At 34.2% G+C, this 144,179-nt stretch overlaps 1 protein-coding gene across 1 annotated transcript; it reads right to left on the bottom strand.

Annotated features, from left to right (window-relative positions):
• Positions 1 to 10,546: 10,546 nt before the first annotated feature.
• Positions 10,547 to 12,226, bottom strand: LOC119768578. The gene has a single exon (XM_038258611.1). It carries the CDS (start codon positions 12,224 to 12,226, stop codon positions 10,547 to 10,549), a length of 1,680 nt encoding a protein of 559 aa, XP_038114539.1.
• Positions 12,227 to 144,179: the final 131,953 nt, after the last annotated feature.

Raw genomic sequence — 144,179 nt, 5'->3', positions numbered from 1 at the left:
TTGTTTAAGTGAGACTTTGAAAACTTCAATTTTCTGTTTAATTTTGTTTTGGCCGCTGTACCTCAGCAATCAGATGACCAGTGGGCAATGTCTCTTAGAAAACATTATAGCAAATTTTCTGAACTGTTACAACAAAAAAAAAAAAAAAAAAAGATGTGGTCACTCACGGTCCCTATTTGAAAAAATCGAATAGCTGAAATCAAACTTTTCGTGGCTGAATCTTGAGAACGGGCCACTTTATCAAAAAATCTGTGAAGTACTTTTCGGTTGCAAATTCGATTTTACATTAAAATAAAGTCTTAATAAATTATATAAGTAATTTCGATTATTTCTGATTTTTTTACAAAAAATCTAAACTTGGCTACGTTTTTGACTATATTTCTCTTTGGCTCAAAAGTTGCGGGTTTTGGTTCCCTAAAACATATCAAGAAATCAAACAGGGAAATTGAGTTTTCGTAATAAAAGGTTATAAAAAATCTGCAAGATTTATTCCGTGTACCTATTTTTTAAATTCTAAACAGTCCTTTCAATACCTACAACTTTGCCCAGGACACCAAATTGATCAGAAAATTCCTTCAAAGTTACAGATATTCAAATATTTACATAACATTTGTGTATGGACAGCTGCCAAAATTGTATGGAGACTTTTATGAGTGAACCAATGACACAAAATGGATTCTTTGGTGTTAGTGAAGGCCCCTTCATTGTTTAGACCAAATAATAAAAAAACATAAATGAAATCCATTTCAGGTTTTGGTACAGAAATGCTTATGTGCCGGCCGATTTCGACCATTTTTATTTTTTGTATTTTTTTTATTTGACTTAAACTTTGTGGGGGCCTTTCCTATGACCAAATAAGCTATTTTGCGTCATTGGTTCACCAATACAAGTCTCCATACAATTTTGGCTGCTGTCCATACAAAAATGGTATGTAAATATTCAAACAGCTGTAACTTCTGAGTGAATTTTCTGATCAATTTTGTGTCTTCGGCAAAGTTGTAGGTATTGTTGAGGACTTTTGAGAAAAAAATAGGCACACGGAAAAAAAATTTGCAGATTTTTAATCAACTTTTTTTTCACTAAAACTCAATTTCCCAAAATACGTATTTTTTGATTTTCGAGATTTTTTTATATGTTTTAGGGGACAAAAATCTGCAACTTTTGGCCTTAGAGAACCCGGGCAGACGGTAATAACAAAATTCATGCCATTTCAATAACAAATTCTGTTAAAATAACAAAAAGTGTTATGGAATCTTCCTGAAAAATCAATTTCTGCATAATGGTTTAATAACGGTTTATGTTATCATAACAAAATTTGTTATTGGTCTGATATCGGTTGAAATCCAAAACAACTTTGGAATAACATTTTTTGTTATGGAAGAATAACTCCAACTGTTATTGGGATGATCGGATTAGTTGTTAAAATAACAAAAAATAATAACAAAGATTTGTTCGAAGAATAACTAAAAATGTTATTAGTCTGATATTACAATAACATTTCAATAACAAAAAAATCATAACGACGAATAACAAATCTTGTTATAAATAACGTAAAATGTTATTGGCCTAGTATTTTCAAATATCAAAAAATGTTATTCCCAAGTTATTTCCGTCTGCTCGGGAAACATGGTCAAAAAATCTGACGCCGAGTTTTGGATTTTTGAAAAAAATAGTGATTTTTGGAAAAAATCGAAGCTTCATGCAAAAACAAGTTTGACATTATTTTTTAATGCAAAATTAAAAAAAAAAACACACTGGCAACACTGGCAGCCGGCTGCAACCAAAACAAAGCCGCGGAAAAAAGAATCAAAATTTTCGCTGTTTTTCACGATTTACGAGCGCAAAAAAGTGTCCAGTGCCGAAATAAAATCGAAATAAAATCGTTTGCTCCGCGTTTTAAGTGTTTGCAAGTACCACTCAGTGTTTTACAAAGTTTTTTGAACAGTTGTTTCCCTCCTGCAAAGTGAGGTGATGTGCTAAGTGTCTTTTTGTTTTGAAACGCCAGCGCCAATAGTGTCCGGTAGCAGTACTATCACCAGTTCAACATGGCAAAGAATCGCTCGAGTGACGAAATCTGCGATGTCTGCAACCGTGAGGCGCCACCCGGGTCCAAAGGAAAGCGGAAGCCAAAAACAATTAGCTGGATCGGGTGCGATGCTTGCCCGCTTTGGTTCCACCCAAGCTGTGTGAGGATCAGCGATGTGCAGATGGAGGAAATCGACGACTACCAGTACTTCTGTGAATCCTGCTCGGTACGGGGCAGCCTCATCCCGAAATCTCAACCCGTGACAGTCGCCTCCGGAGAGGTCAGCGAGCTGAAGAAGGTAATCCAAGATCTGTCAACGGAGCTGACCAAACTCCGGGCCGAGCTCGATGCTGCTCGTGAAACCAGCAAGAAGCAGATAGATCGCCTTCGCAACAACATCAACAGCAACATCCGTTCAGACGCTACCACGACCCGCCTAACAAGCGATCTCAGCGAGAAATTGGAAAAGATCGAGAAAGGAGCCCAGCTCGCGAACACCTGCTCCCAATCGATTAACTCCTGCAGGCTCGCGATCAACAAGATCCCGTTCAAGGAAGGCGAAAATGTCAGACAACTGGTGGCGGATGTGCTGACCCTGATAGGATGCAGCGAAGAACAAGCGTGCCTCACCAGCTGCTTTCGTGTTCCTACGAAACCATCAATGTGGTCAGACCGATCACTCACTCCGACTATCGTTGCTGTCTTCAGCAGTCCCGAGGTGAAGCAGAAGGTGCTACGGAAGTACTTTGAACGGTACAAAGATGCTGCCCTTCGAAATCTGAGAAATGGACCCGCCCTCGATTACCGGTTCACCGTCAACGAAGTGCTCTCGATAAATACGTTTCGGATACGGAACCACGCGCTTCGGCTGAAACAACGAGGTGCGGCCCGGTCCGTTTTTGTCAAGAACGACAGGGTGTCGGTGCTTTTCCCCGGACAAGCCAGGTACATACCCGTCAATTCCATCGAGCATCTGCAAGAACTGGTAAGTGCGGAAAATTCTTCCGACTCTTCCTCACTGTTTTTCGACGCCCTGTCCGCCAATGTCTCAGCATCTTCGCGCTGCTGACACGAAACGTCGCTGGCGTTTCTACTTACCAACATGACAAACATCTCCAACCTTCGAATCGGCCACCTGAATGTCAGGGGCCTTGAGCACCACATCGATGGTGTTAAACTTCTGCTCGACGCTCAACAATACCACGTCTTTGGGGTCACGGAGACGAAAATGAGAGCTTCCGCTCCGGTCGGACCGGTACGAGTTCCCGCTTACAATCTCATCCGGCACTCACTGCCGTCCGGCCGTGGACGCGGCTCAAAGGCCTGCGGCGGAGTGGGACTCTACGTTCGACAAGGTCTCAAAGCAACACCGGTCATCAAATCGACCCACGACAACGCAGCACCGATCGCAACGAGGGTTGAGTACATGGTGGTTCAAATTAAAATCAACGAACTCAATGTTGGGGTGGCTGTGGTGTACAACCCGTCATGCTCAAATCCGACGTTCGCCGTGCTCTACGAAAAAGTCCTTCTCGAGATGCTCGATCTAGGCTTTGACCGAACGTTCATTGTAGGGGATTTTAATATCAACGTGGCGTCTGTCCTCCCTTCGTTGAATCTGACCTCGTTGAGACGGATTCACTCAACGTTCAACCTCACCGTTCTACCTACCGGCCCCACAAGAATCACCGACACCACCTCAACTACCATCGACTTGCTGATCACCGACTGTCCACAGTCCATTCGGAAGGCAAAAGCGGTATCCGCAAGCGCTATTTCAGATCACGAGGTGATCTACCTGCTTGCTGATGTCCTGGTGAGGAATCGAAACCGGCGTACGATCCGTGTTCGGAACTTCCGGAATGTCGACGTGCTGCAGCTGCAAGCAGAGTACCAAGCCAAGGACTTTCAACGCTTCTACGAGTCGAATGATGTGGAAGAAAAAACTGCGCTGTTGACGGCCGACATGCAAGATCTCCTTGACCGACATGCGCCAGAAAGGACGATTTATGTACGAGATGAAAGAACTCCCTGGATAACGCAACAAATCAAGCAGACCATCGAGCTGAGAGACCTCGCTTTAAAGCTGTACAAGCGCAACCCGAACCGGAGGCGAGGTGATCAGCAATGGTTGGAACACTCACGATTGCACGACCGTGCGAACTCGCTGATTCATGCGGCCAAGACACGCTACGCGGATCAGCACTTCGGACACGAACTCCCCGCAAAGAAGCTTTGGTGCAACCTCAGAAGAGAAGGCATACACAACTCTACCAAGGCCGGGCCGCCTGCAGAAGGAATCGATGCCGATGATCTGAACCGCTTCTTCTCTGATGGTCACCGAGAGCTCGGCACGGGGCAGCGTAGCGCACAGCAGAGGGAACCAGCGCACCGAACAGCAGTTGATCACGGTGGAAATGGGTTCAACTTTCGACAAACTAACGCCGAAGAAGTCAACCGGAAGATCCTCGAAATACAAACCAACGCTACTGGCACCGATGGCATCCCCATCTCGTTTGTGAAAATGCTGTGTCCGCTGATCCTGCCTGAACTTTGTCACCTCTTCAACGCAATTATCGCGGCTCGAACTTTCCCGTCTCTGTGGAAAACAGCTATTGTAACACCTATACCCAAGACTCCAAGCCCCAGCCTGCCCAAGCACTTCCGTCCTATCAGCGTCCTCCCAGCTGTTTCGAAAGTGTTGGAAAAAATCCTGCTTGACCAAATCACCGATCATCTCGAGAACCCGAACCTGCAGCTCCTGGCCAAACATCAGTCAGGATACAGGAAAGGATTCGGAACGACAACTGCTCTTGCCAAGGTAACGCACGACATCTACGGGAACCTAGATAACAACAACTGCACCGTCATGGTACTTGTCGACTTTTCGCTTGCGTTCAACTGCGTCAACCATCACCTGCTTGAGAACAAGCTGAATCGGGAATTCAGGTTCTCGAGCGCTGCTTGTAAGTTGGTCGCATCGTTCCTTGGCCAAAGAAAGCAAAGCGTCCGTCTCGGCGATTAAGTGTCAGCTGTACGGGATGTCACCGATGGTACACCGCAGGGGTCCTGTCTCAGCGCGCTGCTGTTCAGCCTTTTCATCAACAGCTTACCCGGAGTGCTGAGATGCGAGTACCAACTGTACGCTGATGACTTACAAATCTACGTGTCTGGACCGATTGAGCAGATCGAAGACCTGATTGCCAGCATCAACACCGACTTAGCTGCGATCACAAACTGGGCCAACCAAAATCAACTTCACCCAAACCCCAAAAAAACACAGGCCATCGTCTTCACCAAAGCAGGTTCCGTTCAACCCCACACGGACATCGTATTCAGCGGGGAAGTTGTTCCACTGTGCGAGAATGTTGTCAATCTTGGTCTCCAACTGGACAACAACATGACCTGGAAGCATCAAACCAATAGTGTGACCCAGAGAGTCTATAACACCCTGAGGACGTTCCGTCGCTTTGCGGCAGTCCTCTCTCAACCCACACGGCGCAAGCTGGTCCAAGCTGTGATAGTGCCGATGTTTACCTACTGTGACATTGTCTACTATCACGGGCTGTCTGCGGCGCTTAAGGAGCAACTCCACCGGTGTTTCAAGTCGGCAGTGCGTTTTGTATACAACCTGCGCCGTCGAGATACAACCGCCGCAGTGCGGCACACCCTACTTGGACACGATTTGCCGATCAACTACCAGCTTCGGACAAGCTGTTTCATGAAGAAGGGGTACGATGGAAACTTGCCGGAGTACCTCCAACAACATCTGGTGAGAGGACAGTCAGAACGGACCCGCTCGTTCATCATCCCGAGACACACAACGATGAGCGGAAAAAGTGTGCTCGTCGCCGGAACCACGTGCTGGAACAACCTCCCTGCGGAGCTAAAAGGTCAACCGACATTGTTGGCCTTCAAAAATGCGTTTAAAAGAACCATTCGAAATTAATTTTGTGAGCCTTAGAGTTAGAGTACTTTGTCAAGTTTATTTTGGATCCTTTGTAATTTTCCTATTTCCTAAAGTGTCTTCCTTGACCTGATCAAAAGTGTTAACTAACAAGTTATCGTACCCAATAAATCAACAAATTAATTCAAATAAAAAAAAAACAAAAAAATTAATTCAAATTAAATTTGCAATCGAAAAGTACTCTACAGATTTTTTGATAAAGGGCTCCGTTTTCAAGATATAGCCACAGAAAGTTTTATTTTAGCGAAATATTTGCAATTTGTCAATTTTTAAAAATAGTGACCATGAGTGACCATTTCTAAAAATATTTTTTTTGAAAAGTTCAGAAAATTTGCTATACAATTGTCTAAGAGACATTGAAGATTGGACCTCGGGTTGCTGAGACAGAGCCGCTTTAAGAAAAAGAAACACGATAATTTGAGTTTTCTAAGTCTCACCAAAATAACCCACCATTTTCTAATAACCATATCTCAGCAACCAATGGTCCAATTTTCAATGTTAATGCATGAATTATTCGTGAAATTTTCCGATCTTTTCGAAAAAAATATTTTGAAAACTTTTAAATCAAGACTAACATTTTAAAAGGGCCAAACATTGAATATTACGCCCATTTAAAATGCTAGTATTGATTTAAAAAATTCAAAATATTTTTTTTCGAAAAGATCGGAAAATTTCACAAATATTTCATGTATTTCAAATATTTAACATTGAAAATCAGACCATTAGTTGCTGCGATATGGTCACTAGAAAATGGTGGGTTGTTTTGATGAGACTTAGAAAACTTCAATTTTCGTGCTTCTTTTTCTTAAAGCGGCTCTTTCTCAGCAACCCGGGGTTCAATCTTCAATGTTTCTTAGACAGTTTTATAGCGAATTTTCTGAACTTTTAAAAAAAAAAATTTTTAGAGATGGTCACTATTTTTAAAAATTGAAAAAAAATGCAAATATTTCGCTAAAATCAAACTTTCGGTGGCTATATCTTGAAAACGGAGCCCTTTATCAAAAAATCTGTAGAGTACTTTTCGATTGCAAATTCAGCTTTGCATTAAAAAATAATGTCAAACTTATTTTTGCATGAAACTTTGATTTTTTCCAAAAATCACTATTTTTTCAAAAATTCAAAACTCGGCGGCAGATTTTTTGACCATGTTTCTCTTAGGCTCAAAAGTTGCGGATTTTTGTCCCTTAAAACATATAAAAAAATCTCGAAAATAAAAAAATACGTATTTTGGGAAATTGAGTTTTAGTAAAATTTGTAATTTTTTTCCGTGTACCTATTTTTTTCTCAAAAGTCCTCAACAATACCTACAACTTTGCCGAAGACATCAAATTGATCAGAATATTCACTCAAAAGTTACAGCTGTTTGAATATTTACATACCATTTGTGTATGGACAGCAGCCAAAATTGTATGGAGACTTGTATGGGTGAACCAATGACACAAAATAGCTTATTTGGTCATAGGGAAGGCCCCACACAGTTTGAGCCAAATAAAAAATACAAATAAAATCCATTTCCGGTTTTGGTACAGAATTGCTTATGTGCAACAACAGCAAGCAGAGAAAAAGGCAAGACAAGTTTGTCCCACACATGAGTGATCAGTTTTCCCAGTGTTGAGCTTTCGTGAAACACTGAATTCCTTCAGATTTCTAGAACAACGTACTTGATATTTTTGGTTTCTCTAAGAGAGCACACGATTTCGAATCAAACTGCATCAATTATTCAATATTGTTGAAATTGCATATAGGACATTTATGCGAAAAGGGCCAGAAAATATTTAAAAAATGTTGGGGTTGATGATTGTTCTTGGTTTATATAAATTTGGTAGACTTCACAAGTCCTTTAAAAATGAAGAAACAAACGTTATGATTTGCCTACAAAGAAAATTGTAGCTTTTTGAAGCTTACATTAGCCGCAGTCGCAGCGTGGGTTTGTCCAAACCCAGGCTGGCTCTTTCTCTTGAGTCGTCCTAGGTATAATGGAGATTATTATCGTTTAAGGCTTCCTGCATGTTTTATGAGAAATGCGCGCCCGGAGAGAACATGTCACAATTTCACTTTGCTTAGCTCGCAAATGTATTTAGTACCGGCTGGCCGTCCATGAAGATATCCCTGGTGAGGTGAAGTGGGACCACTCAAGAAAGATTGGCATAGTGTAAAACTTGATTTTCTTGCGATAGAATGACAACCAATTTGTTTTTTTTAAATTATGATTTTTTACCCAAGTTGCCCCTTTTCAGCAAACAGATCTTCACATGTCCTAAAGGTGCATCACGGTGCGAGAGCTCGTACGTGAGAAAATTATGAGCATCCGGCTTTGCGTCATGCATCCTTACGCCGTAACGTGTCTAAAGGGCTCGTTCAAATACCACGCAACACGGTGGGAGGAGCGAGAGGATATCAGCATAACATTTTCCGTTGCGTAATACCTGAATAATCCCAACCGGCTTCGAGTACTCGCGTGGGCGTGTGATCCAGGTGTGAGTCGTGACCGTACATTAAAACCGTCATGACTGCGCTATTCCAGAAATGTGTGCGACGAAAGTCCATCATTTCTAGTTTCCTGGCTTGAATAGAGTCCGTTTTGCGATGCCTGTCCGTCGGGTCGCATGTTTTTTTTCGCGTCGTTCGTCGTCGGTGATTTTGTCGGGTGAGTGCGTGCGTGTGTGTGTGTGTGAAGGTGCGGCTGGCTCTGGTTGTCACGATGACAGTCGAGGCAGTCCGTTTTGTGGTTACCTGTATGTTTGTCTATTCCTTTCTATTGACGTGGCTTTTTTTCTTCTAAGTTAGATTGTAAAGTTCAAATATCGCGATCGTCTTTCTCGTTAGTCAGTCGGGTTTCTTTGTGCTATGTTTCGCGATTGTTTCATGGGAAGATTCGTTCTTAATTGCGTTAGCATAATATAAATTATATTTGACCTTTCGTTTCCCGCGAAATCACATTTTAGCATTATAGCTCGTAAAGCACGGTGACAAATATTGTTTCAACGCGATTGTTCAAGTCCTTCAGATAACTCATAACTCATCAGTAATTAATTGGTCGCTCATCTAATAAAAACTTAAAAGTATAAATAGCCTCAGGTCAACTCTACGTAAATGTGTTACGCTGAGTATAATATTTCACCTTTTAATTACACACAATTTTGATTCTATCTTTCCACAGCCGGCTGTCTAAGATTAAATCATTTGTGCTAAACTCAACACCAAATAACCGGGAATGGTCTCATCCGCATCATCCGATTGTTTGCCTTGAGAATACATAATACATCACCCTATCACTCAACGAAATTCATTGATTATTGGGCCACATCATCATCCTCTATGATGAATCCTGGCCATTACCCTTTCCCACTAACAAAATCCCAAGTAGTAGTAGTTTTCCGGCACACGCGGGGGTGTTGATATCGTATAGAACCCACCCTTGGTAGCAGCCTGTGCTAACTAACATTCCCGTCCCGTTCCCTCGAGATCTACAAACTGACATGGCGGGCGCCGTTGGTGGCCAATGACTGTTTCCTATTAGCAACGGCTCTAGTTTTGATGATCGTGATGTTTTATCTTTTCAGCGCATTCATGCATGCTGTTGATAAGGGAAACATTATTTGATCGTTGAAGCGTATGACCGGTTGTGTTGATAGGATATTACGGTTCTGTTCAGTAACGGAGAAGGACAACCATGGGTGGTCTCTCATGCTCATGCTCATGCTCATGCTCATTTCTAGTTTCCTGGCTTGAATATGTTGATGCCAGTTGATTTCAGTGGTTGAAATTTACGGAGTCGTCATGAAGCCCTCAATTTAGAATCATCCGTTCTCTTATTATTGCCAGATTTAACTTTATTGTTTAGATTTTCTAATCCTTGTTACAGATTTACATCACAAAACTCACATCCAGACTCTATCTGCACCACACTTTAGATTCTACCCTAATTGAACTATTAATTGCGTTAGATGTTGTAGTACAGCGTGGGCGGGCACCAACGAGGCAGTTGATGAGCATTGCAATTGAAAATGATCGCCCAAACATACCACGTGTTAGGTGCAATCGAGCCGGAGAATCAATTAGTTTTCAATTAATTTATGCGGTAGCCGTGCGGTACAGGGACGGTTTCAAGAGTCAGGAATATTAGCTGTTCAATTTTGTTTATTTTTTATGCTTTCAGTTCCAAGTCATGTTTTCTCTGCGGAATTTGATGAGCTTTTCTTTACTGAACTGAATAAAATCGATACGATGGCAATTATACAAAATCCATATTTGCTCGACACATTGCCTTTTTCCAATCAATCAACCTGTTCAAAATTTAATTTGAGTAAATATTTCTTCCAGCGACAATCAATATCGAGGCAAAAATTAAAAGAACAGAACAAAAAACACATCCCCGGACAAACCTGTCAATATTTGCTTTACGTCGATAGAGTGACAACGGAACGGCCGGGGCTCTGGGCCAATTCCAGGGCCCGCTTTCATCAACGTAATTGTCTTTTCATTATGAATGGTTTGTTTTTATATCCACCGCTAGAATTTTAATTACTTACTTTACTTTATCAGCAACAGGTCTATCGACCCAACGCTGAACTAATCGAAGATTTCCAGGATGCTCGATCTTGGGCCGCTCGTCTCCAGTCGCCCACAATGTTGGCCGCTCTTGCATCTTCGTCGACTGCACACAGCCAACGCGTACGAGGCCTTCCACGAAGTCGACGACCCCGTCCAGGTTCGCTACTGAATATCGTTTTAGCCGCCCGCTCGTCCGACATTCTGGCTACATGTCCAGCCCACTTCAGCCTGTCGTGCTTGATGACTTTTACGATATCAGCATGTTTGTAGTCTTGGTACAGCTCGAAGTTCATGCGCCTGCGCCACCGGTCTCCTACTTGCTTGCCGCCGAAGATAGAACGCAGGATTCTCCGCTCGAAGACCCCAAGTGCTCTCTGGTCAGCCTCCTTTAGCGTCCACGACTCGTGACCGTAAAGAGCTACAGGGAGTATCAAGGTCCTGTACAGCGTGATTTTCGTAGGCGTCCTTAGGCTGCGGGACCTTAGCTGGCTACGAAGTCCGTAGAAGGCCCTGTTTGCAGCACTAATCCGCCGTTTCACTTCGCAGCTCACATCGTTGTCGCACGTCACGAGTGTACCAAGATATACAAATTCATCCACCACCTCATATCTTTCTCCATCTATTTCCACCTCCGAAACACCATCACCTGCACTGCCACGCGCTCTGCCAGCGACCAGATACTTGGTCTTGGCAGTGTTGATGGTCAGTCCGATTTTCGCAGCTTCCCGCTTGAAAGGGACGAACGCCTCCTCCACTGAACGACGGTCGATACCAATGATGTCGATGTCGTCAGCGTATCCAAGCAGCATGTGCGATTTAGTGATGAGTGTTCCGTTTCTTTGCACGCCTGCCCTTCGAGCAGCACCCTCCAACGCTATGATGAACAGTAAGTTCGAGAGAGCATCGCCCTGCTTCAATCCATCCAACGTAACGAAAGCTTCAGATGTCTCGTTGGCTATTCGCACGCTTGATTTTGCTCCGTCGAGCGTTGCACGAATCAGTCTTATAAGCTTCGCCGGAAAGCCGTGTTCTACCATAATCTTCCAAAGTTCGTTTCTTTTGACCGAATCGTACGCCGCTTTGAAGTCGATGAACAAATGGTGTGTTTGCAGGTTGTACTCCCGGAACTTGTCGAGGATTTGTCGCAGAGTGAACATCTGATCCGTCGTTGACCGACCCGCTCGAAAACCGCACTGGTATTCGCCGACAAAGGTCTCGGTCATCGGTCTCAGCTTGCTCCACAGGATGCGGGAGAGTACTTTGTACGCTGCGTTGAGGATTGTGATGCCTCGATAGTTGGCACAATCGAGTCTTTGCCCTTTCTTGTAGATTGGGGTGACGAGCCCGTCTAACCAGTCGGTCGGAAGCTGTTCTTCGCACCAAATGCGTAGGATGATTTGGTGCAGAATCTCGGTCATCCGCGTACCCCCGTGCTTGAAAAGTTCGGCCGGAAGTCCGTCCTTTCCCGCGGATTTCCCGTTCTTGAGCTCTTTAACAGCCTTAGCTACTTCCTCCAACGTAGGCGGTTCCACAGCTTTTCCATCTTCCTCAACGTGTATCCTGTCCTCGACGATTCCCTCTCGTGCCTCACCGTTCAACAGCTGCTGGAAGTGCTCCTTCCACCTAGCCGCCACCGCAGTCTTGTCTGTCAACAGGTTGCCTTCCGTGTCGTTGCACATCACAGGGAAGGCGTGGTTTTCCTTCTTACACCGTTGACAGTTGCGTAAAACCTCCGCTTATCGTTCGCGTTGTACTGTGCTTCCGCTTCGGCAAGTACCGTTTCGTCGTACTCCCGTTCTTTTCGGCGGTGGATTCGTTTCTCTGCTCTTCGCAACTCACTGTATCGCTCACAGTTTCGGCGCGTACCCTTAACGAGCATACGCTTCCTGGCCTCGTTCTTCTCGTCCGTCACTCGCTGGCACTCCGCATCGAACCACCCTTTGGGTTTGCGTCCTCTGGTCGTGCCGATCACTTCGGTAGCCGTTGTGTTGACGATGCTTTGGAGGGCTCCCCATTGCTCGTCCAGGTTACCCGTAGGCGCGTCCTCGTTGATCCGCTCGTCGAGCTTCCGACTGTACTCTGCAGCAACGTCGCTGCTCGCGAGGCGCTGGACGTTCAACCGCGCTACCCTCGCAGTCCGCGGGGTCAGCACGTTCGACAGCCTAGCTCGGATTTTACACGCTACCAGGAAGTGATCAGAGTCGATGTTCGGTCCTCTGTACGATCGGACGTCCATCACGTCCGAGAAGTGTCGACCATCCACCAAAACGTGATCGATTTGTGTGCACGATTCGCCATTCGGGTGTCGCCAGGTGTGCTTCCGAATGTTCATGCGCGCAAAGAAGGTGCTACAGATAGCCATTCCTCTGGCTGCGGCGAAATTGACCAAACGTAGGCCGTAGGAATTTTAATTATCGTCATATTATTGTACGCGCGAGCACACGGGCCCCATCGTTGACCATCGGACGGCGGACAATGGACGCGGAGGAGAATGCGTCCGCAGCGTCCCCGGCGGGAATTTCATACAAAAACAACAACACGACACGACCTCCGTCCGCCCTGCCCAGGGTCTGCGAAACTGTGAAATGATAATAATTATTTCCAACAAGCATAATAATAATACAGTTGGTTTGTTCAGCACAGTCCACCGGGGGACCGGTGCTGTCCCCGATGCTTGCCTGTGTGCCTTCTTCCCCAGATTGTCATCCGACATGGGCTGCGATGAGTAAAGTGCTCGAAAATCTGGACAGACATTCTGTTGTGAAATTTTGCAGAAGTTAAACTCATTTTAATTTTTTTTTACTTATTTGGATAACTTTTTGAATCTGACTTCCATATCAGAATTGTTCAGCTTCTAATTGTAAGTTTTTTGCACATGATTGTCATGATTTTTCGTCGGAACATGTGTAGTTTCTTTTTCCAATATGGTCCTTTGTTTATATGACGTTTTCAAACCCTCGTTTTAAATTTAACTCACTTGACAATACTTTGACTCTAAACGTGTTAATACTTTTTGGTAACGATTGCTTCACAAATTTATTTTAATTTTTAGACACATTTGATGTAGCATCTGAATCTGAAATTCATTAATTTGACTTATATATAAAAAAGCATTCCAAGGTAATGATCAGGTTTCCTTGAAAATTATGGAGGGCTTCATCAATCCAACCTAACCGAATACAAGCAATCCAATACGGTCAGAACCAAGCGCGTGGCCATGACTCCGGTCAAGGAGCAGAAAGAGTCTAGTGTGGTTCATGAGTATATGAAATACAGTATTTTCTCGAGCAGCCCTTTTTGAAAATAAATAAACAAATCTCAATTTTGATCTTGGCCGGAAGAGGTTAATATCTTATCTTAAAATGATATAACAGAAAATTTCGTAAAAATAGGTTGTCGGAAATAAAATAGTTAATATTCATTCCATAATAATTTACAAATTTCTCGGGAGACGGAAAATATCCCGGGATTTTTTTTTCCTGAGATGGGATGTTGGACGCCTTTAATGTAGCATTTAAAGTATAACTTAGTATAACTTAAAAAAAAAGAATTTGAAATTTTTAGATTTATTTTTTCAATTAGGGAAGTAACGAAATAAAATACTCAAATATATTATTAAATATGAAAATAAATTTTAAATGTTCACTATTTTGGATATTTGCTCACTTGAAAAGTTTGTATGCTTTCTGTTTTTTCTTCAATTGTTGAAGTCTTCCATTGTTTACTGTTTTTTTCAGCAATCAAAGTTATGTAATATTTGATTGGAATCGGCCAAATATCAAAATATTGTAATAAGGTAATTGTTACAAAGCGATATTAGTATCGAAATCCGTTATTCATCGTGGCAAAATCTTTTCTTGCACATAAAATAAAAGTTTAATTTTGGAAGTTTGAAAATTTAATTGGTTGAATATTTCCTAGGTTTTGAGTATTGTTTTCTAAAAAATGTGTAAAAATTAGAACCTGATGAAAATTATCCAGAAACTGATGAATAATACCATTATTTTTTTCTGTGTATCAAATCGGAACCATTTTTTCTCGGTTATTAGGCATCGAACAAATTCAGACTTCCTGACAATAACCCAAGTAACCACAAGCACTAACTTGGAACTGTAAATCACCACTAAATCAACATTTACATGTTTTGAGACTCTATATTCATAAGTTGTAATGCTTCTTTAGAGTATTAACTCTAAATAAGCTGGCGCAAAAGTTTTGAAGCTTTGACATTTCATGTTACTCTACAATAACTTTATATCAAATTTTATTAGTGCTTCGTGATACCGTAAACAAAAGGAAAATAAAACCGTTCTGAGTGGTTAAACTTTTGCTAGAAAATCAGAATCTTCTTGGTAAGATAAAGATAAATGTATATGTGTAATATTTGTCGCTAAAACGTAATTTTCATTTGTCAGCAGCCTCCAGTACTGAAGTGATGGTGGTGGTGATTTTCTCAACGAACTTGTAATGAACGATTAACAAACCTCTTGTGGGGGAAATCGGCCAATGCACAAAATAAAGGAAAAGCAACATCATTAAAATGTTTAGTGAAGTGTAAATGTGTGTTGTGAAGAATTTGATCAATTGTGAAATAAAAAAATATCTTAGAAAATGTTTTTTAGAAATCCAACCCAGCAGACAGAAAAGACACCATCTCCAACTATCCTCTTAGAAGAGCATCTTCTTTACAGAGTAGTCAGCAGGCGCACGGCATCATAATCGTGAATTTTCCCTTCAACAGCATCGTGAACTGGATTGGACAATTTGGAGCAAAAAAACAACCCCCACAAGCAATTCCACGCCATCTGTGTTTGAATAAGTTCATCGTTCAAATAATCAACAGATGGCGTTGGGCTTTTTTTTATTTTTGACATTTTTAAGGTACTTTTCCAATGCACATAACTCTATATCCACCGTTCCAGTCGCCACTTTTGGCTTTAATCTCACTTTACAAGAAGATATAGAGTTATGAAACTCTAAAAGGCTTACTTTATATGTTGATATAGAGTTGATTTAATGTTGCGTTTTAGTGTCCCGCGGTTACTTGGGAATAGAACTTGAAAATTGTTCGATCATTTTTCAGTTATTTCCACCTGCTCGGGGAAATAGGGATCTAATAGACAAAATAATTTCCAAATGAGCAATTCTCTACCAAAACCGGAAATGGATTTTATTTTTATTTTTTTTTATTTGGCTCGAACTTTGTGGGGACCTTCCGTATGACCAAACAAGCTATTTTGTTTTATTGGTTGACCCATACAAGTCTCCATACAATTTTGGCTGCTGTCCATACAAAAATGGTACGTACATATTTAATCAGCTGTAACTTTTGAGTGAATTTTCTGTTCAATTTGGTGTCTTCGGCAAAATTGTAGGTATTGTTGAGGGCTATTGAGAAAAAAAAGGTAGGGGAAAGTGGGGCAAGTGTAACAAGCTAAGGAAATGCTCGTTATAACCCATCAAAAACGTTAAAAATCTGTCGGTTTTTTTTATAATCATCTTATTCCAGGTCTTGACTAAGACTTTCATAGAAGAAGTTTTTAAAAAATCCTGTTTTTTAATGTAAAAAATTGATTTTAAAAAAATGATTTTCCGTACGTTCTTCTCAACTAGTGGGGCAAGACGAACAACCCGTTGGGGCAAGAGAAACAATGCATGAAATAACATGTTAATTTGCTAACAATTGAACTGTTATCACTTAGGTACATCAGATTAGAATGTATTTGAAACGTTTCTTTAATTTTTAGATTAATTAATTATATTTAACTAAAAAAATGATCGTTTATACAAAAACAAATTATTACTTAGATGAAAAAAAGGAAATTTTCATAATATCACTTTATTTTGTACGGATTTTTTTTTATCAATTGTTTATCAGTTTTTAAGTACTTTTATGTATTTATTTCCCAATAAAATATGATGTTGCAGCAATTCGTATTTTTCCATAATAAAAATCCATATGGTACACTTGCCCCACCTGGACAAGGTTTTTTAAAAGCTCTCAACAAAAATAGCCAAAAGTTAAATCATACTTTATAATAGGTGCAAGTCATTGGTAGGGACACTACTGATCTAGGAAAAATAGCATTTTGATAAAATGAGCCTTAAATCGAACCCTAAGCCTTATTTTGTACTTTCCAAATATTATAAGAAAACAAAGGTTTTGAAAAAAATTTCACTAAATCTCATGCCCCGTGGCGTTTACGTCGTTTTGACGGTTATGTGGTAGTAGAATCAGCTAATTGCATTGCTAGCAACAATTCCTCATACTGGAAATAATCAAAATTGTAAAAATTACGGCCGTACGAGCGATTGTTCCTCTTGCCCCATATGGTCGTCTTGCCCCACCTTCCCCTACACGGAAAACATATTTTGAAAAAAAAATCAAGACTAGGATTTAAATGGGCGTAATATTTAAAATTTTCGAACTTTTCAAAAAATTTTTTTTTAGAAATGGTCACTCCTGGTCACTATTTTAAAAAAAACGAAAAATTATTTTCAAAAAACGAAAAACGAACTTTTGCATGAAATTTCGATTTTTTTCTCCAAAAATCACTGTTTTTTCAAAAATTCATAACTCGGCGGCAGATTTTTTTGACCATGTCTCTTTATGGCTCAAAAGTTGCGGGTTTTTGTCCTCTAAAACATATCAAAAATTTTCTGAAATCAAAAAATACGTATTTTGGGACCTTGAGTTTTTGGTGAAAAAAATGATAAAACAATCCGCAAATTTTTGTTTTCCGTGTACCTGTTTTTTTCTCAATAGTCCTCAACAATAGCTTCTGTGGTCATAGGGAAGGTGCCCACAAAGTTTGAGCAAAATCAAAAAATGCAATTAAAATCAAACTTTGTTCAGTGTGATAAATCGCTCTGTGAACCATACTAGTGCACAACCCGGGTAGGTCCTTCACACAGTCGGCAGTGTCGCGGCTCGGACAAACACGCCCTCGGCCGAACAACAAAACGGTCGGTCACAAGCGACCTGTGGTGATATTTCCGCTACACTTTGTTTGATTTCCAGTGAATTCCACCCGGTGTGGGGTCACTTTGAATGTCGAGGTGTGCATTACACGGTGTCCAGGGGGCTAGGGATGCTGCCCTAGGGTTGTTCGAAATCAAAATTTCGGGGATTTCATTTGTGTAGTCAGATAGTTTCAATCCATTTTGATTGGCACAGTCATGAGAAAAGCTATTGTCCACGTTTGAATTAAATTATAGTTTAATAGAAATTGAATTCTGAATAGTTGAATGCAGAATGCATAGGAATTAAAAGGTTAGAACAATGAAGGTGAAATTCGATTCGAAATTGAAGCATTTCCTTTCTCCAATAAAATCCTCCATCGAGTTGCTCTCGTCTAGTGGCAAAGATTCCACACCATTATAAAGGTCTAGTGGGTGCAATTATTTTCGTCCCTGGCGATTCCGGTTCCGGTGGGAGATCCTTAAAAGTGCACTTTTATCCGTTTCTTGAGCAGGGAATCCACGATCCATGCTGGAACAATTGAAAAGTATGAGCGTTCTCGGACGTTCCGAGGAGGATTTTGCAGCGTGTGAAACGCCGCCGTGTAATGAAATTTATACAGAAGAAAACGGTGAGGACGATGCCTTGGTGCACATGTCAGACGCCTTTCCAAAGCAATAAGGATAATGTGAGTGAGGAAAAAGGATACCGAGCTGGAAAATCTGTTCTATCTGGTTCGGAGGAAGGAAGGAAGCATTTTTTCTTCTATCCTTCCCTGTGGCACTTTATAGGATTATTTGACTTTAATGAGATATAAAAAACGTGATCGGGGACGGATAGAAAGGTTATGTGTGTTATTGGACGGATAAAGGACATTGATTGAAGCTGAGTGGCCCGGATGATCGGTGCTATCAAATGTCGTTGATGGCTCTGAGCAAACATGGAATGAAAGGTAGTTGAACGACATTGAATTTCATTTTCTTTTGTTTATTTATTTTATAAAACCTGTCAATAAATAAATTTTTGCAGTCTATCAATCAATCTCTTTAAGGATATTTTTCCCAGCAAATTTATCGAGAAGCTTCTATGAACGCTTTCCATCTAATTAGTTCAATAGTTTTAGAGTGTTATCAGTTCTGTTAATATAAATTAGCAATCTCGTTAGCACATCACCTTACCTCAGACCCTGGCAATCGATTATCATCATCGTTTGAAATTTGCAGCCCATACCGGAGAGTACGTGTTTCCGTATCTTCTCCGAACAATCTCGGATCGAAATGCCACAGACCAGAGTAGCGTGTGTGTAGTGGGTCATTCGAGCCTGGGAAGAATTAAGAGTTCTTCTCGTCGAGTCACTCGTTCGGAATCGGTTCAGACGTCTGTGTGTCCGTGTCCAGTCACATCTGCCGGTGAGCTAGGTATTTTATGATTAACAGCGCGTTTGTGAAATTTAATCCATAAAATGCTCTTCCAGTTGTCTTGTGCTCTTCCGGAGTCGTCTCTCTCTCGGCCCTTGACGACTGCGAATGGCATCCGACATTTCGCATATCGTGTGTGTCTGCTGAGCTGCGCACTCCTGCAGTCATTTGAATTTACCTCGGTTTCTACGGAACAACGAGCCTTTGAGTCTCGGAGATCCGTCCGACGATCTGTCAGACCGCTTCTCGAGAAATAAGCCCAGCTTGGAAATGCCAACGACAGACCTCGTGTGTTGTACGTGTACGTTCAAACGAGTTGCGCTTCGTAATTGGGATGCTGAGTTGCTGAGGAGATAGAAGCAGCAGATTCGAGTTGAAGAGGGAATTGCTTCCAATTCTACACGCGGAACACGACATCGCACTGCACACTTGTCTAATTGTTTTGCATATGTGAATTTGAAATCTTTTATATCTTATCAAGTGCAGAGCAACCTCAAATAGGGGTTTTGCGTTGAAATCAGTTTTTTGTTCATCACTTCATTGTTATAATTAAGGAAAAATTAGGAAAGATTTTTTAAATTTCTCATGTATTTCTTGGAAAAGGTTCTGATGAATAATTTCTCAACAAAATCGTAAACTAGTGCGAGGCTCAATCCATAGCTTGATTACTTTTCAAAAATTATACAACTTGAAGGAAATAATAATTAACCAAAATGGCCAAAATGATCAAAATGATCAAAATGATCAAAATGATCAAAATGATCAAAATGATCAAAATGATCAAAATGATCAAAATGATCAAAATGATCAAAATGATCAAAATGATCAAAATGATCAAAATGATCAAAATGATCAAAATGATCAAAATGATCAAAATGATCAAAATGATCAAAATGATCAAAATGATCAAAATGATCAAAATGATCAAAATGATCAAAATGATCAAAATGATCAAAATGATCAAAATGATCAAAATGATCAAAATGATCAAAATGATCAAAATGATCAAAATGATCAAAATGATCAAAATGATCAAAATGATCAAAATGATCAAAATGACCAAAATTATCAAAATATTTTGATCATTTGTTCAAAATGATCAAAATTTGACAAAAAATTATCAAAATTTGACAAAAATTGAAAAAAATTGACAAAAATTATCAAAATTTGACAAAAATTATCAAAATTTGACAAAAATTATCAAAATTTGACAAAAATAACCAAAATTATCGAAACGATCAAAACGACAAAAATGACAAAAATGACAAAAATGACAAAAATGACAAAAATGACAAAAATGACAAAAATGACAAAAATGACAAAAATGACAAAAATGACAAAAATGACAAAAATGACAAAATGACAAAACGACAAAAATGACAAAAATGACAAAAATGACAAAAATGACAAAAATGACAAAAATGACAAAAATGACAAAAATGACAAAAATGACAAAAATGACAAAAATGACAAAAATGACAAAAATGACAAAAATGACAAAAATGACAAAATGACAAAAATGACAAAATGACAAAAATGACAAAAATGACAAAAATGACAAAAATGACAAAAATGACAAAAATGACAAAAATGACAAAAATGACAAAAATGACAAAAATGACAAAAATGACAAAAATGACAAAAATGACAAAAATGACAAAAATGACAAAAATGACAAAAATGACAAAAATGACAAAAATGACAAAAATGACAAAATGACAAAATGACAAAAATGACAAAATGACAAAATGACAAAAATGACAAAAATGACAAAAATGACAAAAATGACAAAAATGACAAAAATGACAAAAATGACAAAAATGACAAAAATGACAAAAATGACAAAAATGACAAAAATGACAAAAATGACAAAAATGACAAAAATGACAAAAATGACAAAAATGACAAAAATGACAAAAATGACAAAAATGACAAAAATGACAAAAATGACAAAAATGACAAAAATGACAAAAATGACAAAAATGACAAAAATGACAAAAATGACAAAATGACAAAAATGACAAAATGACAAAAATGACAAAAATGACAAAAATGACAAAAATGACAAAAATGACAAAAATGACAAAAATGACAAAAATGACAAAAATGACAAAAATGACAAAAATGACAAAAATGACAAAAATGACAAAAATGACAAAAATGACAAAAATGACAAAAATGACAAAAATGACAAAAATGACAAAAATGACAAAAATGACAAAAATGACAAAAATGACAAAAATGACAAAAATGACAAAAATGACAAAAATGACAAAAATGACAAAAATGACAAAAATGACAAAAATGACAAAAATGACAAATATGACCAAAGTGATAAAAAGTTGGTTATTTCGCCATTCCAGATTGTCAGGAAAACTTAGTAGTTTTACAACATAACAGCAAAAAAAAAAAAAATTAAAGAACAGTCCACCGAGACGTCAAAAATTGAGTCATAAAATTATAAAAATAATTATGAGCATTTTATTTTGTTTTAGGACAATAATTACTTCAGTACATGAACAAGCTGATTCTTTTTATTGCAGATATTTATTACATTGAATTTAATATAGATTTTAGAGAGATGATCAAATTTTCCAAAAAAAAATATTGCTGGACGAGCTCAACTGAATCACCTCGCAAGAAATTAAATAAGCTTCGAGCCTAACCAAAGCCACATCCCTTTTCGTCAATCGATATTCGATGGCATAATTGAAAATGGAACTTATCGCTGCCGGGTCAAAGCTTCCAGAGTGAAAACTTTCGGACCGGGCTCCGATTCCGTGAACCCGCAAACCGCACAATCAACTCTCACTTGACGAAACCAGTTCATGCCCAATCCTCACTGGTTGAGTATAGTGCGAAAAGAGTGCGATCTGGAGAAGCTGCTGCATTCAATTTTTGCCGCCCTGTTTCGGCGGAGCCCCGCTCGAGGGGGTTGAGAAAAAGTGAATTTCCGACCTCTCTCTCTCCCAGGGACCGGAACCGCAAAAGTTAAAATCAAACCCCTAAATCAACCCGATCGTCTAGAAGAATTGCGGTTTTCCCCGGCGGAGCAGCAGTAGCCGGCATGGTGTCCGACCGATGGTCCGTGTCCTCGGAAGTCTGGTGGAGGCCTCGGGCTACTCGGAGTTTAAATTTTGTTTCGAGCTGCACGGGAAATTTAGTTTAAATCTTATTTCAAAAAGTTGTTATCATTCACACAAGATAAAAAATAAATTTTCAAAGGTGTTTTTAAAAGTTAAATAAGATTTTTAATAAAAAAAACAACATTCTGTTTCTCTCAGTGCCCAATTTCGCTTTTTAAACTCAATAGTTCTCTAACCACTTTCGAGACAACCCCCAGCCTTTTTTCCATAGTGGAATGAGGCCCGGAAGGGGTCCTCCACAGCTCTCCCGGACTGTGGTTTTACTCTGTTTCGGGGGCAACTTTTGGCCAGATTCGAAAAGAACGTGCATCATTATTCATGTCGGTGGCGAAAAACTAAGGGTCGCTTTTTTTCTCTCTGAGGGGCGGAAAAGTGTTTCTCGACGCACTAGCAACGAGCCCTTTTTACGAATTGAGCTAAGGGAAGATTCTTGTGCCATTTTTCAACAAGCTTTCCAGAGTGCGGTAAATCGTTTGGAAAATTTACCGTTTGTTTTGCGGAACGATTTATTGTAATATCGTTGGTGGGAAATGATGATCATTAGAAGAACATCGGCTGTAGTAATAATATATTGGCTTTAAGAGAGAATCAAATTTTACGATTTTTTTCTTGATTGAGTTTGAACTTACTTTTACAGATGAGCGAAATTTTATTTTTTGCTTGGACGAAACATACTTCTTCTTTACCTTGTAAAAAAAGGAGCCATTTTACTTCATTGGTTTCTGCTGTCCAAACAACAAAAAATTAGAGTATCTTAGCCGGCGACTTGACATGTAAAAGAAATGTAATTTATTATTGGAATATAATGATTAATAAATAAAAAGTGCTATGAGCTACTTGCATTTTTTTATTCGGCTGAAACTTTGTTGGTGCATTCGTTATGAAAAAGAAGCCATTTGTTTGTTCATACAATTTTCCATACAAATTTGGCAGCTGCCCATACAAATATTAAACATGCAAATACAAAAATCTGTATCTGTCTTCGGCAAAGTTGTTGGGACTACACTGAAAAAAAATGATACACCATAAAATTTTTATGGTGATTTTTAATTTCACTTTTTGTCACTCGATTTAAAAAAACTATTTTTATTTTTTAATCAATGCAGATTTTTTCGAAAAATTGGTCGCAATTATGTTTTTACTTTATTTTTCGAGTTTGCAATCAAAAAGTACATCAGTGAAAATTTTATCAAGTGCACCGTTTTTAAGAGCGAGTCCACGAGCAAAGCATACCCATCTCGCATCGACCTCACCAATCTGCCTGAAACTTTCAGGGGTTGTTTGTTCATATAAAACTAGCATCTGGCCAAAATATGAGCACTACAGGTCAACGGGAAGTGGGGCAAACCGGGACACAAAGTTTGAAGGTTCGAAAACGTCAAAAATCGTAAAAAGGCTGTAACTTGGGCAAAATTCAATTTAATTTCAAAATTCAAAATGCATCTGGAAAGACTTAAAAAATTGGTTGAATCTAAAGGGAGTTATTGGCATTTTAGTGAAAAAATAGCACAATTTTCAAACTCAAATAAAAAAGTGTTCCATCCAAATATCAACTCGCTTCGACCTGCAGCTTGTAGGGGACATCTGGGACTACCATCTGAGACTGAGAACGCTTTGGGTAAGGCAGTTTAACATATTAAATAGACACTTTTACTTTTAGTGAATTTTTTGGTTGTAAATTTTTGCTCGGGACCCCTTAGATCTCATTTTCTGATGATAATTTAATCATATTCGTGTTCCTGAGACAATTTCACAATAGAAACATGCATAAAAATGTTTATTTTCATCCATTTTAACCCTTTGAAAAATGAAAGTAAAAAAAAAATTGAGATGCTGCTTTTTTCTGGTGTCATCTAGTATCCTTGGAAACGAACTTGAATTTCAATAAATGTGAATCGAAGATTTTTTTTAACTTTCATTTATTAAAGGGTTAAAATTGATGAAAATAAACATTTTTATGAATGTTTCTATTGTGAAATTGTCTCAGGAACACGAATACGATAAAATTATCACCAGAAAATGGGATCTAAGGGGTCCCCGAACAAAAATTTACAACCAAAAAATTCACTAAAAGTAAAAGTGTTTATTTTAGGTGAAAAACTGCCTTACCCAAAGCGTTCTCAGTCTCAGATGGTAGTCCCAGATGTCCCCTACAAGCTACAGGTCGAAGCGGGTTGATATTTTGATGGAACACTTTTTTATTTGAGTTTGAAAATTGTGCTATTTTTTCACTAAAATGCCAATAACTCCCGCCTTATCCACTGAGCTTCAATCGGATGGTGAAGTAAAACGTCGGTCCCGGTTTCTCCTGTCTCGTCAGAGGCGCTGGAGCAGAAATCCCACGTTAGAGGAAGGCCATGCCCCGGGGGGCGTAGTGCCAATAGTTTCGTTTTTTTTTTCGCCAATAACTCCCTTAGATTCAACCAATTGGGATGCTCTACCTTGCTTTTTGTTGCATTTTTTAAGCCCTTCCAGATGCAATTTGAATTTTGAAATTAAATTGAATTTTGCCCAAGTTACAGCCTTTTTACGATTTTTGACCTTCAAACTTTGTGTCCCGATTTGCCCCACTTTCCGTTGACCTAGAGAGCTCATATTTTGGCCAGGTGCTAGTTTTATATGTACAAACAACCCCTGAAAGTTTCAGGCAGATTGGTGAGGTCCAAACGACGTCCCATACAAAGGGGTATGCCCTGTTCGTGGACTCGCTCTTAAGTTATTGCCATTTTAGGCAACTTTTTTGACATTTGATTGGCATTTGATGTCCCCTTAAACATATCAGAAAATAAATAATAGGGTTTTTTTGCAAATCAAGTTTCAGTGACAAAAAGTAAAATAAAAAAAATACATTTTTACCGTGTATTATTTTATTTCAGTCAAAAAACTTTGCAGAAGACACCAAATCGATCTGATTAAATTTCTTCAAAAGATGTAGATTTTTGAATTTTCATATATCATTTTTTATGGACAGCTGACAAATATGTATGGAAAATTATATGAGCAAACTAATGATGCAAAATGGCTTCTTTGAGCATACCGAAGGCACCAAAGAAGTTTCAGCAGGATTAAAATATATTAAAAAAAAAAATAGAAATAAAGACCGATTTTGTACAGAATTGTTCTATTAAAAAAACTCTTCAAGGCAAATCGCAACAGTCAAACCTAAACTTTCTCTCAATCCTTGAAATATTAATCAATTTTTAAGTATGCCATTTGGAACTATAGGAAAAGTTGTGGTTTCGTTAGAGTAGAGAAAATTAAAATTCTCCCGCAACTTAACCAAGATCCCGTTACGTTCCCCCTGTCATGAAAAAAAAAATCCATCGAGAACAGGAAATCTTATACTTCGTTGGTAGGAAACTTGTTCGATTGAAGGTGGAGGATGCCCTTTTCACTTGTCGGCCCATTTCATTGATAAGGGGCAAAATGGAAATCATTTTCCCATTTTGTTATTATCTTGGGCAGACGGTAATAACAAAATTCATGTCATTTCAATAACAAATACTGTTAAAATAACAGAAATTGTTATGGAATCTTCATGAAAAATCCATTTTTGCATAAGGGTTCAATAACAGTTTTTGTTATCATAACAAAATTTGTTATTGGTCTGATATTGTGTGAAAGCCAAAACAACTTTGAAATAACATTTTTTGTTATGGAAAAATACCTCCAACTGTTATTGGGATGATCGGAGTAGTGGTGAAAATAACAAAAAAATAATAACAAAGATTTGTTCGAAGAATAGCTAAAAATGTTATAAGTCTGTTATTAAAATAACGATTCAATAACAAAAAAATCATAACGACGAATAACAAATCTTGTTATAAATAACAAAAAAATGTTATTGGCCTAGTATTTTCAAATATCAAAAAAATGTTATTCCCAAGTTATTTCCGTCTGCTCGGGATCTAATTATTTTTTGAAAGAATTTTTTTCTATACAGTACTATAACTTAACGCTGAAATTTTGCGTTGAAACCACCATTTTACCCCAGATATCCTTTTTAAAACCTTATAATAGAGTCGGCATCCAAGAATCCAGACAGATGAACAGCGAGAATAAGCCAAAGTTCATCGGTAAAGTATAGTGTATATATGCCAAATGTAGACCACATCTCGGGGTCTCCCTTCATCCTTCGACTCCCCAGATCGCCCTGAGAACTAGTTCCCGGAAATCAACATCGAGAGCTCGAGGATTCGAATCAGACGCGGATGTAGAACGGCAAGAAACCGAGACTCCATTAAGGTGGAAATTTATTATTTAAAATAGATCCTGAGAGGAACGCTCGGCGGGCTAATGAAAGAAGCTTTCCGCAGTCTTCGTCGTTGGCTGCGAGGATGATGATGCGGTGGCGCAATGAAGTGGAAATTGCTGTTATTGAAAGTTTGAATTGACTGTGATTTGAACAGAGGTGCACGTGATGAGCGGGCACGTTTTGCACCACACCGGCTGTGGTGAGTGGGGTTTAAATTAAAAATTACCAGAAAATTGTAAACTCGTTTGGGTAATGGATTTATTTTTATAAGGCAAAATTTTTTTGAAAGTTTTGTCACTGCCCCCCCCCCCCCCCCCCCCTCTAAACTCTAAAATCGACCCGAAAAATCTGGAGGCAAGATGCTTCAAAATTTTAAATTCATCCTGGAGCTTGTTGAGGGGACTGTCCTTAGTCAAGAAAACTGTTTTTCAAAATTATCGGTAAATATTGATTTTATCGCATTTTGAAATTTTTATTCAATGTGATCAAGCTAAAATTTCTAAAAAGTTTCAAATAAATCGCTGAAATCCAAATGTTTTGTATTGTTATTTCATCAAAACATTAGTTTCGAGTGGCCAAAACATGCCTTTAATATGCTACAACATGATTTTTTTTATCTCGGTCTTTAGTTTCGATAATAGCGCCAATTTTGGGATTTTCTAAATATATTTTTTTAATTCTTCTGGAAAAATCAATTTTATTCCTGTTTATCAAAACTATTCGCATAGATTCGTTGCAAATATCATCTAGAATAAAATTGCAGAACAGAGATTACTATTACATCGAATCTTAGAAAAAATAATATTTATTTACTCAGAAAAAATAATTTGTATTTATAATTTTAGTGTACAAAAAATTGCATTTACTTTAAATTGTGGGTGTCGTTAAAACTGATTTTTTTTACCAGCCTGCAGAATTGTATGAATACATGTACCGTAAACTGGGGTGACTTTGATAGCCCGGGGTGACATTGATAGGAATTTGATTTGGCCACTGTTTTTGATACATCCAATGTAACATTCACATTTTTGCATATATGTTCGATAATAAGCTTTCCCTTAATGCTTACATACTCAAAATTCTCAAAAATGTTTAAATATTAATTTGACGGGCATTTGAAAAACCTATCAAAGTCACCCCGGGCTATCAAAGTCACCCCAGTTTACGGTATTTGGAAAAAAAACTTATGATACAGAATGTAACAAGAAGAAAAGAAACGGCAAAAAAAACAATGACATCCAGCCAGGATTGATTTCTTGCATACTTTTTCATAAGGTCCTATGTACATAGGAAACCCATGGCACATTGGTTGTTTTGAATAAATAGTCTAAATTTGAAAATTTAGAAAAAATAAGAGATCTAAAAATTTCACGATACCTCCATTTTTGAACATATAACTTGGTGATAAATAGAAAACCTCGTTTTCCTGTGAAATTTTTTTTTCGGAGGCTGTATCTCAGCAACCATTGGTTTAGTCTACAATATCTTTAAATCAAAGATATTTTTTTTTATTTTTTACATGTAAACAAAGCCACATTATCAACAAAAAATAATGTTTTTGAGGATGTTACCGTAAACCGGGGTGACTTTGGTAGGATTTCAATTTGTTTTTGGAATATTTTCCAACAGGTAAGGTTTATTCTCAAGATTACTATTTTTAAAACATGTACTGGGGTAGGCCACACAAAGTCCATGCACCATTTTGGAAACAAAGTTTTTTCAATAGTGTTTAGAAAAATATTTACGTTAAAAATTCTTACATTGAATTCTGAGGTGACTTTGATAGTCATAGGTTTTCTTGTTAAAATCATGTTACAGATGTTCAAACTTTATTTCCAGAGTTTTTTTTGAAAAGGTCCAACAAACCAAATTTTCGATTTTTGCTTTTTGAGTGTTTTTGAATACCTCTGTCTCAAGGCGGTTCTAAAAACACACAAATAGCAAAAATTAAAAATTTGGTTTATAGGACCTTTCAAAAAAAAAAAAAAACTCAAAAAAAAAACAACTCTAGATTTGTACGTTAAATGTACCATCAATAAAGTAGCTGATGTAGTTTTTAAGAAAAAAAAAACAATGTTTGTGTTTAGTTAACTGAGTGAAAAAGCCTTTTATCAAAATACATATAAATTTTTGGTAAAATTGTGAAAAGGACGGAATTTTGAATGAAATTAGTTAAAACTAGTTTTGTGTATAAAATTATAGATTTATATTGCATTTTATACTGAATTCGAAGCACGAATCACAATTTTTTACATTTTACATGAAATTTGTTCAAAATACATTGCCGATAAAATTGAAGATTTTTTTTAATTGTGTTATAAAAACACATAATATTTATTATATACAAACTTATTTAACCTTCTCCTAGTGGAAAATTGTCCAAAGAATCCGTTCATTGTTCATTGAGAAAATCATGACACTTTGATATGTTTGAAGTAATGACTTTCATCAACATTTTCTTAACTATAGTTAACCATTTTTTTATACTTTTCAAAATTTTATGAAGAGTTCTTTTTGAACACTTCTCTACCACCTTCAGTATAATTCTAAGCCATTCCATACGTATTTTAATTTTACTCTTCATTTTGCGGAAATATCGCAAACCCGGTTATCAAAGTCACCCCGATTTTCGGCACTCGAAAACGGTGCATGGTATCGCAATTTATGTTATGTTTTTTTCGATTGCAGATTTGATTTTACATCTAAAAATTAAGACAAAATATTATGTTGTTTTTTTCATGTTTTCAAATTTCCTGATTTTTTTTAAACTAGCAAAGCTGCCATGTTTTGATTAATTGTGCTGTAGCTTAAAAGATTGAATTTTTTGCCTTCCTCACTTTACTGAGGAAAGGCTATAAAATCACTCGGAAAATGAACTTTTTAGTTAGACCTCCTAGACCTACCTTCATTTGTACATATCGACTCAGAATCACCAGCTGAGCAAATGTCTGTGTGTTTGGCTGTATGTAGACATGTGTACCAAATCAATGTCACTGGAATATCTCGTCACAGGCTCAACCGATTTTGGCCGGAAAGGTTTTAATTAATCCGTCTTAACGTCCCCTACCTTGCTATTTAAATTCATACAGTGTTTTCATGTATTTAAAAAGTTATGTTAAAAAAACTGTTTCATATTAAATTAAAATTATGGTAAAAAGGGTGGTTTTTTCATGAAACCCTCACATGTTATATATTTTTAGAAAGCTTATGAGAAGACCTTTTGGGTGGATTAAAAAAAAAAGTGATCGGACTTACCTATCAAAAGTTATGAACTTTTAAATTAACTGAGAAGAATAACGTAACCTCACTTTTTTTTCAATTTTTTTTCTGGTTTTGTTTTGGTTTTTAAATTCGGATGCACAGGGTGATCCAACTGAAAAATTGTCGATGACAGTCGATGATCGACAAATACAGCTACCCTAAAAAAGACTACTTTTCAATCAAACTCAAATGGGGAATAGTAAGGGAGCATTTTTCTATTACGTAACGCACTCGACGTTTTTTTTTTGTCAAATCCTTCTCCTTGCGATTGCGATTGTGGCGATATAGGCGTTCTAGTCAAAATTTTTTGGGTAGGTAGAACTATTTTTTTAAATGCAACATTATATCAAGAAAACTGTTATTATGATCCTAACGAGGTCCCGGTAAATGGACCCAATAAAATACTTTTATCAAAAAATCATTACAGTTTATTCCAGAACGATTGGAATTGGTGAAAGTTCTTTTATTACGTAACGCAGTTAGGGGGGAGGAGGGGGTGTCGGTATCTGTTACGAAATGTTACAAAAATTGGGGGAGGGGGGGTGTGATGAAAAATTATGTTACGTAACGCGAAATTTTCATATAAGCACTCATGAAAATTTGCAAAAAGACCTTGTGTTACGCGTTACAGGGGGGGGGGGGGTAGGGGGGATCGCTCATCTGTTACGATTTGTTACGAAGAGGGGGGTCAAAAATCCCAAATTTTGCGTTACGTAATAAAAGAACGCTCCCTTATGGAATGTTTTGCTCTATATTTTTCAGATAAGCGTGTAAACGTCAACACAAAATGTTTTCATTCCATGTTTGTTTTCGATTGTCTGATCGTTCCGTCATCGTTTGTGGCAAGCGAAAGCCCCTGCTAAAGTGCCTCCCAAACTAGGAACCCGGAAGTGGACCTCGGGAAACTAGCCGGTGAAAAAGGACGTTTTGAAAAACAAGCCAGAGACATGCTGGTCGGAGGAGGTATAATCAGCCACTATAGCAGCCATTTCCATCACGATTATCGTCTCCACCAGGAGACGGCCGTTGCGGAAGACTGTCTGGTGGTGAACCAATCCGTCGAGGTCAGTCCCGGACCCGGAATTCGAACGAGTCGCATGATGCGTTGGACACGATTCCGACCGAGCTGGACAAGCGTTACTGAATTTACTTCAAGGCATTAAGCGTGTCGAAGGCGGTTTCGATCCGGAAGGTAAAGGCGGAGAGCATCGGCAAGTTCGTCACGGTTCGATGAATCGTTTCCTGTTGCGACGAGATGCAGCTCATGATGACGGTGGACACGTGTCGAGTGGTTTTTTTCGAAAGATTGGTTCACTACGAGACGATATTTCACAACGGCAGTATTTTGGTGGGACCGATAGTGGCTGATTATACCTTTTCCACCCAGCTTGTCTCTGGATTGTATTTTAAAACGGCCTCTTCCATCAGCAAGGGCTTGGTTCCGGGACTGCTGAGTGAGACTTTTCTGGAAGCACACCAGATCGTCTGTCTGGACAAGTCCGAGGATGGTGAGACGAGTTACAAGCTGAGTATCACGAGCTGCCACGAAAAGCAGCCGCTATCACGAATCAAAACACTGGACATGTAGCTGATCCGCCGGTACATCGCACTGTGCAAGCGCAAAATTCCGGTCATCAGGCCGGATTGGTCTAAATACATCGTCAAAGCATACGTCGTATTGCACCGCGAGACACGCGAATCGGCTCGAATCTTGCCAATGAGGTCTACACGGATGACATGCCGTCTGCTGGAAATGTTCAAGGGCTTGCTGGACCAAACCAAGTAGAGGACCACTAAAGAAGTTACTTTGTAAAAGAGCAATTCTCTACGAAATCGTTTTTTTGTCTTCCTCATCTTACTGAGGAAAGGCTATAAAATCATTCGAAAAATGAACTTCTTAATTTGACCTCCTAGACATACCTTCACGTATACATATCTACTCAGAATCACGAGCTGAGCCTAGTTTAGTTCCCAATTTAGTGATGTGATTTTATTTTTCACAATGATTAACTTTATTTTTATGAGTACAGTAATCCTTTGTAGAAAGCTCGTTCCAAGGGGGCCATAGTTGACCCATCGTAAAATGTTGTCTTGTATTTGCATTGAAATGAAAAAGTAAGCATAAATGGTTTTCAATCTAGTTTTTTACCGTTGTATTGCGGATTTAAGAGATTTTGCAAGCTCCCCTACAAAGTGCACACCTCAAACTACAACAGAAAAAAACTATCTAAGACACACTCTCTACTTTGAAACTGATCTAAAGTGATCGAAAGCAACAAAGCTCAGTCGAGACACGCACCAATCTATTCGAGCGGGGAAGGGGTATGATTTTCAGTTTGCAAATATTTTGTGTGCAGTTATTATTTGCACAGGGGAGAATTGGATCCTAAAATGAAGCTTAGATTGCTGATATTATTGTTTACAGCGATAAAGTTTATTTTTCTGAGTACAATGACCCTTTGTACGACCACAAAGAGTTTAAAATGGATTTTTAAATCAATTTTAAAAATTAACCTCGCGGTCCTTCTTGACAGAAAAGCTCCTACTTGACAGCTCGTTCCAAGGGGACCATATTTGATCCATCGAAAAAATGTTGTCTTGTCAAAATTTTATTTTACGTTAAAATGAAAAAAAAAAGTGATCAGAAATGGTTTTTAATCGTGTTTTTTACCGTTGTACATAAAAATTTACATAGGGCTTTAGCACCCAATTGAGTTCTAAGTGTGCAAAACATAAAAATTTACGTCGCACTGTCAGCATTGTCAGCTGTCAATTCCCATACTGCGCGTTTAGTTGTTATTGCGTTTTGTTGTTGTGCAGAAAATCGCTGGCAACAATGTCTATGGCACATTTTGAAATGCCATTTCGAAATGAATCGGACATTATGAGACCAATTTGGGTGCAAATAGGGTCCTAAAGCTCTAAAATTTAATGTACTTTTTGATCACTTTTTTCATTTCAATGCAAAAAAATAAATTGACAAGACAACATTTTTCTATGTATTAACAATGGTCCCCTTCGAACGAGCTGTCAAGTAGGACCTTTCCTTACCTAACGCAAAATTTATGTTACGTAACGCAAAATTTTCATATAAGTACTTATAAAAATTTGCAAAGACTTACAGTGGGTGGATCGCTCATCTGTCACGATTTGTAACGAATTTAAAACCATGTTCTTTTTTCATTTTTATGCGAAAAATAAATTGACAAGACAACATTTTTCGATGGATTGACTATGGTTTGGAACGAGCTGTCAAGTAAAACCTTTTCTGTCAAGAAGGGCCTCGTAGTTATTTTTAAAATTGATTTAAAAATCCATTTTAAATCCTTTACGGTCGTATAAAGGGCCATTTTACTGAGAAAAATAAGCTTTATCATTGTTAACAATAATATCTAAAATGTAAGCTTAATTTTAGCTATTTGACCACAAAGGATTTAAAATGAATTCTTAAATCAATTTTGAAAAAAATTACTTCGCGGCTCTTTTGACAGAAAAGGTTTTACTTGACAGCTCGTTCCAAGGGGACCATAGTCAATCCATCGAAAAAATGTTGTCTTGTCAATTTATTTTTTCGCATAAAAATGAAAAAAAAAGAACAGAAATGGTTTTAAATTCGTTACAAATCGTGACAGATGAGCGATCCCCCCTACACCCACTGTAAGGGTCTTTTTGCAAATTTTTATAAGTACTTATATGAAAATTTTGCGTTACGTAACATAATTTTTCAGCATACCCCCACTCCCCCTCCCCCTAACTGCGATACGTAATAAAAGAACGCTCCCTAATATCATCCAATTCGATTTAGCGTGTTCGTCGATTTTGGCTCATCGATTTTTTAGAAGCAGCTAACTGTCAAAATTCGACAGTTCTGCTGTTTTGCAGTTTTGTTTTTTTTCGGTCGTTCCTCGGATTTTGCCCAAAAATGTCGGAAAACTCCCGAATTTACCCCAGTGGGGAAGCTGAACGGCACCGGAACGCTTCGCTGCCGGGTTGCTGGGTGCTGTGCCGTAAGTTAATGAATCGAAACCAGAATCTTCTGCCACAGGAACAAGTGTACGCCCTGTCGCACATCTTTGCCAACCCCCAGCTGCTGCTGCGTGGCGATGCGGACCAAACGATGGAGCTGGTGCTGGACCTGGTGAGCGATCAAGTCCCGGTGGACTGACGCAAAAGTCGAGGTAGTCAATGTTGAGAAGTGCTGCTAGGAAAGGAAGCCGAGCCGGAGTTTCCCGACCGAGAACGGTTGTTGAAATTGAGGCCATGGACGTTTCTACTTTGGATGTCAAGGTGGTCGTGTAAGTAGAACCGGAAGGAACCGTTTCTGTGCCGGATTGTACTAATCCAGAAACTATCGTCGACACCGAAGTCCCCGTTTTGGGCTGCAAGAAGAGCGTTCTGCCGGAATTATGGAACTTTTAATCGCGAATCAGAAGGTAATGCGAGACTAGCCTAAAATGCAACGCGCTGCAAGGGTAAAACTTGTTGAGATTGTCATGTTTCAGAATCAAGTTCTGAACAAAATTTAATGTCTGTGTGGTATTGTCAATCGATTATCTCCGGACTGATCGGATTTTGACCGTTTTGATCTCATTCGATCCGTCTTTGGTTTCTAAAAATATTTTTTTCAAATTCAAGTGACGAAAGATCATATTGAGGTTAAAGTCACATTAATTATGTAAACAACAACAACTTTTCGAAATCAGCAAGTTTAGTTTAGTAGGTACTTTAAAAGTTATGCAAAAAAATGTGCAGGTGGTTATGCTACACATGACCAATATACAAGGAACTTTGCATAAAGCTCTTGAAATTAAATCTATTTCGTCAAATCCTAATCATTTTATTTTAAGTACAGATATATTATAATTGCTTCTCACCCAGTCGGGCCTGGGTTTGATCCCAGAAGGTCCCGGTGGCATTTTTCGAGACGAGATTTGTCTAATCACGCCTTGTTGGCCCCGGACTAACCTAGAGGTTAGGTCGTTAGCTCAATCCAGGTGTAGGAGTCGTCTCCCCTGGGTCCTGTCTCGGTGGAGTCGCTGGTAGGCAGTTGGACTAACAATCCAAAGGTCGTCATTTCGAATCCCCGGGGTGGATGGAAGCTCAGGTGCAAAAAGAGGTTTGCAATTACCTCAACAATCAAGCCTTCGGACACCTAGTTTTGAGTAGGAATCTCGCAATCGAGAACGCCAAGGCAATGCTGTAGAGCGAATAATTTGATTTTGATTTGATATTACAATCTGAAAGGAAATTTCTAATTTGTGGCTCTATTAAAATGCAAATTTTCATGTGAACTGTCATGTCCAGTTTAAAAGTTATCCAGTATCAAAAAGTTGAATACACTATCAATTCGATAAGAAGGTATTTGTCATCAAAATTCTCGATTTGCAACTTTTTTTTAAATCAGATTCAATAAGTTTTGATTATCAATATGATAATATTGTACTATCAAGTTAGGCAGTTCTAAAGTTATGCTCATGCGAGGAAGGCATCAACCACCTTAAGGTGGATTAAGTAACGTTTTTTGTGTGTGGTTAGTCAAATTTGAAAATGAGTTGGGTGACAAAAGCAATATTTTAGATTTTTCCAAAGATACCAAGTCGATTAGATTTGCTGTCAAATTGTATTGCATTTTTGAAATATTTGTGCTAAAGAGATTGAAAATTTCACAAAAATCTTTTTTTTATACATAGAAAACCGGACCAATAGTTTCCGAGATATCGTCAGTTGAAAATTACGGGCTAATTAGGTGACACTAAGAAAAACATAATTCCATTTATTCGAATTCATTGTGAGGCTGTATTTTAAAAACTTATTACCCGATTTTCAAAGTTCCAAAAAGAAAATGATTGGAAAATTACTCAGGTTTTTGAAAAAAAAAAATTCCATCGGTGAGAATAAGAAGTATTTTCAAAATGTGAAAAAAAAAACGAAAACAAATTGAAAATTTATTCCTAAAGGTAGCTTTATTTTGAAAACGAAAAATTTTATGATAAAAATTTAAAGTACTTTTCGATTGTATATTTGATTTTGCATCAAATCGATTAGAAAATCCCATCTCAAGATATAAAATTTCATATATTTACATACCCAAATTGGAAAAAGGGAATGCATGGACGTTTTATCCAAAATAAAAAATTCAAAATGCGAAAAAAATTTAAAATTTTACACATATATGCATATGAGATGCCGACAGAGAAATTACTGAAAAGTATAATTTTTTATGACTTGATTTTCATTGGAACTGGTTCATATTTTTTTATGTTTAAATACACACTAGATTCTTGCCCTATATCAGTTTTTCACCTTTCTATCATCGCACGTAATCGCTTTTCCGCCACTCTGCAAATATTTCCCAGATGATTTTGTGCCCTCAATTAGTGGTACTACACAAACGTTCAACATGCAAATATTGTTCCAGTTTCGGGTAGCTCCAGTTTTTTACTTTTTTTCGCGTATTTGCAAAATCACCCCCTTTTGAACTTTCGAAACCGGTTTCCGGAAGGGGTCCTGTGCGCGACATTAAGCCAGTTTCCGCGGGTGGTGCTGTCGGTTGGTCAGTCGGGCGCGGGTTATCTCACCCCGGGCAGCTATAATTTGCACTGTTTCTGTGTTGTTCACCACTTTTTTTTTTCTTGTCGTGCTAAATTTTCCAGCTGTTGCGAATGGTTGTGGACGGTGAGTTTTTCCTTTTTTTTGTTGTGTATTCTTGTCATGCGACTTTTTTTTTGTGTTTGTTATAACCGCGCGATTTTATTTCTTTCTGTTGAATCGCTGTTGTCCGTCTGTCCGTTTATTTCTGAGTCGCTTGTTGACAAAAGTATGGTTATGGTTAACCCTTGAAGGACCACTTATACTTTTTTTTAACAATATTCGATTTTTTCAGCACTTGTCGTATTTATTCAACTCGGAAAGTCTCGTTGTTACACAATCTTCTACTTCAATGACGATTTGAATAAAAAATGAGTATTTTTAAATTAACAACGGGGTCACTCGAAGGTCTTCAAATGGGGTGCCATTCGGTGACAATTGAACTGGGGGTCCACCCAAGTTCCGGTGGGTTCCGCTCCGGGTGTGTGTGTTGTGCTTTTTTACTCAGTTCGCTTCAGATCGTGGCCATATTGTTGGCATGAAAATCAACAGTGCTGAGAATTGTGTGTACAAAATACCGCGTGTGCCAGTCCAAAAAGGGTTCCAGGATGTGACGGTTAAAAAAATAAAAGTTCCATATTTCAGCGGTTGCATCCTGCATGACAGACACGCCGGTCCAGCTTCCGGATGGAGGATGGAGGGGGTGGGCTGGGGAATTTTCGGGGTGATTTTTGCTGCCGTTTCTGGTGGTTCATTTTTAGTTTTAAGTTTGTCGAAGCGTTAAGCGAAATGGAAATTTGATTTGAGCGGAGTTTTGTGTGTGAAAAGTGGTGGCTTTGATAACAAAGTTAAAAACAAATATTTACGATTTTAGGTCATACAATTTAAGTGAACATGATCTTCATATTTAAATATGTTGTCCACATTTTGGACAGAGTGCTTTGAGCAAGTAGCTGTTTTTTCATTAATGTAGTTTGCAGATAAAGTATGTACTTGATTTTCGATTATGTTTAGTTCTGCACAAAACTTTGAATATCCCAAAATCAACCATAAAGCCACAACCAAGTAGGACTCTTTTGAACTTAAGTAATGCTTTGGAACACAATAGAAATTAGTAAGATTTTGTTTTATCTTAATACATTTTGCTTTTTAAATTTTTTAGAAGCCATTGCATATTCCCTTGTTTCATTTCAAAAAGAATTTATTCTAGATAGAATTATTTTTCCATCTGATTTTAAAAGCTTTACTCAACTTTTTTTCCAATTTAAATCGGTACAAAAACTCATTGCAAAAGTTTCATCAAGTAATTTACTTTTTACGACTGTACATCAAATTCCATTTCCATTGATTTGACAAGCTTCCCGCCGGTCGGATTCATCAGTGTCCACCACTAATCCTGTGGCCCCCTAGCTACAGCAGCAGCAGCACCAACCGTCCATCGTTCTGAACCGCGCACCAAACATCTGTTTCAATTTGACCACTCTTCCTCTGAACCACACTGGCCCTGTCTGGGCACCCTGTCCGGGATGGACTGGATTTTCCATTTCAAGTACCCACGTTGTCGCATATATCACCGCTCGGGAGAAATATATTTCATTCCACATGACTAACGGTCGTGCAACACAGAATAAACTTGTTTTTCCCTTCACTGGAGGAGCGAACCCGTTGTGGGCTGTGATGGGAAATACGTTTTTTGGGGTTCTAATTTAGATTTTGGAGAGTAAAAAACTGATTTTTTTTTAAATAATTTGAAACTTTTCATCAAAAAACAAGATTTCCATCTCAGCAGAACCCACAATCCCGAGCAGAATGTCAGCTCTGAGTGAATGCTTTGCCAAGCAGGCCATGGAAGGGGGTCGAAAAGCCAGCCAGCGCACCAAGAGCTGAACTCCCTCGGCCACAGAACGACCCACTCGGGGTATGTCCCCGCGGTCCAGGATTCCAAGTTGGTCCGTGGACACGAAGTGCACATATAAAAAAGAGAAACTCGCGCACATTCCCGTTGTCCTAATCTTAACGGGATGCACCCTCTGGTATTCGGATAAATGTCTCAAATAAAATTTCATACTCTTTAATAATTTAGTTTCTTTAAACACAAATACTTGTGTGGTATCTTGTGACATATCTGCAGTAAAAAAATAAAAAGCCATTTTGTTTCATTGTTTCACTCATTCAAGGTTACATACAAATTAAGCAACTGTTCATACAAAACTGTTACCTAAGTATTTTAAAATCTCTATCTTTTGATGGAATTTTTTGATCGGTTTTGTGTATTCGACAAAGTTGTAGGTATTGATAATGATTATTCAGAAAAAAAGGCACTGAAATAAATTGCCAACTTTTTATTAACTTTTTTTTTACAAAACATAAAATTTCACAAAATCTAACAGTTCTAATTCAATGATATGTTTTAAGGAGCAAAAAATTGCAAGTTTTGAGCCATAGAAAAGTATGGACAACATTTTGCCGCTGAGTTAAGGTTTTTTAAGGTAAACATTTTTTAACATCAGTTTTTTTATGTTTCATAACTTACAACTTTTTCTTTTTATTTTTTTTATTTTGATTTTTTGATAAGTAGGGCTTGGATAGACAAAAAAATCCTTCATGTTTTTAATTTATCATGTATATGTGCAACAAAAAAATATTCTTGATTGTCAAAATATTTTTGTGAATTTTTCCATTCTTTCAATCATGAGCAGTTCTACAAAAAAAGTTCGACTTCTAAAATATGTTTTAAATTTACATACATTTATTTTTAAAGCGACCTTTTCCTGTTTGTCGTAATATTTTTGTGAGTTTTTCCATTATTTTTAACATGAGCAGCGCTTTGAACAAAAAAAATCGACTTCTTAAATATTTTGGAAGTTTATTTTTATTTCTAAAAACAAAATATTCTTGATCACATGATCAAACTGGCGTTAGAAAAAATAATTTATTTTTAGTTTAGTAATCATCTCTAGTACACTGAAAATGTTTCGATGTTATCTCAGTTAAAGAATAAATTGCTGGATGTTTTTGTACAGTAAGATAATTGAAATTACAAGAAAATTTCAGTATTTAACTCAAAGTTGTGTAATTCATCTCTAGAAAACTTTTCATATGGTCCTATGCGCCGTGGGGTTTTTAGTTTGGTATGATCTTTTCAAAAAGTAAGCGAACCGTAAACCGGAGTGACTTTGATAGGATTTGAATTTGTTTTTGGAATATTTTCCAACAGGAAAGGTTTTTCTCAGATTATCATTTTTAAAACATGTACTGGGGTACGCTACACCAAGTCCATGCACTATTTTGAAAATAAGTTTGTGCAATAATGTTTAGCAAAATAGTTACGTTCAAAATTCTTAGTTCAAATTCCGGGTTGACTTTGATAGTCATAGTTTTTGTATATTTAAGAGCAAGTCCACGAACTGGGCATACCCCTTTGTATGGGACGTCGTTTGGACCTCACCAATCTGCCTGAAATTTTCAGGGATTGTTTGTGCATATAAAACTAGCATCTGGCCAAAATATGAGCACTCTAGGTCAACGGGAAGTGCGGCAAATCGGGACAAAAATTTTGAAGGTTCAAAAAGGTCAAAAATCTTAAAATGGCTGTAACTTAAGCAAAATTCAATTTAATTTCAAAATTCAAAATGCATCTGAAAGGACTTAAAAAATGCAACAAAATGCAGGGTAGCATTTTAGTGAAAAATAGCATAATTTTCAAACTCAAATAAAAAAGTGTTCCATCCATTGTCTGCCTGTGAGAATCAATCGGACCGCGCACTGGACTCACAATCCAGAGGTCGCTGGTTCGAATCCCGAGGCGGACGCAAAAAATTCTAAGTGTAAAATATAGGTATTCGGTGCCCTCTCCCCGTGCCATACCTTCACACTTAGGAGACCCGGGAGGCGAAGTCTTGTCGCAAAAAGAACGATACACACCTGTGGATCCGTTGACGAAACCGCAAGGTTTAAGAGGGCCACATTATAAGGTGTTACGTCGATTCCGTTCCGTTCGTTCCGTTCCATCCAGATATAAACTTGGTTCGACCTGCAGCTTGTAGGGGACATCTGGGACTACCATATGAGCCTGAGAACGCTTTGGGTAAGGCAGTTTAACATATTAAATAGACACTTTTACTTTTAGTGAATTCTTTGGTTGTACATTTTTGCTCGGGGGACCCCTTAGATCAAATTTTCCGGTGATAATTTTATCATATTCGTGTTCCTGAGACAAAAAAAAACTTATATTCACAGTTATTGAAAATCAAGTTCGTTTCCAAGGATACTAGATGACACTAGAAAAAAGCAGCTTCTTAATTTTTTTAAACTTTTATTTTTTAGAGGGTTAAAATGGATGAAAATGAACATTTTTATGCATGTTTCTATTGTAAAATTGTCTCAGGAACACGAATATGATAAAATTATCACCAAAAAAATTGATCTAAGGGGTCCCCCGAGCAAAAATGTACAACCAAAAAATTCACTAAAAGTAAAAGTGTCTATTTAATATGTTAAACTGCCTTACCCAAAGCGTTCTCAGTCTTGGATGGCAGTCCCAGATGTCCCCTACAAGCTGCAGGTCGAACCGAGTTGATATCTGGATGGAACACTTTTTTATTTTGCAGGAGTTATAGCCTTTTTAAGATTTTTGACGTTTTTAAACCTTCAAACTTTGTGTCCCGATTTGCCCCACTTCCCGTTGACCCAGAGTGCTCATATTTTGGCCAGATACTAGTTTTATATGTACAAACAACCCCTGAAAATTTCAGGCAGATTGCTGAGGTCGATGCGAGATGGGTATGCTTTGCTCGTGGACTCGCTCTTAAGTTTATAAGCTTTTTAACAAAATACATATAAATTTTAGGTAAAATTGTTACAAAGTCGAAATTTTGCCTGAAATCTGTTAAAACTAGTTTTTTTTTGTTATAAAACTATCGATTCAAACTACATTTCATGCTGAATTCGAAGCACGAATCGCACGTTTTCACATTTTACATGAAATTTATTTTACTGAAAGTGCCTTTAAATTTGAAGATTTTTTTTTAAATTGTGTTTCAAAAACACATTTGATTGATTTTTTACAAACCTATTTAATCTTCTCTTAGTGGAAAATTGTCCTAAGAATTCGAAATGTATTTTCGTTTTTCTTTTTCCGATTCAAAATCATGTTCATTGAGAAAATCATGACACTTTGAGAAGGATAAAATAATGGCTTTTACCAACATTATCTTAACTATAGTTTACCAAATTTTTAAAATTTATGAAAAGTTCTTTTTGAGGTACTTTGAACACTTCTCTACCACGGTCAGTATGATTCCGAACCATTCCGTACGTATTTTAATTGTACTCTTCATTTCGCGCAAACCTATCAAAGTCACCCCGTTTTACGGTTCTTGAAGTTCAAACCATGTTAAGGAAGCGAACGTTTAGCAACACATATTCAAAATTTTTTGATTTTGTTGAAAAACATTGCATTGTTTCATTAGTTAAAGTGTCGCTACCGAAAGATTTAGTTCTTGGAATGCTATTCTAGTTCCTTTGAGTAATATTATATCGTGCGTCAAAAATAAGAGTTGTTTGATCGATGCTCTGCAACGAATTAATCCAAGAATTTTTTTAGCGAATTTAGGAATTTTTACCTGATGATTTATTTATAATTTAATCTTATCCCGAGCAGACGGAAATAACTTGAGAATAACATTTTTTGATTTTTGAAAAAAAAAAACTAGGCAAATAACAATTTATGTTATTTATAACAAGATTTGTTATTCGTCGTTAAGCATTTTTGTTATTGGATTATTATTGTAATAACAGAATAATACCATTTTAAGTTATTCTTCGAACAAATCTTAGTTATTATTTTTTGTTATTTTAACAACTAATCCGATCATCCCAATAACAATTGGAGGTATTCGTCCATAACAAAAAACGGTATTCCAAAGTTGCTTTTGCTTTCAATCTATATCAGACCAGTAACTAATTTTGTTATGATAACATAAACTGTTATTGAACTCTTATGCAAAAACGGATTTTGCTAGAATTTTCCAATACACTTTCTGTTATTTTAACAGTATTTGTTATTGATATGGCATGGGTTTTGTTAATACCGTCTGCCCGGGTGAATAGATTATGCATTTGAAAATTTTAAACATTATATTGAATCTTTCTGAATCAGAAATTACAAAACTGAAAAAGTTAACAAGTTATTTGAGACAAATATGTGTTTTAAGTTCAGTAAACAGGAAGGACGTGAGGGGCACCTACTTCAGCGAGCCGGATTCTTGGTACCCAGCCATGGCTTGTTCTGGAAGCCCCTGACGGGAGATTCTGGAGGAGACCAAAAAAGTGCCTCTCAACTAAAATAATAATAAACTTGTCTCTCGGACGGCGATGGCGGGACAACGACGCTTGCACATACACTCCAGTCCACAGTGTCAGTGAGTGGGTCACGAAGACTCCCGGAGGAATGATGGGGTGGGGGTGTTGGAATTTATTTCGTAAAAGTGATGTTAGAACGTGACATGTCACCCGCGTTTTATTTTTTTATCTCACTTGCCATGGGGACAATTGGAAATTGTTGACTTTAATACATAAATTTTCTTTGAAATTGTTCTGAATATCCAAAACAACTCAAATTGAGACAAGTCTGAAAACTTCAAAATTCGAAAGTGTACCCCAAAGTTGTTGCATTCGGTGGGTGTTGCGCCTGGTGGGGTTGGGTTTAATCTACTCTCCAACTATGCTGAGCTAGTCAGCTCAGCGCGCGAGTGGAGCTGAGTTATGTGTGTTATGTAACGTGGAGAGGGATGGGAGGGTGGCTGGATTTGCGAGCTGTTCCAGTTTTTCATCCAGATTGAAAAAGTTGGCGTGCAACCAAGGGAAAACTAATCCGAGAGACGCTCGAGCCAGAATGATGGGATTCAGGTGGTGCCGCAGTTGCTGCTGCTGTGGTTTGTTGCGAAACTTCAGATTTAACTTTATGTATTCATTTATGCTGCGGAGTGAAGAAAGGGATTTACTTTTTTGTGTTGTTGTTGCGTGACGCCAAGCTTATTTGTTCAAGCTAGCTGCGTGTTACGTGAAATGCTTTCAGGTAAACGTAACCAAATGATTTCCAACGAAATTTTGTATAAATGCTTGAAAATAATTGGAGCTTGTTTAGCTGATTTTTTAAGTAACTTTTTGTTTTTTACGATTCATTTAAATCTGTTCAGACTCCATGTTTCACTATTTTGTATAATTGTCCACAAATTTTTATTGGTAATTTTCGAACAGGTAACAAACATATCCGAGTCCCTTCCAGTTCGTTTAGCTTTCTAGCTCCAGGAAACCGCTTAACACCCAATTATCCTTCGTAGGTTTTACGCCTCATTTACAGAGTCCTCCTCCTCCTCACTTTTTTCGGAAAATTTTGTCTGGATCATCCGGACGGTGTTTTCCCGATCCTCCCAAATAATGCCAAATCCATCAGTTTCCCACCAGGGAGAAACAAAACGAAGAGAGAGAAAAAAACTCCATCCGGAGATGATTGAGGGGAACGTTAATCGAGGGAGGCGTACGCGGAAAGAATAAATCTGCCACTCCCGATCGATAGCGTTTCCGCACCTCTCCCCGGGGGACCACCGCTGCCGTTTGTACACTGGTGGAGCTCTTCATCAATCCTTCTCCGGAACCTAGACATTTCCCACCGGGGACCTTTCCCGTAGGCTAAATATCGATTCGTCATACCCTTATTTTCGGTCGACGACGATGTTCAGGGGGGGCAAAAACAATTCCACCTCGAACCCCTCCATTTGTGACTCACCCTGAATTTTCCGTGTATTTTGGGCTGGTTTGCACTAAGGGATTAACTTTGTAGATGTTTGGTGGAAAGTAGTTTGTCTGTAAAAAAAATTACACAATAGGAATTAATCAATCAAGAATTGAGCAATTCTCCTAGATTTTTGTCATTCGTAATTTTTATATTTTTTAATCTGACTGAAATCATGCAAACATATAACAATTATAGTGTTTTGGAAACGCGATGATGACAGCTATCCATTTTAATTATTATTTTGAAAATGAAATTTTTAACTCTAAAAAACCTCAAAATATTTGTTAATCCATTATGAGTATCAAATGTTCGAATTTTTGTCATACATTTCGAATGGCATACAATTTTTTTGAAAATACTGAAATTTTTCACTAGACTACGTATTTTCGAAAATACTCTAAATTTCAGTTTTTTTTTGCATAAATTTCGAATGTAATTTTTTCATAAATTTCGAATGTAATAACACAATTTTTGAAAATACTAACAATTTTCACAAAACTACGTTTTTTCGAAAAAATACTCAAAATGTCAGTTTTTGCAGTATGAAAACAAAAAATTTTCACGACGCATTTTTTGAAAATGCTGAAAATTTTCACAAAACTACGCATTTTCGAAAAATAACACTTCAAATTTCAGTTGGGTAACAAATGATCGGATTTGTCAAATATTTTGTGTGTAATAAATTTTGAAACTTTGAAATTTAACTAAATAAATTTTTAATACGTAGTTTAGTAAATTTTTTTGGTATGTTAATAAAATATTAAAGTTTTCGAATGTTATTTAAATATTTAAATCAACCCATACTGTGAAAACTGAAATTTTGAGCATTTTTTCGAAAAAACATAGCTTGATGAAAAAAAAAAATGTTTAACAACTTTTGAAATGTATGATAAAATCCCGTTCGTTTGATATCCATATTGTAAAAAAACTGAAATTTTAAGTGTTTTTTTTTCGAAAATATGAAGTTTTGTGAATATTTTCAGTATTTTCAAAAATGTTGTTGTTGCATTCCAAATGTATGAAAAAGTCCCGATCATTTTATATCCAAGTTGCAAAAAACTGAAATTGCAGTATTTTTTCGAAAATACGTAGTTTTGTGAAATTTTTTAGTATTTACAAAAAAAAGTTGTTACATTCGAAATTTATGAAAAAAAATCCAATTATTTGATACCAATATTGCATAAAAAAACTGAAATTTAGAGTGTTTTTTTTCGAAATTCGTAGTGTGGTGAAAATTTTCAGTACTTTAAAAAAATGTATGCTATTATTTGAAATGTATGAAAAAAAAAACCAGATCATTTGATACCCACTTTGAAAAAAAACTGAAACTTTGAGTTTTTTTTTCGAAATTACGTAGTTTTGTGATATTTTATCAGAATTTAATAAAATTGTTATTACGTTCGAAATGTATTAAAAAAATTCCGATCATTTGATGTGAAAAAATTAAATGTGGAGTATTTTTTTCAAAAAATACGTAGTTTTGTGAAAATTTTCATGTTATTTTAAGTGCTATTGATAGCTGACATCATCCCGAATCAAAAACACTGTAATTTTTTTTATGTTAGTATGATTTTTCATTCGATTATAGCCAATGAATCCTATATAGCCAAAATCCCATAAGCTAAGTGCTTCAGTTAAGCACTGGGCTGTACTGTGCATAAATGTACACTGAAAAAAAAAATATACACGGTAAAAAATTGATTCTTAATTTAACTTTTTATCACTAAAACTTGATTTGCAAAAAATACTACTATTATTTTTTTTTCTGAGTGGACATAAAATGTCAACTTTTCAGAAATTTCCAGAGTGACGCCAAAGACGCCAATTTTAAATCTGAATAACTCGAAAAGGTGGTGGAGTTTGACCTCGCTCTTAGAAGCATCTGAAAGTACACATTCTAGAGTACATTTGCTGAAAATATCTCGGAGGTATTTTTTGTTCAACTTATTTAACCTCAATTTGAAAATGAGCATTTTAAAACCGTTTTTCGCCCATTACTTTTGATAGAATTGACCAAAAATTCATTTTTCAAGAAAAAATATTTTCATTTTGACAAGCTCTACAATCGTCTAGAAGGGCCCAAAAATGTACAAAATGATCTAGTGGTTGTAAAAGAATAGACAAGTTTTGGCTGAAATATTTCAGGAATAAATTCAATTATTTTGTTAATCTTCAAATCTTCTGAATTTTGTCCATTTTACAGCCCACTGTGCAGTGACACGATAAGAACAGTATTTGGCCTTCCCCTCCCAAACACTCCTCCCCAATCATCAAGCCTTATCATCAACGGCTGGGTAAAATTGGCAGGAAACCGTCCCGAAACTCGATATAGGTAATCAGTTCTGATGTATTCATAACCTTTCTTCCCCGAATTGGCCGCTTCCGAGGCACGTTTGTTTGATTAGGAACCACTTCAAAGGTGATGATACCGCACTTCCGTTACTTATCCCCATGAGTAGCATTACCAAAGCACTGCGTCAAAACAACCCATCGAGATGAGTTCCTCCACCCACTTGACGGTGATTGAAGATCTATAAAACCTCACTCGAACAGGTCCTCAACATCAGCCCAATCGATTTCTCATTCATTTTTATGAACATGCCCGCCACGCCCACCCCCCTCACGAGTCCACCCAGCAGCGAATGAAGCTTTGTGTTCTTTGCTGCTACTGATCTCGGAAGAGGAAATAAAACATAAAACATACAAAAAAAAAAGAACCGTTGACGGGAGCTACTCAACCGTATGGAAAACAAACACCCCCGCCGATTCTTCTTTTCGTCGTCACCCGCATTGAGGGCGATGTTGACGAACGTTGAGTACACCGCTGTACAATGAAAAGCTCTTTTTTTCCTGCTGCTCTCTCCCACTTTTCTCCGCGATGCTTTCCGGACGATGAATTACAAGTACCCACTTGGAACAAATTGAGCCGAGGGCTTATAATTGAGAGTGCAAGTGTAGCGGTTCTGGGGTACAGCGCCAACGCGTTTGGTGTCCTTTTCATTTTAAGCCTTGTTTTGTAAAAGTCAATGATCAGTGACGATTTTTTTTATTTACTAGGACCACTTAACTCAAGAGTCGTTGGGGTTCTAAGATGTGGTAATATAATATTTTCCATACAAGCAAACCTCTTTGTGGAATTTTATAAATATAAGATTTTTAATGTTTCACCTAGAATAAACACAAACAATGGAAACAATGACAAACACGTTTTGTTTGGTTGACCATTTTATTCCCAAGTAACAATTTTAGTTTTGTAATAGTTTCAAAGAGATTCTGTAGAGTTCCCAAGTAAATTTCAACGAAATGCCATTTAGTCCTACATGCTGAGTTAAAAGCGAGTTAAATCAACATTAAAACCAAAATGGACTATTTTAGGAGGTTGTCCTGAGTATTATTGAGGAGCATCATGAGACGTACAAATTTTATTGTGTGTTTTATTAAAACTTTATTGATCTCTTCAAAACAAGAGTAAAACTGTTTGGTTTGGATTAAGGTTTTCTTGTAGTCTGTGCGCATTCTTGAATCCTTCAACAAAACAAAAGCATTTATGTTTCGGTATTTGTAGCAAACCAAAAGCCTTCGTGATAGACTGAGTAGTTTTCTTATTATCTTGATTGAAAGCAATTATTCCTACATGCAAATGCTGATAGCAGATAAAAATTATTTGACTTCAAATTATTAATATTTGTATTAATAACACAAATGAGTTGAGTTTCAACATAAAATGAACCGTGATAGTTATGCCAACATAATTTCATCGAACAATTTTCACAGATAGCTCGAAAAACTAATATGCGCACTTTCGATTCACTATAAAAGTCAAGATTTTTTCAAAAACAATGTTTTTGCATATTGTTGCTCCTAAATTCAATATGGCTACGCTTTTCGGCTGCTCGCACCTTGCAGCAACATGGCGAAGTTCATGAAATATAAATGTTCTTGATTAAATCTACATTAAATCCATTCCTTCTTGAACAGGAGTGGCTCAAAACTTGCCAAGACTTACAAGATTTATGAAAGTTTTACAACGGCTTTAATCAGATCCAACAAAATTTATCATGGCTTTCATCAAGATCAAATCGCACAAGGCGGGGACGTAGCGCATGCGTGTTTTCTCAGCTGCAAAAAGATCGCCATCGGTGGTGGACAACTTGAATTTCAAAATAACTGCATAAATAAAACACAGGCTTGCATTTCAACGGTATTTATTTATTCGAATAACTCATCCAAAATTAAAAACACATCTGGTCACTTGATGAATAACAAACACAACTTTTTTCATGTAGGTTGGTGAACGCTGTCCAAATCATCACTTTCACATTGTAATCACCGCAAACATTTACCAAATTGTGTGTAATTGTACCCTTGTCTCACCAGCACATTAGACAAAATATAACAAATAGTAATGTTAATAGATTTAAACAATTAATTTCAGAAAAAAATAGGGAACACTTGCAAAGAGCACAAATCAATCTTCGAGCGCAACTGTCAATGATTATGCGTAGCAATACTTAAAATAAAACTGATGGGTTTTATTCCAGAGAAATTTAAGGTGTTAAAGTTTTACTGATTGCTTTTCGTATACCATGAACATTTATATCAGTATTTGTTAAAACTCAAAAGTTTTTCACTAAGAAATGTCAACCAAGCATGAGGACGCCCTCATTAGACGCCATTCCGTCCATTTCGACTAACAACTGGTTCAGGGTTTATTCCGACGTTCATTTCGATACACTCCGATCCGTTAAAGCTGAGGAATGGAACCTGCACCTCGATAGCCACCGCTTTCACCAACAGTGTCTTCCCACTCCCAGGGGAACCCAGCAGTAGAGCACATTTTGGAACCTTTGCCCTTAGCCGATCCGGTGCCTCCAAATAATCGACAAATTACATCATATCTTGCTTCGCCTCCTGAAGACCAGCGACGTTTTTTTTAAGATAACACCCTGACCTCCATTCACTGGATCCACCGCGTAAGCTTGGCTCGCTTCATCTGCTTGAAGCTTATCACACTGATCGTTTCCGGATACCCCTCATTCAACTCAACAGCTAAATTATCACTCCCGTGGCCACCAGCGTAAACAGAATCTTCCCACTAATGTCCCCGCTCCGTTTAACCTGCACCGAATCCCCATCCTTAATTCCCAAATGCGCCAAAACCTGCCTCAGTTTCTCCTCAAACTTGTCCACGTCCACGTCCACGGCAAAAAAGATGGTGAGTTTTGCACGTCGATGAGTCAAAGTGACGGTTTAAATCTAACAGGAATGTATAAATGCTATTTGAAGAAGGAACCGATTTAAAGCAGGCTTCGTTAAAGTTAATAAGCAACACAATAATCTCTTCAAGATAGCTTAAAGTGTTGCGAATAAAACCGAATTAAAACTCTACAATGAATCCTTAACATTATCTTGAAGAAATCTTAAACCTATTATTAAGTGTTGTGTCAGTGAAACCAATAGGTTCTAATAAAAGTCATAGTAAAACTTTGTAGCATTTTTCAAAACTATTATAAAAATATATAAGAATATAAGGCATTTCACTTGCTACTTGGGATTGACATGTCAAACGCGTTCTGACCTGAAATCCTGTTGACCAGTTGTTGAACTTACAGCAATTTCTAGGCTGTGTCAAGATAGCACACAAATATTGAAACTTCGGATTTTTTTAGGTTTTTCTTAAATATCTCTGGATTGAAATCCATTTCTCTGGAAACCAGTCAAGGTCAACAGCTGAGGCATTGATAGCTGCACAAAATGGCGTTTTGTGCAATTTTGCCCAAAATGCACGGGTGACTAGGTAGCACGACAACCACGACACCATATATTGGGTCAGGGGTGAGGTAGGGTCATACAAATTGCTGACATTTGTAGGACTCAATCTCATCTTCTTATTTAATGTCAATGTCGAATTTTGTTTCGTCAACTGTGGTAAATTTAAATAAAGAAATCTGGGACATGTTTTACATTTTTATTTCAATACAAAAAAGCCGAGCGGGTTGGGGTGCGGACTTGGTATTCTGAATATGACTCTCGCCGGATTGATGTTATTTTTGGGGTGAGCAGACCTGATTTTTTTTCTTGGTTACATGATCGATTCTTCGGCTCCTTTTCAAAAAAATTCCAAGTTTTTTTCAGCGTTTTTGCTGTAGTGGCAAAATAAAAGAAGAAACCCCCCAATGTTATTACATATTTGGAAAGATAATTGATTTTCCTACAAAGAAATATCATGCAGAATGAACCATATAGTACCTGTGCTTCCCCTGAAATAAAAATGTAGCGTGACGGGACAACATCGTAAAACTGGACTTTTAAAAGGCACACTACAAAAATCGCTACAGTTTTGCCAGTTTTATTTTTAAAAACGTTTGCTCTTCTACACATTATCACAAATTTAAAAACGAATCTTTTGCTCCTTGAACTGAAAGAATTGGTTGAAATTTGAGTTTTTGCCAGCTATTTCTTTTCGTGACGGGACAACGAAAGGAGCAGATTTATGAAAAAACTATTCTCCCGTTCAATGGCTTGCAGACCATATTTGGTCAATATTCTTGACTTTTAAGGTAAGAAAACGCATTTAAATCACATTGCAATTATTGAATCATAATTAAAATGATTTTTTTCATATTAAAAACCACATTGAAAATTGAAAAATGTGACATTTTGGTGTAGCTTCGCTAAGAATCGGTCACATGCTTTTTGTGTACACGTTTTCTCATACAATATTACATGCTTTTGCTCACAATAGTGATGTGCATGCTTTTGCATGTGATTTTGCACAGCATTTTTTACTGTGTAATATCCTGCAAATAATCAAAAAATATACTTAAAAAAATTTTACACATAAACAGAATGTTTTTGAATTCTAGTTTTTTCAATAAATACAAAAGAAAAAGAATAATCATTATAATTTTACAACTGGTACAAAGATATATTTTAAACTCATAAAAAATGGCATGATTTATTGCCATGTCTTTTCTAGATGTCAATTTTCAATTTCAACATATTTTACTTCATCTATTCTTTTTTTTAATTTTATATTTTTTTAAGGACGCTGCAACAAGAAATAAGTTATTCTGTACCTGTGTGCTAAAAAGAGGGAATTTGTAACGTGATTCTTGCATGTTCCCCACTGATTCAGCTCCCCCAAGAAAAGTTGGCAGTTCGGTTTGAGTGCGTGCGCGCGCTTGGAGTTCTTAGGAGAAAAAAAAAAGATTAAAATATTCTAAAAATCAAAATGCTAAATAATAATAACAAAAAAATAATAACTTTTCAATTAAGAATTTTATTTTGAAATTTCATGTTGAATAAAGAATTTTGAATTTTTGAAATTTTAGATTTTTAAATTTTGGATACCTTGATTTTTTAGTTTTTTTTTAATTTTTGGTATTTATGTAACGCCGTTTTCAAAGTTTATGTTGGTTTGAAAAATCAGGGGGCAAAAAAAATATATATTCATAAAAGCATCATATTTTTAATGAAAATAGAAGTCAAATCAACTGAAATCAATCTATAATGCATTTTTCTGCATTGATAATCATATTTACCATGTTTGGGCTGGATTAAAAATGTTTTGAGTTTTTATGAAATTCCAATGCGCAACAAATTTCGTCAATACTTAGATATTTTGGAATCTAATCATTGAAAAAAACTAGACCCCGCCCCTCTCGACTTCGGTCAGAGTCGAGAGTCATAAACTTCAATAAATATTTGCAACGGCTTTAATTTTTTTCCAGGTACATAAATTCCAGATTTCTTAACTTTTGAATTATATTTTTGAATTCAAGAATTTTCTATATTATTGATACGTTTGAAATACGCATTCAAATAAGCAAATCCAATTTTTTATCAATACATATTGCAAACAAGCACCGCGTAAAGACACGTCGAACGTCACTTTCTGTTTCTGTTCCTTTTCAGCTGCGTACCGATTATGAAAGATCTCTTCGTGACCCTTTCCTTGACCGTTTCTTGGGCGTTTTCCGTGTCAGTATATAAACATAAACAATGTAGGGGGCAATGTTTAAGCTGAAGCGTGACTTAGTTCTTGTTGTGATCTTGAAGTGATAGATTTTGGAATATGTTGGGCTTTTTGATGATTCAGTTTTTGTTGTAAAATAATGTGTTTCGCGAGTTATTGATTGTTATGAATTTCTGGTTAATTGTCACTTTGAATCGAAATACACTGTGTTGAAGGATAAGGAACAAGTCTTTCACAAGCAGGTGGGTGAGCGCCAATAATCCGTGCGGAATCAATCAATGAAGACTGCTTTTAGACTTGTTGACTCCAACTCCGGGTCCTTCAAGATCTTGGCAAAAATAATAACCAAAATTTTAAATGTTTGATTGGGACCATCCATAAACCACGTGGACACTTTTTTAGGGAATCTGTTACCCCCTCCCTCGTGGACAATTGTCCATACAAAAAATCTATAATATATGTATTCAATCACTCCAATATATGATTTTCAATCACTCCTAAAAGTTTCATGAAAAAATTTCATGGTTTAACTGAGCAAGAGATGGTTTCCGAGTTAGTGGAACATGCGTTGGGCGTTCAAGTGTTAACGAACGCTCCCTAAGGTAGATACCGAGGTGTGACGTTTATACTACTCTAAAATTGTGCATTTTATTCCTTTTTCCAACAAACATGACAGGGTACGGAAAACGATTTGGAAGACGGAACGTTTTGATGTTCAAACTTTTTAAGGAGACAAGGGAAATTCTCCACGATATCCACAAATAAGTTTCGCTTGGAGTTGGATGGTTTTTAGAAGGCAAGACGTCCTTTTTTCTCATTCCTTGTTTTGTAAGTTTAAACAAACATTCAGTTAATGGAGCGCACCACAAACTTAACTGCCTTTCATGACCAAATTTACATTCTTTTAAAGAGCTCCTCGGGGAACCCCCCGCAAGCAATCGATCAATTTGGGTTGCCATTTTCCTCCGGGACCCCCTCTTGCACACATCCCAAACTGCTCGATAATTTACGACCCCCTTTCGCTCGTTCGCTAAATGAGCTCCCCAAAAATTCGGAGGGAAGGAAATCATTCCGCCGAAATGCATCCGCTCTGGGAGTAATTTGGAGGAAGCAAGCTCGTCAGCTTGGTGCTTTTTTATCCCTGTGTGCACACATACATCGAGTGGCACACATACACTCGGAGGGAGGTTGAGCCCCATAATTGTTGCAAAAGCACACCGTTGACAGACAAGTAGATGTCGTCGCTTCTCGGGGTGCCAAGGAGAACGAGCTGCCACATTGTGTTTTTGGGGAGATGGATGCACCTTGAACGGGCGTGCGAGTTTAATTTTGGCAACGTTTCGGTGCACCTCGTCACCTTCGTCAGGGTAGGATTTTCAACAATTTTGACGAATGTGACAGTGACTGGAACTAAACCCGAAATTTTAATGGCAAAGCCATTTAAGAGCCATTTTATAGAACGATTATAATGTTCATACTGACATACACACATACACTTTCACACACAGTCACATAGGCATTGAAAGTGCACAAGTGAATGGATCGATTAATAGGGCCACATTTTTCATGGCTGCCGTACCCGTTCTCGGCGAAAGCCGAACCATTGACGAAAAGTGCCTGTCGATGACTTGACGTTATGTGAAAGGTGCCATTTATGGTGAAAACGTGTGAATGTTGTCATTTAGGTCGTAAATTAGAGGATGTGGAATGGGGGTGGGATGCTGAACAATGCCGAACCATGATCGATGGGTGTGAAATTGATGGAAATCGTGATCGATTGTTTCGACACCCAGTTCGGCTGCGTGATGTTTTCATTTATGGGAATTTGGAAAAGTCTGCTGATGGGCATCGGCAGAAGCAGTTGTCGTAATTACCATAAACCGAACATTTAACGATTTACTCTTACTTCCACAAGAGTGCATTTTCCCATCTCTCACAGTAACTCTTGTTTCATTTCACTACTGTAAAAATGTTGTTATCGAAGACAGTTGCTTGAGTTGCTTCCCGAAGGGAGCCATGTTACACATTTGCAAGAACAAATCCTCGGGGATATGATTTTCAATAACATGCAAATGACTCTTCCCCCGGACTACATGGCCCCCATTGGAACAGCAGCACAGGGAGGAAGTGCATCTATCTGCCATTTTGTGCAACGTTCCGGAATCACGGCAGTCCCCTTTACTTCGATGTCCACTTGGCAAACTTTCTACCCAGCGCTGAACGTAAAACAGAAAGATGTCATTATTGTCCAGGGTTCCCAGCCCCAGCCCAGGCAGCCGGGTGCAATTCTGGCATGGTTTCTTCTTACACTCTTATTTGCGGAGACGACACGGGACGACTTGATTAGGAGCCGGGAGGAAGTTTGGCGAAACCAGCGCAGAAAAGTTGTTCTCCCGGGCTAAGAAGAGACATCATCTGCAAGATCGTGTCACTTTTGGAGTTGGCTTGGGATGCTTTGGAGGGAAGATTCCACGCCAAAATGGTGAAATTCGAATATTTGAAAAAGCCAGCAATTTATTTTGAAGGCAGGAGTATCGAACTTTTTATGAATTTTCTTATCAATCAGCAAAGTTCTAGGTATTGATGAGGAATATTCAGAAAAATGTAGGTACACGGAAAAATATTGCCGATTTTTTCATTATTTTTGTTTTATTCAATTTCTCAAAACCCGTATTTTTTATTTTTTTTAAAGATGTTTTTATCGGCAACAAATGTATGGACAATTATTATGCTGTCAATTTATGAAGATTTTTTGAGTTATGAGCTATTTTCTTAGATTTCGGTCCTTCGATTTTCAAATTACAAAAAAAAAAAAAAAAAAAATAATAAGTGTTTTTTTTTTGCAAATCAAGTTTTAGTGACAAAAAGTACAACCTACAACTTTGCTGATGACACCAAATGGATCAAAAAATTTCCTCAAAAGATACAGATTTATGAGTTTCCTTGCATCATTTTTTTTATGGATTTTTAAGGAAAACTAATAATGTAAAATGGCTTTTTTGGCACCAACATGTTTTCAGACGGATTAACAAATACAAAAATAAAAAAAGAATTTCGTAGAGAATTGCTCTTATGAGTTTTTGGAAAAAAATGTTTATTTTGGTAAAAATATAAATTTTAGTCAAAAGCAGATTTTTAAACAATCCAAAAGTTCTTGCCAGATTATTTATGAAGTGCACCGTTTTCGATGTATAGCCACTGTTTTTCGATTTTTTAAGATAGTGTAAAAGATTATCCATTACTGTAATCATTATTTATTTTTTTGAAAGGTTTAAAAAATTTCTAATAAAATTGCCTAAGAGACATAGAAGATTGGACCTCTGGATGCTGAAATGCGGAGAATTTAAGAAAAAGAAACAAGAAATAGTAGTTTATGCAACAAGTTGCAAAAAGAGGATTTTTTCAGCACGAGTCGTACATTTATCCAACGAGGTTCACCGAGTTGGATAAATACGAAGAGTACTGAAAAAATCAAGTTTTGCAACGAGTTCGAAACAACATTTTTTGCAATTCCAAAAAACACACACTGAGTGAAATTTTCATGTATTTTGTCAATAAATCGCTTAAATAAAAAAAATGTTGAAAAGTGTTACTTTTCGAAACAAGTGCTGAAAAGTTCAACTTTTCAGCACCCATTTGAGTGCTGAAAAGTAGAACTTTTCAGCATTTATTTTGAAAAGTGTTGCTATTCGATTCTGTTATTTTTGGTACAGAAAAGTAGGCTATTTCGTCGTTCAAGAATGACAGGAAAAGTAAGTAGTTTCACGACGGAATTGCAAAAAATGATTTTTCGTAAGGCTGATTCAAACATTTCCACACTGACTAATGCCAATATTGGATCACGTAGTGATCCAATTTTCAATGATTATAAATGAAATTTTGTTTGTGAAATTTATACTTTTTTTCGAATAGAAAAACATTTTGAAATTTTTGGAACGAATGGTATAATTTCATTACTCCAAACATTCAATATTATATATATTTTAAGCTTTACTGAAATATTAAAAATAATATTTTGAAAAAGAAAATTAAGTGCTTTTACACCAGACCAGTAGTAGTTGTAATAATTTGTTTTCAAAATATCTTTATATATTGGCATTTTTTTTCCATGCGAAAATAAAACATTTTTGCTGTACTGTTCATCGGGATTTCATAAAATAATAAACTGCTGGTCCAAACTGCTATGCTGTAGCTATCTTGAAGAGCTCTTGTAGAACTCCTGGAAAAAAAATGTTACTTGGGTAAGCAAGAAAATTCATTTTGATATATTCTCAGTTAATAATAAACTTCTATTTTAAGTTTTAAACTTTTTTGAAATCAATTTATTATAACTTTTGATTTTTTGGCCGATTCTAAAGAAAAGGGTCGAGGGGCTGGAGGGGTGGGAGTTTCAGTTTTTTGCACTTATTTTTTTTAGGAATTGCATGAAAAAATAAAGGCTTATGATACAAATAGAATTGTTTTGTTAAAATTTCTAAAATTTTACGATTTCAGAAATAATTTAAAGAACGACATAAATTTAATTATTTTGCATAAAAAAAACTGCAGAAATGTTTTGAAGCTCAAAAATTTATTTTGCGAATCAAAGAATTATTGATAAAGCTTGGAACTATATCTCTTAATCTTTTGACATTCGATTTTTTAATATCTTTTTCGATTCAATAATAGAATCTGCGTAAAAATGTCCAATGTTTCTTATTTTCTTTAAAGAGCTTTCAACTTTTGTAATTCTACTTTGTATTATTAATCTTGTTAAAAAATTTACAAAAAAAAAAAAAAACACACACACACACAGGAGTACTTGATGGACCAAACTATTGTTTTGTGAAGCAATTATTTTGCTCTTATTCCATATATTTAGACTTAGTGATTTTTCACGTTCGAAAATTGAAAATTTCATGGGGTCCTCGATTTCAAAAAACCAACTTTCACGCAAATTTCGAGGAACTTTAAAAATGTTAAAATAACTCTGAAAATCTTATGTTTGAATCACATAAACCAGGGGTGCTCAAAGTTTTTGAATGGCGGGCCAAGTTTGGATCTCACATGAGCTTGCGGGCCAAATGTGAAAAATTGTTTATTTGAAAAGTACATTTCTCGGATAAGTTTTCAAAAAGTCGTAAGACCCAATGGTAAACAATGCCTTTTTCGCATCGGTATTCGACCTACTTACGAAAAATAAATTTCAATAATGCTTATCATTGTTCATTTACACGTCTTTCAAGTGCCCCGAATTAAAACTAAATTAAATTTTGCTACAATTTGGAGAAAAACGAATATTAGTGTCGGAGGTCACGGTGGCTCTTACCGCTTTTTGAAAACTCACCCGAGATTTTTCTGGTTAGTTTGCAATACGTCTTAACAACCATCGTGGCCTCCTACACTTAATTGTTTTTCTTTTTGTTCGAAACAAATCATAATTCCACATTTTTGAGTAAAGAGCATTAAAAGGACGTGCAGATGAACAATTCAAAATATAAATGAATTTGCTAATTCGTACAGTGATCGAGAATCGATCGAAAAACGGCTTTGTTTACACTTGGTGCTTAGGACCTCATGAAAACTAACCCGTGATTCATCAGCTGATTTTTTTTTATTTTATGTGTTTTTTTTTTTAAAAAATGCTTCGAATTAATTGGTTCAATTTTATCAAAACAATAAAACCAAACAATGGCCAACACAAAATATCCATAAGATTTGCATTGCAATTGGCATGCCTCAACAAAAATTGAAATCTGAAATAAAATAATTTTAGAAGGGTTTTGTATGAATTGTAAAATTTTATTTTTAAACAAGGTGCAACTATAATGACAAATCGCTGCAAAAAAAAATTTCAACAAGGATTCCTCTGAGCAATTCTCTACGAAATCGGTCTTTTTTCTTCAATTTTAATTTTTGTATTTTTTAATCCGGCTGAAACTTTTTTGGTGCCTTCGGTATGCCCAAAGAAGCCATTTTGCATCATTAGTTTGTCCATATAATTTTCCATACAAATTCGGCAGCTGTCCATACAAAAATGATGTATGAAAATTCAAAAATCTGTATCTTTTGAAGGAATTTTTGATCGATTTGGTGTCTTCGGCAAAGTTGTAGGTATGGATACGGACTACACTGGAAAAATAATACACGGTAAAAAAATTTGGTGATTTTTTATTTAACTTTTATCACTAAAACTTGATTTACAAAAAACACTATTTTTAATTTTTTTATTTTTGATATGTTTTAGAAGACATAAAATGCCAACTTTTCAGAAATTTCCAGGTTGTGCAAAAATCACTGACCGAGTTATGAATTTTTAATCAATACTGATTTTTCAAAAATCGAAATTTTGGTCGTAAAATTTTTCAACTTCATTTTTCGATGTAAAATCAAATTTGCAATCAAAAGTACTTTACTAAAATTTTGATAAAGTGCACCGTTTTCAAGTTATAGCCATATTTAAGTGACTTTTTGAAAATAGTCGCAGTTTTCATTTTTAAATTAGTGCACATGTTTGCCCAGTTTTGAAAAAATATTTTTGAAAAGCTGAGAAAATTCTCTATATTTTGCTTATTCGGACTATGTTGATACGACCTTTAGTTGCTGAGATATTGCAATGCAAAGGTTTAAAAACAGGAAAATTGATGTTTTCTAAGTTTCACCCAAACAACCCACCATTTTCTATCGTCAATATCTCAGCAACTAATGGTCCGATTTTCAATGTTAATATATGAAACAATTGTGAAATTTTCCGATCTTTTCGAAAAAAATATTTTGGAATTTTCAAATCAAGACAAACATTTTAAAAGGGCGTAATATTGAATGTTTGGCCTTTGTGAAATGTTAGTCTTGATTTGAAAATTCCAAAAATATTTTTTCGAAGAGATCGGAAAATTTCACAAATGTTTCATATATTAACATTGAAAATCGGACCATTAGTTGCTGAGATATTGACGATAGAAAATGGTGGGTTGTTTGGGTGAAACTTAGAAAACATCAATTTTCCTGTTTTTAAACCTTTGCATTGCAATATCTCAGCAACTAAAGGTCGTATCAACAAAGTCCAAATAAGCAAAATATAGAGAATTTTCTCAGCTTTTCAAAATATTTTTTCAAAACTGGGCAAACATGTGCACTAATTTAAAAATGAAAACTGCGACTATTTTCAAAAAGTCACTTAAATATGGCTATAACTTGAAAACGGTGCACTTTATCAAAATTTCAGTAAACTTTTTGATTGCAAATTTGATTTTACATCGAAAATGAAGTTGAAAATTTTACGACCAAAATTTCGATTTTTGAAAAATCAGTATTGATTAAAATTCATAACTCGGTCAGTGATTTTTGCACAACCTGAAATTTCTGAAAAGTTGGCATTTTATGCCTTCTAAAACATATCAAAAATAAAAAAATTAAAAATAGTGTTTTTGTAAATCAAGTTTTAGTGATAAATAAAAAATCACCAAATTTTTTTACCGTGTATTATTTTTTCCAGTGTAGTCCGTATCCATACCTACAACTTTGCCGAAGACACCAAATCGATCAAAAATTCCTTCAAAAGATACAGATTTTGAATTTTCATACATCATTTTTGTATGGACAGCTGCCGAATTTGTATGGAAAATTATATGGACAAACTAATGATGCAAAATGGCTTCTTTGGGCATACCGAAGGCACCAAAAAAGTTTCAGTCGGATTAAAAAATACAAAAAAAATCGAATGACCGAAATCCTAGAGAACTGCTCCTCTGATTTCAATAAACTATAAATATTTTTTTGTCTGCCTGTAAAAGACTTTAGTCAATTAGTCCATTTAATTTCCATTAATCCTAATTTCATGAGTGCGTATCTCGAGATGAAATTTTTCTAAGTGCAAAATAAGTTTTTGACTCAGCCCCTAAGAGATTGGTGCGTTAAAACTTTTAAATTACTATGGAATACCTGTTTTTGCTATTTTTACAGTTTCCTACTTTAGTCAAATTTATTTCCAAAAATCTTTGATGAAACTTTTGACGCAATAACAATTTTCAATCACATTCAAACTTTCGGATCAAAGCATGGAAAAAGTTTAAACTAAAACTATTTTTTTAAGGACTATAAAATTAATTTACAGATGGGTCAAAGGGCCATTTTACATGATCTTTCAAAATGGGACCGCGGGCCACAAAAAATCACCTGGCGGGCCACGATTGGCCCGCGGGCCATACTTTGGTCACCCCTGACATAAACTACTTTTCATGCTTTATTATATATTTATCTTTAATAAACAAAAAAAAAATCTTCAAATTAAAAACAAAGATTCTACCTAGTTTATGGATGAGCTCTTATATATATTTTGAAATTATTATTAATAATGAATTAATATTTTGTATTTTCGTTGAACTGCTAATTTTTTAATATTCGACTTAAAAAGTTAAAGAAAAAATCGCCGATTTTTTGCGACATTTAGCACATTAACATTAACATCATCTATCGTTTCAAAATTTCAATTTTAAATCAAAAGAAAAAAAAAATAATATAATTTGTAACGAAATCATTTCTTTTTATTTCAAATGAAAATAAAAACAAAAAAAGTAGCATTTTTTAAACTTTCACGGGAATCATCCACCCAAATAATCAAATGTCGTCAAAATTAAACAGGACTCAGAAAAAATATGTTAAGTTTTTAAAAGTTGATTCCAAAACTTTAATTTTATTTTGAATAAAACAAAGCATGATTCCTTTAATTTCTATTGAAACTATACCTTCCAAATAAAATAAATTATATATATAATAATTCCAAATAAAACTAAAAAATCTGAACAATTCCTTAAATGGTTCATATTAAGCTACAATTGAAAACTCATAAATTTACTTTAATAGTCTGTATGGATGAAAGATTTATTATGTTTTTATTTTGAAAAACAAACATGATTTGAGAAAATTGATAAATTTCACGAATTTCACGCCGTCCACGAAATCGTCGAAAATCACTAACCCTATGTTAGTAATTGAACAAGGGTATTCACTCACTTAATTCTACAGAAATTTATTCATTTTCAGATTATGTTTATTCCTATTTGTGTTAGATGCATCATTTTGAGAAAAATCGTTACAGTGTCACACAAACATAAAATTTCACGGGATTTCGCGGAAAAAGCCAAATTTTATGGATTTCACACTGTCCGCGAAATCGTGAAATTTCACTAACCCTATTCATCACGTTGTATTCAACATGTTCCATTATCATGTAAATACATTTATCAGAGATTTGAAAATAAGAAAAACTAACTTATTCCATCATTGTGGTTTATGCCATCCTCTCTTCCCACCTGGATTGACTTAACCATCTCATCTGTGAAACAGGATCGGATTAAAATTTTAAAATATTTTGTAACTCAAAAGTATTTTTGAATAATTAGTTTGAATTAAGTTAAGAAATGCACCTACTCTGCATGGAACACCTCATCGTCCCCAAGCCCGCAAGTGTGTGTAAGATTGTGTGGTGCACCTCGCCTCTGAGAGGTGTTGGAAAGTTTGAAGAACTTGTTTGGAACTTTCTTATTCGGTTTGTGCATTAGGGAGCTGTAGCGCTCTAGCTTGCACCACAGCTCCGTTCCGGGCCAAAGCACCTAGCAAGAATGCACCTACGTGGGGGAGGAAGGAAGGTTGGTATGGACATGGTTACCCCTCTCGTTCTTTACCCTACACCTTCCCATGGAGCTTGCGAGACGTGTATTTGCATAAAAATATTAAATTTAATATGCAAACTGTTTTTGTTTGTGGCTCAGTCAGGCACAAACACCTCCCACACACACATACACACACACAAACGAGCACACGGACACTCACACGTAATCACATTTGCTTTGCACAGCCAGCCAGCACAGCATCCGAAAGATCAGTGTTGTAAGCAGTGCTCGTGAACAACAGAGGAGAGCTTTTGCCACCCACCACCCCGTCTGGGAGGAAATGGTGATGCATTTCTGAGGGTTGTTCCATTAGATTGTGCAGAGCATCGGTTCATCCTTTGTTGTACCGTTGACGAAGGTTGATTTGCCCCTTTTTCCGTGATCCTGGCTGTTGCGTGATGGCCAATCGTACCGGAGAAGAACGAAGAGCGTCCTTTTGGCGTCAATCCCAGCTAAAGTACTTACATGCAGCAGCAGTGGTTTGTTTGCAATGGCTTTACACACTCTAGTGATGCTGTTGGGTGTTTGGTTTCTGTGGAAGCAATGGTCTTTTGAGCTTAGGGGAATGTTTACAGGTTGAGTTTCGATCATCGTGTGCAGAAATGTGGCTTGTTTACATGAAAGAAGGAATTTCCTAATTGATAGAGCAACATTAAAGCTCAATCGACTTACAGAAGCATAGAAGAGTGTTTTCCTCAAGATATTGAGAAAATAGTTTTTTAATGATAATTGAGGAAGTTTGTTACAGAATGTTACTACAATACAATTGCCATCAATAGAATTTACTCGCAGGCGGATTTCCAGGAATGTCAGCAAGCAGACCGAGAGTATCAGTCAGTGCTCAATCGTTCTGTCTGGGCTTGTCAGGCTTGGTACTTCACAATATTTTTTGTAATCCCCAGAATAGATGACTTGTCGGGGCATCCGTCAGAGCAACCATGAGGATATCTTCTTTCAGAGACTAGTTCATAGAATGTGGCAGTGCCAACCAGGAGTGGAGCCCATCAGTCAACCCGGACAAGTCTCCCTCCGGACGATTGATTGGATTGTCGTGTTACCCCCAGCTGGGCCAAAATGGAACGAGTCTTTAATAATCGAGGAAAGAAAGGAAAGAAATCTTGAAGAATTTTTGGTGTTTTCGAGTTCTAACAAAAATAAATTGATATAGTTGCTTAGCTTTAATATTACGTCAGCAGTTTTAATATCATCTCAAGTAAGCTCCAACTTTATTACACACTCAACGGCGAAATTGGATGATTCATCACCGTCACGGAAGCATCTGTGGAAATGGGCATGGATTATTTTAGCAGGTGTACTGAGACGATTGATTAGCATCGCGTGGTTCGTTAACTCCAGAGCAATCTTCCAGAATAATATCATTTCTGGTACTTGCTTATATGGGCTGTTGCTTAAATTAAGCGTCCTTCTATCCTGAAGCTACACAAATCCCTGAAAACAGAAAATTTTCAACAAATTTCCCGGAAAATTTGAAATTTTCAAGAAAATTAGTCTAATTCTGATGTACAACAAAATTATATAGCAGGACAAACTTAAATGGCCAAAATTTGTGTAAGAAACAATTAGTGGCTTAGCTGCTGATTTTCTACAAAATCGGTATTTTTATTAAATTTATTTTTGATTTTTTTTAATCCGGATGAAACTTTTTGGGTGCTTTTGGTATGCCCTTAGAAGCCATTTTGCATTATTAGTTTGTCCGTATAATTTTCCATACAAATTTGGCAGCTGTCCATACAAAAATGATTTATGAAAATTTAAAAATCTGTATCTTTTGAAGGATTTGTTTGATCGATTTGGTGTTTTGAGCAATGCTGTATGGATAAGGACTACACGAAAACAAATTGATTTTTTTTAAATCAAGACTAGCATTTTAAATGAGCGTTATATTCAATATTTGGCCCTTTTAAAATGTTAGTCTTGATTAAAAAAAATATTTTTTTAAAATAGATCGGAAAATTCACTAATTTTTCATGCATTAACATTAAAAATCGGACCATTAGTTGCTGAGATATCTTCATTAGGAAATGGTGGGATGGTTTGGTGAGATTAAGAAAACTTCAATTTTCGTGTTTCTTTTTCTTAAAGCGGCTCTATCTCAGCTACCCGATGTCCAATCTTCAATGTCTCTTAGACAATTTTATAGCAAATTTTCTGAACTTTTCAAAAAAATATTTTTAGAAATGGTCACTCATGGTCACTATTTTTAAAAATCGAAAAACTGCAAATATTTTGCTAAAATCAAACTTTCGGTGGCTATATCTTGAAAACGGAGCCCTTTATAAAAAAATCTGTACAGAACTTTTCGATTGCAAATTCAATTTTGCATTAAAAAATAATGTCAAATTTGTTTTTGCATAAAACTTTGATTTTTTCCAAAAATCACTATTTTTTTCAAAAATTCATAACTCGGCGGCACAATTTTTGACCATGTTTCTCTATGGCTCAAAAGTTGCGGATTTTGTCCCATAAAACATATCAAAAAATCTCGAAAATCAAAAAAATACGTATTTTGGGAAATTGAGTTTTAGTAAAAACAAAGTTCATTAAAAATCTGCAAATTTTTTTCCTTGTACCTATTTTTTTCTCAAAAGTCCTCAACAATACCTACAACTTTGCCGAAGACACCAAATTGACCAGAAAATTCAGTCAAAAGTTACAGCTGTTTGAATATTTACATACCATTTTTGTATGGACAGCAGCCAAAATTGTATAGAGACTTGTATGGGTGAACCAATGACGCAAAATAGCTTATTTGGTCATATGGAAGGCCCTCACAAAGTTTAAGTCAAATAAAAAAATACAAAAAAAAGGTCGAATTCGGCCGATTTCGTAGAGAGTTGCTCTCTAGTGAAATTTTGATAAAAAGCACCGTTTTCAAGTTGTAATCATTTATAGGTAACTTTTTTGAAAATTGTCACAATTATTCATTTTTTTTAATTGGATTCCATGTTTGCCCAATTTCAAAACAAAAATATTTTTATTTACGTTAGAAAAAGGTGGGTTGTTTGGGTGAGACTTAGAAAACATCAATTTTCCTGTTTTCAAAACTTTTGCATAGCAATATCTCAGCAACTATGGGTCGCATCAACAAAGTTCAATAAAGCAAAATATAGAGAATTTTCTCAGCTTTTCAAAAATATTTTTTTCAAAGGTGGGCAAACATGGGCACTAATTTAAAAAAATGAAAAACTGCGACTATTTTCAAAAAAGTTACCTAAAAATGGCTATAACTTGAAAACGGTGCACTTTATCAAAAACTCACTACGTTTCTTTTTGATTGCAAATTCGATTTCACATCATAAAATGAAGTTGAAAAGTTTTTGCGATCAATATTTCAATTATTTGAAAAAATAAGAAATAGTATTGATTAAAAAAAATCATAACTTGGTCGAAGATTTTTTGCCCGTTCTTGAAATTTCTGAAAAGTTGGCATTTGATGTCCCCTAAAACATATCAGAAAAAAATAAAAAAAATAGTAAAAATTGGTGAAATAAAAAATCACCATTTTTATACTGTGTATCATTTTTTTCAGTGTAGTCCATATCCATACCTACAACTTTGCCCAAGACACCGAATCGATCAAAAAATTCCTTCAAAAGATGCAGATATTTTTAATATTCATATATCATTTATGCATGAACAGCTTCCAAATTTGTATGAAAAAATTGTATGGACAAACTTATGATGCTAAATGGCATCTTTGGGCATACCGAAGGCTACAAAAAAGTTTCAATCGGATTAAAAAATAGAACAATTAAAATTAAAGAAAAAATACAGTTTTCGTGAAGAACTGCTCTTTATATTTTGATCTTGGATCGACGGGATATTTTAAAAAAAAAAAGCTTTCCTACATTCTAATAGTTTATTTTCTTTCCATACACGCGAAATTTTTGTTGCCCAACAAATGAGCAAGATCTTCCAGTTCTAAATGGTTCATAAATTAATAATATTTTAAATAAACATTAGATTTAAATTTTCAGAAAAGCTGATGTGTTCAATATGAAAAGTAAATTTAATGGAATGAAATCATATAATGTTCTTTCGTCATATTTTTTCTGTTTGTAAAACTATTTATGTATATATTGAAGAAATTGCAAGAAAATTTGGAAATAATGACCATTTGTAGCCTCTTAAAGTGAAATATGCCAGCTCACTTTGTCGTTTCTCTTCATTAGCTCAGCTAAAATTTCTCAAATTCAGAAATTCCTCTAACGCACATCAAACTAATCAACTTCAATTACCCAGAACGTCCTTCGAATGATTCTGTCCAGACGCGTGTCCCTTCCCCGCGAACAATGATTGAGTTCGCGCGGGATCCACAAACGAGCCTCCCCGGTCACCGTTCCGCCCAATCTCACCCCATCACGCTCGTCAATTCTGGAATTGACCTCCCCGAAGGAATTTGCTGGCATTCCAACCTCCACGGTGTCCACGCAGCCATTTGTCGCCGTCCACAAACGGCTTCATTTTGCCGCCGCCATCCGAAGAATTGTGCGCGCGCGTCCCGAATTGATCCTCTTCCTGGCAGCAGTGTTGCCGGGAATTGCTGGAATTTTTATTTCATTATTATGGTCATTACCACGGGCCGGATGAGCATCGCGCGGAGCGGCACCAGAAAGCGCAGATGACATCAGGAATGTTGGGGAGCGCTGCAAGTTTGAATGGTTGAGGGTGTGCAATTTTGAGGTTAGAGCTTTGAACTGTGAAATGATTATGGTGGCGCCACGAGTCTGATTGTCTGTGATGGCTCAACAAGGGTGGCTTCAATTTGACTGGGAGCAATTATAGTTTGGCGGAGTCAAAAGCAGTTGTTTTGGCAACCCGGCGCAACTGTCAAAAGCGGGTCTACACGCACATCCAGAGTGGGTAAGGATTGGGTTATCTGGTCGCCAGACTATTACCAAAGTGACCTTGGAACCAAAGTTATCGATTCGGTACGCGCGTTGACTTCTGATGTGCGGCCCCGGTGAGGAACCGGATTGGCATGCCTTCTGGCAGGAGGGGGGGAAGAACCGCCACCGCCAGTGGGAACACAATGAATTCAGCAAGGTGCATTCCTTTTTCGGTCGTGTCGGAGTGCTGCTCGAATCTCGAATAGTTTATCGGAGCTGTGAGGTCGCGTAATGAGATTTGAAATATGAGCTTTGTGCAAGGTTTTTCGAGTGGATTCGAAGAATGTTTCGAGCGAACTTGTTTATGTCTTAATATAAATGCAAATCACAATGGCACAAATCTTGCCAGCTCCATCAGCGCTTCGAAGACACCTAATGAATGATAAAGACACTGATTAAGGTTGATGCCTGGCATGAGTTTGTTATTCAGGAGAAAACTTTCTGCTATTGACATTCTGAACACAGTTTAACCTATTTTAGTTAATCCGATTAACAAGCCATAAAGAGGCAACGGGACAAAACTAATAAATCATTCCAGTGACAACGCCACAAAGCCGTTCAGTGCAATTGCGAATATGATTGCACCCAATTGTGTGCTACAATAAACCGGTTAAAAATGCGAAATCGATTAGTGGGCACTCCCCTCCTCGGCACCATAATTAGGAGACCGCTAGAAGCAGCTAATTTACACTACTTGTAAGCGCCCCTCGCCCGCCATTTATCATCCCACTTAGGGGTGTGTGAGCAGGAGGCGTAATTTAGGTAATTATACGGTTTGATGTCGGTTTCATAATACCGGAACAAATGCGCAACGAAGTGGTGTCCGTAATTGATATTAAAACAAATACACACACCAAAACACACAGAGTGAGGAAGCTTTTGTCAGGGGACTCGTAGCGATGTTCGGGGTCGGAACGCAGCGCAAATGGAGCTGTTCACAAAGTTGGTTGACCACCGTGTGCTGACCGGTACAATGAATGGCCTCTAAATTAGTTGGTTGTCTTCATTTTAGCAATTGATGGAGTTGGATCCGATTTGAATGGTTTAGTTTTCTGTACAATTTTGTTTTGCAGAATATTAATTCAATAATTTTGGTGATGTGAAATTAAAAATCAGTTACACAGTTTTTTTTTTAAATATTTCACAATAGATTTTCATTCAATTATTTACAAAAGAAGCAAGATAATCATCAACATTTTATTTGATCCATCTTTTGCCTTCCTTACCTTACTGAGGAGAGGCTCACTTGAAAAATGAACTTCTTAAATAGGCCTAGTAGACCCACCTTCAAATTTTGAGCAAATGTCCAATTCATATGATGTCATAAGCAAACTTATGGGAAATTAGACGAGCTTTCCGGTGAAAATATTTTCAGCAATATTTTAATCACGAACTACAAAACTATTTAATTAACTTATGTCCTTCTCAAATGTCATTATCGAGTGCAACTGGCTCCATATACACAAAAATGGCTTATATAGGCCTAGGATAACATATCTAAAAAGTTTGATTGAAATCGAAGAGGGTCGGGTACAAAAGTACCAAAAAAAATCCTAATTTGAGCTGAAATTGCTCAATTATCTCAGCAATTCTCTACGAAATCGGTCTTTTTTCTTTAATTTTAATTTTTGTATTTTTTAATCCGGCTGAAACTTTACTGGTGCCTTCGGTATGCCAAAGAAACAATTTTGCATCATTTGTTTGTCCATGTAATTTTCCATACAAATTTGGCAGCTGTCCATACAAAAATGATTTATGAAAATTCGAAAATCTGTATCTTTTGAAGGAATTTTTTGATCGATTTGGTGTCTTCGGCAAAGTTGCAGGTATGGATAAGGACTACACTGAAAAAAAAATGATGAACTTCTTGTCACATAAACATGATTTGCAAAAAAGCACTGTTTTTTTTTATTTTCTGATTTGTGCCAGCTTTACAGAAATTTCCAGAATGAGCAAAAAATCTTTGACCGAGTTACGAATATTTGAATCAATACTGATTTAAAAAAAAAAAGAAATATTGGTTGAACAAAATTTTCAGTTCTATTTTTCGATGTAAAATCAAATTTGCAATCAATAATTACCGTAATGAAATTTTGGTAAAGTGCACCGTTTTCAAGTTATAGCAAAATAAGTGCCCATGTTTGCCCACTCTTGAAAAACAATAGTTTGAAAAGCTGAGAAAATTCTTTATATTTGTTGTTACGACCCTTAGTTGCTGTGATATTGCCATGCAAAGATTTGATTCAGGAAAATTGATGTTTTCCAAGTCTCACCAAAATAACCCACCATTTTCTTATGTCGATATCTTAGCAACTAATGGTCCGATTTACAATGTTAAATTATGTATTATTCGTGAAATTTTCCGATCAGTATTTTAATTTTTTTTAAATAAAATGTTAGTCTTTCAAAAGGGGGTAATATTGAATGTTTGGTCCTTTTGAAGTGGTCGTCTTAATTAAAAAAAATAAAATATTTTTTTCGAAAAGATCAGAAAATTTCACAATTGTTTCAAATTTTCACATTGAAAATCGAACCATAAGTTGCTGAGATATCGACATTAGAAAATGGTGAGTTGTTTGGGTGAGACTTCATTTTTCATGTTTTTATGTTTTTAAATCATTGCATGGCAATATCTTAGCAACTGAGGGTCGTTTCAGCGGAGTTAAAAAATGCAAAATATTGAGAATTTTCTCAGCTTTTCAAAAACATTTTTTTTCACGAGTTGGCAAACATGGGCATTAATTTTAAAAATAAAAACTGCTAATATTTTTTAAAAAAGTTACCTGGCTATAAATTGAAAACAAAAATCAAAATTTTACTATTGTACTTTTTGATTGCAAATGTGATTTTACATCGAAAAATAAAGTTGAAAATGTTTTGCGACCTATTTTTTTTTTGAAAAAAATTGTATTGATTCAAATATTCGTAACTCGGTCAAAGATTTTTTGCCCATTCTAGAAATATCAGAAAAAGAAAAAAAAATAAAAATAGCGTTTTTTCGCAAATCAACTTTTAGTGACAAAAAGAGCAATTAAAAATCACCATTATTTTTAATGTGTATCATATTTTTTCAGTGTAGTCCTTATCCATACCTACAACTTTGCTGAATACACAAAATCGATCAAAAAATTACTTCCAAAGATACAGATTTTCGAATTTTCATAAATTATTTTTGTATGGACAGCTGCCAAATTTGTATGAAAAATTATATGGACAAACTAATGATGCAAAATGGCTTCTTTGGGCATACCGAAGTCACCAAAAAAGTTTCAGCCGGAATTTGAAAAAACGAATGACCGAAATCTTAGAGAATTGCTCACCTCTATAAGAGGGTAACAAAATATTTCTAAAATTAAATTTTTAATATTCTATTCTTTAAAGTTTCCAAACACTAGATCGACAATGTTAAAAAAAAAGAAAACCGTGCAATACTTTCTCAAGTATTTGCAGTATTTTACTGTTTCACAAATTAGTCTAACAACTGCTATTTAATTGCAATTTTTTTTTACTACTAAAAAATCAAAATTTAAGCTTAGTTTGTTTATTTTAACTGCAAAAAGAAGTTATTTTTAACATAATATCTTGTTGCAAAGGTTATTATAGCTTAGACAAAAATATTTTTTCTAAAATTCTGGAGTTTTTTTTAAAAGGTCCAATAATCCAAATTTCCAGTTTTTGCTTTTTGGGTGTTTTTGAAACCACCTTGAGTCTGGGGTATTAAAAAACACCCAAAAAGCAAAAACTGAAAATTTGGTTTATTGGTCCTTTAAAAAAAAAAAACTCCATAATTCATCTTTGAATAAATGTGCGACTCATGCTGAAAAAAATGATATATGTGCAAATGTTGCATAAACTATTATTAAATAAATCAGTCCGCCAAAAGCTGTAGGAGGGGTGCTGTCAAATTTGGGAACACAAATTTGCCAAAAACGTTGGTAGATGACATTGGGTGCTGCCAAAAATTGCATAGCACTGTAATAGACAGTTTGCAGACTGCTTGAAAAGGGATCGATCACTGAACGGGATTGCTCGATATTCGATAGAGCTTTCTGTCAGCGATCATTTCCCAAAACGAAATTTGATCGCTGACACACAACGCCTATCATGACCGTCATTGCTTGGCAACGGTCGGTGAACGTAAAACCGAAGACGAAACGAACGCAAAATGAGCACCACTCAAGCAGCCGCCCGAACGAGACAACGTGCTCTTTCTCTTTCTCTCGTTTTTGTCTCTCTCTTCCTAGTGTATGCTGCGTGGTGACAGAAATCATATGATTGCTATCATTGGAGAGATGATCGGAATCTCGGTAGAATGTCAAACGACCACTCTCTAGTCGATTTTTCTCCTGGAGGGAAGTCAATGATTGTGTGAGTGTCTTTGCGTAGCACTCATTCCTTTGTGTGTGAAACGAACGAAAGCAGAATGTAGAAATCAGGTTGTCATGGTGAAGACGATTGGAGTGCTCTGTCAGCTATCACAAAAAAAGTCGAAATTTCGCAAGCCCTGGTCTGCAGCATTCAGTTGATTGCCATGAATACACTCAACCCCCGGTGGTTGGTCACTTTTTCGTTTGACACTTTTTTAGTTTGTACCCCGTTGGTTGGTCAAAGTCAAACTAAAAAGTGACGAACTGTCACTTTTTACACGGCGCTCACGCACACTATCAAAACACACGTTTCGTAGTGTGTGTGAACTCCGTGTAAAAAGGGGTGTCAAACTAAAAAGTGACCCCGTTCGTTTGACAACAGTTAGTGTCAAACCATCGGGGTTTGAGTGTAATATGTATATTTTATTATTGTTAGAATTTACTAGTTCTAATAAACACGAAATCGAAAGCTTTACAGCTTTGTTCCAACTGTCCAATAAACCCAAAATTGATCCGAGCTGTAATTTGACACTTGATTATGAGTTGACTACTGCTCTCACATTGCTCAATTGCAGCTATTAATTCGACTGTAATTAAATTATCAGCAATTTTAAAGTTTATCGTCCGAAAACCATCTCATTCGGTCTGGCCCCATCTTCTCTGCCATTTCTCAGACGTTCCGGATCCGGTTGTGGCTCGAACCATTTCCATACATGTTTAATCACAGGCCCTAATGGATTGCAAAACATTCATGTCGTCTGCCCGGTGCTTGGGATCACTCACTTGGGAGGGGGCAAGAAGGTTGAGATGAGTGAATTCATCAGTCCCAAATGGACTACCTGGGACTTCCCTTTATCGGGGTTCGTACATGCCAAAATCATCGTCAGTTCGTGTTCCAACCATCGATTTCGGTCTATAGAAAGGTTTATTTATTCATCCCTCGGTGCGGTCGACGGTGAGGACTCAGCTTCCGCTGAGTTGTATCATCCGGCTCACCTGTACCCTGATCCAACAACAAAAAAATGTCTAAACATTTCAAATAGCCGATGGAGCGCGTGTTTGATGCAATCTGACCCACGTGAGCGCGATTGCGTGCACGGGAGAGGATGCAACAAGTTGCAATTGCACCTTCATGTTTGGACAGAACAAACAGAACGCAAATCTGTCTTCTGCCTACCACCAGGTGGAGCGGTTTGATGCCAACGCGATACTGTTTGATGTGTGAATTTGCCTTTGTTGAGTTATTCTATTTGAATAAAAAGCTTTTCTAATGACGTTACGCCACTTTGTCAGGTTGCACACCAGTTACGCATGATGCTAAAATACTAAAAACAGCAACTCGTTAACACTTCCCTGCTAAATGTTCAAACAAAGCCACGCGACGGTACCGATGGGATTACCTGTTACTGACACAACCAGTCAGCACGATGGCACAACACCGCCACAGAACCAGTCGCTGGATGACGGCCAAGCTCAGCAGCAGGTTCCATCAGCGGAAGCATATCTAAGCCCCGGATCGCTGCAACAAACCACAGAGACAAATCGGATCGGGCGAATGTTGTTGGATAAATAAATGATTTTCATCGGAATCCAACTTGGATGTGCGCATAGACGGACACGGACGAAGACTCCCCAGGTTGGCACATCCGGCACAGTTTTGGCTTCCGGAGGAAGAGGTCGCTCGCACTGCCAGTCCTGTGGGGATTCAACCGGAAGAGCCATGCATCGGGAAATTGAACGTAAACTGGAGCAATTCAGACTGTTGGTGGATCTAGTTTGGGGGAGTTTTGCAACATTGTGTTAGCAGTGCACTGCAGTGGTGTGAGAAATCATGGTTTGATCAAGTTTGAGATTTTTTATGACTGGCTTATACGTTTTTGGGGATTTCCCAAATACAGAAGAAGACATTTTGCATCATTGGTTGGTCAATTGAAGTCTATTTACATGTTTGACGGCTGTCCATTCAATAATAACGTCATGATTCGAAATCCATACACTAAGTAGCATATTATTATTGTTATAGCTGGCAAAAAATCATGTAATAAGTTGGAAATGTTGAAATATCAGCAGGATGTAGTATAAACAGTTAGTTTTAAGAGAATGCATTTCTAACAATTTTTCATCTTATTTTTGAAATTAAAATATCTTGCTGTGCTTCAAATCCCGGACACTAATAAAAGCTGATTTGAAATCCGGACACTTTTGCTTCTAATTCCGGACACTCGCTTTTGCTTATGAATCGCACACATTTGGACGGAAATGTTAGTGAATGGCATTTTTTGGTCTCAAATAAGCTGTTAGCATAAAAACAATCGATATTTTATGTAAAAATTTGTTAGAATTTAAGGAAATCAAAACCATAAATTTCTGCTTTGCCTTCCCGGTGCTTCAAATGCCTATGAAATATTTCAGTGAAATGTTCAACATTTTTGGTAAACTTATAATTTAATTTTATTTTAGTGTTTTGGCATTAACTACAGTGTACTAACAAACTTCAAATGAAAGTTGATGTTAGAATTCATCAAATAACATAGTTTTGGCATTCAAGGTATTGAAGGTATTGATTATTACTATTGAGAAAAACTAACTTAATCCACCTATGTGGTTGGAGCCTTCCTCACTTATTACTTATTATGATGGAATTGTACAAAAATTTCATCTATTTTTAAGATCCGGAATAAAATAGTACATAAATATCACTCAAGTGGCCATACCTCGAGACAGGGTTGCCAGATCATCAATGTTTTGGACTCGTTGGAAAGGTCTTTTGATAACCTAACCAACGATGGGTCGGATGGTGGATCCGGACATAGTTTACATACATTTAAGTGAGATCCGGCTTCCAAAAAGTACATAAATATCACTTAAGTGGACATATCTCGGGACAGGGTTGCCAGATCTTCAATGTTTTGGATTCGTTGGAAAGGTCTTTTGATAACCTAACCAACGATGGGTCGGATGGTGGATCCGGACATAGTTTACATACATTTAAGTGAGATCCGGCTTCCAAAAAGTACATCAATATCACTTAAGTCGGGATATCTCGAGACAGGGTTGCCAGATCTTCAATGTTTTGAACTCGTTGGAAAGGTCTTTTGATAACCTAATCAACGATGGGTCGGATGGTGGATCCGGACATAGTTTACATACATTTAAGTGAGATCCGGCTTCCAAAAAGTACATCAATATCACTTAAGTCGGGATATCTCGAGACAGGGTTGCCAGATCTTCAATGTTTTGAACTCGTTGGAAAGGTCTTTTGATAACCTAACCAACGATGGGTCGGATGGTGGATCTGGACATAGTTTACATACATTTAAGTGAGATCCGGCTTCCAAAAAGTACATGAATATCACTTAAGTGGGCATATCTCGAGACAAGGTTGCCAGATCATCAATGTTTTGGACTCGTTGGAAAGGTCTTTTGATAACCTAACCAACGATGGGTCGGATGATGGACCCGGACATAGTTTACATACATTTAAGTGAGATCCGGATATATGTGAAAACACATTTTTAACCATAACTTTTGAACTACTTATCGAAACTTCAATCTGTATAAAACTCGATCTATGGGACCCTAAACCAAGTCGAATGCAACAGGTTCGGGTCAAATCGGTTCAGCTAGTGCCGAGAAACATGAGCTAGTTTGTTGGTCACATACATACATACACACACACATACACACACACATACACACACACATACACACAGACATTTGTTCAGTTTTCGATTCTGAGTCGATATGTATACATGAAGGTGGGTCTACGACGTTTTTATACAAAGTTCATTTTTAGAGCAGGATTATAGCCTTACCTCAGTGAGGAAGGCAAAACAAAAAACTTTAAAAAAACATTTAGTCATCTCTTAAGCTAGTTTTATCACAAAAAGCAAAGTAATTAAAATTTGTTCGCCTAAGTTTTGAATGTTTGGTGAAAATGTTTATTTTTCAACTATTCTGACCTGTTTCTAATTAATATTTTGCAACAGAATTGTATAGAATAGCAACTTTAATGGTCAAATGGCTTAGTGGCTTGATTGAATATGAATTGAATATATATGAATTTTTTAACTTTTTATGCTGTTTTTCAAATCGTACCAAATCAAAAACATATGTTATTAGTATTTTTTGTTGAGAAGTATTTTTTTAATCAAAGTGTTCGGACAATGGAAATCTATGCTCCACAACAATAAAATTGCCTTTAAATTTGTCTCAGATATCATGCTGAAATAATGTTTTTCGTTGCAAATAACTTATTCCAGTACAATAGGGGAGAGTGGGGAGACTTGATCCCCGGGGACACTTGATCCCAAGCCTGTATCTCGCCAGCATGTGGGTAAAACAATTAGCTTTGTTCTAGAAAGTTGTGCGAAATTAACTAAAACTCATTGTAGAAAACAAAGAAAAAAAATAAAAAATGTTTAGATTCAGTTACACACATTTTTCTAAAATGAGCTGCAAAAAACTTCCAATAGATTTTTTTTTCTTTGTATTGAAATGTATGGAAAACACTCAAAAATTATTCAAAAAAATATTTTTTATACATGAATTGTTTGATAAACTTATCAACTCCAAAACCCTTACGCATTTGTTGTTAAATTTATCGTCATACTATTTTTACAATCAATTGTTTAAACAAGTGCGTTTAGGGAGACTTGATCCCTGCATTTTTACAGTCACTGGAATCAGCCTCAAGATTAATTAATTGAGCTGGGTTTTCATACATAGTTTCCTTTAGTATAGTTGTACATAACTTACTGCAGTCTGAACCATTTTTCAAAAGATTTGTTAACAAAAATTTCCAGCTTTTGTAAACATGCTTAATTTTGGTCTAAAAAATAATATTTTAAGTTTTTAAATATTTAACATAATAAACTTGTTATATTTTGAACACAAACGTACAGGTTTTATGTGAAATTGCTGTAACTTATAGAAAATTAAAAGTTTGGATGAATAAGAAACATTTTGCTTAAGATTTCTTCAAAATGTTGAAAGGGGGATCAAGTTACCCCTAACATTTTTAAAATGCTGGTTTAAAATATTTTTTTAAAACGCTTGGCATGATTCGAAGAGTTCATCTGATGAAATATCCTTATTAGCCAAACATAGATGAATGTTTAAGCTTTCAATTCATGCAAAAAGTTTATAGTTTTATGAGAAATTGACAGAGTTATGTGCGATACAAAAAAAGGGGATCAAGTCTCCCCACTCTCCCCTATAGATTATTGTGGTTTGGTTGAGCGATTATATAGATAATCGTTAAATTTGCCTTAAAAATCTAATATCTAGCGCTATCGAACTTGAAACAATATTTCATGAAATCACAACTGAAAGTTTTCAAAAAATCCCGGGAATTCCGGGGATTTTTTCCCCGGGATGGGAAATTAGGCTTCATCCATAAAGTACGTCACGCTAAAATCAGCCAAAATTTACCCCACCCCTCCTCCCCTTTGTCGCGCTTTCCCTATACTTATAACAGGCAATGTCACACTTTCTCAGACCCCCCCCCTCCCCCCCTAGATCGTGATATACTTTATGGATGACGCCTTAGACGTTTTACCTGAAACCTCAAGAATTTCTCTTTTTTGTTGTTTTTAGGACCACCCTATTAACCATATTATTTTCGCAAGATCAGAAAATTTCCCACAGTTGTGTTTAGGAAACATTGAAAAATGGTCTGCTCGTTCCTGACATTTAGTTTTTGTTAAATGAAAAAAAAAAAAAACAGTAGTATTTTAGTTTTGGTGTCACCAAAACCAAAGTTAATTTTCAGATGCCAATATCCCATAAATTTACACAGTATAAAAATACTCTTTCGTTTAATTTACTTCTTCGCACTTTAGAATGTTTTGATTTTTTTTAAATTCAAAATGTGAATTTTCTTTTTTTTGTTAAAGGGAAGCCTCCACATGAAAATTTGACAACCCTGTCTAAAGTTGACGGTACATTTGTAAAATTAGCATGGAGTTTTAACAAAAATGGCTTCCGGAACCATATTTCTTTGAATCGTTGTATTGACAATTGAACGTTAAACTCGGAAAACCGTTGAATTAAATATTATCACTAGAGAGAGGTTTATCAAACTTTTTCAAGCCTAGAATAAGATAACATATCTAATTAACTTTAAACTTAACAAAAATGTATCATTTTCTTTCTAGGCCAAATGCTGCAAATAAAACAAAATCGAAAAATCCCCATAATCTGAGAAAAGCAACAAGCTCCCACAGGTGAATGAAGTGTCATTTGTTTACTCCAAGGAACCAACCAGAAAATTCACTTCAGCTTTGCGTGCAGAACATTATTCCTCTTTCGAATCCAATCCCATGCAAAAAAAACGCGTCTTCTCATTATTTTCCGCTTTGCTGATTGCGCGCGTTTTCCCGCGGCGTTTAACGAATACAAATACTCCTTCCCTCTCCCCCCCCCCTCGTACGCTCTGGAAACGGATGGCATCCAATAACGGGACGATTTTGCATTCGTGTCCGCAATTTTTCAGAGAGCGCCAGGTTCACTCTGAGAGACACACCGGTAGCATTGCGTTCCTGGACTGGGTCACGTTTCACGAAAAGGGTTTATTTTATACTTTTTTATTTATTTTTTGCTCGATGCTTGCAAGACGTACGCAAAGCAATAAGATTGCGCACTGAGTTGGATTAGATTAATGAGTGAAGTTATGTAAACTGTATGTGACTGGATGAGAGGTTTTTTTTAGACTTGTCCATAGGTTTTGCATAAAAACATTTTAAGGAAACTTAAAAAAAATCATTGATAAAAATAGTAATATAATTTTTTTCAATCAGCTTATTAATCTGTTCCAATAAACATATTTTTCAATTTTGAAAGTTGCTTTTGTGACACATTTTATTTATCATTTGCTCATTTTGCTGTTCTTGATCTGCCCCACTGTTATTATTTTTGTAAGTCGTGAGATTGTACAGTGCCGAGTAACTGGTTGTCATGCTGGTCAAAAATTGATACTGTCAGCGTGCCGTAAACACCGCCATCGTCGAGTTGAATGAATGCTGTCAGTTGGCCACATCGGATGGACATGCGCCCTGGAAGGTTTTTGGAGTTTACGTCCAAAACAGCATTTCAATGTCACAAATAAGGGTGTTCATTTTGCACTCTTCTAGCTACTCTCGCTCTGAGTGGCTTTTGGAAACGGATGAGTGCTCTCTGTTTTGTTTAGGTAAGTGCTACAGGGCTGTTATTTTTTTAATCTTTCCTACAGGAAACAAACACGCCACTTCCATAAAAATTTTTATTTTAAAATTCAAGAGTCAAATTTGAAGATGAGCCCACAATTTTTTCTCGTTATTTTTGTTGTTAAAATAGCCTTAGATTTTACAAAAAGACTCACAAAAAAGTTGAGATGGAGTAAAACTCCTAAAAAATACAATAATCATTTATTTAAACTGTTTTTTTGAAAAGTGCTCTCAATTTCAAAATTTTCACAAATCGGCTTTTTAAATAACAATGTGGAAAAAATGAAAGTTTTGGTAATTTTTTGGCAATTTCTGTATGTGTGACTTGATTTTTCAGTCTCTAAAATATTTTAACCCGAAAGCCCATCCAATTTCTTTTAAGTTTGACAAAAATTTTGAGCGAAAAAAAAATAATGGACTCACCTTCAAATTCTACTTTTAAACTTCAAAATAAAAAAATCTCATAAAACTGTCGTGTTTTTTTCTCCCAGTGTATTTTTTTACAAAAAGCCCGTAAAATTTCCTACAAGTTTGTCTTTGACCACTTTTTGATGCAATGCGGCTTCGAGATACAGCAATATTCAATTATCGAAATACAAGATATTCAAAACGATTACGCCCTTCTCAAATTTCACTATCGAGTCCAACTGGTTCCATATACATAAAAATGGCTTATGTCAGCGAAGGATAACAAGTCTTCAAAGTTTCATTGAATTCGGAGAGGGTCCGATACAACAGATTCCCATTTTGATATGGAATTGCTCCTTCACCTTTTTTTATGAATTCTACATTATTCAAGTTTGGTTATGACAACTAAGGCTACATAAATTGAGCTGATTCACCAGTGTTTAAATTAAAATTTTCTTTCAACATTTATCTACTAGCAGCAGGAAAAATTTCACTTTTGGGTCATTCCATCTGAAGCGGAACAGCATTTGAATATTACCCTCTCCGATCCTGCTCAAATTTGGCAGGGCTGTTGATACTATCAAAACATGCAAGAATCCCGAATTTCATCCAAATCGGACCACCCCCTCCATTTTTGTACCTCCCCAAAAAATCGACTTTTTGGCGATTTTTGACCAAACCTCCTATTTTCAAACGACGATAACTCAGGAATCACAAATCTCAGAGGGTCGGTTTCATACTCAATTTTGAAGGAAATTGGACGTAGAATCCATTTCCGTGATCAAAATTTTGATTAATTTATTTTGTCTACCTGTATTGCGCAATTGAAAACTTTGAACGGCCGTATCTCAAAACACCCCAACTTATTTTTTTTATTTGACCTCACCATCGTGTTCCCCGGCCAATTTTACATAAGAATCACTTATCGACAGAAATGAATATGTTTCGTTCCAGAGATATCGAATTTTAAAGTTTTGTGTTTTCGAGATTACCTACATCAGCTTCATTCGCCGCATCTGCTAGAAGCACACAGGCGGGCTGATCAATAACTGCTACCTGGCCATTTATTGAAATAATATTTCATCATAAATAATCTTCATCAAATTGGGCAAAAATTAACTGTGTAACACTGTAGGAAACTGGAGTTTAATCGCGAATGTTTATCTGTTCAAAAAAATGAATGAAATGAATTTCTGTGCTAACCCACAGGACAGAGCAATAACGACACACAGTGAAATGCAGAATTGGATTATGACGGAGCGAGCAGGAAAATGCAATTAATCTTGTTAGTAACACTGAACAATAAGTGCACGATACATTACTGAGTAAGAAATATGAACTAAAATTAATAAAATTTGTTGATACGTTTTACTCTAGTGAAGGACGATCACAAGGAGTAGGAAAAGGATTTCTGGAAAGTATAAAACTGAAAAATTTAAGAAAATCACAAAATTTGATCTGCTGAAAAGCGGCTAATTCCCCAAATTTAGTTGCGATGCACAGCAACACAGTATTTTTTTCTTACATCATTCTTGGATTCTTTGAATAAAATGGAGCTGGCTCACAATATAAAAATTGATTTCTTTTAAACCATAAATCGGATTTGCCAAATTATGGTAAAGTGTCAATAATTAACTATAATAATAATAATAATAATAATAAAGCAGGTTTTGGGGTTTTTGCTGAATGGCACTATTTTGCTACCGCCCATGATGAAGGCCCTAGTCATATGGCCTCGGAGGTACTTTAAAACGGTTAGCAACACGTAAAATAACCCAATTAATATTCCTTTCACACAAATAGATTGATCAAGGTAGGGGAACAGCATCTAATTCCAGCGTTTCTCTAATGTTATCATATCAGCGCTTTGGCATTCAATTACAGCTGATTAAAAGCGTTTTCAACTGAAATCGAGTGATAAATAGCTCAATAAGAAGTGAACAAGCAAATTTCTATCAAAAGTTTTGCAAAATTTGTTGTTTGAATAGTGAAAATGAGCAAATTGGACAAAACTAGGAGCGAGGACTTAACCTGCCAAACATACCAGAATTTCCCCTATTAGCCATTTGAATAAATAGTTGCGTAAAATTATAAAAATATAAATTAAATTAATCATCTCCCAGAACACCAGGTAGCAGTTATTGATCAGCCCGCCTGTGTGCTTCTAGCAGATGCGGCGAATGAAGCTGATGTAGGTAATCTCGGAAACACATAGCTTTAAAATTCGATATCTCTGGAACGAAACATATTCATTTCTGTCGATAAGTGATTCTTATGTAAAATTGGCCGGGGAACACGATGGTGAGGTCAAATAAAAAAAATAAGTTGGGGTGTTTTGAGATACGGCCGTTTAAAGTTTTCAATTGCGCAATACAGGTACACGGAGAAAAAAGAGTTCCCGAAATCGTGAACAAGCGTTCATGAAATTCGGAACCACGAACAAAGTGTTCAATTTCCATGGTACGATTTTGAAAAACGTACCATGAAATTTGAACACTTTGTTCGTGGTTCCGAATTTCATGAACGCTTGTTCACGATTTTGAGAACTCATTTTTCTCCGTGTAGACAAAATAAATTAATCAAAATTTTGATCACGGAAATGGATTCTACGTCCAATTTCCTTCAAAATTGAGTCTAAGACCGACCCTCTAAGATTAGTGGTTCCTGAGTTATCGTCGTTTGAAACTAGAAGGTTTGGTCAAAAATCGCCAAAAAGTCGATTTTTTGGGGAGGTACAAAAATGGAGGGGGTGGTCCGATTTGGATGAAATTCGGGATTCTTGCATGTTTTGATAGTATCAACAGCTCTGCCAAATTTGAGCAGGATCGGAGAGGGTAATTTTCAAATTTGCACTTTTTCGTGCACAGTTGAGATGGAATGACCCTTTTGTTAAGTCGTGAAAACATATTTTTGCAACTCCGTCGTGAAACTACTTACTTTTCCTGTCATTCTTGAACGACGAAATAGCCTACTTTCTGTACCAAAAATAACAGAATCGAATAGCAACACTTTTCAAAATAAATGCTGAAAAGTTCTACATTTCAGCACTCAATTGGGTGCTGAAAAGTTGAACTTTTCAGCACTTGTTTCGAAAAGTAACACATTTCAACATTTTTTTTTTATTCAAACGAATAATTGACAAAATACATGAAAATTTGACATAAAATTTCACTCAGTGTGTGTTTTTTGGAATTGCAAAAAATGTTGTATGGAACTCGTTGCAAAACTTGATTTTTTCAGCACTCTTCGTATTTATCCAACTCGGTGAACCTCGTTGGATAAATGTACGACTCGTGCTGAAAAAATCCTCTTTTTGCAACTTGTTGCATAAACTACTACTTTAAAATTTTGGACTGGCCCAAAAAAAAGAAGCCTTGCACAAAATTTTATCCAATCGAATAAATACAAAAAGTACGGAAATAAGACATAATTGAAGGGTAAAATGAATAAGCTTGAAGTTTTTTTTTTTTATATTTTTGTTATCGCTATTTACATACAGAGTGTCTTATAGCAAATTTAGTCTGCATTGCTCCAAAGAGTGAAATCTTTAAATAACTTTTTTTAAGGGATCACTCTCACTTTTGTAAGTTATAACATGGTTCTTGAAATATTAAGATTTCTTAAAAAAAAATTCGATACTTTTATTTTCGAAAAAACACGAGATGATCTTTGGGTTTTTGAAAAAGATTCAAAAAAATATTTTCTTCTTATGGATTGAACATTGAGAATTTTGGTAAGGTTTTTCTGAAATGCCGAAAATCAAATGTTAGAAGAAATGTTTGTTTTAGCATTCGTTCAAACGAGGGTCAATTTTACTTATTCCAGCTAAATCAAAAATGTTTTCAACCATAAAAAAAAGTTTTTTCAGTGAAATTCAGCAAAGTTTTTTTTTTCGCGGAAAAAAAATCGTCAATACTAGAAATAGAAAAAACTCTTATGATTGTAAAATAAGTGGATTGATGTGAAATGCATTTTAAAACACTTTTTTCATTCAACTGTTTAAACCTGGGCTTTTATTTTCAATTTGCATATTTTTTTTTATTTGTTTACTCCCCTTTCTTAGAGTTTGGTCAGTGTCGATGGACATAAACTTCAAAAAATATTTGCATCGGCCTTATTGCGATCTAGTGATTTGACTTAATAATTTTAAAAGGGTTACACCTTCAAATTCACGTTTCAATAAATTTGTTATGGAATTGTGTCGTTTAAACATTAATTTAATAATTGAAAGGTTTTAAAAAATATCTTCAATACTAAAACGTTACTTAATCCACCTCTAGGTGGTTGGTGCCTTCCTCTCATTTAAAGAGTGATTACAATCCCCTAAAGTGTCCACATGGTTTATGGATCTCCCCTAACGTGATCGCAGCACCTAAGGGAAATAAGTGACGAGTAAAAAAAAACAAACTTCATACAGACTTTTTGTCAAGATTATGCAGACACCGCCTTTCAGGAAAATGGCATCCCTCTACAAGGCTTTTTTCGTGGCGACCAGACGGGACCATTTTAGGGTTATGTAAATTCAGACCATGTTTTAAACTGCTTGTAATTTCAGATATGTAAGTCAGATCTTGAAAATTCTTAATCCACAAGAAAGGTCTTCTCATATGCTTTCTAAAAATATATAACATGTGAGGGTTTCATGAAAAAACCACCCTTTTTACCATAATTTAAATTTAATATGAAACAGTTTTTTTAACATAAGTTTTTAAATACATGATAAAACTGCATGAATTTAAATAGCAACTTAGGGGACGTTAAGACGGATCGATTAAAACCATTCCCGCCAAAATTGGTTGAGCCTGTGACAAGATATTCCAGTGACATTGATTTGGTACACATGTCTACATACAGCCAAACACACAGACATTTTTTGCTCAGCTGGTGATTCTGAGTCGATATGTACAAATGAAAGTAGGTCTAGGAGGTCTAACTAAAAAGTTCGTTTTTCGAGTGATTTTATAGCCTTTCCTCAGTAAAGTGAGGAAGGCAAAACGAAAAAAGAGAAAGATTAAAAAGATTATAGTTTTCTCACAATTTTATTAACTTTTAAACATATCTTGTTGGTTTTATCCCTTATTCCCGAATCCAATATCCCCGAAAATCATTTCCCCGAAAATTCCACATTCCCGAAAATCATTTCCCCGAAAGTGCCATTTCCCCGAAAATCATTTTCCCGAAATTTCCACATCCCCGAAAATCATTTTCCCGAAAATTCCATATCCCCGAATGTCATTTACCTGAACGACCATTTTACCGAACTGTCGTTTTCCCGAATTTACACATATCCGAATGGTTATTTCCCCGAAAGTTCCATTTTTCCGAATGATATTAACTTAGATATAAACTAAATTGTTTTTTTTATGGGATATTTTTCACAAAAGTATGACGTATTAAACTCTCCTACGTGTGTTTTTAAATATGAAAAAAAAAAAAATAGAAAACAGATAACCGTAGAAGGCCATTCATAAACCACGCGAAAACTTCAAGAAAGCGGGGTTTTGAGATCATCCACGTTCAATTAAAAAGTTTTTTTTTTGTACGGGCAATTTTCAGCAAAACGCGCGCGCGGTTCTGGGCAACGGGCATACCCGCCTAACCGGGTTCGTTGAAGTGGCGTTCGGGGAAATGGCCGTTCGAGGATATGGTCATTCGGGAAAATGATTTTCGGGGATGTGGAAAATAAGGAGAAGTGGCCATTCGGGAAAATGGTTTTTAGGGGAAGTCGCCATTCGGGGATGTGGCCATTCGGGGAAATGATTTTCGGGTAAATGACATTTTGGGAAAATGTCTTTTCGGGAATGTGGGTTTCGGGGAAATGTCATAGATTCAGTCCCGGGCGATCTACGCCATGTTAGGGTTTTTAAAAAAATGCAATTTTCGTCGATATTTTTAATCTGTTTATGCTTGTTTTATGAAAATATTTGAAATTATGCAAGCCTGAATTTCTTGTTCAATTTTAAACAATCTTGATTTATTTTAGGTGTAAAGCTTTCGATTGATTAGTTAAATTATGCAAAGCTATGATTCAAATTATACTTAAAAATAAAAAAATAAAAGGAAACTTTTATTTTCAGCACTTCAGCAAGTGTTACAAATTATGCATTTGAAATGTACAACACCCATCGATTCCCCGAAACTCAATTTCTCAATTGCTCCAGCTCCACGGAATGCACCTCCTTTCCAAAGTCGTCCCTTTCATCCCGGTCCAATATCAATCACATCCAGATGCGGCCGCACACACCGCACTCACTCAATCCAAAGTTAAGCTGAGCTTTTTGAAAGAAAAGCTGAAATCGGATTGAGGTTAGGAGGGGGCTGCTCACAAACCGATACCACACACACACACACACCCGAGAACTTTGTCCGCAACTTGAGCCACGTTTTCGGCGAAAACTTTATCCTGACGTTTACGATCCGCCAGCCAGTCAGTCGTACAAATCCGAACTTTGGGACAACATCGCCCTGCATAGCAGGTCGGCGATGGCTACGTGGCCACCCCGGGGGACATGTCGCCTGTCTCGGGTCGAAAGAGAGCTCGGGCGAACAATAGTTAACCGGATCGATTCTGTCGGCTGCAGCACTAGTCAGTGGGGTTTAGCCAGTAGTCCTGTCTGGAAGCTTTCCATCTTGCAGTGGGAAATTGGAGAACGATTGGCCTTTGGATGGTTCGGGGCAGCACAGCTGGAATTCAATCTATAGTTGTGAGATATGGGGGAAAACGGGGAGACGCAAAGCTTAACGTGGTTGGCAAGTGGTTGAACTTTGTTCACATTGGTATTAAGGGAACCGGTTCAACAGCAGCAGATTGATTACCACAATTGAGGCTAATGCGAGTAATGGAGTGAAGCTTATTCGGTTTGACCGGGATGGGGCATCAATGACGATTTAGTTGAAAATTTTGAACTTGTGCTGATTAATTTTCATCAAAAAGTCAAACAGCAATCTGTTTGCAACAGTTTCAAACAAAGGAAGAAAAACACCCCTCCCAAGAACCCTGCTTTGAATATTTATGACTTCAATAAGTGAGAGCCATCCATCCACTGTTTTATGTGGTGTGAACAACATCGAGCTGGTACGATTTCAGTTTGCTTGGGACTATCAGCAACCGCTCCAACAAAATCCCATTTTTGCACCACGTGATGCACCGACACGTTTTGAGAATTTAGTGAATTCCTGCCGGTTGCATCGCGGTGCTTTAAAATTAAAAAAAAAATAGAAATTTCCTTTAATCTTTTTTTTGCGACTGGATAACAATTTGGCTTGCTTCAAATATGCATCAAACAATTTTAATGTGCTATTTGGAGCACCGTGTTCCCCGCTAATCCTCCCCCATAAAGCAACGGTCCCAAGTTGAACTTGAATTTGACGCATCGCTGACGACGATTGTCCACGGACTTATCCAAGATCATCAACCGTGAAGCTTCTGCAAGAGTCAAACTGGGTCACAAAATTATGTTTCGGGTTGGGCAAATATGAGTTATTCTCTATGAAGTGAACAATTTTCTTGGATATTTATTTTAGGTGGCTGTAGTGTGTGATCAATGTACACTTTGAAAAAAAATATTATTAAACTGATTTATTTTTCATTTCAGAGTTAAAAAAATGAACTGGGGGGAAATATTCCAAAATTTGACTTGTTTGAACATTTTCACAAATGCAGAAGATAACTGCAGAAATTTTATTTTTCGCAATATTGTAGCTAGGTCATAGCATTTTGGAAAATTTATCATTGCAAGATCATTCATTTTGGTAACATGTTGAAAAAAATGTGCATGAAATACCCCCTTCTCCTTTTCAACCACGGTTATAGTTGAGTGGCATAAACTTCTTAAAACTGTTGCAATGGACTCACATAATTTTTTATATACTCAAAAGTTCATAATTTGCAATATTGCCTTGAAAGAATGCCAAATTTGAAAAGTATCCCGCTTTTTGGAGTGAGTGAAAACATTATATCTTTTCTTTGTTCATCTACTACAATTGTTAATATTTTAATACATGGGTATAAACGTTACGTAAAATTTGTAATGAATTAAATTTTGCACCTCTTATAAATTTACTCTAGGCAAAATAAAAAAATCTAAACACTTCTAAGAATATATTGTATCTTAAACGTTTATTTTTGTATTTAAATCAATTTGCCCCTTTTAATCTGTTTACAAATTTTGTGAACAGAGATTGAAATAAAGGTTCAAAAAACGTTTACACAAACTCATTGATTTTTTAATTATTATTTTATGGTTGCACAACTTTTGTAATCTACCTAGCATTTTGTAAATCTTTTACTTCGAATTTTTTAATTAAAGGATTGAAATATAAAATTTTAACGTGTCTCTAATTGATTTTGCTCACATTCCATGTAAATATGAAATAAAATGAAATGACTTACTATTTTTTCCAGTGATCCCCGTGCACCGCGTTCAACCGCGTTCTCTGTTTTCTGTACTCGATCAAACACCAGCACCGCGTGTGCACGCGTACAAGCAAACCTAAACTCTGCCGTGTACAGTCTGTACGCGCACACGAACCTCGAGTTTAAAACCGAACCTTGCACCCCGGGTACAAACCCCGTGCAAACCGACGACGCGGAAAAGAGACAAAAATAGTTCCCTCACGCTCCCTCTGCTGTAAAGCGGTGTTTTATTCTCCGCTGCAGTCACACTACAGTGTTTGCCACAGAGAGAGTGAGAAGCAGTCATTTTTTCATCTCTTTACACGCTCTTCGCTCGCACGGCGTTGTACCCGAGGTGTGCACCCCGTGTTTACACCGCGTGTAAACTTGAGTGCGCCGTGCGGGGAGAACTCGAACATGGCAGCCTGGTGTGTTTGAGGTTCATCTGCACTGAAAACTTGTACGGCGTGTACGGCGTGCGCGCGTTTCGGGAAGACTGATTTTTTCACATTCAATACAGTCCAGAGTCGAGGCTTTGAAGGCCTTGACAAAATTTCATTTCGGATAAAGAAAACATCGGAAAATCGAATTACCAAAAAAAAATTTTTCGTTGTCTTATTTTTGTTTGTTTAGCTTTAGTATGATCCCTAAAATACTCGTAAGTGATTTGAAACTTTTAAATCCAAGATGGTGGACAAAATGGCGGTTAAAAAGAAAAGAAAGAATTCATAATAAAAAAAACTAATTATAGCATTGCCTTAGTGGACCACACTAGCTGAAATTAGATTTGAATTTGGAGAAATTTTCGGATACTTCGGCAAGCCGACTTTTTTGAGTTTTTAATCTGGCTTAAACCTTTTGGGTGTCTTCCATATCCTAATCATTTTCCATACTAATTTGGCAGCTGTCCATTCAAATATGACATGATAAAATTAAAAAATCTTGATCTTTGGTAGGAATTTTCGGACCAATTTAGTGTCTTCGGCAAAGTTGTAGGTATGAATGAAGAGTACATGAGCAATTCTCTACCAAAACCGGAAATGGATTTTATTTGTATTTTTTTATTTGGCTCAAACTTTGTAAGGGCCTTCCCTATGACCAAATAGGCTATTTTGCGTCATTGGTTCACCCATACAAGTCTCCATACAATTTTGGCTGCTGTTCATACAAAAATGGTATGTAAATATTCAAACAACTGTAACTTTTGAGTGAATTTTCTGATCAATTTGGTGTCTTCGGCAAAGTTGTAGGTATTGTTGAGGACTTTTGAGAAAAAAAAGGTACACGGAAAAAACATTGCAGATTTTTTTATCAACATTTTTTTTACTTAAACTCAATTTCCCAAAATACGTATTTTTTGATTTTCGAGATTTTTTGATATGTTTTAGGGGACAAAAATCCGCAACTTTTAAGCCATAGAGAAACATTGTCAAAAAATCTACCGCCGAGTTATGAATTTTTGAAAAAATAGTGATTTTTGTAATAAAACGAAGTTTCATGCAAAAACAAGTTTGACAATTTTTTTAATGCGAAATTAAATTTGCAATCAGTACTTTACATATTTTTTGATAAAGGGCTCTGTTTTCAAGATATAGCCACCGGAAGTTTGATTGGCGTTTGATGGGCGTAATATTCAATGTTTGGCCCTTTTAAAATGTTAGTCTTGGTTAAAAAAAATTCAAAATATTTTTTTCGAAAAGATCGGCTAATTTCACGAATGTTTCATGTTTTAACATTGAAAATCGGACCATTAGATGCTGAGATATCGTCATTAGAAAATGGTGGGTTATTTTGGTGAGATTAAGAAAAATTCAATTTTCGTGTTTCTTTTTCTTAAAGCAGCTCTGTCTCAGCAACCCGAGGTCCAATCTTCAATGTCTCTTAGACAATTTTATAGCAAATTTTCTGAACTTCTAAAACCAAATAATATTTTTAGAAATGGTCACTTATGGTCACCATTTTTAAAAATTGAAAAACTGCAAATATTTCGCTAAAATTAGCCCTTTATCAAAAAATCTGTAAAGTAATTTTCGATTGCAAATTAAATTTTGTATTAAAAAATAATGTAAAACTTGTTTTTGCATGAAACTTCGATTTTTTTTCCAAAAATCACTGTTTTTTTTCAAAAAAAATCATAACTCGGCGGCAGATTTTTTGACCATGTTTCTCTATGGCTTAAAAGTTGCGGATTTTGTCCCCTAAAACATATCAAAAAATCTCGAAAATCAAAAAATACGTATTTTGGGAAATTGAGTTTTAGTAAAAAAAAAGTTGATTAAAAAATCTGCATTTTTTTCCGTTTACCAGTTACAGCTGTTTGAATATTTACATACCATTTTTGTATGGACAGCAGCCAAAATTGTATGGAGACTTGTATGGGTGAACCAAAGACGCAAAATAGCTTATTTGGTCTTAGGGAAGGTCCCCTCAAAAATTAAGTTAAATCAAAAAATACAAAAAATAAAAATGGTCGGAATCGGCCGATTTCGTAGAGAGTTGCTCACATGGAAAAAAATATACCCTGAAAAATTTCTTTGTTGGTTTTCAAAATCCCTTTTTGTCGCTGAAAATTGACTGTCAAAAAAAAAAAAACATTTTCATTTTTTTGTTTGTTTTATGGGAAATAAAAAGGCACTTTTTGACAATTCTTATCCAATTCCAGAAAGCGCAAAAAAAATTGAACCAAATAATGTTTTTTTTGTAAAATAACGTTTTTTAATGAAATTACTCAAAAAAATCAATGTTACAAAATGAAAATTTAGTTCTCGTCAATAAAAACTATTTAAAACATTTTAAAATCAGCAACACTTCGAAAATGTTTTAAAAAAAAGCATAATTTTCTTAACCCTCTCAATAAGTTTTTCTTGATAATAAAATTTCCAAATAATTTTGCACTTAATTTCACCAAATTCACATTTTAATAAATTGAAAATCGAAACATCAGTTCCCGACAAATCGATAACGAGGAATAATTGAACAATACTGAGAAAATCAAATTTTTCCTGTTTTTTATCCTTGCATGGTCATATCTCAGCAACCAAGGGCCGTATCAAATAAGTCCGAAAAACAAAATGTAGATTATTTTCTCTGCTTATCAAAAATATAAAAAAATGTGGTACTATTTTTTATTACTTTTAAGGTACCTAAAAATAGGCTATTTAAAATTCACTGGAAGGGAGTTAAGATTGTTTTATTGTATTGAAAATCAACTATGAAATCTGTGAAAGATTTTATTCTGTTTATGTCAAAAATGTTATTCTGTTAATGTTCCCAATGAGAATCACACTTTTGTAAATACCGATTTTGCTGATATTTGGTTAAGAGTCCTAAACTAGGTCTTGGAAAAATATTTAGCTTGTGGAGCTAGGTATTGAAAAAAGTCCAATATTCGGGTTGGCCCAGTGGTCAGCAGTCAAATTTGTATGGAAAATAACAAACTGAGGACGCATTGGGCCAGGGTTGCCAGGTTGTTAGATAAATCTGAAAGTGCCTGATTTTCCAACTGACAATCAGATTAAAGATCCAATTGTAAAAACGCATGCAAAAGCATTCACATCACATTTGTGAGCAAAAGCATGTAATGTTGAATGATAATACTGGTAAAGCATGTACGGAAGAAAAAAATATATTTTGCACACCATAAAAATAACATCAACATAGTCATATCCAGATAACCAAGTGATGTGCATGCTTTTGCATGCGATTTTGACATTAGATTTTTTGCTGTTTAATGTGTCTCTCCCAGATTTATGTGGCAACCTGTCAGATTTTTCATTTTTTACCCACTTTCTGATTAAAATGAACAATTTGATTCAAAAATCGAAAAATTTAGAAAATATTTATTTTATTTTAAATAAAAATTCAAACTTTTTAATTCCAAAAAATCAATCAAAACATTGAGTTCTATCATATTTTGATCTAATTTATATCCTCCCAATCCTTTCCTATTTATAATTTTAAGATTTTCGTCTGCAAGATTTTTCCAGACCTTTTTTCGGTACTTTGCCAGATTTTTTATCTATTTTTACCTTGCAACCCTGCTTTATAACATTTAAAAACACAAAATTAAATTTTGTTAAAAGTTTAACTTCGTTGAAAATTGTTCATAAAAATATTAAAAAATTCAACAAAAATTAAATTAAATGAAATTAATTGAAAAAATATTTTAAATTAAATGACCTAACTATATTTCGCGGACCAGTGCAATGCAACCAGACGGGAACGGCGCGTGAAGCTGGCCGGCCGTTCCCGGCGATGCGTTTATGAATTTATGCGTGCGGTTTTTGCATGTTTGAATGCACCGCAAATTTATAGAGCGCACACTGATTCGGTGCCGTGAATCACGGGCGCGTGCGTTCGTGCGTGTTTGCTGCGTAGAGGAGTTTGTATCGCCCTCCCTCATGAAATCGTCAGTTTTTCCCGTGTTTGTCCGTGCGTGGAATGTGGGGCTGGGGTGGTTGTAATGCTTTGTTTTGAGTTGGCATCAATTGTGACTGTCATGTTGCAAGGACCACCCTAATCGCAGTGCTATCTGGTGAATTGTTTTGAATTGTAGTGATAATTTCGTATTCATGGTTAGTGACTTGCCCACTCGCAGAACCTAGGGGGGTGGTGGCGTGGGGTGGCATAAAGTCCAGCAGCGATAGTGAAAGAGATTGCTTAATTTATTGCGGCTGAGACGAGACGAAAATTTATGATGATGTTTTGCCAGGGGGGAATTAATGGGTGCAACGGGTTCGGCACAGGGTTCGTGCAGCATTTCCCTACTAAAGTAGGAACAAAGGATAGCTAGGTTCTAGTGCTGTTGCTGCTGCCGTGATATCGAATTGAATTACCCTCGAGCAAATCCAGTGCTCTTGATTTTGACCGAAACAAGTACCTACCGCTGCTGCTGGTTGGATGTAAATTTTGCAAGAGAGCACAACTTCAGCTCCATTTGTATGCCATTGAATTCAATCAGAGTTCCCAAATGAACCGGTTAGGCTAGGTTCACCAATAAAATTGGTTCGGCTTAAGCCTCCTTTTGTGGTTCAATCCTGGTTCAGTGAACCATGAACCATGGCTTAAGCCAGGCTAACCCGGCTAACGAAAACTATGACTATGCATAAGTGTTACGGTGCAACAATGCTACCGTGTAACACATATAATGATGAGACATTGTTACACCGTAACAGTGTTACACCGTAACAGTGTTACACCGTAACATTGTTACACCGTAACATTGTTACACCGTAACATTGTTACACCGTAACATTGTTACACCGTAACATTGTTACACCACAACATTCGTTGCAACACTGTTACGGTGTAACAGTGTTACGGTGTAACAGTGTTACGGTGTAACAGTGTTACGGTGTAACAGTGTCACGGTGTAACAGTGTTACGGTGTAACAGTGTCACGGTGTAACAGTGTCACGGTGTAACAGTGTAACGGTGTAACAGTGTTACGGTGTAACAGTGTTACGGTGTAACAGTGTTACGGTGTAACAGTGTCACGGTGTAACAGTGTTACGGTGTAACAGTGTCACGGTGTAACAGTGTCACGGTGTAACAGTGTCACGGTGTAACAATGTTACGGTTTAACAATGTTACGATGTAACAGTGTTACGGTGTAACACTGTTACGGTGTTACGGTGTAACAGTGTTACGGTGTAACACTGTTACGGTGTAACAGTGTTACGGTGTTACGGTGTAACAGTGTTACGGTGTAACACTGTTACGGTGTAACACTGTTACGGTGTAACACTGTTACGGTGTAACACTGTTACGGTGTAACACTGTTACGGTGTAACACTGTTACGGTGTAACACTGTTACGGTGTAACACTGTTACGGTGTAACAGTGTTACGGTGTAACACTGTTACGGTGTAACACTGTTACGGTGTAACACTGTTACGGTGTAACACTGTTACGGTGTAACACTGTTACGGTGTAACACTGTTACGGTGTAACACTGTTACGGTGTAACACTGTTACGGTGTAACACTGTTACGGTGTAACACTGTTACGGTGTAACACTGTTACGGTGTAACACTGTTACGGTGTAACACTGTTACGGTGTAACACTGTTACGGTGTAACACTGTTACGGTGTAACACTGTTACGGTGTAACACTGTTACGCAGTAGTAGATTTAGGGTTGAACAGTATCATGGTGTAACAGAGCTCGCCGTTTAGCCTAACATTCTTTGATCAGGTTCAAGCCTGGTTCAAGCCAATGGTTCATTTTGGCTAGCCTCGCCTGGTTTGAACCAAATGAACCATGGCTCACGGCGCTCGTTGAGCCTGAGCCGATGATGCTTGCCGACGTGTGGAGTGAACCTGAACCAGAAAAATGAACCTAGCCTAGCCGATGGCTTAGGCTAGTGGGAACACTGAATTCAATACTCGCGCGCTCTTCAAGTTCGATTATTTATTTTTCAAAGTTAGCACAAAAAGCCAACGGCAATCGCGGTGGGATAGGGGTTGCTATTGACGTGATAAAGTGGTCCCGTTCTGAAACTGATAGTTTGATAATGTATAATGGAACAGTATTTCAGAGAACGAGTGCAGAGGAGGTTGAAAAAGTCGACCATTTTCCAACTGTTGAAACAAAAAAGCCACCGTAAATCAAGTTGGGAAAGCATACTTTTGTTTGAACAGGTTTTTTGTTTGTCCCGAGGGTGGCATTGAAGGTTATGTAGTGATATGATTGATTTTTGGGTTAAAAAGCTCATTGATTTTATCGATGTTTGCATAAACTTCGTGATAACGTAACGTTTATTTTTAAAAAATGTTGAAAAGTTGGTGGTTCGTGTTCGCTGTGAATTATTTTGAAGCTTGTTTTGTTTGGCTGTGGAAAAAAGTGACAATAATAGTTGTTCGAAAATGTTTCTAACTTATGCTATTTGAAAGTGAAAACGAATATTTTTCCTAAATTATCTTCTTTTTTTCTTTTTGAAGTGGCAACAAATATTTATCAGCTTTTGTATTAAAAGCCAACATTTGTTTAAACATGTTTATTGTTCAATCTTATTTTGTTTGTTTCTGTCTGATTAAGTTTGAAAAAAAACTAGATTGTTTCAAACCAATTTGCATACACGACTCGAGTATCTGATTTCAGCTAATTATGAAACTTCTATCTTAGGAGGAAGATAAATTTTCAGTATGTTGTAAGAGTAAGCGATAAACAATTAAATAACTCGTAAAAAACTGGTACTTCGCGAACAGAAATCCTGTAAGCAAATTTGTAACTTTGTGTCGTTGAAATCGTCTACATTTTTCCGATTTTGAACAACAATCAATTTTGAAAACATTTGCAAAAATGTTGAAAATTTTGAAAACATTCCCATGTTTTCGAATTCAACAACACAAAGTTACAGAATTTGCTTACAGGATTTCTATCCGTGTATAGACGAGATTTTTTTCTGATTTTCCGAATTTTCAGATCGATTTTGTGTCTTTGACAGAGTTGTAGGTAATGATCAGAAATGTTCAGAAAAAGTGTCACACAGATTTTTTTTATTGATTTTCAAAAGTATTTTTTCCCAAAAAATCCATTTCCACATATTTGTTTTATTTTTGAGGGGACAAACAACCGTAGTTTGATCTTCTTATTAAATGTTGTTTTTGAAAAAAATATGTTATAGGGGAAATTCTCGCATGTTTGGCAGGTTAAGTGCTCGCTTCTAATTCCATCCAAATAGCTGATTGTCACTTTTGAAACAACTTATTTTGCAAAACTTTTGATAGAAACTTGCTTGCTCACTTCCTATTGATCTAATTATCACTTGATTTCAATTGAAAACACTTTTTTTGAGCTGTTATTTAATGTCAGAGTGCTCATATGGTTCTCCTACTCAAATAAAATTGTTGACTTCAGCTTCAAAATTATCATAAAACATGACTTTTCGAAAAAGTGCACCGTTTTTTTAAATATAGCCACATAGAGTTTAATTTAACAGAAAAAACCAAGTTTTTTTAAGTGTCGTTGATTATCCATTCCAAAAAGTACCTAAGAGACATCGAAGATTGAACCTCTGGTTGCTGAAATACAGCGAATAAAAAAAAACGAGGAAATTTAAGCTTTCTAAGTCTTATACAAACAGCCATTTAATTTGTAGTACCAATATCTCAAAATCTGATGTTCCTATTTTCAATGATGAAAAAAGTTATCATTTGAAATACTTTGAACAAAAAAATAGAATTAAAGTTTGTTTTTGTATGGCTGAATATAAGGTGTGTTGATTCTTTTTAGTTATCTGATGAAAATTACACCAGTTCCTGATGTAAAATTACATATTTTTTACACAGAACCTGTCATCATTCCTAGATGTATTATAACCATGTTCAACTTAGTAGCTTGGTCTTTAATTTTTTTTTGCAATTTGTTTTAATCAGAATCAATGTTCTCAATTCATCACAAAATGACTGAAATGAAAATGAAAAAAATAGTAGTTTATGCAACAAGTTGCAAAAAGAGGATTTTTTCAGCACGAGTCGTACATTTATCCAACGAGGTTCACCGAGTTGGATAAATACAAAGAGTGCTGAAAAATCAAGTTTTGCATCGAGTTCCATACAACATTTTTTGCAATTCCAAAAAACACACACTGAGTGAAATTTTATGTCAAATTTTCATGTATTTTGTCAATAAATTGTTTAAATCAAAAAAAATGTTGAACAGTGTTACTTTTCGAAACAAGTGCCATTTGAGTGCTTAAAAGTAGAACTTTTCAGAATTTATTTTTAAAAGTGTTGCTATTCGATTCTGTTATGTTTGGAACAGAAAAGTAGGTTATTTCGTCGTTCAAGAATGACAGGAAAAGTAAGTTGTTTCACGACGGAATTGCAAAAAGCTTCTGAAACAACCTTAATAATAAGTGCCTTCCTCAATTCAGGAACGAATTTTATTAATTTGATTTAATCCTTAAATATTTCAGTCAAAACTTGTTTTTTATTTTACTAGATACAATCGTCTGACGATAACGATAATGGTTATCGTTGTCGCCGGGGTGATAGCAATAATCTATTGATATCGTTATCGTTATTTCGATAATCCTATCGGTGATATTCTTATCTCCGATAATGGACAATAACTCATTTTTAAAATCTTTCTAGATTTGATTAATTCAACAGTATCAGGTTGAATTTGCAATGCTTCCACTAAGAATATATTTTTTGAAAATGTTGTGAGTTTCAACGCATGAATATGTACTCAAAATTATTCGCAAAATACCGTATTTATTCTATAATACTAAAATTGTCATAATTTGCAAACGAAATGAAATTTTGTATGCTTTTTCAATTTATTATAATTTTTTTTAAAAGCTAAAATTTTCACAGATTACCTTAATTTTTTTGAAAGTACTCAAATTTTCAAAATATGTAATATGGGTATCAAACGAAGCGAACTTTGTTTGCTTTTTTTCAATTTATTGTTGTTTTTTTGTTGAAATACTAAACTTTTCACAAAATAACGTATTTTTTCGAAAATACTCAAATTTTCAAAATTTTCAATATGGGTAAAAAATTCAAATTTTGTATGGTTTTTCAATTTATTAGAATTTTGGTATGAAAATACTAAATTTTTCACAAATAACCGTATTTTTTTCAAAATAGTCAAATTATCAAAATATGCAATATGGGTTTCAAGCGAAGCCTAATTATGCATGCTTCATTCATACATTCTAATTGCGTATGTTTCATATAAATTTTTGCGTTGTTTGATACCCATATTTCTAGTTTATAAATTAAAGTACTTAAGAAAAAATGCGGTATTTTGAGAAAATTTTGGAATTTTAAAAATAAAAATTCTAAAAAAATGAAAAAGTAAACAAAACATCGCTTCGTTTGATACCAATATTGCAAATTTTGAAAATTTTAGTTCTTTCGAAAAAATCCGGTATTTTGTGAAAATTTCTGAATTTTCTAAAAAAACTCTTTTAATGTAAAAAGCATACACAATTTTGCTTCGTTTGATACCCATATTGCATATTTTGAAAATTTGAGTATTTTCAAAAAAGTAATTCAGTACTTTAAAAAAAAACGACCTAACCTTTTTTAGGTTAGTCCGGGGCCAACAATTACTTCCCCGTCCAACGGAAGGCGTGATCAGACAAATCTCGTCTCGAAAATGCCACAGGGACCGTCTGGGATCGAACCCAGGCCGACTGGGTGAGAGGCAATCACGCTTACCCCTACAACACAGTTGTAGGGAATGAACGTTTTGTTTCTTGAGAAACGAATTTTGGTGAATTCAATCAAAAGTTATGGGCAAAACACGATTTAAAAAATGCTCATTTCAAATAAAGATAAAATTAGTTAAATAAAGAAAAACCTGTGAGATATTTTCAGTAAATATTCGCAAGCATGTGTTTCAAAGTGGCGTCTTTATAGTCATATTTTGGCTTTAACTTTCGTTTAACCTAATTAACAAAAATAGCTCCAAAAAATTTTCGCTAAAGAATAGAGCTCCAGCAAAGTTGCTCAGAAGGGTATTCCCTACATCATCTCATCATCCTTCATCATTACGCTAAAATAAAAATTCTGATCAAGAAATTCTGGGGAAATAAAACGTAAATCCATTTTGACGTTTTGAGTTATTGATTGAATTCCACTTTGCGAAGATACCATTTATGGTGCGCATGGCTATAAATGATCCAATTACTGGGTAGTTCTGTTTCCATAAAACTAAATTATTGCAACAAGGAAACCATTTTCCTCTGATTGAATGAACGAAGTGCATCCCATGGAAATTTTTATTGAATTTATTTGCATTGTTTTATAGAATCTTGCCGGGGAAATGTGTTCAGATAAACTTTTTTGATTTTATATATACGTTTGTAATTCAATAACTGGTTCATATATCTCAATTAATTAGATTTGGTTGCTTCTATCAGTTCACTGCAAATCTACTATTTATAAAAAAAATATTCATATTGAGCTATTTCGTGATCAATATCGAAACATCCATAACAATCGTTTTTCCAACCCAGGTCATCTCAAATCTTTTCCGTTCCAAGGCTGTTGCTTTAATTGACATTCTCGAGAATAATAATGCTTAGTGCTATGAATGGACGATTACTATCAGCTTCCTTTCCCCCTACCTTTTTTTCTACTTATTTCTCGGAAGAAGTCTCCCCTCGACGTTTATCAAAGCATAACGCTTCACAGCAGTGCAGCAGCCTTTACAGTGGATGCTTTCGAATGACACCGTAGTACCCCGGCAAGCGATAAATTATTGCACCATCATTAAAATGCATCTGCCGTCCGACATTATCTTCCCGAGCATTCCTTGACGACCAGCGGTGGCACGTTCCTTCGGAATAGGGAAGTGTGCAGTTTATTGGTCTTGCATAAAAAAATGAAAATCGGGGAATTTGGATAGATTTTGTGCCTGAAAAAATTTAAAATTACCTTAAACATGTGTAAATAAATTTGATTTCATGTAAAATTACATTCAAAGAGACACCATCAAAATTTACACATTTTATTATGTATTTTTACAGCCAAAATAGTGCAGCTCCCAATCAAGAGGAAAAAGCCCTCAGACAGGGAGTTAAAAAGTGAGCGGAAAGACCGGAACTAGGCAAACAAAGCATCACTAACCCTAATTTGATGTATATATGCAGTGTTCTCTTAAGATGACTGCTTCCTTCTTCCCGGATGCCATATTGCTTATAGTTACCGGCGTGTCCTGGGAAAACGTCCTCCCCTCGGGGGAAATCTTGAAGTAGACTTCTGGGGCAAGGGTTTGGAAGCGTAAGAATTTATTGAAGAGCGGCGGCGGTCACCACAGCGCGGACACTCCAGGACAAATAAAATCAACGGCAACCAGAGTGTGAGCTTCTCTGCTCTGCTTATTATTCTCCGAGGACGGCAATAAATTTCGATCGTCGTTTCTTACGAGTTCCTACGGGATTCTGCTTCCTTGGAGGGTCTTTGAGAAGGATTGAAAATGTGGTTACTCTTCAGGGGTGAAATGGTTTCATCAAAAAAATGTCATTTATTTAATGAACATTTTTTAATTTAGTTTATCAAGTCTCATTTTAATAGTAAATTTTAAAATAAAATCCCCCCCCTCAAAACGTTCAACCCTGTCCACCGTGGCTTACTATTCACGTTACCTTTGAAGCACCAGATTAAAGCACTGAACAGAGATAATATTTTCTAATCTTCCGGGTTTGAGCGAGTGGGTGGATTCGATTTAGCCCAGTTCGAGACGAGTGACTTCCTCCGTAGCTCTGGAAGCAGCAGCAGCAGCAGTATCTTTAATATCGTTTTTATTCGTACAAACACACACAGAAAGTTCACGGATCGCAGAAGGTTGCGAGCGGCAAGAAACCGATCGGAATTTATTGCCCACATTTTCGGTCAAAGGTTGACGTTGGAAGTTTCAGGGGTGCTCAAATCGAAATTATATCGTCAGTATTTTTTTAAAATAAAATAATAATAAAAAGGCAAGAAATAAAAATATTGATCAAGCAAAAAATAATTTCTTCAATTTCTTCAATTTCTTCAATTTCTTCAATTTCTTCAATTTCTTCAATTTCTTCAATTTCTTCAATTAAATTCAATTTTTTCAATTTCTCCAATTTTCATGAAATTTCTGAAATATTTTTAAATGTTCTGATAATTTCTTAAAATTTCTTTTAAACAAATAAAATTTCTTAAAATTTCTTAAAATTTCTTAAAATTTCTTAAATTTCTTAAATTTCTTAAATTTCTTAAATTTCTTAAATTTCTTAAATTTCTTAAATTTCTTAAATTTCTTAAATTTCTTAAATTTCTGAAATTTCTTAAATTTTTTAAATTTCTTAAATTTCTTAAATTTCTTAAATTTCTTAAATTTCTTAAATTTCTTAAATTTCTTAAATTTCTTAAATTTCTTAAATTTCTTAAATTTCTTAAATTTCTTAAATTTCTTAAATTTCTTAAATTTCTTAAATTTCTTAAATTTCTTCAATTTCTTAAATTTCTTAAATTTCTTAAATTTCTTAAATTTCTTAAATTTCTTAAATTTCTTAAATTTCTTAAATTTCTTAAATTTCTTAAATTTCTTAAATTTCTTAAATTTCTTAAATTTCTTAAATTTCTTAAATTTCTTAAATTTCTTAAATTTCTTAAATTTCTTAAATTTCTTAAATTTCTTAAATTTCTTAAATTTCTTAAATTTCTTAAATTTCTTAAATTTCTTAAATTTCTTAAATTTCTTAAATTTCTGAAATTTCTTAAATTTTTTAAATTTCTTAAATTTCTTAAATTTCTTAAATTTCTGAAATTTCTTAAATTTTTTTAAATTTCTTAAATTTCTTAAATTTCTTAAATTTCTTAAATTTCTTCAATTTCTTAAATTTCTTAAATTTCTTAAATTTCTTAAATTTCTTAAATTTCTTAAATTTCTTCAATTTCTTAAATTTCTTAAATTTCTTAAATTTCTTAAATTTCTTAAATTTCTTAAATTTCTTAAATTTCTTAAATTTCTTAAATTTCTTAAATTTCTTAAATTTCTTAAATTTCTTAAATTTCTTAAATTTCTTAAATTTCTTAAATTTCTTAAATTTCTTAAATTTCTTAAATTTCTTAAATTTCTTAAATTTCTTAAATTTCTTAAATTTCTTAAATTTCTTAAATTTCTTAAATTTCTTAAATTTCTTAAATTTCTTAAATTTCTTAAATTTCTTAAATTTCTTAAATTTCTTAAATTTCTTAAATTTCTTAAATTTCTTAAATTTCTTAAATTTCTTAAATTTCTTAAATTTCTTAAATTTCTTAAATTTCTTAAATTTCTTAAATTTCTTAAATTTCTTAAATTTCTTAAATTTCTTAAATTTCTTAAATTTCTTAAATTTCTTAAATTTCTTAAATTTCTTAAATTTCTTAAATTTCTTAAATTTCTTAAATTTCTTAAATTTCTTAAATTTCTGAAATTTCTTAAATTTTTTTAAATTTCTTAAATTTCTTAAATTTCTTAAATTTCTTAAATTTCTTAAATTTCTTAAATTTCTTAAATTTCTTAAATTTCTTAAATTTCTTAAATTTCTTAAATTTCTTAAATTTCTTAAATTTCTTAAATTTCTTAAATTTCTTAAATTTCTGAAATTTCTTAAATTTTTTTAAATTTCTTAAATTTCTTAAATTTCTTAAATTTCTTAAATTTCTTAAATTTCTTAAATTTCTTAAATTTCTTAAATTTCTTAAATTTCTTAAATTTCTTAAATTTCTTAAATTTCTTAAATTTCTTAAATTTCTTAAATTTCTTAAATTTCTTAAATTTCTTAAATTTCTTCAATTTCTTAAATTTCTTAAATTTCTTAAATTTCTTAAATTTCTTAAATTTCTTAAATTTCTTAAATTTCTTAAATTTCTTAAATTTCTTAAATTTCTTAAATTTCTTAAATTTCTTAAATTTCTTAAATTTCTTAAATTTCTTAAATTCCTTAAATTTCTTAAATTTCTTAAATTTCTTAAATTTCTTAAATTTCTTAAATTTCTTAAATTTCTTAAATTTCTTAAATTTCTTGAATTTTTTAAAATTTCTAAATTTTCTAAATTTTCTAAATTTCTTAAATTTCTTAAATTTCTTAATTTTTTTCAATTTCTTCAACGAAATTTCTTCAATTAGTTTCAATTTCCTTAATATCTTTAATTTGCATAAAATTTCTTTATTTTTTTAATGTTCTGATAATTTTTTTAAATTTCTTTATTTATTTAAAATTTTCTAATAATTACTTAAAATTTCTCACCATTTTTTAACATTTCTTAAAATTTCTTAAAATTTCTTAAAATTTCTTAAAATTTCTTAAAATTTCTTAAAATTTCTTAAAATTTCTTAAAATTTCTTAAAATTTATTAAAAGTTCTTAAAATTTCTAAAAAATTTCTTAAAATTTCTTAAAATTTCTTAAAATTTCTTAAAATTTCTTAAAATTTCTTAAAATTTCTTAAAATTTCTTAAAATTTCTTAAAATTTCTTAAAATTTCTTAAAATTTCTCACCATTTTTTAACATTTCTTAAAATTTCTTAAAATTTCTTAAAATTTCTTAAAATTTCTTAAAATTTCTTAAAATTTCTTAAAATTTCTTAAAATTTCTTAAAATTTCTTAAAATTTATTAAAAGTTCTTAAAATTTCTCAAAATTTCTTAAAATTTCTTAAAATTTCTTAAAATTTCTTAAAATTTCTTAAAATTTCTTAAAATTTCTTAAAATTTCTTAAAATTTCTTAAAATTTCTTAAAATTTCTTAAAATTTCTTAAAATTTCTTAAAATTTCTTAAAATTTCTTAAAATTTCTTAAAATTTCTTAAAATTTCTAAAAATTTCTAAAAATTTCTAAAAATTTCTAAAAATTTCTAAAAATTTCTAAAAATTTCTTAAAATTTCTTAAAATTTCTTTAAAATTCTTAAATTTTTTTAAAAATTCTTAAAATTTCTTAAAAATTCTTAAAATTTCTTAAAATTTCTTAAAATTTCTTAAAATTTTTTAATTTTTTTTAAATTTCTTTAATTTTTTTTGAATTTTTTAAAATTTCTTAAAATTTTTTGAAATATTTAAATATTTAAATTGTTCAATTGATACATTGAAAAATTGATAAATTGATAAATTTATAAATTCATAAAATGAAAAATTGATAATTGATAAATTGATAAATTGATAAAATGATAAATTGATAATTGATAAATTGATAAATTGATAAATTGATAAATTGATAAATTGATAAATTGATAAATTGATAAATTGATAAATTGATAAATTGATAAATTGATAAATTGATAAATTGATAAATTGATAAATTGATAAATTGATAAATTGATAAATTGATAAATTGATAAATTGATAAATTGATAAATTGATAAATTGATAAATTGATAAATTGATAAATTGATAAATTGATAAATTGATAAATTGATAAATTGATAAATTGATAAATTGATAAATTGATAAATTGATAAATTGATAAATTGATAAATTGATAAATTGATAAATTGATAAATTGATAAATTGATAAATTGATAAATTGATAAATTGATAAATTGATAAATTGATAAATTGATAAATTGATAAATTGATAAATTGATAAATTGATAAATTGATAAATTGATAAATTGATAAATTGATAAATTGATAAATTGATAAATTGATAAATTGATAAATTGATAAATTGATAAATTGATAAATTGATAAATTGATAAATTGATAAATTGATAAATTGATAAATTGATAAATTGATAAATTGATAAATTGATAAATTGATAAATTGATAAATTGATAAATTGATAAATTGATAAATTGATAAATTGATAAATTGATAAATTGATAAATTGATAAATTGATAAATTGATAAATTGATAAATTGATAAATTGATAAATTGATAAATTGATAAATTGATAAATTGATAAATTGATAAATTGATAAATTGATAAATTGATAAATTGATAAATTGATAAATTGATAAATTGATAAATTGATAAATTGATAAATTGATAAATTGATAAATTGATAAATTGATAAATTGATAAATTGATAAATTGATAAATTGATAAATTGATAAATTTATAAATTTATAAATTGATAAATTGATAAATTGATAAATTGATAAATTGATAAATTGATAAATTGATAAATTGATAAATTGATAAATTGATAAATTGATAAATTGATAAATTGATAAATTGATAAATTGATAAATTGATAAATTGATAAATTGATAAATTGATAAATTGCTAAATTGATAAATTGATAAATTGATAAATTGATAAATTGATAAATTGATAAATTGATAAATTGATAAATTGATAAATTGATAAATTGATAAATTGATAAATTGATAAATTGATAAATTGATAAATTGATAAATTGATAAATTGATAAATTGATAAATTGATAAATTGATAAATTGATAAATTGATAAATTGATAAATTGATAAATTGATAAATTGATAAATTGATAAATTGATAAATTGATAAATTGATAAATTGATAAATTGATAAATTGATAAATTGATAAATTGATAAATTGATAAATTGATAAATTGATAAATTGATAAATTGATAAATTGATAAATTGATAAATTGATAAATTGATAAATTGATAAATTGATAAATTGATAAATTGATAAATTGATAAATTGATAAATTGATAAATTGATAAATTGATAAATTGATAAATTGATAAATTGATAAATTGATAAATTGATAAATTGATAAATTGATAAATTGATAAATTGATAAATTGATAAATTGATAAATTGATAAATTGATAAATTGATAAATTGATAAATTGATAAATTTATAAATTTATAAATTGATAAATTGATAAATTGATAAATTGATAAATTGATAAATTGATAAATTGATAAATTGATAAATTGATAAATTGATAAATTGATAAATTGATAAATTGATAAATTGATAAATTGATAAATTGATAAATTGATAAATTGCTAAATTGATAAATTGATAAATTGATAAATTGATAAATTGATAAATTGATAAATTGATAAATTGATAAATTGATAAATTGATAAATTGATAAATTGATAAATTGATAAATTGATAAATTGATAAATTGATAAATTGATAAATTGATAAATTGATAAATTGATAAATTGATAAATTGATAAATTGATAAATTGATAAATTGATAAATTGATAAATTGATAAATTGATAAATTGATAAATTGATAAATTGATAAATTGATAAATTGATAAATTGATAAATTGATAAATTGATAAATTGATAAATTGATAAATTGATAAATTGATAAATTGATAAATTGATAAATTGATAAATTGATAAATTGATAAATTGATAAATTGATAAATTGATAAATTGATAAATTGATAAATTGATAAATTGATAAATTGATAAATTGATAAATTGATAAATTGATAAATTGATAAATTGATAAATTGATAAATTGATAAATTGATAAATTGATAAATTGATAAATTGATAAATTGATAAATTGATAAATTGATAAATTGATAAATTGATAAATTGATAAATTGATAAATTGATAAATTGATAAATTGATAAATTGATAAATTGATAAATTGATAAATTGATAAATTGATAAATTGATAAATTGATAAATTGATAAATTGATAAATTGATAAATTGATAAATTGATAAATTGATAAATTGATAAATTGATAAATTGATAAATTGATAAATTGATAAATTGATAAATTGATAAATTGATAAATTGATAAATTGATAAATTGATAAATTGATAAATTGATAAATTGATAAATTGATAAATTGATAAATTGATAAATTGATAAATTGATAAATTGATAAATTGATAAATTGATAAATTGATAAATTGATAAATTGATAAATTGATAAATTGATAAATTGATAAATTGATAAATTGATAAATTGATAAATTGATAAATTGATAAATTGATAAATTGATAAATTGATAAATTGATAAATTGATAAATTGATAAATTGATAAATTGATAAATTGATAAATTGATAAATTGATAAATTGATAAATTGATAAATTGATAAATTGATAAATTGATAAATTGATAAATTGATAAATTGATAAATTGATAAATTGATAAATTGATAAATTGATAAATTGATAAATTGATAAATTGATAAATTGATAAATTGATAAATTGATAAATTGATAAATTGATAAATTGATAAATTGATAAATTGATAAATTGATAAATTGATAAATTGATAAATTGATAAATTGATAAATTGATAAATTGATAAATTGATAAATTGATAAATTGATAAATTGATAAATTGATAAATTGATAAATTGATAAATTGATAAATTGATAAATTGATAAATTGATAAATTGATAAATTGATAAATTTATAAATTGATAAATTGATAAATTGATAAATTGATAAATTGATAAATTGATAAATTGATAAATTGATAAATTGATAAATTGATAAATTGATAAATTGATAAATTGATAAATTGATAAATTGATAAATTGATAAATTGATAAATTGATAAATTGATAAATTGATAAATTGATAAATTGATAAATTGATAAATTGATAAATTGATAAATTGATAAATTGATAAATTGATAAATTGATAAATTGATAAATTGATAAATTGATAAATTGATAAATTGATAAATTGATAAATTGATAAATTGATAAATTGATAAATTGATAAATTGATAAATTGATAAATTGATAAATTGATAAATTGATAAATTGATAAATTGATAAATTGATAAATTGATAAATTGATAAATTGATAAATTGATAAATTGATAAATTGATAAATTGATAAATTGATAAATTGATAAATTGATAAATTGATAAATTGATAAATTGATAAATTGATAAATTGATAAATTGATAAATTGATAAATTGATAAATTGATAAATTGATAAATTGATAAATTGATAAATTGATAAATTGATAAATTGATAAATTGATAAATTGATAAATTGATAAATTGATAAATTGATAAATTGATAAATTGATAAATTGATAAATTGATAAATTGATAAATTGATAAATTGATAAATTGATAAATTGATAAATTGATAAATTGATAAATTGATAAATTGATAAATTGATAAATTGATAAATTGATAAATTGATAAATTGATAAATTGATAAATTTATAAATTTATAAATTGATAAATTGATAAATTGATAAATTGATAAATTGATAAATTGATAAATTGATAAATTGATAAATTGATAAATTGATAAATTGATAAATTGATAAATTGATAAATTGATAAATTGATAAATTGATAAATTGATAAATTGATAAATTGATAAATTGATAAATTGATAAATTGATAAATTGATAAATTGATAAATTGATAAATTGATAAATTGATAAATTGATAAATTGATAAATTGATAAATTGATAAATTGATAAATTGATAGATTGAAATAAACCTTAAAAATACAACGACCTTTCCGCAATGTTGTAAACAAACATATTGTTTTTTTGTTTCGATTTTTTTAAATGTTTAAATTTATTGGATTTTGAAGAAATTTGAGGAATCTTAATTTTAGGTATGCTTTTGAGACCAATTTGAATCCATTTTTAATTTTTGAACGATTTCAACAAAATGTTTTTTTGTATTTTTTTTTATTCAAAAACAAAAGTTTTGGAATCTCTGTCATACCGAATTAAACTTCAGCTCACCAACTTTTGGCTGTTGGAGGGTGGGAAAAATTGTGACGCCATCCTGCTAATAATTCATCTGGTCCGTAGATCCAACAACAAACCAGTATCCACCCGCCAGTTGTCGGTCTATTGATACACAAACTTGGTCTGTATATCGGGTGGGGATGGTGGTGGGGGGATCGGTAATCGGATTTCGGTGAGTGGCTGCTGCGGCGGAAACGGCGGAAATGACAAATCGAGCCGAGGTTGACGGGGCACGCAGCGATACTCATTTTTATTGTTATTTGCTTGACTTCTGGAAGCGTTGGTCTAGTTGGTACGGAATGACCCCCAACCGCGGACCTACGGTTCATCACTTTCCTCTGTAGCAGGGGGGCAATTGAGTTGTGGCGAAAAGACTTTCTTTTTACGCCTGGCCAAGAGAACGGCCAAAACGGTTCGCGGAAGAAATGAATGTAATAAGATGTTTACGATTGTGGATAAATCTAGATTCGGGGAAATGTTGGTCCTGGCGCCGGTCGAACGGCGATTACGGTCTGGCGAAACAGCAAGGAGTTTTAGAGAGAAAAGTTTGTTGGGAGCATGCATGCTCTGATTCCAGTTTTGAGATCAGCAAATGTTCCTCAAATAATGAAATTATCTCTAGTTAACGTAAGTTCCATTTCCATGTAAGAGCAGAAAGCACCTCGTCGACTTGATTCGAAGATTTACGGTTTAGTATGCATATTTGATGGTGTTGTCCCAACTAATTAGAGCTCACAGTGCTAAACTTTCACTCACATAATTTGGGCAAATATAATCGGTTGACCGTAAAACTTTTCCCCCCAATTTTCTGGGGGAGTCCTGAAACAACAAAGTCCCCAACTGATTGCTTCAATTAAATCATCAACCGTCTCAGGCCACTGAGCTGCAGCACAACACGACCGTTTGGGACTCGCAAAAGCTGACGATCCCCCAATTAGAAATGCAAATTTGGAAGCAAACAGCAGCTCACGTCATAAAAGTGGATGATTGAAAACTTACGCCATGGAGTTGGTGCCGTTCACGGAACTCGGTTGAGCAGTTAGTTGATCCGCAGTGCTCTGGATATTATAAGCTCCGGAACTGCACGGTTTAATAAAGTGGGATGCGACGGGAAGAGTCAAGTTCATGATGGAAGTTTGAGCTTCGCAAGCTCAACTCAGCAAGAGTGATTTTAAAATTTGAGAGGTTTCTGAGATGTGTAAGTGATCCTATTCCAGGGTTGCCAAAATTCGAAAGGCATTACAATTGAAAGCTCTGCGAGGCTAGCTAGAAAAAAGATGAAATTTGTTCAAACTTTGCGTTAATTTGCATTGTAGATTCTATAGGTTTTGAACATTGCTCCTGAGTCCTAATTGTTTAAGTTTATTTAAAAAAGTGAGAGAAATAGAGCATGATTTTTTTTCATATTTTGATGGTTGCACTTAACGTTTGTCCTGCGCTCTTTCGAGATATTTAAGTTTTAAATTTGCATCCTTTTCACCTTTTTGATCCACAGGTCCAAATTTACTTTCAAAAAAAAAAAAAAATATATGTTTTCCAACTTGTTCCGAACACACAGAAAAAAAAATCAATTCTCGTAATCGCGAATTAAGTTCACGAATGTGAGAACCACGAAGGAATTTATTCATGAGTATGGTGCATTTCCTTCGATTCCACCATCGATCAGAAAATCCCATCTCAAGATTCAGAATTTTATATATTTTGTATAACCAGCCTGCAAAATTGTACGGAGACATATTTTATTGTATTCTTCGGTTTGGACGAAATTTTGTCCATCGATATTTACAAGCTTCTTCACAAAATTGGGGTTGTCCACTGAAAAGTGCTATGCTAATTTTTATATATATATTTTTATATATTATATATATTTTTATATATTTATATATCTGTACCTGAAGAAGAGATTTTTTGAACGATTTGATGTCTTCGGCAAAGTTGTAGGCAAGCAATACTCAAGGAAATCAGCTTATTCTGACCATTTTAACTTTTTGTATTTTTGATTTGGCCCAAACTTTTTGGGGGCCTTCTCTTCTTCTAATTGGTTCACCCATAAAAGTCTCCATACAATTTTGGCAGCTGTTCATACAAAAATGGTACGTAAATATTCGAAAATTTGTAATTTTTAAATGAAATTTTTGATTGATTTGGTGTCTTTGCAAAGTTGTAGATATTAATAAAAAATATTAAGAAAAAATTTGTACTCGAAAAAAATAATGAATTTTTAATTAACTTTTTTCAAAAAAAAAATCAATTTCCCAAAATCCGTATTTTTTGATTTAATATTTTTTTTATATCTTTTAGGCTGGTGCAAAAACTTTTAAAAGTTTTTATGTACCCCCCTCCCTCCCTTTCAATATCGCCCTGAAAAATCAGAGGGCAAAAAATATTTTTTCAAGATACTTCAAAATTTCAATGGAAATTCAAGTGCAATCAGCTGAAATCAATTTAAAAGGCATTCCCCTGCGTGAGTATCATTTTTAGCATGTTTGGGTTCATTCAAAAATCTTTGGAATTTTGAATAAATGTCGATGTTTAGTATCGCAAATTTATTTTTAGTTGAAATTTTTGGTTTTGATAAGTTTTACATTTTAAAAAACTAATGATTGCAAAACAACTGAACTAGTGTAAAATGCACACTTTTTGCATTTAAATGTTGAGAGCCGAGGAACAAAAACTTGGAAAAATATTTGCATTGCCCTTAGGGAAAAAACCCCGCATCTTTTTGGCCATCCAGTTATGTATTTTTTTCAAATAGCAAGTTTAGTAAAAAAAAATGTTTTTCTGGATTGGACTATCATTATTTCTATTTGAAAAAAGTCATAAAACTGGATTTTTCTTTTATTTCATGAAACTACTTTTATTAGGTTCTTTTCGGTACAGGGATCTGGTTTGAATTTGCAATGTATTGTACAACTTTTTTGATCAAGTGCACCGATTTCAAAATATCGCCATCCAAAGATTAAATTTGCCCGATAAATTCCGGTTGCTGACTCGGTCCTAACCAGGCCCCTGTACCGAAAAGGACCTAATAAAAAAATGTTCATGAAATAAAAGTAAAATCCAGTTTTATGACTTTTTAAAATAGAAACAATGAGGTCAAATTTTGTTCAGTACGAAATTTAATTTTTGCCAAATTATTTTTTTTTTAAACCATAACATGTTGGAAAAATTTTGGTCCATACTTCTGAATGGCTTAGAAGATGCGGGTTTTTGTCTCCTAAAACATACAAAAAAATTAAAAATTAAAAATGTTCTGATCTAGGGAAATTGAATTATTGTAAAAAAAAGTGTAATAAAAATAACAATTTTTTCATTGTACCTATTTGTTTTAATGGTCCTCATCAATACCTACAACTTTGCGAAGACACCAAATCAATCAAAACATACTTTTAAAGTTTAATTTTTTGAATATTCACGTATCATTGTTGTATGAACAGCGGCCAAAAATGTATGAAGACTTTTATGGGTGAACCAATGACACAAAACTACTTCATTGGTCATAGGGAAGCCCCCCAGAATGTTCGAGCCAAATAAATAAGTATATGAAAAAATCATTTTCGGGTTTGGCAGAGAATTGCTCAGATTATGATTTGAACTGTTCTGAAAAAAAGGTACACAAAAAAAATTCTCCAATTTATTAAATAATCATTTATTTACAAAAGTCCAAACAAAAGAATATCACTTTGATTTTTTCATTTTTTTGATATGATTAAGCGAACAATAAAGCCAACTTCTGAACGATTGAAAGGTAACAATTTTTCCTTTTTATAATTTTTTAAAGTATACCACCTTACCTATCTTAAAAAATGGCAAATTTGAGAAAATTCCTTACATCTTTTTGGACATTGTAGTGCCGAACTTTGTCGGTTATGATGCCTTCCAAACAATGAATTAAAAATTACGAAAAAATGTTTTTTAGTGCTATCAGTTCGGCCCTCTAAGTCGATCTAATATTAAGTGAAACTCGTGTTATGTTTTCTCGACCTTTTGCATTTTTTGTGTTAATAAAATCTATTTAAAGTCTGGATAATTATGATTGAACAACTTTAAATAAAATACAAAGTAGCCAAAACCAATTTTATTATGAATATTACAAAAGATTCAGATAAAAACTAAAGGTTACACAAACAAATTCATTAATAATTTTCTAGTTTTTTTCAGTTTGAAAGCTAGTTTAGATTCTTTATTTGCTGAACCTTTTGTTTCATTTAAATGCAAATTAAGTAAAGTTTTTATTGAATTATTTTCTTAAGAATAATTTGATGTTTAGTTTTTAGATTCTTTAAAATAACACGAAAAGATTTTTTTCCAAAGGCCATCACCGGTCTCAAAAGTCTGTATTTGGTGCATAAATGTGTCAGTAAATTTATTAAAGTATACAAATGTGTGCTCCGTATACCCCAGCCTAAGTCGTCTCAGTCAGCAAGGATTAGCACCAAACTTTACCGTTCACACACACACACACACACACACACACACACACACACACACACACACACACACACACACACACACATGAGTAATTAGCGAAAGTTTTATGAGCGCCGACTCACAACGCTGCTGCTGGATGGAAATCCGACTGAATAAATCATGAGAGATGCCAAGTCACTTTTGCGTGTGTGGTGTGTGTGTGCGAGGATTTTCACATGTAGTGGGGCAACTTTTCCACCAAGTAAGTGACTGGTAAGAGGCGGAAAAGTGTGGGAAAAACTTTTTCTCGAAGCCTTTAGCCTGCAGTGAGCGGGCGGATAAGCGCTCCTGCTGGAAAGTGTGTGACAGATTTGTTCGTAGAAAAATTATTTATGTGAAATATGCGGCGTAGCGAGCGCGCTAATTGAAGGTAACTTTGGAGGCAAATTTTGCTCAATTTGACACATTTGTGACGGCTTGCAATTCGTGGGAAGTTGTGAAAATTGCAAAACTAATTTTGGATTTAGTTGGAAGAGTGGAAAGTTAGTGAGAATTTCATGTGCAGTTAAATTGAAATTAATAAAATTCCGTGTAACTTTTCAAGAAGAGCTCGATTACGATTCTAATCCGTTAATTGCTGTTCGATTTCAATATTATATTTCCGACATAATTTACGATTTCATTAATACATTTCAACGTATTATTTGTACACCCAAAGGGTATTTTATTTCAATCACGACCTCACATTTTTTTTCGTGGGTTGTATACTATCATCATTGTGATTCAACCCATCACAAAGTTGATCAAGTCCTGTTAATTCAAAATCCACGTGCCAGCAAATGGCAATCACATTGTAAAAAAAATCGATTCCGAGGAAATGGAGTCAAAATTTATGGTTCTCAAAATGGTGATAAAACAAACGGTGAGAGGTTCTGGATTTTTCCGCTAGAAAAAAAACGGTGATTTAACGTTGGAACCACATTCTGGGGAACGAGCACGGGGATGGTAATTCAATTCACTGTATTACCTCATAAATTTAATTGAACAATATAAGATTTGGTTTAGGCAGCATGAAACCCTCTTTTTTCTTTGGTACCAAATTCTACATACATTTATGCAAGCACGTCACGATCTCGCACACGTGGCCGAACTCTGCTGGGACTTGGGGGGGAAAACCACCTGGACCAAAACCATCGTGCTGTGGTACCTGCAGTGGCCATACATCATAGGGCTGCATTATTCAATTGGGTAGAACATGCTAGAGAGCATTACAGCTTTGGCGCACGTAACTTTTTGGACGGGGAGATTCCAATTGGGCAAGATTTACTTCTTTTTCGTGTAAAATTATTGTTTCTAAGAAAAGGTTATCAGTTTAATTGATTTGGCCTAACAAAGACGCAAAATCAATCATGTATTAATTCCTCAGACTTCAAATAAAACCCCCAAATGGTGTCGTCTGTTCATGTTCCGATAAATTGCTGCACGCATCGTCTCACTAGAGTCTTCCCAATTTTAATCTACTTTAGCTATAGCTTCCCCACCTCCAGACACCGAAACGCTACAATTCTACAGTTGGTTCCTATTAGCTAGCTTTTTGAGCCACTCGTTCCAGCTTGTCTTGTGGAAAGCGTCTTTTGAGCAGCCTAGCAGAACGAATCTGGCCTACACAAGAGACACAACAAAGGAAACAATACTAGAATTCTTTGCCAGCCCCTCGCTCAAGAAAGCAATCTGTTTCCGGCAGATATTCGTATTATAATTCTTCCTCTGCTCTGTCACACGTCCCCCCACTGCTTCTCACTCCACCAGAATGAACAAAAAATGGTAATTCCTCAACAAAATGAAATGAAATCGGTTTTTGAAGTGCTACTCTGCCTTCCAAAGTTCTTTGCGCCGCAAAAAACCAAACGGATGCAGACTGATGGCAAGTAGAGATCTGTTTCATTTGCCACCCCCACCCATGCTGGTCGTGCCTGGGTAGTGGAAAAATTGTGACTTTGCCTTTTCCCAAATGTAGCGTGATATGGTGGAGATTTCATAATCGAAATATGTCAAAGATTGAAAAATTTTATCTATGCTAATCAAAATCAATCAAATTTAATCTAATTTTTCAAATAAAAACTAATTCATTCTAATTTTATCTAATTTTATAAATTTTTATCAAATTTTATCAAATTTCATCAAATTTCATCAAATTTCATCAAATTTCATCAAATTTTATCAAATTTTATTAAATTTTATCAAATTGTATCAAATTAAATAAAATTCAATCAAATTCAATCAAATATAATAAAAATCAATCAAATTTAATCAAACTTAATAAAATGAAATCCATTTTTTTTCAAATTTAATTATATTTATTCAAATTCAATTAAATTTTATCAAATTTTATCATATTCAAACAAATTTAACAAATTCCAATTTAATCGAATTTAATCAAATATATTCAAATTCAATCAAATTTAATCAAATTTAATCAAATTTAATCAAATTAATTCAAATAAAATCGAATTAAATTAAATTTTACCAAATTTTATCAAATTTAATCAAATTTAATCAAATTTAATCAAATTTAATCAAATTTAATCAAATTTAATCAAATTTAATCAAATTTAATCAAATTTAATCAAATTTAATCAAATTTAATCAAATTTAATCAAATTTAATCAAATTTAATCAAATTTAATCAAATTTAATCAAATTTAATCAAATTTAATCAAATTTAATCAAATTTAATCAAATTCAATTAAATTTAATCAAATTTAATCAAATTTAATCAAATTTAATCAAATTTAATCAAATTTAATCAAATTTAATCAAATTTAATCAAATTTAATCAAATTTAATCAAATTTAATCAAATTTAATCAAATTTAATCAAATTTAATCAAATTTAATCAAATTTAATCAAATTTAATCAAATTTAATCAAATTTAATCAAATTTAATCAAATTTAATCAAATTTAATCAAATTTAATCAAATTTAATCAAATTTAATCAAATTTAATCAAATTTAATCAAATTTAATCAAATTTAATCAAATTTAATCAAATTTAATCAAATAAATCAAATTTAATTAAATTTAATCAAATTTTATCAAATTTGATCAAATTCAACCAAATTTAATCAAATTTAATCAAATTTAATCAAATTTAATCAAATTTAATCAAATTTAATCAAATTTAATCAAATTTAATCAAATTTAATCAAATTTAATCAAATTTAATCAAATTTAATCAAATTTAATCAAATTTAATCAAATTTAATCAAATTAAATCAAATTTAATTAAATTAAATCAAATTTAATCAAATTTAATCAAATTTAATCAAATTTAATCAAATTTAATCAAATTTAATCAAATTTAATCAAATTTAATCAAATTTAATCAAATTTAATCAAATTTAATCAAATTTAATCAAATTTAATCAAATTTAATCAAATTTAATCAAATTTATTCAAATTTAATCAAATTTGATCAAATTTAATCAAATTTAATCCAATTTAATCAAATTTAATCAAATTCAATCAAATTCAATCAAATTTAATTAAATTTTATCAAATTTAAACAAATTCAATCAAATTTAATTAAATTTTATCAAATTTTATCAATTTTTATCGAAATGAATCAAATTGATTCAAATTGATTCAAATTGATTCAAATTTGCTAAATTTTAATAAATTTTAATAAAATTAATGAATTTGATCAAATTTAATCAAAAACTATTAAATTCAACCAAATATAATCATTTTTTTTTCAAAGTTTATCAAAATGAATCAAAATAAATCAAAATAAATCAAAATAAATCAAAATAAATCAAAATTAATCAAAATAAATCAAAATAATCAAAATTAACCAAAATTTGTCAAAATTAATCAAAATCAATCAAAATTAATCAAAATCAATCAAAATTAATTAAAATAAATCAAAATTCAACAAAATTCATAATTTTTTTTTCAAAATTAATCAAAATTAATCAAAATAATTCAAATAAATCAAAATAAATCAAAATAAATGAAAATAAACCGAAATTAATCAAAATTAATCAAAATTAAACTAAATTAATGAAAATTCATCAAAAATAATCAAAATTAATCAAAATAATCAAAATTAATCAAAATTAATCAAAATTAATCAAAATGAATCAAAATTTATCAAAATTAATCAAAATTAATCAAAAATTATCAAAATTAATCAAAATTAATCAAAATAAATCAAAATTTGTCAAATCAATCAAAATTTATAATTTTTTTTCAAAATTAATCAAAATGAATCAAAATGAATCAAACTTAATGAAAATTAATCAAAATAAACCAAAATTAATCAAAATTAATCAAAATTAAACTAAATTAATGAAAATTCATCAAAATTAATCAAAATTAATCAAAATAAATCAAAAATAATCAAAATTAATCAAAATTAATCAAAATTAATCATAATTTATCAAAATTAATCAAAAATTATCAAAATTAATCAAAATTTATCAAAATAAATCAAAATTAGTCAAATCAATCAAAATTTATCAAAATTTATCAAAATTAATCAAAATGAATCAAAATGAATCAAACTTAATGAAAATTAATCAAAATTAATCAAAAAAAATCAAAATCAATCAAAAATAATCAAAATCAATCAAAATTAATTCAAATAAATCAAAATTCAACAAAATTCATCAATTTTTTTCAAAATTAATCAAAATTAATCAAAATAATTCAAATTAATCAAAATTAATCAAATTTAATCAAAATAAATCAAAATAAACCAAAATTATTCAAAATTAATCAAAATTAATCAAAATTAATCAAAAATTATCAAAATTAATCAATTAATCAAATTATCAAAATAAATCAAAATAAGTCAAATCAATCAAAATTTATCAAAATTTATCAAAATTTATCAAAATTAATCAATTAATCAAATTATCAAAATAAATCAAAATAAGTCAAATCAATCAAAATTTATCAAAATTTATCAAAATTTATCAAAATTTATCAAAATTTATCAAAATTTATCAAAATTTATCAAAATTAATCAAAATGAATCAAAATGAATCAAAATGAATCAAAATGAATCAAAATGAATCAAAATGAATCAAAATGAATCAAAATGAATCAAAATGAATCAAACTAAATGAAAATTAATCAATATTAATCAAAAATAATCAAAATTAATCAAAGTTAATCAAAATTATTCAAAATTAATTAAAATTTATCAAAATTTATCAAAATTTATCAAAATTTATCAAAATTTATCAAAATTTATCAAAATTTATCAAAATTTATCAAAATTTATCAAAATTTATCAAAATTTATCAAAATTTATCAAAATTTATCAAAATTTATCAAAATTTATCAAAATTTATCAAAATTTATCAAAATTTATCAAAATTTATCAAAATTTATCAAAATTTATCAAAATTTATCAAAATTTATCAAAATTTATCAAAATTTATCAAAATTTATCAAAATTTATCAAAATTTATCAAAATTTATCAAAATTTATCAAAATTTATCAAAATTTATCAAAATTTATCAAAATTTATCAAAATTTATCAAAATTTATCAAAATTTATCAAAATTTATCAAAATTTATCAAAATTTATCAAAATTTATCAAAATTTATCAAAATTTATCAAAATTTATCAAAATTTATCAAAATTTATCAAAATATATCAAAATTTATCAAAATTTATCAAAATTTATCAAAATTTATCAAAATTTATCAAAATTTATCAAAATTTATCAAAAATTATCAAATTTAATTGAATTTGAGCAACTTGAAGTGAAGTGAAATAAAGTTTGATAAATTTTATAAAATTAAAAAAAAAATGATAAAATTTGATAAATTTTGATAAAATTTGATAAATTTTGATAATTTTTGATAAAATTTGATAAAATTTGATAAAATTTGATAAACTTTGATAAACTTTGATAAACTTTGATAAAATTTGATAAAATTTGATGAAATTTGATAAAATTTGATAAAATTTGATAAAATTTGATAAAATTTGATAAAATTTGATTAAAATTTTGTATAAATATATAAAATTTTATGAAATTTAATAAAATATTATAACATTTAATAGAAAAAATTATGCAATTTCATAAAATTTAATGGAATTTAATAAAATTTAAAAAAAATAATCAAATTTTCAAAATAAGCCAAGTTTTTGCAAATTCAAATTGTAATCTAATCTAATCTAATCTAATCTAATCTAATCTAATCAAATCTAATCTAATCTAATCTAATCTAATCTAATCTAATCTAATCTAATCTAATCTAATCAAATCTAATCTAATCAAATCTAATCTAATCTAATCTAATCTAATCTAATCTAATCTAATCTAATCTAATCTAATCTAATCTAATCTAATCTAATCTAATCTAATCTAATCTAATCTAATCTAATCTAATCTAATCTTATCTAATCTAATCTAATCTAATCTAATCTAATCTAATCTAATCTAATCTAATCTAATCTAATCTAATCTAATCTAATCTAATCTAATCTAATCTAATCTAATCTAATCTAATCTAATCTAATCTAATCTAATCTAATCTAATCTAATCTAATCTAATCTAATCTAATCTAATCTAATCTAATCTAATCTAATCTAATCTAATCTAATCTAATCTAATCTAATCTAATCTAATCTAATCTAATCTAATCTAATCTAATCTAATCTAATCTAATCTAATCTAATCTAATCTAATCTAATCTAATCTAATCTAATCTAATCTAATCTAATCTAATCTAATCTAATCTAATCTAATCTAATCTAATCTAATCTAATCTAATCTAATCTAATCTAATCTAATCTAATCTAATCTAATCTAATCTAATCTAATCTAATCTAATCTAATCTAATCTAATCTAATCTAATCTAATCTAATCTAATCTAATCTAATCTAATCTAATCTAATCTAATCTAATCTAATCTAATCTAATCTAATCTAATCTAATCTAATCTAATCTAATCTAATCTAATCTAATCTAATCTAATCTAATCTAATCTAATCTAATCTAATCTAATCTAATCTAATCTAATCTAATCTAATCTAATCTAATCTAATCTAATCTAATCTAATCTAATCTAATCTAATCTAATCTAATCTAATCTAATCTAATCTAATCTAATCTAATCTAATCTAATCTAATCTAATCTAATCTAATCTAATCTAATCTAATCTAATCTAATCTAATCTAATCTAATCTAATTTAATCTTATCTTGAAAAATTTCCCGATCCAATTCCAACTTCAAACTCCCCTCCCCTACGATTCCGACCAGATAACCAGCAAAGAGGCTTTTATCCCAGACCCTAGGTTCAGCCTGGAAACGGAGGCTGATGGTTTGCCACCCCGCCAGCAGTGGCCACCACCACCACTACACTCGTTGGCCACCGCCGCAATCCGGAATACCGCCTGTCGTCATTCATCATCGTTCATTTCGGATTTTAATGCTGACTGCTCCCTCGCTCTGGACCAGCAAGCAGATGATGGTTTGGTCTGGGCTGCTTTTTGCTGCCGACTGGCAGACAAGAAAATTTCACTACTGGAGAAGAGATCATTTGCCGTTGGGCTTGGCTTTTTGGGACGTGGGGGCAGGGCACGGATTTATGAGGTAGATTGAGAAATTCCTTGTGACTTTAATTGCAATTTCGGGCGGCCAAGCTGGCTGGGCGAGATTTGGAACATGACTTTTGTGTGTCCTACAATTGGGGAGCGGTTTTAAATTTTTGATTTGTGGGAATTTGGATCGATGTGTAATGCTGATTTTTGCTATATTCTTTTTAAATTTGTTTAAGGTGAGTTCTGCCACCCATGAGAATTTTTATGAAACATTTGCAAAGCATGTTCTGCGCTGCTTCTTTCACGATTTTTCGTCGGAGCTTTAAATAATGATATTAAATAAACTTTTTTTTTTGTACAAACCAATATAGTTAATTACTTTCTAATTTTCAAATGAGGAGAATTTTATATATTGTGTCACTTTTGAGTACTAGTTCTTAACTTACGTATATTTTTGATTTTCAAGAACAATATGGCAGCTCTTGAAAACTCACACATAGTTCCCGAGAAACTATCCCGCACATTTTCCAAAACTTTCGACCCATCGCCCAGATGTCATTTGCTCGAAACAGTTTCGAAACTTACTCGGTGTCAAACTTGACTGCCGCTGCTCAAGACAGGAAACCCGGCCAGCACACACGTTGCGGAAGTGGTGATAACAGTTTCACTGGAAAATGCTGGAAAACTTTTGCGTGGCGCTCCGATTCCGAACGCGTCATTTTAGTTTGAAATTTCCCACGTGGAACAAGCTCAAAACTGCAACGTGCGTGTGTGTCTGTTTGTCGCGTTGATCCACTTAGCAAGGTGACAAGTCGGGAAAGCGTAACATCCCGTTCCCGAACCTGCCGGTGTTTACCCAGGAAGAAAATACACTTTCCTCGTCCTCGTCTGTTCAAGGTGTGATGCCTCTCTCTCTCGAGGAAAATGGAGTTATGATTGCTTTGCACTTGATCGATGGCGAACCACTCTTTGGTTCGCGCAAGGCACTAAAGCAAAGTAAGAAAGTTGGTTCGACTTCCGGCTTTCGACTCACGTGAAACGACAAACTTGCTCAAGCTGTACCAGCAGCCCATTACGTGGGTGAAGAACTGTTTCGAGAGCGTGAAATTGATAACGAGACTTGTTCGCTCTGCTACCGGGTAGGACAAGTTTACCTTTCCTTGGTGTAACATTTATGTTTCCAACTTATACTTGTGAAACTAAAAATTACTTCTACCCCGCACTCGAGTCGGACTGCTGACTAATGTCCTGAACATACATGCCACACAATGTGTACGTGCCTTGGCCGAGAGGTGAAATGAAGCGGTCGAGTGGAAAACTGGTCGACCAATTAAATTTAGCTCGGATGAAATTTGCTAATGAGGGCTACCAGTTCATTTGGGTGTGACGATCGCAAACTGGATCCCCCCACTTTGAAATCGAGTCAGTCACTTGAGTGGTCCATTTCTCATGATTGGGGGTGGGTATGGGAAAATCGAGCCGTTTATTCAAAATTGAGATGGTAAAAATATTTTCACGTCAGTTTCACATTTCTATTTTTTCTGTATTTAACATTTGAGCAACTCTCTACAAAATCGGCCGATTTCGACCATTTTTATTTTTTATATTTTTTTTTATTTGACTTAAACTTTGTGGGGGCCTTCCATATGACCAAACAAGCTATTTTGCGTCATTGGTTCACCCATACAAGTCTCCATACAATTTTGGCTGCTGTCCATACAAAAATTGTATGTAAATATTCAATCAACTGTAACTTTTGAGTGAATTTTCTGATCAATTTGGTATCTTCGGCAAAGTTGTAGGTATCGTTGAGGACTTTTGAGAAAAAAATAGGTACACGGAAAAAAATTGCAGATTTTTAAATCAACCTTTTTTTTTTACTAAACGTATTTTTTTATTTTCGAGATTTTTTGATATGTTTTAGGGGACAAAAATCCGCAACTTTTGAGCCATAGAGAAACATGGCCAAAAAATCTGCCGCCGAGTTATGAATTTTTGAAAAAAATGTGATTTTTGGAAAAAAATCGAAGTTTCATGCAAAAACAAGTTTGACATTATTTTTAATGCAAAATTGAATTTGCAATCGAAAAGTACCCTTCAGATTTTTTGATAAAGGGCTCCGTTTTCAAGATATAGCCACCGAAAGTTCGATTTTAGCGAAATATTTGCAGTTTTTCGATTTTTAAAAATAGTGACCATGAGTGACCATTTCTATTTTTTTTTTAATTTCAGAAAATTTGCTATAAAATTGTCTAGGAGACATTGAAGTTGCTGAGAAAGAGCCGCTTTAAGAAAAAGAAACAAAAATGGTCACTCATGGTCACTATTTTTAAAAATCGAAAAACTGCAAATATTTCGCTAAAATCAAACTTTCGGTGGCTTGGAAACGGAGCCCTTTATCAAAAAATCTGTAAAGTACTTTTCGATTGCAAATTCAGTATTGCATTAAAAAATAATGTCGAATTTGTTTTTGCATAAAACTTCGATTTTTTTCCAAAAACCACTATTTTTTCAAAAATTCATAACTCGGCGGCAGATTTTTTGACCATGTTTCTCTATAGCTCAAAAGTTGCGGATTTTTGTCCTCTAAAGCATATAAAAAAATCTCGAAAATCAAATAATACGTATTTTGGGAAATTGAGTTTAAGTAAAAAAAGATGTAAATTTTTTTTCCGTGTACCTATTTTTTTTCTCAAAAGTCCTCAACAATACCTATAATTTTGCCGAAGACACCAAATTGATCAGAAAATTCACTCAAAAGTTGTTTGAATATTTACATACAATTTTTGTATGGACAGCAGCCAAAATTGTATGGAGACTTGTATGGGTGAACCAATGACGCAAAATAGCTTATTTGGTCATATGCAAGGTCCCTACAAAGTTTGAGCCAAATGAAAAAATACAAAATATAAAAATGGTCGAAATCGGCCGATTTCGAAGAGAGTTGCTCTATTATGAACATTAATAGGGGAGAGTGGGGAGACTTGATCCCCGGGGACACTTGATCCCAAGCCTGTATCTCGTCAGCATGTTTTTAAAACAATTAGTTTTGTTCTAGAAAGTTGTGCGAAATTAACTAAAACTCATTGTAGAAAACAAAGAAACAAAAATTAAAAATATTTAGATTGAGTTACAGACATTTTTCTAAAACGAACTACAAAAAACTTCAAAGAGATCTTTTTTTCTTTGTTTGATATGTATAGAAAACACTCCAAAATGATTCAAAAAAATATTTTTTATACATGAATTGTTTGATAAACTTATCAACTCCAAAACCCTTACGCATTTGATGTTAAGTTTATCGTCATACTATTTTTACAATCAATTGTTTAAAAAAATGCGTTTAGGGAGACTTGATCCCTGTATTTTTACAGTCACTGGAATCAGCCTCAAGATTAATTAATTGAGCTGGGTTTTCATACATAGTTTCCTTTAGTATAGTTGTACATAACTTACTGCAGTTTGAACCTTTTTTCAAAAGTTTTGTAAACAAAAATTTCCTGCTAATGTAAACAAGCTTAATTTTGGTCCAAAAAATAATATTTCAAGTTTTCAAATATTTTACATAATAAACTTGTTATATTTTGAACACAAACGTACAGGTTTTATGTGAAATTGCTGTAACTTATAGAAAATTAAAAGTTTGGATGAATAAGAAACATTTTGCTTAAGATTTCTTCAAAATATTGGGGATCAAGTTACCCCTTAAAACTTCCGATTCACAAGGCCATTCAATGGCCCAAGGTCCTCAGGAAAAAGAATGTCAAGGATCAATGAACGGAAAAAAATCGTCAAACCACCAAACGAAAACACAGATGAACACGTCTAAAAAGGGTGGTGTAACGAAGAAATGAGTGGTTTAAAAGCCATTCAAGTGAATCTCCACCATGCTAAAGGAGCATCTGGAATCCTCAGCAGGAGATTCATTAAGGAAAAGATTGACATTGGATTAATTCAAGAGCCATGGTCAAATAATGGAAAGGTATTAGGATGCCCCACCAACTCAGTCAAACTTTTGTACGACAGCAAGCACTGCCACCCAAGGACAGCAATTTTGGTAAGTAAGGATATTAAAGGAGAATGGGCAAATTTGTATGGGAGCTGGTCCAAGGATGTACACGAACAGGACCAACTTTTTTCGAAAGATCTCGCCGAGACATGAAAAAAAGTCTTCTGGACCAACTCTCTAAACCCCGGGGTTCCAAAGTTACGTGCTGTTGAAGTTTGAGCATTTTGAGTAAAAATATACAAAAAATCGTATTTTTGCTATTTCTAAAATCCTTTATAAAATCTCTGTTTCATTATGGATTTCGATTTTCTTGACTTCATTTGACGCGTATTAGCAAAAACTATAAATTCTGATATGTCTTAGCATGATTGAAACATGATTTCTCTTGTTTTTATCCGTTTGAACCGTTTGTGCAAGAGGCATCCTATAGAAACAAGTCGAAACTTCAAGGTTTTGAAACCGGATCCGACCCAGACTGCTTCAGTGAGTATGGAAGGCTTCAGTGCAATGTTGTAACAACTTATTGGGATGGTCTGAGTCATCCGAGAACTCCTTGGAGTTAAGACCGGTGAGTCTACCGCCGTAACAAGCAAGATGTCGGCGGTTTTTGACCACTGATCATACCCATATGGCTTCAGTGAGTATGGTAGACTACTATGCTAATATGTTAGGATGTCCTGGGTCATCCAAGGACTCCCTGGAGTTATGATCTGTGGAGCTACAGCCGTAACAAGCAAGAGGTCGACGGTTTTTGACCCCGGAACATACCTGCATAGTCAGTCAGTATGGTAGACTGCTTTGGTCATCCGAGGACTCCCTGGAGTTAAGATATTTGGGTTACTGTAACAAGAAAAAGGTCGACGATTTTTAACCGCGCATCATAACCGCAAAAATTCAGTGAGTATGGCAGACTGTATTGCTGTTATGTTGGGATGTTCTGGACCATTCCAGGGAATCCTTGTAACAGCCGTAGACCTACAGATCATAACTCCAGGGAGTCCTTGGATGACCCAGGACATCCTAACATATTAGTAAAGTAGTCTACCACACTCACTGAAGCTATGCGGGTATGTTCCGTTGTCAAAACCGGTCGACATTTTGCTTGTTACGGTAGTAGACCCACAGATCTTAACTCCAGGGAGTCCTTGGATGACCCAGGACACTCCAACACATCAGCATAGTAGTCTACCATACTCACTGAAGCCATGCGGGTATGATCCGTGGTCTAAAACCGCCGACATCTTGCTTGTTACGGCGGTAGACTCACCGGTCTTAACTCCAAGGAGTTCTCGGATGACTCAGACCATCCCAATAAGTTGTTACAACATTGCACTGAAGCCTTCCATACTCACTGAAGCAGTCTGGGTCGGATCCGGTTTCAAAACCTTGAAGTTTCGACTTGTTTCTATAGGATGCCTCTTGCAGAAACGGTTCAAACGGATAAAAACAAGAGAAATCATGTTTCAATCATGCTAAGACATATCAGAATTTATAGTTTTTGCTAATACGCGTCAAATGAAGTCAAGAAAATCGAAATCCATAATGAAACAGAGATTTTATAAATGATTTTAAAAATAGCAAAAATACGATTTTTTGTATATTTTTACTCAAAATACTCAAACTGCAACAGCATGTAACTTTTGAACCCCGGGGTTTAGAGAGTTGGTCCAGAAGACTTTTTTTCATGTCTCGGCGAGATCTTTCGAAAAAAGTTGGTCCTGTTCGTGTACATCCTTGGACCAAATTCGCCCATTCTCCTTTGTCCCCATTACTGAATTTATTACAAAAGATTTAGTTGCAATCAGAGTAGAAGTTCCAACTATTAATGGCAAAACAGAGGTAATCATTGCTTCAGCGTACTTCCCGGGTGATACAGAGGAAGTACCAACGCCCGAAGTTGCTGCACTTGTCGACTATTGCAAGAAACTTAACAAGCAATTCTTAATCGGGTGCGACGCTAATGCCCATCACACAATTTGGGGTAGCACCAACATTAACAAAAGGGGTGAACATCTTCTAAATTACATCTCATCCAAAAACATTGATATTTGTAACAGAGGAAATGCACCTACATTCACAAATAAAATCCGCCAAGAAGTGCTGGATCTTACACTCTGTAGTGAGGCTATCACAGAAAAGATTGTAAAATGGCACGTTTCACAGGAAGAATCCCTATCAGATCATAAACATATTGTCTTTGAATACACCGCTGGAAAAATGCTGGAGGAAAACTTTAGAAATCCCAGAAAAACAAACTGGGAACTCTATCGCTTTTATCTCAAAAACGGTAATGCAATTACAGAGGATGATATAAAAACACCTCTCCAACTAGAAAAGGCCTCTGAGGCCTTAATCAATAACATTATCACCTCATTCAACGCTAGCTGTCCTATTCAAAAAAGGAAGTCCAACAGGGACGTTCCTTGGTGGAATGATCAACTAGCAGCATTGAGAAAACAGTCAAGAAAATTGTTCAATAGAGCAAAAATAACTTCAGTATGGTGCCCATATACAAAGGCCCTCACTGAATACAACAAAGAAATTAGAAGAGCTAAGCGGAAGTACTGGCAAATGACATGTGAAAACATCAATAACACACCAGCCACCGCAAGGCTTCATAAAGCTCTCTCCAAAGATCATTGCAACGGTCTAGGAAACTTAAAAAAAGAAGACGGTAATTTTACTGCTGACTGTAAAGAAACTTTAGAAGTGTTGATGAATACGCACTTTCCCGGTTCGATTCCCACCTCAAGCGGTGAACCATGCTTGGAGAAAGCTAGATCGTCATGGTCATCCAATGCATTTCATACAGCATGTGACATCTTCTCTGAAACAAAGATCGACTGGGCGATTGGAACATTTCAACCTTTCAAATCTGCTGGATTAGATGGTGTTTTTCCGGCACTATTACAGCAAGGGAAAGAGTTGATTAGTCCCATATTAACTAAAATGTTTAGAGCAAGTATCACGATTGGCTATATTCCAAAAGCCTGGAGGCAAGTACGGGTTGTTTTTATCCCCAAAGCCGGAAAAAGAGATAAAACGGCTCCTAAAGCCTTCCGCCCGATAAGTTTGTCCTCTGTTCTTTTAAAGACTATGGAAAAAATAATTGATGATTACGTCAAGTCGTCATATCTGGATAAATATCCACTGAGTAAATTCCAGTTTGCTTATCAAAAAGGAAAATCAACAATAACAGCATTGCATACGTTAGTAAACAAAATCGAGAAAAGTCTAAAAGCAAAGGAAATCACTTTGGCTGCATTTCTCGATATAGAAGGTGCATTCGATAATGCATCATATAATTCCATGCGATCAGCGATGGAAGCGAAAGGTTTTGACAACTGTATCATTAATTGGATAGAAGCAATGCTAACGGATCGCGAAATTTCTGCAGACTTTGGAGGAACAAGACGGACTATCAAATCAATAAAAGGTTGCCCTCAGGGGGGAGTGCTATCACCTTTACTATGGTGTCTGATAGTCGATGTACTTCTTCGAAAGCTTGCAGGAATGGGATTCGAAGTCATAGGGTATGCTGATGATGTGTCCATTCTGATACGAGGAAAGTACGAGAGTACTCTAAGCTGTCGAATGCAAACTGCACTGAATTATACACTGCGATGGTGTAAGCAAGAAGGGCTTAATGTAAATCCCTCCAAAACGGTCATCATTCCCTTTACCTAGAAGAGAACAACTACATGGAAAAGCCTGTACTTGAGTGGAGTAAAAATTGACTTCTCATCTGAAGTAAAATACCTAGGTGTTACTTTGGATAAGAAACTCAATTGGAACGCACACCTTGAACAGGCAATAAGGAAAGGCACTAATGCCTTATGGACATGTAGTCGTGCCTTCGGGAAGAAATTGGGTTTAAACCCTAAAATGATTAAATGGATCTACACGGCTATTGTGAGACCAAGAATTAGCTATGCCTCTTTGATTTGGTGGCCTAAAACAATGGAACTAACAGCTCAAAAAAGGATAGGTAAACTTCAGAGACTTGCATGTCTAGCAATTACAGGGGCAATGAAGAGCACCTCCTCGGATGCTTTAAATGCACTACTAAACCTGCTACCTTTACATCAGTTTGTTCAACTTCAGGCAGAGAAAAGTGCCTTGAAACTGAATAAGAGTCTGAATGTCCTAGATGGTGAACTAACGGGTCACCTGAGGATACTAAAAGACTTCAATTTGGATTTGAAGGAACAAACAATCGAAGACTGGATGCCGATCACAACAAACTTTGACATTCCCTTTAAAGTGGTTAAAACAAGCCGCATAACATGGGAATCTGGTGGTCCTTCCATCCGGGCCGGTTCCATTGTATTTTACACGGACGGCTCAAAAATGGACCAAAACACAGGTGCGGGAGTATTTGGTCCTGGAACGAGAATTTCAATCCCAATGGGAAAATCTCCAACGGTTTTTCAAGCCGAAATCTATGCCATCTTAGAATGTGCAAGAACATGTCTTAGAAGAGGGTATCGATACTCAAATATCTGCATCTTCTCTGATAGTCAAGCAGCTTTGAATGCATTAAAATCGTTCAACTGCTCTTCCAAGCTTGTCTGGGAATGCATTCTCTCTCTTAGACAGGTAGCCTCAAGGAACGCAGTCAATCTATACTGGGTACCTGGGCATTGTGGGATCGAGGGAAATGAGATTGCTGACAGCTTGGCCAGAGCAGGTTCTGAAAATGCCTTTGTGGTCCAGAACCGTTCTGTGGAGTACCAGACTGCGTAATTAAATTAAAACTAAAAAGATGGGAATCTGATATGGTAACTAAAAACTGGAATGCCACAATTGATTCCAGACAAGCAAAACGTTTTATTACACCTGATGTAAAGTCCGCGAAGGTGTTATTAAAACTTAGCAAAAAAAACTTAAGGGTATATTCTGGCTTAATGACAGGTCATTGCCCTTGCAGATATTATTTAAAAAAGCTTAAGAAGGTTGAAACTTCTATGTGTCGTTTTTGTCAACATGAAAACGAAACTGCAGAACATATATTATGTGATTGCATAATGCTTGTTAATCATCGACTTTCTGTATTCAATCAAAGGCTGACTAAGCCTACCGAGATATGGAAATCTCATCCCAAAATGGTTATTGATTTTATTAATCGAGTAGAGCCTAACTGGGATAACATGCAAAGGCAGCCACCGCCCCCCACATCTCAATTGTGATGGACGAGCTGTGCTGCAAATAATATACTGGGTCACACCACAATATACCTATAATTTGGTCGCAGTGGTACAAGGCTCTACAAAAAAAAAAAAAAAATACCCCTTAAAATTTTAAAATGCCGGTGAAAAATATTATTTTTAAAACGCTTGGCATGATTCGAAGAGTTTATCTGATGAAATACCCTTATTAGCCAAACATAAATGAATGTTTAAGCTTTCAATTCATGCAAAAAGTTTATAGTTTTGTGAGAAATTGACAGAGTTATTTGCGATACAAAAAAAGGGGATCAAGTCTCCCCACTCTCCCCTACTCATGTTTATTTTTTCATAAATAAGCGGTTTTCAGCCAAATTGGCGTTTTAAAACTGGTTAAGACGATAAATTATATTTTTTTTGTTTTACAATTAAAAAAAATTAGACCACATTGGATTGGACCACCCTAATGACCAAACTTAAAATTTTAGTATTATGATTTGGACCAGGAATCCTCCCGATAAATTTTGCATCATTTTAAAGATTTGAGTTTCAATGTTCATATGGAATTGCTGTTTAAAAAGCTCAAAACATCTGTAAAAATATTAAAAAGAACCTGAAAGTTTATATGTTCGGCATAGAAGCATAGGGACCTTCCACAAACCACGTGGTCACTTTTTTTGGAAATCTCAAACCCCTCCTCCCCTTAATCGTGGACAATTTCCACACAAATAAAATCTTTTTTGTATGGAGCGTGGCCAATCGATTTTTGAATAATCACAAAAATGCAAAAAGTCGATGAAATGTTTGAGTTAAAAACAAAATGTTGCCCCCTGATTTTTCGGGCTGATTTTGAAATGGGAGGGGAGGGGCTGACCAAAACTTAAACAATTATTTGAAACTGCCTTAAAAGCTGACCTTAAATAACTAGCTTCAGTTTGTTATATTTAAAGAAAATCTTCATAGGAAAATTTGTACAACTTAGATTCAGCTGAGAGCCAAGAAACACTTTATGGGAAATCGTAAAAAATTGCCTCGCCCTTTTTCAATTTGCGTGAATTTTGCCCTTTGTGAATTACTTTAGTCCATGATCACGGATCCAAGGTCCGTTTTGCGAATTCTGAGGACGGTGGGGCAGAAAGACCCCTTCTATTTTAAACATTCGGAAATGACATGGTTTTCAAAAAATAATAATAATAATAATGGGTAATTCTCCGCCAACTCACACAGCAGTTGCCCCGACCCCTCTTCGATTTGCGTGAAACTTTGTCCTAAGGGGTAACTTTTGTCCCTGATCACGAATCCGAGGTCCGTTTTTTGATATCTCGTGACGGAGGGCGGTACGACCCTTCCATTTTTGAACATGCGAAAAAGAGGTGTTTTTCAATAATTTGCAGCCTGAAACGGTGATGAGATAGAAATTTGGTGTCAAAGGGACTTTTATGTAAAATTAGACGCCCGATTTGATGGCGTACTCCGAAAAACGTATTTTCATCGAAAAACACTAAAAAGTTTTAAAATTCTCCCATTTTCCGTTACTCGACTGTAAAATTTTGGAACATGTCATTTTATGGGAAATTTAATGTACTTTTCGAATCTACATTGTCCCAGAAGGGTCATTTTTCATTTAGAACAAAATTTTTCATTTTAAAATTTCGTGTTTTTCTAACTTTGCAGGGTTATTTTTAGAGTGTAACAATGTTCTACAAAGTTGTAGAGCAGACAATTACAAAATTTTGATATATATACATAAGGGTTTGCTTATAAACATCACAAGTTATCACGATTTTACGAAAAAAGTTTTAAAAAGTTGGTCGTCATCGATCATGGCCGTTCATGGTCACCCACGACAGACACGGACGACGAAACAAAGAGAAACGCAAAAAGTAACTTTTTCAAAACTTTTTTTCGTAAAATCGCGATAACTTGTGATGTTTATAAGCAAACCCCTTATGTCTATATATCAAAATTTTTGTAATTGTCTGCTCTACAACTTTGTACAACATTGTTACACTCTAAAAACAACCCTGCAAAGTTAGAAAAACACGAAATTTTAAAATAAAAATTTTGTTCTAAATGAAAAAATGACCCTTCTGGGACAATGTAGATTCGAAAAGTACATTAAATTTCCCATAAAATGACATGTTCCAAAATTTTTTACAGTCGAGTAACGGAAAATGGGAGAATTTTTAAAACTTTTTTAGTGTTTTTTTCGATGAAAAATACGTTTTTTCGGAATTCTGAGTACGTCATGACATACTTTAATTGAAATATGAAATTGTATTTATAATTTTACAATACTACCTTCGTATATTTTGGCAACCCAATTTTTCCACCCTCAACCCTTGGCACAATATTTAGTTTTTGGGCAACGGCTAGAGCTCGCCCAAGTGGAACACTAACAATTTTCTCTGCCGCCTAACCTTCAGCTTCACTAGCCACCACCACCTCCACCCGGTGTCCGGGGTCCGGTCCAGGGCTGATTTTGTCTTCGGGAGGAAAAGTCACCGATGCAGAAATTTCCACCCCACCGAACATCGTCCATCGTCATCTTCATCGGTTCCGCTGGAAATTCAGTAATTTTCCAATCAACCAAAACTCGCTCTCAACAACTTTATCATGTCACATGCGTTCTGGCTCCCAAGTTCTGGGGTTTTTTTTGTGGGGGGGGGGCTGATTTGCACAGCATATGCTTCTGTGTGCGTGTGTGTGTGTACCTCGTGGAAGAAAAACAAGGTGAAAGTTTTCCCCCGTGGGAACCCGGGCCAGGTTTCCCACTTCTTGGAAAACTACAGGCTGATAACAGGGCCAAATTACATGATTATTTTGGGACAAAGTTTTGCCGTTGAAGCTGTTGCGTAGTTCGGGGCTGGAAGTTTGCTCATACTGCGTCAGGTTGATTGTTTTGTGAGAACTTTTTCCTGCGTACTAAGAGAATGCGCGTTAATCATGTTTTAATGGTTGACAAATTCTCAAGCAGCAAAAACAACGCAATTGGGAGGATATTTTTACACAGAAAAAAAAATGTTGGTAATATTCGTCAGGAAATGATGACAGATTATGTGGCAAAAAAGTATAATATAAAATCATAAAATGATGAATTTTCATCAGTTTCTGGTGAATATTCCTCAGGTTCACATTTTTAAACATTTTTAAGGTAATATTACTCAAAAAAGAGGTAATATTCAACCTACAAATTTTCAACATTCCAAAATTCAGCTTTTTTAATGTTGTGTAGTATATCCGGCCCGTCATGAATAGATAAATGGTAAACTTTTGGCCATGATAACAGCGTGGAGTAAAGGAGCATTTCAATTAAAATCATTAATCAATTTATGAAAATTGTGTTTAAAAAAATGAGCCAAAATAAAATTTAATAAAATCATTTTAACCTGCAAAATCAAAGTTGTTATTGAAAATGATTTGGCACATTTTTTGTTAAATTGATGATGATTTATAGATTTATTTTATAGAATCCTTTAAAAAAGCTAAAATTAAGTGATTTTGGTCATTTTCAAATATTGAGCGAGATTCCCAAATTTAAATCAATTGCATTGCACCAATCAATAGCTCTCAAAATTTGGGAGGTTGATTTTACGTTAAGCTTAATTTATTTCTTATGAAATTAATGTTCAGAAAATCATTTGATACGTTAGAAAGACATTTTTTTACGTCTCAAAGTTGTAAAAAAATAATTCAGCTCAAATGGAGACAATCAGAGCCTCTCTTAAAAAATTAAAAAGTAAATAAATAGTAACTTTGAAACATATTACTTATTTTATTTACACCTGAAAAAAAAAAATTAAAATAAACTTTGCATTCATGGGCTAAACTCTGATATTAAACAAAAACTCCCGTTTTATGTTTTTTTTTTTTCAAAATCTCACACCCTAAAAAATGAACATCAAATTTCGAGCCTTATTTTTTGGTGAAATACACAAATTTTCTAAAGTTTAATTTTTTTGCATAAATATTTTTTTTCCTAATTTGCAATACGGGTGCCGAACGACGCAATATTTTTCATACACTTTCACTTTTTTTTTGTAGAAACACAAATTTCCATAGAATGCCGTTTTTTAATCTAGCATTATTTTTATTAAATTTTCAACAAAATAATAAAAATAATTTCAAACGAAGGGAAATTTTGTATTAATTTTCATTTTATTGAAGCATTTTTTTGTAAAATACTCAAATTATCACAAAATATCACAAAATAATGTATTTTTGAAAAAAAAATATTTGATGATTTTCATAATTTTGAAAATTTGGCTCTTTTTTACTTTCATGAAATAACGTTTTGATTGAATATTAAGGTGACAAGAAAAATTGAAAATTTCGTAAAATCGCAAGACATACCCCCTGGATCGATTCTTTAAGCAAAAACAAGTAACTGTGCCAATTTTGAGCCAAATCGGTTAAGGCTAAGGGGTCGCTTTTCATCGTTGAAGTTTATATGGGGAAAATCGCAAAAATGTATGGGGAAAAACATCGCTTCAGGATTTTTGCAGCAGGTGGCGCAGGTCTCGCCCATAATTGTCCAAGTGTGAGATTCTTGTAGGAAATTTAATTACCTACAACTTTGTAGAAGGATGCAAGACGATCCGAGTTGATCCTGATGAGTTATTAGCAATGCGATGAAAAGAAATCGGCTTATATACTTGAAAGTATACAAGGGGTATATAGGAAGTATATAAGAAAATATTTTTTTCTAGAAAAATCACCAAAAATCAGGATCAACTCGGATCGTTTTGCACCCTTGGACAAAGTTGTAGGGAATTAAATTTCCTACAAGAATCTCACTCTTGGACAATTTTGGGCGAGACCTGCGCCACCTAGCAGAAAATTACTCAAACGATGTTTTTCCCCATACATTTTCGTGATTTTCCCCATATAAACTTCAACGATGAAAAGCGACTCATTAGCCTTAACCGATTTGGCTCAAAATTGGCACAGACACTTATTTTTGCTTTAGGAATCGAGTCAAAGGGTATCTCTGTTGTCGATTTTTTTTTTATTGTCAACCTTTTAAATATTAAAATTTTCATAATTTGCAATATTGGTTCAAACAAAGCAAAATTTGGTAAGCACTTTCATTTCATTAATTTATTTAAACCCTCAAATTTGCACACAAATGTCTTTAAAATACTCAAATACTTAAATTTAAATAAATTTTTAATACGTGTACCAGAAGAAATGCAATTTGAATGTATTTTCATTTTGTTTGATTTTTCTTTTGTTTAATATACTCAAATTTCTTCAAAATACCGTATTTTTTTTCAAGAATACTATTTTTTGCGGTTGTGAAAATAATTGCCAAATTTTGCGTCGTTTGCTATCCATATTGCGAATTATGAAATTTTGAGCATTTTCTTCACCAAAAAAAAAACGATATTTCATGAAAATTTTAGTTTTTTTTCTGCAAAAAATTATTTTACGTAACAAAAAGGAATACAACATTTTGCCCATACTGTGCAATTCTCAACTGACATTTCAGTATGGTCAAATATTCAATACTACGCTCTTTTGAAATTTTAGAGTTGATTTAAATATTTAGGAAATATGTTGTCCTTGAAAAGATCAAAAAATATCAAACATGGTTAACATTGAAAATAGGGTCAGTCGTTTCTGAGATATTGTTTCAGGAAAATAAAAGGCTGTTCGGATGTGACTTAACAATCTTCGATTTTCTTGTTTCTTTTTCTTTTATTCGCTGTATTTCAGTAACCAGAGGTTCAGTCTTCAATGTCCCTTAAGCAATTTGATTGGAAATTTGGAAAACAATATTTTCTTGGAATGGACACTCACGGACACCATTTAAAAAAATGATGATTGATTTTTTACTTTGAATTAAACTATAAGTGTGCACAGCAACCAAAGAAGTTGTTGTCTTCTTATTCCAAAACTGTCAAATTTACGGACCAAATTCTGCAAGAACCAGATTGTAAAAAAAGTCAAACTATGTTACAAATAATTTTGAAAACAGTACTTTTAGGGATGAATAAAAAATCATTTCGATAGTTCCAGACTTTTTGAAGACACTAAAACGTCTGTAGAAAAAGCTTGGTGCAAAAGCTCTGGTTGATGTGTACCGTTAAGTGGCTATATCTTGGAAACGGTGCAATTTATTAAAAAATCTACAAACTTGATTTTATACTGAAAACTGAAGGAAAAAAACTAAAGCGAAAAACACTGTCCAGATAAATTTTATCCTAAAAAAAAACAAAAAATTAGTAATTGACTTTTCTACAATTTTGTTCACACTTTTCTGCGGATCAAAGTTGCGTTTTTTGTCCGCTGACTCTTCCAAAAATCCACTTGCCAATTTATTTGAATAGCCCTCATCACTTAGCCGTAGTCATCAAATCAATCATTTTTTGTACAATTTCTGTACGGAAACTATTTTTCAACGACAACTTAAACTTTAAGCTACCAATTCGACGCTGTTGTGCTGTTTTGCCGCACGTTGATTTTGGACATTCTGAGGTAATCGCGTTTTAATGTTTGACCTTGAGTAAACAAAAAACGAGGGTATGCAATGTAAACAATGTAAACAAACACTTTTTGTTTGGTTGACCATACTGCGCATTGTTCTGAAGTGTGGTTGAATTTGGTTGCCGAGTTATAATTACAAATGTTTACGGTAGTCGGGCTTGTACGTGTGTCAAACGCGTTCTGATCTGAAATCCCTTTGGCCAGTTGTCGCCAGTCCCGGGCAGACGGTTTTAACAAAATTCATGCCATTTCAATAACGAATACTGTTAAAATAACAAAAATTGTTATGAATTCTTCTTGAAAAATCCATTTTTGCATAATGGTTTAATAATAGTTTATGTTATCATTACAAAATTTGTTATTGGTCTGATATTGGTAGACAGCCAAAACAACTTTGCAATAACATTTTTTGTTATGCAAGAATACCTCCAACTGTTATTGGGATGATCGGATTAGTTGTTAAAATAACAAAAAATAATAACAAAGATTTGTTCGAAAAATAACTAAAAATGTGATTAGTCTGTTATTACAATAACAATCCAATAACAACAAAATTATAACGACGAATAACAAATCTTGTCATAAATAACATAAAATGTTATTGGCCTAGTATTTTCAAATATCAGAAAATGTTATTCCCAAGTTATTACCGTCTGCTCGGGGTGTGCCAAGATAGCATGCTTTCTTATGAAGAGTGACAACAATGCACGGAGTTTATTTCGGTTTTTTTTATTGAATATCTCAAAATTGTAATCGAATTTTGGGGATCTGAGAAGGTTAAAAGATGAGGTATTGTGTGCTGCACAAAATGCACGTGCGATGAATTGGACTGGAACACTACAAACCTCAGATAGTTACAATTGTTGCGTCAACGAGCGACATTGCATCCGCCTGTCCAGCAGATCCGTTATTGATGCAAATTTTGGCGTACGACTTCAGGCGGCATCACTGCTATGTCAGTCTACTCAACCACAAGGAACGCATCAAAAATTGCTGACGATCTGGCCTATCACATTTCCGGTCGACTGCAACTGAAACTGCCGGCAATTATGGATTCCGTCGTATTTGGGATTCTCTTTCGACACATGCTGCACTATTTCGTCAGTATTTTGGGGCGAGATGTTGAGCCATTTTGTAGTGTGATGTTTCGATAAGGTCGTCCTTTCGATACGGTTGGATGTTGTTAAGTTCGGTGTGATGCATCCCAATTTTGACGAATCAAATTCGAAGGTTGACTGTATCTCAGGGAAGATGTTATGCACGCCCTCGTTCAGTTTGTCAGATGATCCGTCTATATCCAGTTGCAATGCAATAATGGTTTGAACATTTGCCTGAGCTTCCCTTGTACGTCAGTTCACATTTCAACGTGTTTGGATGCTTGTGTCAACCTCAGCTAGTCATCGAGAGAGCCACCCACCTGTCCTGTCTCGAATGACCGGGGTAAGTAGCCTCGACAAAATGGGAATCTCTGTCAGTTTGAAACGATGCCCGGGATTCAATGGACATGCAGCAGACAGATGGCAGCGGAACTTTGCCGAAAGGGCACTCGATTTGTTGATATTCCTGATTTTGTGGTCCGTTTAAGGGGGCGTGACACGCTGGGAGTCTATGACATGATTGATTTTTTTTTCTATTTGCATCAACAGCAAATCTTTCCGAAGTTTCAAAAAATAAATTAGGATTTTAAAACAAACCTAACATTTTTTTCAGTGCAGTATCAGTTTATCAAAAGCTGTCCGGACTTATCAATATGCCAAACCAGCTCGAGTGCACTTCGCAGTTCTAGCCCGGAAGTGCACACCGGAATCCAGCTCCAGGCCAGCAACCTGCCAATGTTTCAGTGAGTCCGAAACCCCTCCCAGCGGCAGCGCTCCATCCCGTCCCGTCGCCGCCGGTTACTCAAATAAAGTAAAACTTGTTTAGATTTGTTCGAGCTTATGAAAGCGGAAATAACTGAATATGAACTGAATGTGTCTCACTTAACCTCTCCACTTGATCGTCGTCGTTGCACAAACACACTCATTCTTAGCATAAACACTTTGCACACATCCCCGTTCAGCTCCAGCTCTCTGTGTGGTACGAGTGTTTGTTTTGCCTGGCAGGCAGACACTTCTGTCATCCCCTCTGCTCTGTGTCCCAAAGCTGTCCGGGCCAGCCAGGCCAGCTCAAAAGGACATAATCGTGAAATGAGAGTGTCATAGACACACAAACTCCTCTCTTATAAATGTCTGCAGTAATCACTTTGGATTAAATTGACTTCTCCTGCTTGTGACCCGGTTTGCTTCCGACCGGGAGAGCGGAGGCAGGTCCAGAGTGAGTAGCAAATAAATATGGAAATAAATTGTATCGAGATTAATGACACATTCAAAACAACTTCAAAGCCATGATTCAAGATTATTAAATGCAAATTTTGTAAGGGTGTCATAAACTTTGAAAAATGTATGTTTTGAATCAAATCACATTGAAAATTGTGCTAATATGTTTTCCAACAATTACTCCTCCAATATGAAATTTTTTTTTAATAAATTTTGGTCTGCCTGAATCAGATGTTAGTCACCTAGATTCGTTATCTAATTGTCATGCGTTCGAATCCCGAGATTGAAGGTTTATTAGTGCAAAACATAATTGAGGTCCTTAAAGTCCTAAAAATATGGTGCTTTATAATTTGTAAATTTATAAGGATTTCTTATATGTTCTACTTTAGTCAAATTATAACGAAAATATTTCCAAAAATGTTTGATGGACAATTTGCCGAATTATGATATTTTCAATGAGAAAATGAACAAATAATAGTGTCGTAAAATCAGGATCGACTTTTTAAAAATTATTCGTTATATTAAAAAAAAAATTAAAGCGTTCACTTTAGAAAAATCTCTTCACATTTTGTAAAAGGTCCATTTTACATGTTTATTCAAAATTGGTTCGTGGGACACAAACAATCACCTAGTGGGCCATACTTTGGTCACCTCTGGTAAACAAGTATGTTCAGCTACAGGGTGAAAAAACATTCGGTTATCTCAACAATTCCTGGAAAAATCTATTAATTTTAAAACGTGGTACCACTTTCAGCAATTTTTGTTGCCTTGTGTAGTTAATCCTCATGCTAATGAATTTTAATCAAAATTTATTACATAATGAAAATTTGAGCTTTCTGTAGTCAAACACATGGTGACATATAGCGTAATTAGACAAAAGTCTATTTTTTTAATTTTAAATTAATTTTACAGTCCAGACTTGATTATCCGAAATCCTTGAAAAAAAAAAACATTATTGAGAAAATTGGTAATTCAATAGGATCGTAGAACTCGAATTTGATCTTAAAACTAGGAAAATAAAATATTCCTTCATGATTCGATTATTCGAAGCCCCAAAACAAAAATAAAAAAGTAACACATATAAAGATATAAATTGAATGACCTTTATAGGTAAGTATCACTTTTCATAAACGATCAGAAATTATTTGTACGGTAAGCTTCCAAAATTATGATTCACACCCTTAAGTTGAGCAAGTTCTTTCAAGATTTTTTAGTTTTCATTGTTTAGTTTGAATGTAACTTTGCTCATGGAATCTCTTTTGTCGAGAGAAGCCATTTTTCATCAATCGATTAACCAAACAGTCTCCAAACAATTTTTCATATAAGTCATTCCGATTTGGACCAAACTTGAAGGGAACGTTCATCTATCGATAGTTATCAAAAATTCCAAGTTTGGAGCTATTTGTACCATCCCTCTGTTTTTGGTACCCCCCTGTTTTTTGACGATTTTCTAAAACAAAATCTATTAATCATACCTTTGCAACTATTTGAGCAAAAGACTATCTACATGTTACATTTTATAGAAAATTGTTCAAGGAATTCGATAAAAATAAAATTTTAGCCCTTAAATTAAATGCTCCCTAATATTATATTTTAACGCTTTAATTTTAAAAACTCTTTTTGACCAATTCCCTATATTTTTATTTGTTTTGTTATATCACCATTGTGTTCCCCGGACAATTTTACATAATAATCAATGTAAACCTCAAACTAAAATGAACTATTGGCGAGAAACAGGGATTTGAGCAGCATGAGCATGAGCAGGGTTGAAATCTAAAACTAAAATGAACTATTGGCGAGAAACAGCGATTTATGAGAAAAGTTTGAATTTGCGCAGCACTCGGAAGTACATGGTGTTCTTTTCAACAAAAAGTAATTTATTTCGGTTATTATATGTGGGAAACTTATTTCGGATTTGAACTTACAGGGCAGAGTGCTGCACAAAATCGAACTTTTTTCAGTAGAATCGCTGTATCTCGCTAATAGTTCATTTTAGTTTGATGTTTACATTGGGGTAATTCTCCGCCAACTCACACAGCAGTTGCCCCGACCCCTCTTCGATTTGCGTGAAACTTTGTCCTAAGGGGTAACTTTTGTCCCTGATCACGAATCCGAGGTCCGTTTTTTGATATCTCGTGACGGAGGGGCGGTACGACCCCTTCCATTTTTGAACATGCGAAAAAAGAGGTGTTTTTCAATATTTGCAGTCTGAAACGGTGATGAGATACAAATTTGGTGTCAAAGGGACTTTTATGTAAAATTAGACGCTCGATTTGATGGCGTACTCAGAATTAAGCATAAGCATAAGCATAGGTGCCCACCCGCAGTTGCTACTCCGTTATTGACCAGGACCTCCAGAAGTTACATCCACGAGCCGTGGAAGATAAGTGGGTGCTATCTTTCCTCGCTTCGCAACTTCTCAAAGGCCCCTATCATGCTGATCAATACCGGCGCCGGCCACGACCAGTGGTAGGGTCACGGGGAAGTGGATGGGAATGTTAATCCGATACTTGAGTGATAGAGACCGCCCAATCGACTGCTTCTCCGACAAAGTATCACATGAGTTTTGAGGGGGTTAGTAGATGGGTATGAGGTCAGGATTCACGAGTGGCAGTGATGTGACCATGAGCATTTTGTTTATCGGTTGAAATTTTAAATCTTAGGCAGCCGGCTGCGGAAAGATAAATAATTGATTATTTAAAAAGTTTGTTTTAATCGAACGCGTGCCAACCGAGCGGTAGTGCTATGGGCTGGACTTATCAGTATATTTTTACTGTTGGTACAATTAAGATAACGCGAGCAAATGTCAAAAATAGTAGATGAGTTAATACTAAAGCTGCCAGTTGGAATAAATTATTACGATCAACGAATATAAACGAAAAGAAAACAGGACACCACGTAACCGATTGTAATGAAATTAAAACAATAACTTAAACGAACTTAACCGGCGGCGTGCCTTCCTATCAACGATGATAAAAGAAGGACTTATAAATTTAAAATATAAAAAGACTCCAAAAATACGTTGCATAGTAACCGCGAAGTCCCGCAACTCACAATCGAATCCGAAAGATAGCTATCTAGAATTTTAAATATAGTATTAATTCGACCGCGATCCTCCAGAAATTCTTCGTCGGCGTGCCTTCCGATCAACGGTGATGTAAGAAGGGCTTTATTCATTAAAATGATTTTATATCATAAGCCTTAAAACATATTCGTCGGCGTGCCTTCCGATCATCGATGATATAGAAAGGACTTAATCCAGCAATACGACTTGCTTGTCTCGAAAAAAGAATTCGGATCGTTTCTATCGAAAACTATGTAAAGAGAACAAAAATAAACTCATTGGCCAACGAACGCGCGAACTAAAAATAAAGAAAAAAGAAGAAGAAGAAGACCAATCACCCCATGCACACAAACAACGACACAAAAGAGATGAAAACAACACGAATCAGAAGAAATCCAATCACCCCATGTACACAAATAGCGACACAAAAGAGATGAAAAAAAACACGAAAAAACAGGACTGCGCGTCCACACAGGCACCGCACTACTGATGCCATTATTTATTTATAATGACCAATCACCCCATGCACTCGAACAGCGACACAAAAGAGACGGAAAATAACATGAAAAAACAGGACTGAGCGTCCACACAGGCACCACACTACTGATGCCATTATTTATTTATAATGACCAATCACCCCATGCACTCGAACAGCGACATAAAAGAGACGGAGAAAAAACACGAAAAAACAGGACTGCGCGTCCACACAGGCACCGCACTACTGATGCCATTATTTTATTATAATGACCAATCACCCCATGCACTCGAACAGCGACACAAAAGAGACGGAAAATAACACGAAAAAACAGGACTGCGCGTCCACACAGGCACCGCACTACTGATCCGATTTGATGGCGTACTCAGAATTCCGAAAAAACGTATTTTTCATCGAAAAAAACACTAAAAAAGTTTTAAAAATTCTCCCATTTTCCGTTACTCGACTGTAAAAAAATTTGGAACATGTCATTTAATGGGAAATTTAATGTACTTTTCGAATCTACATTGAGCCAGAAGGGTCATTTTTTCATTTAGAACAAAATTTTTCATTTTGAAATTTCGTGTTTTTTCTAACTATGCAGGGTTATTTTTTAGAGATTTTTTTTTCAAAACTTTTTTTTCGTAAAATCGCGATAACTCGTGATGTTTATAAGCAAACCCCTTATGTCTTTATATCAAAATTTTTATAATTGTCTGCTCTACAATTTTGTAGAACATTGTTACACTCTAAAAAATAACCCTGCAAAGTTAGAAAGAACACCAAATTTTAAAATGAAAAATTTTGTTCTAAATGAAAAAATGACCCTTCTGGGTCAATGTAGATTCGAAAAGTACATTAAATTTCCCATTAAATGACATGTTCCAAAAAATTTTACAGTCAGGTAACGGAAAATGGAAGAATTTTTAAAAAAAATTTAGTTTTTTTTTTTCGATGAAAAATACGTTTTTTCGGAATTCTGAGTACGTCATCAAATTGGGCGTCTAATTTTACATAAAAGTCCCTTTGACACCAAATTTCTATCTCATCACCGTTTCAGACTGCAAATTATTGAAAAAAACACCTCTTTTTTCGCATGTTCAAAAATGGAAGGGGTCGTACCGCCCCTCCGTCACGAGATATCAAAAAACGGACCTCGGATTCGTGATCAGGGACAAAAGTTACCCCTTAGAACAAAGTTTCACGCAAATCAAAGAGGGGTCGGGGCAACTTTTTCCGATTTCGTGTGAGTTGGTAGAGATTACCCATTGATTATTATGTAAAATTGATCGGGGAATACAATGGTGATAAAAAAATAAAAATATAGGGAATTGGTCAAAAGTGATTTTTTAAACTTAAAACGTTTAAATATTACATTAGGGGCATTTAAGGATTGAAATTTTATTTTTATCGAATTACCTGGACAATTTTCTAAAAAATTCAACCTATAGATACTCTTTTTCTCAAAAAGTTGCAAAGTTATGATAAAAAAAATAGTTTTTAATAAAATCGTAAAAAAAACTCTAGATATGGATTCAATGCGGGCTTGTGAATTTTTGAAAATCTGAAACATAAAAAAGGAATTGCTAATAGATTAGCAGGAAAATTGTGAATTATGATCTGGCCTTTTTTGAAAAAATAATAATAGATTCAAGGAAAAAAATCTCAAGGTTCATATTTCATTTTAACTAATTCTAGTGTTTTTTTTTTGTGAAAAGGTTCTATAAACGTATGAAACACAAAGGTTAAAGGACCTTTAAAATAAACTCTAGACTTGAAGTTTCATTCGTACAATATGTGTTTTTTTAAATTCTCATTCCATTTTTATTTATTTAAGAGGACTAAAAAATTTATCTTTGGCCTAGAAATTCAGAAGATGCACAATCTTTAAATAGAGCTTTACGTTTAAAAAAAGGATAACTGAAAAAACAAGTGGAAATATTGTACAACAAAAAAAAATTTGGTTGATAATTTTTTGATTTTTTTTTTATTTGAATGATACTTTGTCTTTGTATCTGCTCTCATTGAGTAAAATATTATTTCTCCAAACCATTTCTTTTGAATATTTTAGGGTAATGAAGGCATCTTTTGCAGTCCTTTTCAGGATGGTGAAAAATCTGGTGCCAGAAATAAATATATAAAAAAATATTCCTGAAAAAAATTCCAGCAAAGTTCAAAAACAAAATATTAAATGAAAAGGACGATTTGCAATCGAAACATTTCAATTTTTTGATTAAAGTTGTCAAGGTTTAGGCTTAAATAAGGTTAAATTTAGCTTTTTTAATACTTAGCGGGAAACAATTACCAAACTTTTTTGGTTTGTTGAACGGACTACTGGTTGCTGATCACAGCCTTTCAAAGCTATTTTTTAAATTGAGTTTTTTCAGTGTCATCTGATTAGCCCGGCACAAAAAAGTCTTAAAAAAGTATTCAAAAAAAGTTTTTCAAAATATCACAATTAATAGGCCTTTGCAAATATTTTTCATAGTTTTTATCCCCTCCAAAAATCAGAGGGCAAAATTATGAGTTCAAACAGCTAAAGTTAATTTGAAATTCTTTCCCTTGCGTTTCAAACACTTTTAACATGTTTTCGTTTGTTTAAAAACATTTTCAATTTTAGCAAAAAGCTTTTTTTGGCAAAAAAAATGTTTTCGTCTAAACGTAGATTGCATGATTGCAAATGATCAGTACTGGCGTATAAAGTTTTTTTTACAAACTTTTTTTATTGAATTGTTGAAATTGTGTCTTGATTTTTTTTCAATATATTTTTTCATGCTAGTTCGATCAACAAAGATAATAAAAAAAATCGGTAATTAATAGAGCATTTAGAAAATGTTTTTGCAGAAGTGCTTTTCCTTCATATGTTTTTGAAGCTGCAAAGCTCTGAAAGTATTTCGAAAAAAATGCCCTAAAAATTTTTGCTCGAAAACGTGCATTTTACCAAAAAATTTAAAGGCATTATTCGTATTTGTTTTGACAATATCTTCGTTTTTTACGCTTTACTTTCAATTTTTGTCAGGCAACTTGAAAAAAATAAATAATTTTAATGATTAGGAAATTTTAGCCTCTTGCCCTGGAATAACTGCTATGCATCAGTCTCGTGTCTACTGCTGCTGCCTCTGCTTCTGCCATCAGTCTCTCTGTGCAGTGCTGGAAGCAACGGAAGGAGTTCATCCTTGATTCAGAAAGCACTTCACCTTTTCTGTCAAGCTGCGCGTAACTAGTGCACCCACACACACACACACACACACACACACACACAGGCAGGGGGTGGTTTGCAGGCGGAGAGCGCACGTGTATTATGCAAATTGAATCACGTTCGGAGGATAAATTTTTTCGACAAATAAAATTCTCATCACACGGATGATTTATGGCCACAATATGCAGTAGATCTTGCGGGTGGGCTCCCCGTGGACGACCATATACTAAACTCCACACAAAAGTGGTAGCCAAGAAATCATTGAAAGTCGCACAAAAGTCGACGACGACGACGACGACGGTTCCATTTCATTTTATGTCTTATTTCTCTGCAGAAATCGGTCAAGTTTTGCCTTTGCAGAGTGAGCCGAGTGAGGAGGACGACGCATTGTGCAGCAGCAAGCAGTAAAACTGTACAAATTGCTCCGATTTCTCGGTACAAAATGCAGGG

The sequence above is a fragment of the Culex quinquefasciatus genome, chromosome 3 (assembly GCF_015732765.1).
Source record: "Culex quinquefasciatus strain JHB chromosome 3, VPISU_Cqui_1.0_pri_paternal, whole genome shotgun sequence".
NCBI lineage: Eukaryota > Metazoa > Arthropoda > Insecta > Diptera > Culicidae > Culex > Culex quinquefasciatus.
The sequence above is the reverse complement of the archived record's forward strand: the minus strand, read 5'-3'. Positions and strand labels throughout refer to the sequence as shown.

What these genes read in the sequence shown, in the direction of transcription:
- LOC119768578 (XM_038258611.1), bottom strand. Translation starts at nt 12,226, where the DNA reads ATGTGCAACGACACGGAAGGCAACCTGTTGACAGACAAGACTGCGGTG.